This window comes from Oncorhynchus masou, chromosome 12 (assembly GCF_036934945.1).
Source record: "Oncorhynchus masou masou isolate Uvic2021 chromosome 12, UVic_Omas_1.1, whole genome shotgun sequence".
Lineage (NCBI taxonomy): Eukaryota > Metazoa > Chordata > Actinopteri > Salmoniformes > Salmonidae > Oncorhynchus > Oncorhynchus masou.
In genome coordinates, this window is record NC_088223.1 from 53,858,172 (window position 1) to 54,002,350 (window position 144,179).

The 144,179-nt window shown below is 42.2% G+C and overlaps 4 protein-coding genes and 3 pseudogenes across 18 annotated transcripts in view; 4 read left to right on the forward strand and 3 right to left on the reverse strand.

Moving 5' to 3' along the window:
* LOC135550416 (U4/U6.U5 tri-snRNP-associated protein 1-like) overlaps positions 1–6,674 on the reverse strand; it is an 8,927-nt gene extending 2,253 nt beyond the window's left edge. Inside the window, exons 1-14 of the mRNA XM_064981197.1 lie at positions 6,127–6,674; positions 5,918–5,972; positions 5,774–5,829; positions 4,756–4,882; positions 4,488–4,590; positions 4,286–4,363; positions 3,920–4,019; positions 3,664–3,806; positions 3,354–3,560; positions 3,054–3,157; positions 2,836–2,969; positions 2,566–2,723; positions 2,204–2,371; positions 1,878–1,988 (exon numbers count right to left, since the gene is read on the reverse strand). Of these exons, the coding sequence (XP_064837269.1) occupies positions 1,878–1,988; positions 2,204–2,371; positions 2,566–2,723; positions 2,836–2,969; positions 3,054–3,157; positions 3,354–3,560; positions 3,664–3,806; positions 3,920–4,019; positions 4,286–4,363; positions 4,488–4,590; positions 4,756–4,882; positions 5,774–5,829; positions 5,918–5,972; positions 6,127–6,394 (1,812 nt within the window). The 5' untranslated portion in view covers positions 6,395–6,674. The remainder of the gene's footprint in view (positions 1–1,877; positions 1,989–2,203; positions 2,372–2,565; positions 2,724–2,835; positions 2,970–3,053; positions 3,158–3,353; positions 3,561–3,663; positions 3,807–3,919; positions 4,020–4,285; positions 4,364–4,487; positions 4,591–4,755; positions 4,883–5,773; positions 5,830–5,917; positions 5,973–6,126) is intronic.
* Positions 6,675–27,087: 20,413 nt separating this feature from the next.
* On the reverse strand, positions 27,088–39,498 carry LOC135549154 (uncharacterized; annotated as a pseudogene).
* A 6,975-nt stretch (positions 39,499–46,473) lies between these two features.
* On the forward strand, positions 46,474–74,926 carry LOC135550417 (serine/threonine-protein kinase MARK2-like). Of its 13 annotated transcripts, none has more exons than XM_064981209.1 (19): positions 46,474–46,609; positions 59,522–59,695; positions 62,362–62,415; positions 62,863–62,911; positions 63,097–63,162; positions 63,333–63,403; positions 63,502–63,558; positions 64,015–64,251; positions 64,364–64,483; positions 64,630–64,768; positions 65,147–65,259; positions 65,349–65,484; positions 65,641–65,792; positions 65,887–65,975; positions 68,738–68,875; positions 70,118–70,381; positions 71,627–71,653; positions 72,999–73,037; positions 73,414–74,926. In XM_064981209.1, the coding sequence occupies exons 2-19, from the start codon at positions 59,558–59,560 to the stop codon at positions 73,847–73,849; spliced, it is 2,325 nt and encodes a 774-aa protein (XP_064837281.1). In that variant the 5' UTR covers positions 46,474–46,609; positions 59,522–59,557; the 3' UTR covers positions 73,850–74,926. The 13 variants fall into 13 exon arrangements, with proteins under 13 accessions (XP_064837281.1, XP_064837282.1, XP_064837271.1 ...); XM_064981199.1 differs by lacking the exon at positions 46,474–46,609 and adding an exon at positions 46,694–47,945; XM_064981201.1 differs by lacking the exon at positions 46,474–46,609 and adding an exon at positions 46,694–47,945 and having other exon boundaries at positions 73,002–73,037.
* A 6,999-nt stretch (positions 74,927–81,925) lies between these two features.
* On the forward strand, positions 81,926–85,058 carry LOC135550420 (RNA-binding protein lark-like; annotated as a pseudogene).
* Positions 85,059–88,501: 3,443 nt separating this feature from the next.
* LOC135549362 (glyoxal reductase-like) lies at positions 88,502–91,576 on the forward strand (annotated as a pseudogene).
* LOC135550436 (bcl2-associated agonist of cell death-like) overlaps positions 91,110–144,179 on the reverse strand; it is a 339,230-nt gene continuing 286,160 nt past the window's right edge. Inside the window, exons 1-4 of one of the 3 annotated variants that reach the window (XM_064981228.1) lie at positions 95,304–95,725; positions 94,835–94,985; positions 94,439–94,665; positions 91,110–92,319 (exon numbers count right to left, since the gene is read on the reverse strand). In XM_064981228.1, the coding sequence (XP_064837300.1) occupies positions 92,218–92,319; positions 94,439–94,665; positions 94,835–94,976 (471 nt within the window). In that variant the 5' untranslated portion in view covers positions 94,977–94,985; positions 95,304–95,725 and the 3' untranslated portion in view covers positions 91,110–92,217. Of the gene's footprint in view, positions 92,320–94,438; positions 94,666–94,834; positions 94,986–95,271; positions 95,726–144,179 lie in introns of those variants that run through there. The other 2 variants (XM_064981227.1, XM_064981229.1) reach the window with 2 other exon arrangements.
* The window catches only part of LOC135550421 (sodium/calcium exchanger 1-like), a 28,109-nt gene continuing 13,515 nt past the window's right edge, over positions 129,586–144,179 (forward strand). Inside the window, exons 1-2 of the mRNA XM_064981212.1 lie at positions 129,586–130,980; positions 131,201–131,718. Of these exons, the coding sequence (XP_064837284.1) occupies positions 129,643–130,980; positions 131,201–131,718 (1,856 nt within the window). The 5' untranslated portion in view covers positions 129,586–129,642. The remainder of the gene's footprint in view (positions 130,981–131,200; positions 131,719–144,179) is intronic.

Here is a 144,179-nt window from a genome sequence, read left to right on the forward strand (position 1 = left end):
GGTTATTATGGTTAGGGATGTTACGGTGACCATATTACCGCCACACCAGTGGTCACGAGTCAAGGCCGCAGTCAAATACCACGTGACCATTTAAGGTAACTAGGCTTTTCCAAAACTGCACACTTATACCACTGATGGTCATTAGTATCCTACCAGACTTGCTAACGGCTAGTCGCTAATGGCCTGGTACTCAGCGCTCTATTGTCCCTAAATCAGGTCCTAACTGCCGGGTACTCAGGCGTCATACTGTCCCTCTAATCACGCTTTGACAATGCAAATGCCATCTAAAATCTAATCAAACACTTCATGAGAGCCCATGAGAGCCTCAACATTTCTATAGGCTACGCAACAGTGTGAGAAAACAGAGTTGATTGCTTCTTAAAAAGAGAATCCCATCATCTTTCGATAAACTAGGCCACCTAGATTTATTTCACAACAGAGGAGTATTTGTTTGCAATAAAGCCCTTATGAGGGGGGGAAACTCATTGTGATTGGCTGGGCCTGGCTGCCATGGCTGCACTCCTGCCCAGTCATGTGAAATCTATAGATTAGGGCATAATGAATATATTTAAATTGGACAGATTTTCTTATATGAACTGTAGCTCAGTAAAATCTTTGAAATTGCCTCATGTTGCGTGTATATTTTTGTTCAGTATAATTTTACACTTATTATATAGTATATGTGAAGACTAGATTAAATTGAGAATAGTCTGATGAGTGACAATATGATCACTTGTGAATGATCCCCAGCATACGATAGAGATAGATATATATATATATATATATATAAAATAGTTACGTTTGGAGAAGATACATTTCACCATAACAATGCACCTTTAATGAAGCATTTCATGCAACATCGCATTTGTGAACTTATGTAAGATAGACTTCGTAATGTGATGAGTAGATTGGATAGTCATAATTTTGGCTAAAAATATAAGACAAATAGAATATGACATCCATCTAAACTGGAGGAGGAAATTATTGTCCAAAAACAAACTTAAGTAGCACTGACTCAACAATGATGAATATGGGGGGGATTCCAAATCTAAAATAATTCCACACATTATTAGTAGGCTATATGTAAAGACCACATTAAATTAAGAGTAGTCTGATGGGTGAGAATATTATCAAGTTCTAGCCAAATTGGGAATTAGACTGATGGTATGTGCAGCCTGCAGAAGATACAGAGCAGAGCTCATGTCTTTCATGCAACTTTTTTCAAATCATTAGTCGCATCATGCAGGCTTAGAATGTATAAAAACATATAGCCTAACATTTGTATCACAATATAAAGTTGCATAAATAACTCTAAATTAGGCATATAGGAGTACCTGGGTCTTTGTTAACTGCCCAACACAGAATAGCCACATGTGCGCACTCCCTCAACTCGTTTGGAGAAAATACACTATTTTATTCAGCTTTATTTAATTGTATTCTTCATACTATAAAAGAATACCACGGAATTCTAAGCAAATCTTGTCTGCTAAATGAACTAGTGTAGCCCACAGCCATTTGGTATAGCCAGATCAGGGCCTAACATAAGAACAATTCAGAGTATGCCATTCTGTTCTTCTGAAATAGACTACATTTTCATCATGTTTCTCAAGACCGGCCTAAAATAAATAATGCATTTATTGTGATGTTGTAGGCTATATTAAATGGATTTATTAGATTAAAATGTAGATGTTCCAAAAGTCAGCATCAGTGGATGTTAAACATGCTTATGCTAATAGTCAATAACAGTGACACCGGCAGTTATTTGCATGACAATCACCATCTGACAAAATTAAATGATCGCCACAGCCCTAATCATAGTACGTTATTCTGTAAATGACCCACCAGGGGACTCCAACCGGCAGGAGAATGACACTCACATCAGGCTGCTTCTGTTCCTCATCTACGTTGACGATGCTCCAGCCAACGTTCTCATCCTCATCCGAGTCTGATCCTCCGGCCCCATCTCTCGCTGCCTCCTGTTCGAAATCCTATAAACAGAAGGGATACAGTTGATACAGACTCAAACCATAGTGTGTTCAAGTGCAAACACAACAGAGCTCATGGATATGTCAAGTCTCTCTACTGAGCACACTAGAATACAATTGTAACAGTTTCCTTGTTTATGATGTGATTATGTGCCAATTCTAATGATATATATTTTTTTGACCAATTAGCTATTTCCCATCTCTTAGAATGTACCCACCATGATATCCTCCTGGTCCTCTCTGTTTCCTGACAGACCGTAGGTGGGGATGTCACCCAGAGTTCTGCAGAACTCAGAGGTGGCGTTAAATACAATGTTCAGGTTGTTCTTGTTGTCTTCGTCATCACTGCCATCCACTCTTGCAAGCCATGGGACCTGCTCTGCCACCTGAAGCACAAGAGAGTGAGAGCAATGTTTAACCACTTATTGGTGATTTAATAGCAAAGTTTTGATGGTAATCTACACAATATTGCAGTTTTCAGTCATCAAATTAGGGATCAATGCACAGGATAGAATCTTTGGCCACAGTGATATTTTAAGTAGAGTAAAGAGAGGAACATTTCTAAACAGAATGCTCACACCTTTTCTCCAGAGTCTTGGAGCAGCTGCTTCTGTTTGAGCTTCCTCTGCTTCTCCAGCTGCTTCTGTTTGAGCTTCCTCTGCTTCTCCAGCTGCTTCTGCAGATCTTGCTCTGCCTCGTCCTCCTCCAGCACAGCCGGCTCAGTGGGGATGAAGTCCTCTGAAGGAAGAGTAAAGTGTAAGTGTTGTCATAATATTAAACAAAACCAGGCATGAGTGAACCATACATTTGTTTCGCTCATCACTAAACCACTAACAGATGTCTCCCTCACCATCGTCACTGATGTCCATGTCTGCCATCCTGATGTCATCTGACTGTTGGGGTACATCTAGTCCAGGTATGATGACACCCTCCTTTGACACCTCCTGGCCCTCATCCAACTGCCTGCGACCCCGACCCCGAACCCTGAAGGAGAGACAGAGAAAGAGTCAGACTGAAACTAAGGTGTCTCATCTGTCATATTCCACTTGAAGCGGAGAGGAGCAGAACCTGGAGCCGAAGTCGGTGTTGCGCGTGTCGTCTAGTTGGAGCTCGTCAGGCAACGCCTTCTTCCTGATCTTCCTGACACGCTGCTTGGTCTTCTTAAAGCCCACCTTTAACAACAAAAGTAGTAAGAATCTGTGTGAACAACCATTAATGAGAGCTCATATTGTGTGTGAACAAATCTCCCCCAAAAAAAACACAGCATTCAAAAGTAGACATATTTACACATGAAACCTGAGAGAAAACATATCCAAAAGACAGCTTTCCCAGGCCCTCTCCAGAGCAGCACCTCCCCACAACCCTCACCATCTCCTGTGGTGTGTAGTACTCTGAGGCAATAGCGAGAGCAGGCATCTCCAAGGACTGGGCCTGGTTCCTCAGGGTCTCCCGGATGGCCTGCAGCTCCCGTTCCCGTTCCCCCTCAGCACAGCCCCCTTTGCTCAGCTGGAAACTCTTCTTCTTCTCTCCATCAATCTCCTCATCATACTTGCCCAGCACAGTGCGCGGCTTGAACTGCAGAGAATAAGTGCAGAGGCGGACATTGGTCAGTGAGATTGCATTAAGCATGAGAGCAACATGACAGCATTTCCAAAATGAAGACGAACTCTTTTCTTACCGTAGCCATGTCATCGACACTCTCGTCCTCTTCGTAAGCTTTGTAATCAGGCTTTTTCTTCTTCAACTCCACATTCTTCTCAGCCTTTTCTTTGTCCACTAGACCCACGTTTACAAGTACATCGTCCTCCTCTTCAAGCACACCTGAAAGAGACACACAAAGGCCAAGTGTGCAGGTGTTTGATGAGGGTCTGGTGTAGGCACGGTCTTCATTGATATATTTCTATGTTACTGTTAACATTTCAACCTCCTCTCACCTTGGTCTTGCAGTGTGAGGATGACAGTCTCCCCTTCATTAAATGACTCCATCCTATGCTGCACAGTGAGACCCTTTAGGTCCCGAGAACTGTAAGCGGCCTTTAACAAAGATAAGCAGAATAACATAAGAGGCATTTTCTAACACCAGATAGGGCGACAACTCAAGTCTGCACAGAATCAAGACATCAAGCATCCTATATCAAGCATGGTGTCACAGGTCTCAAACTCCATAGGGGGGGGGAAACTGACAGATTCACTGAATGCTTTTCAAATCTAGCCTGCACTCATACACAAGCCAGAAGACAGTGTCTTCATAATCGTAAGTTGAGCAGGTGAGATATTCAACACATGAAAGCAGATTTTACCTTCTTGGTCTGGCCAAACTCCTCATCCACCAGATTGCTCACACCAAACTCCTCATCCATCTCCTGCAGAAGTTTGGCCTGATAGGGAAAGGAAGGAAATCAAAAGGAACCAATCAAACAGAGTACAAAATCATAACTAAGACAAGCATCTCCCTTCATCTCACAGCCCTCCTGCTCCCCACATGGTTCCCTCCCTACTTACTCTCTTCTCTGCCAGTTCTTTCTCTTTGGCCATCTTCCGGCTCCTCTCCACCCAAGCTACAGTGTCATCCAGCCAGTCTCCTTCTGCTAAAGTCTTCACTTTCCTGAAGTAGAAGAAAAAAAAGTGGACGAGGAAGAGAAAATAAAAAAAGTTACATTAAATCACTTATTAATGTAGTGCAAGTTGGTGGAGTATGTTGGTGGAGTATGTTGGTGGAGTATGTTGGTGGAGTATGTGCAGCCAAAACCTTCCTGCAGTTAGACCTTACCCCAGTTTCTTATTGAGGAGCCTCTTCTCCTTCATAGCCGCCAGTTTCTCCCTCATCTCGTTCTGCTGTTTGATGTACACAGGGTTGATCGTCTCCGCAACCATTGGCTGCTCCTTCGTACCGAGCTCTGGGGCAGCAGACATGGGTGAGCCAGTCACGATCAGCCACACTTCCATACATGACGTCACTACTATAGCCTATGGGCTGCATTTCAAACACAAAAGACACAGCCTACTCCACTTACCCTCACCTTAAGCCTTTGGGTGGAATCCCCGCAGCCATCTTTGCCGTCGTTGCAAACAATTAGCCAAGCAAGGGAAGTTGGCAACATAAGCTCCTCAGCCCCCGTTTTTTTTATCAAGTTTGCGAGTGTACAATTCTGTTCACTCCGGGGCCTGAAACACCCCATAATTCAATTTGCGATGATTGTACATCCACTAAGAAAAGTCATCCCAAACTTAACACCAACATCAATATGAAGAAGTCAACATGCAAGTGTAAGTAAAAACAAATGTAAATAAGTTAGAAGTTGTGCTACTAATGCACATGACGGCACTAACATACATCGTAAAAGTTATGTTTTTGTTTGGTTAGCTTTTGGAAACATTAGCTAGTGCATACAACTTTCCCTGACGTCACACTTCTACATTGTAATTTTCAATTTACCTGATATCATCAGATGGCCAGCATTTAATGTCTGCTGATGCATTATCTTCTAGCCAAGATATGAAATGCAATCATAATGAACTATAGCTCATTAAAAAAAACACGTACACCAGCTACCGGTTCCATTACGACTGAAAACACAACTGTGGGATTAACGAGTGACACATTTCCAGGCAAGGGCGGTCCATTTAAAATGAATTAATTCTTCCCTCGCCCTGCAAGTGTCAATTCACCATACATCATGATGCATCAGAAGAGTTCACTTCATTTGAGGGCTGAGGATGCATCTTTTACGTGTTTGCAGCCATGTTCTAGTTCTAACCAGAGACACCATATGGCTCAAGTTTCTCACCTTTAGTTGTGTCAGTCATTTCCAGAGGCTTCAGACCAAGTTTGGCCCTCAGCTTGCTGTTAAGAAAGGCAGGCAGGTTAGAAAGTTATTCAGAATTTACTTACACCATCATCAGGGCACCATCATTCAATGTCCGTCACTTACTTTGTCTCTTCAATGCTAAGTGAGGCATCTCCACTTGCAGACTGTGGTCCAATTCCTAAAAGGAAATTTACAATTGAAGTGAAAAACACAGGAGAAAAGATAGCATCTTCAATATCATACCTGCAGACTATATGAGTGTATTGCGCACTGACTGGTTCTAATTATGTATGTATGTAATTGTTTAAGCCAGGATATTTGCCTGCATTTACCTGGACTCTCTTGATATCCGGCCTCCACTTTTTCTTTCTTTACGCGAGGCTCCCCAGCACTCCTTTCGCCTTTACTGCGACCTTCTCTCTCGGAACCCCGTCCGCTCCTTTCCTTCGATCTGGACCGTTTCCTCTTCTCCCTCTCTCGGGTGACATTTCGTTCCTTGTCCTTCTCCCGCTCCTTGTGACGGTGTTTTTTGTGTTCGCGGTGACGCTCTTCTGCATCCTTATCACGCCCTTTCTCCTTATGTTTCTTCGACGACCCCATCTTCCTTGTTATGTGCTGTACAACTAAAGTGATGTCTAACGTTAACTAGTTTAAAAGAAGTACCACCAATTTACCGGTCTGTGCAACTAACGTGCCAGCGACAACGTTAGCTGGCTAGAGGGAAAACGTTTAACTATAATCAAAATGCTTGCTAGTCAACCCCCATCTTGGTGCAATCTCCAACAAATGTGTTAAGCTAGTCTTTACGTATGAGTGAATAACAACTAACAAACGAATGGACGACTTGTTGTTAAGACCTTTTGGGATTTATTTCTGGTGTCATATGAAACGTCACATCCTTGGTTTTATGCTGCATTCAAAACAACTGGGAACACGGAAAAATACGAGTTCAAAGCATAACGTAATTGATATTCAAGTCGGATAGTCGGAGCTCTGGAAAGAGGCCCGATGTCCGAGTTGGATTACTGTTCAAATCGATTTTTCCCAGTTGTTTTGAACACACTGAAGTCGGAGATTCCAAGTTCCGAGTTACTATTAGTTCTGAATGCTGCATCGATATTAGAAAATAAAATAAAAATCGAAAAATAAACAACAAGCTCCTACTGCGAAAAATCGTCATGAACTATCATCAAACTCGGAATTCCAAGTCCGGGCCACTTTCTGACCTGAAGAGCACTGACGTCATGATTTCACCTCGATTTACCAGTTTTCTTGAAAGCAAACGCTTTCAGTGCGTTCAAGTAAACTGGGAACTCGGAAAAAAGAACGAGCTCCGTCTGGAAAAAAAAAAACGTTTTGAAAGGTCATCGAACTTGGAATTCTAAATCAGGAACTCGGGCCTCTGTATTTTTTATTTCTTTTAATTTTTATTAACAACAAATCAATACAGGAAGTACATGGGGGAACAAGTATATATAAATAATATACAAAGTACAATTGGGCTAGGGGGTACAACATCACATTACACAAGGACCTTTTAAGAGACATACATACACTTATATTTCTAACAGCTTTTTTTGTTAGTAGAGTATTTAATTGTCTTAAAATACAGTTCAATGTAAGGTAAGAAAATGTGATGTTTTGTTTGTAAATTTACATTTGTGAATATGAAATTTGGCCAAAGGAATAATGAAATTAATTACATAAAATTGTTTCAGCTTATTTCTCTCGTAGGTAAAGTATCCAATCAGTATATCTCTCACTCGGGCCTCTTTCTTGAGCTCCGACCTGAAGAGCACTGAAGTCATGATTTGACCTCGTTCTTCTTCTTTAAGTTTTTATTGACGAATCACAACCAACTGACTGGTGCATACATCGCCACCTACTGTACTGGAGTGTGAGGCCGACAACTACCTATCTATACCACTACATTCTCTTCTTAAACTAACCCCGAATTTCTAATAAAATAAAATAATTTCCTTCAAACCTCACTACTCCCATTACCCCCACCCAAAACACCAACCACTCCCCATTCCCGTCCAACCTATCTGACCCCGTCAAACAACCTCTCCCTTTCTACATAATACATTTCACAAAACAATAATACATGTTCAACCGTTTCCTATACCATACAGCAATTACACAATCCAATATCATGTTTCCCTATCAATTTCAAAAAGGAATTCAAACCTGTATGCCATAATCTTGTCCCACACAACATAACATCCCCCCTTCTGTTCCCATTATCTGACAGCAATCGAATCCGTTTTTCTGAATCAATGTTTTAATTTCCCCTCCACCCAACTGCACCTGTATATCCACAATATTATTTTTCACTGATATTTTTGCTAACATATCTACTATATCATTTCCATAAACACCTGTATGAGGAGGAATCCAACAGAACTGAATTTCAATAACATTTCTTTGTAACCCCAACAATAGCATCATTATTTCTAACCATAAATCCTCATGTTCTGACTTTCCAGATCTTTAACTACACAAAACTGATGCAGAGTCCCAACATATTACTACTCTTCTATGTTGCACCTCCTCTCCGCATACAACAATTATCACAACAATTCCTGTTGAATATACATGGAAATAATTTGTTAATCTCTTGCAGAGATTAATATCAAACTCAGGAAAAAAATATATCTGCTCCTGTCTTCCCATTCATGGGATCCTTTGAACAATCCGTATACACCGCAAAACAATAATAAAACTGATTACTAATATATCGATCCACTATTGTTCCTATGTTATCATCTCCACACCACTGTTTATTTACTTCTGTCAGGCTCAGATCAACATGTGGTCTTGTATAAAACCATGGTGACACGTTTCCTAATGCCACAGATGGCCCTATAACTATTTCTCTGAGTCCATATTCCTATACTCTTTGTCCAATCTATGGGCCAAAACCCCTCTTTCTTTCCGTATTTTACCCCCTTTACTCCCCAATTACAATCTTGTCTCATTGCTGCAACTCACCAACGGGATTGGGAGAGGCGAAGGTCGAGTCATGCGTCCTCCAAAACATGACCTGCCAAACCGCACTCCTTAACACCCGCTCGCTTAACCCGGAAGGCAGCTGCACCAATGTGTCGGAAAAAACACTGCTCAACTGACGACATTGTCAGCCTGCAGGAGCCCGGCCCGCCACAAGGAATCACTAGAGCGCGATGAGCCAAGTAAAGCCGAGCGGCCTTTCAGGTTATTTTATTATTTTTTAACCTTTATTTAACTAGGCAAGTCAGTTCAGAACAAATTCATATTTTCAATGATGGCCTAGGAACAGTGGGTCAACTGCCTTGTTCAGGAGCAGAACGACAGATTTTTACCTTGTCAGCTATCTTGTCAGTTATGTCGATATAGGACTTGTTTTACTGTGGACATAGATACTTTTGTACCTGTTTCCTCCAGCATCTTCACAAGGTCCTTTTCTGTTGTTCTGTGATTGATTTGCACTTTTAGCACCAAAGTACGTTCCTCTCTAGGAGACAGAACGCGTCTCCTTCCTGAGCGGTATGACGGCTGCATGGTCCCATGGTGTTTATACTTGCGTACTATTGTTTGTACAGATGAACGTGGTATCTTTAGGCATTTGGAAATTGCTCCCAAGGATGAACCAGACTTGTGGAGGTCTACAATGTTTTTTTCTGAGGTCTTGGTTGATTGCTTTCGATTTTCCCATGATGTCAAGCAAAGAGGCACTGAGTTTGAAGGTAGGCCTTGAAACACTTCCACAGGTACACCGCCAATTGACTAAAATAATGTAAATTATTACACGCCCAATTTTACAGTTTTTGATTTGTTAAAAAAGTTTGAAATATCCAATAAATGTCGTTCCACTTCAAGATTGTGTCCCACTTGTTGTTGATTCTTCACAAAAAAATATAGTTTTATATCTTTATGTTTGAAGCCTGAAATGTGGCAAAAGGTCGCAAAGTTCAAGGGGGACGAATACTTTCGCAAGGCACTGTATCTGCAGTATAACACAAACCCCCGATGCGGCTTATTGCTATTATAAACTGGTTACCAATGTAATTAGAGCAGTACAAATAAATGTTTTGTCATACCTGTGGTGTACGGTCTGCTATACCACGACTGTCAGCCAATCAGCATTCAGGGCTCGAACCACCCAGTTTATAATCTCCCACTTATTCCATTCAATTAAATCAATGGACCATGCTGCACATTGTATCATATGCTTTTTCAATATCTAAATAGACATTGACATCACTTCTGTCATGACCCTCTCCCCTTGGTGAGGATCAAAGGTGCCAGATCAACTGGCAATGGCTGATAGATAGCCAGACCCTCTCTCTCCCACAAGAGAGGAGAGGGGGGAGGAGTTGGGACAGTTTTATGACATATCAGCCAGTCATAAACTTTCTCTCTCTTGCCCTGCAGTATCAAGAAGGTAAAAATCCCTTTGTTACAGAGAGACTCTTGCCACCAAAAACTTCAACATCAAACAATGGACACGGGGACAATATATTTCAACATCCGAATGTTGGAAATGATGAGAGATGGAATATGGAAAATGAATGTCTATGTTGTGATTGTCATTAAAATGATCAGAAAGACATTATAACGGAAACAACTTTAAGAGCTTTCACACTGTATATATCAGATTTACATCTAAATGTTGTACAAATTATATGATTAAATATGAGAATATTGTTGTGAAGATAGCAATGTGATTTTAGCCTTCAAAATGAGAATTGTGTTTCATGCAAACTTGTGCCCAGTCAGCAGCCATGCCCAAGTGAGCTCAGAGTTCGTGTCAACATGACGAATCAACCTCCAAGGCCAGAGTGCTTAAGAGGACTCGCTAACAAAATTTACATTAGACCAGAGAACGTGATGGCTAACAAGATGGCACCGACAGAGATGGTCGCCCCGCTTTGAGTCCTTAGGAAACTATTCAGTATTTTGTTTTTTATGTATTATTTCTTACATTGTTAGCCCAGAAAATCTTAAGTGTTATTACATACAGTTGGGAAGGACTACTGGAGCGATGTCAACTTACCAACATTACGACTAGGAATACGACTTTCCTGAAGAGGATCCTTTGTTCGGACCAAAACCCAGGACAGTGGATCTAATCCCAGAAGCCGACCCAAAACAACGTTGACGTAGAAGAGGCAGACGGAGCCGCATCCTGGTCAGGCTCCGTAAGCGTGAACACTGCTCATCGCTTCCAAGTATACTACTCGCCAATGTCCAGTCTCTTGACAACAAGGTAGACGAAATTAGAGCAAGGGTTGCCTTCCAGAGAGGTATCAGAGATTGTAACATTCTCTGTTTCAAAGAAACAAGGCTCTCTCGGAATACGTTGTCGTAGTCGGTTCAGCCACCGGGCTTCTTCTTGCTTCACGCAAACAAACATAAACACCTCTCTGGAAAGAATAAGGTCCGGGGTGTATGCTTCATGATTAACGACTCATGGTGTAATCATAACAACATACAGGAACTCAAGTCCTTCTGCTCACCCGACCTAGAATTCCTTACAATCAAATGTCGGCCATATTATCTCCTAAGAGAATTCTCGTCAGTTATCGTCACAGCTATGTACATACCCCCTCAAGCAGACACCACGACAGCCCTCAAGGAACTTCACCGGACTCTATGTAAACTGGAAGCCATATATGCTGAGGCTGCATTTATTGTAGCTGGGGATTTTAACAAAACAAATTTGAGAACAAGACTACCTAAATTCTATCAGCATATTGATTGCAGCATTCGCGTGGTCAATACACTTGATCACAGCTACTCTAAATTCTGTGATGCATACAAGGCCCTACCTCGCCCTCCCTTCAGAAAATACGACCATGACTCCATCTTGCTCATATCGTCTTATAGGCAGAAACTCAAACAGGATGTACCCGTGACTAGAACCATTCAAGGCTGGTCTGACCAATCAGAATCCACGCTGATCACGCGGACTAGGAAATGTTCAAGACAGCCTCAGAGAATAACATGGATCTATAGGCTGACTCTGTGAGTGAGTTTATAAGGAAGTGCATTGGAGATATTGTACCCACCGTGACTATTATAACCTACCCTAACCAGAAACTGTGGATGGATGGCGGCATTCACGCAAAACTGAAAGCAGGAACCACAGCATTTAACCATGGAAAAAGGACTGGGAATATGGACGAATATAAACAGTGTAGTTATTCCCTCCGCAAGGCAATAAAACAAGTGATGTAAGTAAAACATTTAAACGTGTTAACCCTCGCAAGGCTGCTGGCCCAGACGGCATCCCTAGCCAGCAGCTGGCTGGTGTGTTTACGGACATGTTCAATCTCTCCCTATCCGAGTCTGCTGTCCCCACATGCTTCAAGATGGCCACCATTGTTCCTGTACCCAAGAAGGCAAAGATAACTGAATTAAAAGACTACCGCCCCGTAGCACTCACTTCTGTCATCATGAAGTGCTTTGAGAGATTAGTCAAGGATCATATCATCTCCACCTTACCTGCCACCCTAGACCCACTTCAGTTTGCATACCGCCCCAACAGGTCCATAGACGATGCAATCGTCATCACACTGCACACTGCCCTATCCCATCTGGACAAGAGGAATACCCATGCAAGAATGATGTTCATTGACTACAGCTCAGCATTCAACACCATAGTACCCTCCAAGCTCATCAGGTGTATCTCACTGATCATCCCTGATCATCCCTAAAGCCAACAGGTCACGCCCTGGTCTTAGTATTTTGTGTTTTCTTTATTATTTTGGTCAGGCCAGGGTGTGACATGGGTTATTTATGTGGTGTGTTTTGTCTAGGTTTTTTTGTAGGTTTATGGGATTGTGGTGTAGTATAGTTGTCTAGAAAAGTCTATGGTTGCCTGGAGTGGTTCTCAATCAGAGGCAGGTGTTTACCGTTGTACAGTACTGCTAGAGCTGCCAGTCTGCAAGGAGCCGCCAGAGCCGCCAGTCTGCAAGGAGCCGCCACAGCCGCCAGTCTGCATGGAGCCATAAGAGCCGCCAGTCTGCATGGAGCAGCCAGAGCCGCCAGTCTGCATGGCGCAGCCTCCGCTTCAGTCAGCATGGAGCTTAACACAACACCTCATTTGACTGCCTTTCATTCCAGTTCTCTGCTGCCTGTGACTGGAATGAATTGCAAAAATCGCTGAAGTTTGACACTTTTATCTCCCTCACCAACTTCAAACATTTGCTATCTGAGCAGCTAACCAATCGCTGCAGCTGTACATAGTCTATCGGTAAATAGCCCACCCAATTTGACCTACCTCATCCCCATACTGTTTATATTTATGTACTTTTCTGCTCTTTTGCACACCAATATCTCTACCTGTACATGACCATCTGATCATTTATCACTCCAGTGTTAATCTGCAAAATTGTAATTATTTGCCTACCTCCTCATGCCTTTTGCACACAATGTATATAGATTCTCTTTTTTTCCTACTGTGTTATTCACTTGTTAATTGTTTACTCCATGTGTAACTCTGTGTTGTCTGTTTACACTGCTATGCTTTGTCTTGGCCAGGTCGCAGTTGCAAATGAGAACTTGTTCTCAACTAGCTTACCTGGTTAAATAAAGGTGAAATAATATATATATTTTTTAGTTAAGCTGGACGCCCTGGGTCTCAACCCCGCCCTGTGCAATTGGGTCCTGGACTTTCTGACTGGCCGCCACCAGGTGGGGAAGGTAGGAAACAATACCTCTACTTCACTGACCCTCAACACTGGGGCCCCACAAGGGTTGCGTTGCTCAGCCCTCTCCTGTACTCCCTGTTCACCAATGACTGCATGGCCATGCACGCCTCCAACTCAATCATCAAGAGTTTAGACGACACAACAGTAGAGGGCTTGATTACCAACAACGATGAGACAGCTCACAGGGAGGAGGTGAGGACACTCAGAGTGTGGTGGTAGGAAAACAATGTTGGGGTAGGTTCCTTGTTCCTTGTCAATGATTGGCTTATTGGTGAAATCAGCAATCGGACAATATCTTCTTTAAGTAAATCAATCAAACCTTTATTAATGTAATTGCAGACAGAAGTTGACAACGGAAACACAGCACGTATGTTTCAGAGTAAGTTCTGCAAAATAAAAAAGGTCAAAGTTACTTTAATTTACTTGCAGGCAACCCCTAGTGATGTAACTGCCCACATCAACACCTTCTACTCATGAGACCAAGCCCATGCATATACAAACTTGCAGGAGAAAGCAATAGTCCAGCATTTTCTAAGGACGCAGTAATTTTCCATTCCCGTGTGGCTTACAGTGGTGTGTCTGACTTGTCTCTTCTCTATTTACTCCCCTGCAGGGGTCTGTGTCTATTTATTTCTTTTAGCCTTGATGTGCTTTCTCACAGACACCTTGTTTTGAATGCGTGATAAGATTATACCTCTGGCAGTAGTGTTGTCTACGTTATTTTCTGCATTAACAAATTCTCATGTTTGTTATGTATATACAAGCCAAGGTTCTTGATTTTTAAGTAGCCTTGCTAAAACAACCAGAGGTATTTGTATACACACATCTGCTCAGAACGTTTCTTATAAGAGGCAGAGACAAGAAAAGAACTGTGGAACAGTATTAAACCTTATAATGCATGTATTGTATCTTATAATGCATGTATCTGTGGTCCAGGACCCTATAAATGTAGTTGGAGAAGGTCTTATAGCCTTTCCCCTTCTATTAATAAAATATAAGCATAATCAATTATTATAAAACATCAATCATTTGGTGCAGCCCCTATCATGACCCCAAGGTGACCCCCATCAACAACCTCTCACTCAACACCAACAAAACAAAGGAGATGATCGTGGACTTCAGGAAACAGCAGAGGGAGCACCCCCCTAGTTCCTCTGCGTACACATTACAGACAAACTGAAATGGTCCACCCACACAGACAGTGTGGTGAAGTAGGAGGCTGAAGAAATTTGGCTTGTCACCTAAAACCCTGACAAACTTTTACAGATGCACAATCGAGAGCATCCTGTCGGGCTGTATCCCCGCCTGGTACGGCAACTGCACCGCCCTCAACCGCAAGGCTCTCCAGAGGGTGGTGTGGTCTGCACAACGCATCACCGTGGGCAAACTACCTGCCCTCCAAGACACCTACAGCACCCAATTTCACAGGAAGGCCAAAAAGATCATCAAGGACAACAACCACTCAAGCCACTGCCTGTTCACTCCGCTACCATCAAGAAGGAGAGGTCAGGGCCTCCCGAGTGGCTCAGTGGTCTAAGGCACTGCATCGCAGTGCTAAGGAAGGAGAGGTCAGGGCCTCCCGAGTGGCGCAGAGGTCTAAGGCACTGCATCGCAGTGCTAGTTGTGCCACTAGAGATTCTGTGTTCAAGTCCATGTTTCCTCAGACACATTGGGGCGGCTGGCTTCCGGTTTGGATGGGCATTGTGTCAAGAAGCAGAGCGGCTTGGTAGGGTTGTGTTTCGGAGGATGCATGGTTCTCGACCTTTGCCTCTCCCGAGTCCATACGGGAGTTGTAGCGATGAGACAAGACTGTATCTACCACGAAATTGGGGAGAAAAAAGGGGTGAATTTTTTTTTTTTTTTAATAAAAAGAAGGCAGGTGCATCATCAAAGCTGGGACCGGGAGACTAAAAACAGCTTCTATCTCAAGGCCATCAGACTGCTAAACAGCAATCACTAACTCAGAGAGGCTGCTGCCTACATAGAGACTCATATCACTGGCCACTTAAATAAAAGGATCACTAGTGACTTAATAATGTTAACATATCTTACATTACTCATCTCATATGTATATACTGTACCTTATACCATCTATTGCACCATGCCTATGCCGCTCATCCATATATTTATACATACATATTCGTATTCCTCTCTTTAGATTTGTGTGTATTAGGTAGTTGTGGAATTGTTAGATTACTTGTTAGATATTACTGCACTGTCATGATCGTTAGAATAACTGGACCAAAGCGCAGCGTGATCTGGGTTCCACATCTTTTTCATTTCTAAGTGAAACTCACAGCAAAACCAAAACAATACATCTCAAAACGAAACGTGAAGCTAACAATAGTGCTAACAGGCAACTATCCATAGACAAGATCCCACAAAACACAAAGGGGAATGGCTGCCTAAATATGAACCCCAATCAGAGACAACGATAAACAGCTGCCTCTGACTGGGAACCATACCAGGCCAACATAGAAATATAATGACCTAGATGACACACCCTAGTCACTCCCCGACCTAACCAACATAGAGAATACAAGCTCTCTACAGTCAGGGCGTGACATGCACTGTCGGAACTAGAAGCACAAGTATTTCGCTACACTCACATTAACATCTGCTAACCATGTGTATGTGACCAATACAATTTGATTTGATTTGTGAGGCCGTGGCCCACACGTTGAAATGGTTAACTACAAGACCAGACAGTGTGGAGGGGAGGCTGAAAATGGTAAGACCCTCTGAAACTCTCAACGAGTGAAGAAGGTAAAGACGAGACCAAACATTCACAGTCTGCAGCTGTGTATGTTAAGTAGTCTAGGACATTTGGGCAAAGACGAGAGGGAAGAACAGCTCTCTCTCACCACCACGTGGTACACCTGAGGTATCTACCCTAACAAACACTCCAAGACAGAAGAAGCTAACTAAGAAGGACATTGTGACCTCTGGTGGAAAACAAGATACTTACATCCAACCACTTCCCATAGAACCATTGAGTTCAACAGAGAGAAGACAAAGACATCTATATGTAAATATATACATTGCATTTCTTTTCCGAATGAGCAATCGTTCATGTAGAAAGTATTCATATTCCCGTGAGTCGAGCTTCCAAATGTATGTACAATAAGTTGGCTCTCTGTAATGATGTACTTTGAATGTCGGGAAGCAAGTACAGGGAGTGAATACATTCAATAAATAAACAAACACAACAAGAAACACAAACAGCGCACCAACATGACACAGATACAGAAACATTGATGACTGGGGAAGAAACCTAAGAGAGTGACATATAAAGGGTCTGAGGACTGTTTTAGTCTCTTGAGGGGGAAAGGCTTTGATGTGTCCTCTTCACGACTGTCTTGGTGTGTTTGGACCATGATAGTTTGTTGTTGATGTGGACACCAAGGAATTTGAAGCTCTCAACCTGTTCCGCTACAGTCCCGTGAGAATGGGGGTGTGCTCGGTCCTCCTTTTCCTGTTGTCCACAATCATCTACTTTGTCTTGATCACGTTGAGGAAGAGGTTGTTGTCCTGGCACCACACGGCCAGGTCTCTGACCTCCTCCCTATACATTTACATTTACATTTAAGTCATTTAGCAGACGCTCTTATCCAGAGCGACTTACAAATTGGTGAATTCACCTTCTGACATCCAGTGGAACAGCCACTTACAATAGTGCATCTAAATCAATATAGGCTGACTCATCGTTGTCGGCACTGTTGTGTTATCGGGAAACTTAATGATGGTGTTGGGAGTCGTGCCTGGCAATGCAGTGATGAATTGACAGGGAGTGCAGGAGGGGACTGAGCATGCACCCCTGAGGGGCACCCGTGTTGAGGATCAGCATGGCGAATGTGTTGTTACCTACCCTTACCACCTGGGAGGCGGCCCCTCAGGAAGTCCAGGATCCATTTGCAGAGGGAGGTGTTTAGTCCCAGGGTCCTTAGCTTAGTGATGAGCTTTGAGGGCACTATGGAGTTGAACGCTGAGCTGTAGTCAATGAATAGCATTCTCACATAGGTGTTCCTTTTGTCCAGGTGTGAAAGGGCACAATAGAGATTGCATCATCTGTGGATCTGTTGGGGAGGTATGCAAATTGGAGTGGGTCCAGGGTTTCTGGGAAAATGGTGTTGATGTGAGCCATGATATATAATTCCCATGTACTACGTATTTCAAGGTTATTAGCCCACATAGTTTTACGTCTACATCCTGTCATTGTGAACTTATGCCTGCCACCATGAATCAAAACATTATCAACAATCACAAATAAAATATAAGTTATATTGAATACATTTGGAAGTAATTTACTGTAGGCTGAGGCCGAGACGATATGATGCTGAGTAGAGAGCATACATCAGTATATGTCTTCTAGTAGTTTGAAAACCTAATGATATATAGCCTAATCCAAAACATTTATTGAGAAAATGAACTCCAACAAACTACAATAATCGGCTAGTCAACAAATCAATATCCCAAGATTCAAAAAGATTATGGCGCCTTCATCCATTTGGTAGGAAAAGGAAAAACAAAATTGTGCATACTCTTTCCTATCGAAATTGAAGAAATCCGATTTGCACGCAGGGGAGCCTCCGCGTGTTAGTTCTCCACAGGTGTGCATTTGCATAAAAGTTATTGATTGACGCAAACAATGTAGAAGGCAAACCACACCCATAGGCCTAAGATATTTAAATACAACGTAACAAAAGGTGAATGCACATCTGTCATGAGGTTTTGAAATATGGGGCCACCGCCCACCACATACACAAACAGTCAAACTCCTCAAAGCAGGAGGGTTATTGTAAAAAAAGATCTCACTGTATTTCTAAATCACAGACAACCTTTGTTTTCACTTAGTTGTTTAACATCTACGCTCGGATTTACTTTGTTCTGATTGCAGAATTGTATTTGACTATATGATTTGAATGATGGATTTAGACATAATAAGTACAACTTCATAATAATATATTGTCCTTTTTGAGGACATTAGCTATAACACATCAGTGCAGTAGCCTACAGATGAAAAGAATGTTGCAGCTGAAGGTCATAGGTTATATGAAACACATATTGTGCAAACCTGAATAACACTCCCTCCCTCTAAGGCTTTAGTTGTAACACTTTCATGATAACTGCATTGAGGAGCACCAGTATCAGTAACATTTCTCTACCCGTTGATTCCTTGCTGGTCTGTTGCACTCCATCCCTCCCCCTTTCTCTGTCCCTTTAGCTTGCTGAAACCTGTTGTAACCCCTTTCCTCTCGTCCCTGAAAATCATCCGTTTGTATGCAATGATGGAACCAAAGTTTCATCAAGGACAGAGGTCGTGGGCAAGGCAACATCAAGTATTTGGCAGTTTCACTATGCCTGTACCTGTCTAGTACTGTTGGCTGGAGAGGCTGTTGTCACACAGACCACATGCCGTAGATGTTAGTCCTAGACTGGAGCTACTGATTGATCTGCCCCCAGGGAGCCTAATCACACCACCCTGCCTCCCAACCAACACTTATGTAATGATGGACAGGGTGCATCCGGGTTGGGTGAAAATCAGAATCATCAATGGCAATCTGACAGTCCCATTGACTGTATAATGTAACTGTTCGATAATTTCCAAACTGGCATTCCTGGCTTGAAAGTCCAACAGTCGATGGAGAGAGAGCAGCAGCCTCTGCTTCAGAGTATCACTCACTAATGTGTCATTATATTGGTTGCTTTTTTTGTTGGTTCATGGCACCTTTCAGCACACACATATCACTTGTGCATGTTTCCAGTCATCAAAGTCTACAATGGATGAATAGATATGGACTTTTCAAGTGTGTGCCATTCACCATTAAACATCAGACTAGAAAGTATTGTCACAACATAATAAAAACAAAAGATACAAAACCATGTGTATGTAAAAAAATTTATTCCAATAAACGGTTCTGGTTTTTCATATTTACCAGAAATGTTGCACAGTGGTTGGTTTTATATTCCAGCCGTCTGTTTTGGTCCTGCACATGTTTAGGGGTGTAATCATGGGTAAAGAATCATTATCCTCTCCCTTCCACTCATCCGTCCTTTATGTACAATGGGTAAAACACACTCATAACATACAGTATTGTAATCATGTAATCAACTGTTAATTAACACTGTTGGTATTAATATCACTGATTATTATTGCCGCTGAACAGCAATATTACAGTTTCTTTATCACAGTAAGGTGTAGGACAGAAGAGGTGGGAATGTTTAGAATGTTCTCAAACAGAAAGATCCTCCCCCTGCACCGTCAATGAGGAACTTGATGAAAACCACACAGTTTGTATGCATGTATGGCCATTCTGATATAAATCAACACATCCAGCCTCATGCACCGTGGCATTGAGCAGTACACCGCAATCTGAATTGATCAGAGGAAATATAAGCAGGATTGAGAACATGCATGTCCAGTTCGTATCAGTCGTCCTTAGTGAAATTTACCAACTACCATTAACTGAATGTGACACTCTGATCATGCCTGTCTGACATACATTATGTATACAAAGGTATGTGGACACCCTTCAAATGAGTGGATTCGGCTATTTTAGCCACACCCGTGGCTGACAGGTGTATAAAAGCGAGGACACAGCCATGAAATCTCCATAGACAAACATTGACAGTAGAATGGCCTTACTGAAGTGCTCAGTGACTTTCAACAAGTCAGTTAGTCAAATTTCTGCCCTGCTAAAGCTGCCCCAGTCAACTGTAAGTGCTGTTATAGTGAAGTGGAAACCTCTAGGAGCAACAATGGCTCAGCTGTGAAGTGGTAGGCCACACAACATCACAGAACAGGACCGCTGAGTGTTGAAGCGTGTAGAGCGTAAAAATGATCTGTCCTCGGTTACACTCACTGCCTCTGGAATCAATGTCAGCACAGGAATTGTTTGGAGAGCGTTATGAAATGGGTTTCCGTGACAGAGAAGCCGCACACAAGCCTAAGATCACCATGCACAATGTCAAACGTCGGCTGGAGTATGTGTTAAGCTTGCCACCATTGGACTCTGGAGCAGTGGAAACGTGTTCTCTGGAGTGATGAATCGAATCACGCTTCACCATTTGGCCGTCCGACAGAATCTGGGTTTGGTGGATGCCAGGAGAACGCTACCTGCCCCAATGCATAGTGCCAACTGTAAAGTTTGGTGGAGGAGGAATAATGGTCTAAGGCTGTTTTCATGGTTCGGGCTAGGCCCCTTAGTTACAATCTTAACGCTACAGCATACAATGACATTCTAGACGATTCTGTGCTTCCAACTTTGTGGCAACCGTTTGGGGAAGGCCCTTTCCGGTTTCAGAATAACAATGCCCCGTGCACAAAGCGAGGTCCATACATAAATGTTTGTCGAGATCGGTGTGGAAGAACTTAACAGAGCCCTGACCTCAATCCTATCGAACACCTTTGGGATGAATTGGAATGCCAACCACAAGCCCAACATCAGTGCCCGAACTCACTAATGCTCTTGTGGCTGAATGGGAGCAAGTCCTAGCAGCAATGTTCCAACATCTAGTGGAAAGCCTACCCAGAAGAGTGGAGGCTGTTATAGCAGCAAAAGGGGGACAAACTCCATACTAATGCCAATGATTTTGGAATGAGATGTTCGGCAAGCAGGTGTCCACATACTTTTGGCCATGTAGTGTAGAAGCATCTTATTAATCACAGTGCACTCCATACAAAGAATCACCGATAAAAGTTACAAGAAGATAAAACTGTACATACATGGAAGGGAAGACCAATTATTACAAAATGAAAATAGTATTATTTGCTCAGTTGTTCAACGGGTTGGAAAACTGAGAAGGTTACAGCAGTATCATTAGAGGCCAGCGGAACTGACCGATTGATGTCCAAGGATGCAGAGCAACAGGATAAAAACACTATAGATCTAATGATAGGTTTTCCACATCTTATAGACATTTATTACCCTCATCATTTATGAAGGAGGATGTCTCTAATTAGAGAACAATAGAAAACAAGCCTTAAACACATACACGAATAAATGTAAATTCACACAACTCATCAATTAACAGATTTACAACAAGGGAGTCAAACAACAAAGCAATAGTTGTTTAAATTGTTTGCATTTCTTTTCATGTGCAAACTACAAATGGAAGATTCTTCACTCATCACGAGTTCTATATATTGAGATGGTTCCCTTTTGCCTTGCGTGAACTAAAGGGAGAATGTTCAAGAAGCCATCAAAGATTAAAGTGAAGTCTATACAGTTCTTTTTTCTTCTCTTGATCTAATAATTGTTCCTCAGAGAAGCGTCTGAGGTCAGCTTGAGGGCTGGGTAAACCCTACTTTTTTTTTTAAAGTAAAAGTTGAATGCAATATAATTGTGTGGACACCCGCTTTGCATCACTTTGACATGGTTCATTCACAATAGATCCCATTGGAATGATGTCACTCAGATCAAATTGAAAAGAACAGCAGGAAAATAAACTAATTGTGGAGGTCACAGTGGAATATGGTGTGTTGACACACAGCACACCTTTAGTGATGTCTGATGTGTGATTGAATAATACAAAGCAAGACTGAGGGCAGCTGGAGGTCATTATTTCGGAAATACCTGGTAGAAATGACTGGAAAAAGCACTGATGAACCATTTACTCATACAAAACTGAGATCCACAGTCAAAAACTCACTCAGATGCAGGTACACACAAATGTGTGTACGTCATGAACAAATGGAAATGTAGAAAAATATAGATCAACACATAATTACGTAGTAGGCAGGAGAAAAATCCCAGAATCAATTAAGAGATCAATTAGAGATCAAACTATTCAACTGCAAATTTAATATGAATGGATGCTATTTTGCTTTGGATAACCAAACTATACACATCTTAACCAAAGGCATTCTTGGTTTTCAGATTTCAGATTTCTTGCATTTATACCAAATGTGTTTATAAATCTGGAAAATGGGCTACTGGCAGTTTTCAATCAAAATGTGTTGGGTGAAATTATGCCTTCACAGAAAAACACTTATGGCATAGGATGATTAAGAGTGAACCGCTCAATCCCTTGGGAACACTTATATGAAAGCCATAATCTCAAGTACAAAAGTTCAAGTTTTAAATACACATATATTCTGTTATTTTTTTTACAGCAGCAACACCCACCCATGAGTTTGTCTAGCCAATCCCAGAGCTCCCTCATCAAACTGAAACCTTTGGTATGAGGTTGGGGACGAACTTGGCCTTAATGCACCTAAATCAAATGAAACAACCATCAATAGGGGTCATCATCAATAATCAGAAAATAGTGTGTGGGAACAACTAGAGATCATTGATATAATCTACACCAAACAAAAATATAAACGCAAAATGTAAAGTGTTGGTCCCACGTTTCATGAGCTGAAATAAAAGATCCCAGAAATGTTATATATGCACAAAAATCTTATTTCTCAAAAATGTTGTGCCAAATTTTTTTTACATCCCTGTTAGTGAGCATTTATTCTTTGCCAAGATAACCTAACAGGAGTGGCATATCAAGAATCGGATCAAACAGCATGATCATTACACAGGTGCACCTTGTGCTGGGGACAATAAAAGGCCACTCTAAAATGTGCAGTTTTGTCACACAACACAATGCCACAGACTTCTCAAGTTTTGAAGGAGCGTGTAATTTGCATGCTGACTGCAGGAACGTCCACCAGAGCTGTTGCCAAATAACTGAATGTTAATTTCTCTACCATAAGCTGTTTTAGAGAATTTGGCAGTACATCCAACTGGCCTCACAACTGCAGACCACGTGTATAGCGTTGTGTGGGTGAGTGGTTTGCTGATGTCAACATTGTGAACAGTGCCCCATGCATATCGGTATTCCCAGTCATGTGAAATCCATAGATTAGTGCCTAATGAATTTATTTCAATTGACTGATTTTCTCATATGAACTGGAACTCCGTAAAATCAAATGGAATTGTTGCATGTTGCGTTTGTATTTTTGTTCAGTTTATATCAAAATATGATACATAGCAAGACATTAATAGATCAAATTTGGCTGGGCATCACAGAATAAATTGTGCAATAAGGATCAGTAAATGTAAAACTAGTGAGCAGGAACCACAGTCTGACAGACAGGAGCTCAAGGGGCGACTGACAACCCACAGTATTAAATACAAGTTGGATGGTTTTAAACTTAAGGACCAAGGCTGAGAACTAAACAATATGCCGGAAGAGTGTGATTCACAGTGAACTCAATGATAAAGCTTTGTTATCGTTTTCGCGGATCAAATCCATATTTTTTTAACAAGAACAATGCATAGTATTGTAGTAAAAGAGATTCAAACTCTACAGAGGCAGATGGGAGCACAAAGCAGCCACTGGAGGGTAAAAGAAGGGATACAACATCACGTCAGATGATAAGAGTAAGAGAGGTATCATTCTGTCTGCTACAAAGGATTGGTCCTTTCTGTTATCCTGAGCATGATATACACACAGTAACATGGCATAGCTGAATACAGCTTGAGGGAATAAACGGATCAGGAAGAACTAATTAGCTAAAGACGAGGATGGGTGGAGGATAAAGATAGATGAGCAGACAAACAGGCAGACAGACAAGGCAGATAAAGGCCTGGATACTATCTAAAGACTAGGATAGTTGAACATTGCATCATATTTTAATTCCCAACCTAATAGTTTGGCTAAGGACCTCAAAGTCCTCAGTTTGGCAATCAAAGGATTTCATTGAATAAGTCTAATATAAATCAACTGCTTTAAAAACATATTGTTTAAAAAAAAACATTTAAAAAAATAATTATTATTTAGGCCATAAACGAAAGGAAGACAAGTTGACAAGGATTGTCTCTCTGCTGCCTTTATCTTATATTTCAAGTCTGATTTTCATTACTACTGTTTCTTTCCCAATTACAAGAAAAGATCACGGGTATTTTCTATATTCCCTCTTTTTCCTCGAGTTCCTTCTCAGTAATGATACATTTTAATACATACATATATATAATGTATATTCTTTAAGTTAAAATATAAGCAGTGACATAAACAACACAAAATATATGACAAAACACATCAATAAAAATAAATACTCTGTACTTGTATATATGCAATAGTAAACATGTTCAGGAGAAATATTCCACAAACAAGGAGGGCACTCAAAGAACAACATCTTGGTGCAGTTTTGTGTCTTAATTAAAGCACACACTTTGCAGTGTTCATCTTTTTATATCTTTCCAACCATTGTTTGTTGGAAAGACAACATAGATAGATCCATGACTAAGTCCTGTTCAATAATAGTCTGCTGAATCTGTTCAGTGTTGTCTGTGTATTGTTGCTCTTGACCATCCCTCTATTGGCACCAGATCTGATTTCATTCACTGAGTTGTAGGTTTCTGGTTTCACCCCATTTTCCTAAGAATTGGCACGATAAAACCTCGGTCACTCCTCCACCACCAAAGCCACAAACTGCTCTATTGCACAACTCCCAAGATACAGTATATATATATATATATATATATATATATATATATATATATATATATATATATATATATATATACACACACACACACACACACACACACACACACACACTGGGGAAAAAGTATTTAGTCAGCCACCAATTGTGCAAGGTCTCCCACTTAAAAAGATGAGAGAGGCCTGTAATTTTCATTATAGGTACACTTAAACTATGACAGACAAAATTAGAAAAGAAAATTCAGAAAATCACATTGTAGGAATTTTAATGAATTTATTTGCAAATTATGGTGGAAAATAAGTATTTGGTCACCTACAAACAAGCAAGAGTTCTGGCTCTCACAGACCTGTAACAACTTCTTTAAGAGGCTCCTCTGTCCTCCACTCCTTACCTGTATTAATGGCACCTGTTTGAACTTGTTATCAGTAATAAAGGCACCTGTCCACAACCTCAAACAGTCACACTCCAAACTCCACTATGGCCAAGACCAAAGAGCTGTCAAAGGACACCAGAAACAAAATTGTAGACCTGCACCAGGCTGGGAAAACTGAATCTGCAATAGGTAAGCAGCTTGGTTTGAAGAAATCAACTGTGGGAGCAATTATTAGGAAATGGAAGATATACAAGACCACTGATAATCTCCCTCGATCTGGGGCTCCACGCAAGATCTCACCCCGTGGGGTCAAAATGATCACAAGTGAGCAAACGGTGAGCAAAAATCCCAGAACCACACGGGGGGACCTAGTGAATGACCTGCAGAGAGCTGGGACCAAAGTAACAAAGCCGACCATCAGTAACACACTACGCAGCCGGGGACTCAAATCCTGCAGTGCCAGATGTGTCCCTCTGCTTAAACCAGTACATGTCCAGGCCCGTCTGAAGTTTGCTAGAGAGCATTTGATGATCCAGAAGAAGATTGGGAGAATGTCATATGGTCAGATGAAACCAAAATATAACTTTTTGTTAAAACTTGTCGTGTTTGGAGGACAAATAATGCTGAGTTGCATCCAAAAAACACCATACCTACTGTGAAGCATGGGGGTGGAAACATCATGCTTTGGGGCTGTTCTTCTGCAAAGGTACCAGGATGACTGATCTGTGTAAAGGAAAGAATGAATGGGACCATGTATTGTGAGATTTTGAGTGAAAACCTCCTTCCATCAGCAAGGGTATTGAAGATGAAACGTGACTGGGTCTTTCAGCATGACAATGATCCCAAACACACCGCCCGGGCAATGAAAGAGTGGCTTCATAAGAAGCATTTCAAGGTCCTGGAGTGGCCTAGCCAGTCACCAGGTCTCAACCCCATAGAAAATCTTTGGAGGGAGATGAAAGTCTGTGTTGCACAGCAACAGCCCCAAAACATCACTGCTCTAGAGGAGATCTGCATGGAGGAATGGGCCAAAATACCAGCAACAGTGTGTGGAAACCTTGTGAAGACTTACAGAAAACGTTTGACCTCTGTTATTGCCAACAAAGGGTATATAACAAAGTATTGAGATAAACTTTTGTTATTGACCAAATACTTATTTTCCACCATAATTTGCAAATAAATTCATTAAAAATCCTACAATGTGATTTTCTGGATTTTTTTCTTCTCATCTTGTCTGTCATAGTTGAAGTGTACCTATGATGAAAATTACAGGCCTCTCATCTTTTTAAGTGGGAGAACTTGCACAATTGGTGGCTGACTAAATACTTTTTCTGCCCCACTGTATGTATATGTATATATATATTTAATTTTTAAATGTAATTTAGACATTTCCGACCCTGTGGGGAAGAATATAAATAAACCAACAATATGGTAAGATCAGCTATCCTCTGGGACTGGGCCACTTCAATTGAAACAACCAAACATATTGATAAATTGATAAAGTGCATTGGAATTCCCTCTCTGGGGCTATGGATAGTATTTGCTGTCATAGCTGAATGGTGGGGTGTCACTGTAGTTGTTTCTATTCTGGTTCTGCATGCATTATGGATTTTGTAAATGACAGCCTTGAGTCAGACCAGGACTCATTGCACTTCCTTAACTTCTGTAATGCTCTATACCACAAGCATCAAATGAGCCATCTGATTACAGTGGATCATGGTAAGTAATGATATCTAAGCATTATATATATTATATACTTGCCACATAATTACAAATGGTATTGGATGAGGATTAGGTTGACCAAAAATGGGACTATTTATGAGTTAACCAATCAAATGATTTATTCTATAATCTCTAGAAAGTGCACTATTTCAATATTGTATTCTTAATCTATGCCAATAGGGACATTCTGTCAATCAGCATTCCCCTCTTTGTTGCTCTACCTTTAGTTTCTCCTTCACAAAACTATGGCTGGCCCAATGCTGGTTTCCTCCTCCCCTCCATTCCTCGTATCCCGCTGTCAGACCTGGGTCTCCAGGCCGCTGAGTTTGGGGGTCAGGATGCGAGGAGTGACCCCGGAGTTGAGGTCTCTCTCAAACTCCAGTAGCTGACCCATGAAGTTGAGGTTGGGAGACACCACAGGACGACGGCCACGCACATACTTGTAGGCATCAGTCATGGTCATAAGGGTGTGCTTCATCAGGTAGGCGATGACGATGGTTGCCGAACGGGACACGCCCGCTTGACAGTGAATCAACACTCCTCGCCCACTCTGGTGAGCCTCCTCTGTGGATGAAAATAGGTGGCTATCAGATTCCTGTCAAGGATGATCACTGGAATTCATCTATTCCACAGCTTTTTCTGGATCTGACTCTCCAGTACTCCCATCTTCCCTTTTGATCCATTTATAGCTTCCTAAATGTCTCTCCAGTCAAAAACTTTGAAATCAGAGAATGAGATCAGAGGAAAGACTTCACATAGAAATCATCATGATCCTCTCCTTATCTCAGTGCTAAAATACTTCTAAGCTCAGAGAGATAAAGACTGAAAGACAGGAACGGGGAGAGTGGGTGAGATAGAAAATGAAGGTAGATCAGGGGTGTCAAACATATGGCCCACACGCCGGATCCGGTCCAGCAAGGGGGTCCAATCTGGCCAGTGGGTGTTTTGATATATATATATTTTTTAAATCTACAGTTTATACATGTACAGTGCCTTCAGAAAGTATTCACACCCCTTGACTTATTGCACATTTTGTTGTGTTACAGACAGAATTCAAAATAAATAAATAAAATAAATAAGAAATGCTCACCCATCCACACAATACCCTACAATGACAAAGTGAAAACATGTTTTTAGATATTATTTATTGATAATTTATTGAAAATGAAATACAGAAATATCTAATTTGCATAAGTATTCACACCCCTGAGTCAATACTTTGCAGAAGCACCTTTGGCAGCGATTACAGCTGTGAGTCTTTTTGGGTAAGTCTCTAAGAGCTTTCCACACCTGGATTGTGCAACATTTGCCCATTGTTCTTTTAAAAATGATTCAAGTTCTATCAAATTGGTTGTTGATCATTGTTAGACAACTATTTTCAGGTCTTGTCATAGATTTTCAAGTAGATTTAAGTCGAAACTGTAACTGGCCACTCGGGAACATTCACTGTCTTCTTGGTAAGCAACTCCAGAGTGGGTTTTTAGCCATTTTTTATAGGTTAATATCCTGCTGAAATGTGAATTCATTGATTACAAGCATACTCATAACATGATGCAGCCACTATGCTTGAAAATATGGAAAGTGGTACCCAGCAATGTGCTGTATTGGATTTGCCCCAAGCATAACACCTTATATTCAGGACAAAAAGTGAATTGCTTTGCCATATTTTTTTATTGCCTTGTTGCAAACAGGATGCATGTTTTGGGATATTTTTTATTCTGTACAGGCTTCTTTCTTTTCACTCTGTAATTTAGGTTAGTATTCTGGAGTAGCTACAATGTTGTTGATCCATCTTCAGTTTTCTCCTATCACAACAATTAAACTCTGTAATTGTTTTAAAGTCACCATTGGCCTCGTGGTGAAATCCTTGAGCGATTTCCTTCCTCTACGGCAACTGAGTTAGGAAAGACACCTGTATCTTTGTAGTGACTGCGTGTATTTATACACCACCTAAAGTGTAATTAATAACTTCATCATGCTCAAAGGGATATTCAATGTCTGCTTTTTTATTTCTACCAATAGGTGCCCTTATTTGTGTGGCATTGGTAAACCTCCCTGGTCTGAGGTAGTCATTAAAAAATAATGTTAAACACTATTATTGCACACAGAGTGAGTCTATACAACTTATTATGTGACTTGTTAAGCAACTTTTACTCCTGAACTTTAGGGTTGCCATAACAAAGGTGTTGAATACTTATTGACCCTACAGATATACATTTTTATTAATTTAAAAAAATGTAGAAAAACATAAGTGTACTTTGACATTATCGGGTATTGTGCGTTGGCCGGTGATGAAAAAAAGTTTAAATTTAATAAATGTTTAATTTTGGCTGAAGCACAACAAAATGTGTGTGTTGGGGGGGGGGACACAATATACTTTAAAGTGACTAAAACCAAATCGAAACTTTGTAGAAATTATGATGGACCCTACAATACAAATCAAATCAAATTTTATTTGTCACATACACATGGTTAGCAGATGTTAATGCGAGTGAAGTTAAATGTTTGTGCTTCTAGTTCCGACAGTGCACTAATATCTGACAAGTAATCTAACAATTCCCCAACAACTACCTAATACACACAAATCTAAAGGGGTGAACAAGAATATGTACATGTAAGTACAGTTGAAGTCGGAAGTTTACATACACCTTAGCCAAATACATTTCAACTCGGTTTTTCATAATTGCTGACATTTAATCCTAGTAAAAAGTCCCGGCTTTAGGTCAGTTAGGATCAACACTTTATTTTAAGAAAGTGAAATGTCAGAATAATGGTAGAGAAAATTATTTCTTTCAGATTATACTTCTTTCATCACATTCCCCAGTGGTTCAGAAGTTTACATACACTCAATTAGTATTTGGTAGTATTGCTTTTAAAATTGTTTAACTTGGGTCAAACGTTTCGGGTAGCCTTCCACAAGCTTCCCACAATAAGTTAGGTGAATTTTGGCCCATTCCTCCTAACAGGGCTGGTGTAACTGAGTCAGGTTTCTAGGCCTCCTTGCTCGCACACGCTTTTTCAGTTCTGCCCACAGTTCTGGCCACTCCAATACCTTGACTTTGTTGTTCCTAACTTTGGAAGTATGCTTGGGGTCATTGTCCACTTGGAAGACCCATTTGCGACCAAGCTTTAACTTCCTGACTGATGTCTTGAGATGTTGCTTCAATATATCCACATAATTTTACTTAGATGATGCCATCTATTTTGTGAAGTGCACCAGTCCCTCCTGCAGCAAAGCACCCCCACAACATGATGCTGCCACCCCCGTGCTTCATGGTTGGGATGGTGTTCTTCGGCTTGCAAGCCTCCCCCTTTTTCCTCCAAACATAACGATGGTCATTACGGCCAAACAGTTATATTTTTGTTTCATCAGACCAGTGGACATTTCTCCAAAAAGTACGATCTTTGTCCCCATGTGCAGTTGCAAACCGTAGTCTGCCTTTTTTATGGCGGTTTTGGAGCAGTGGCTTCTCCCTTGCTGAGCGGCCTTTCAGGATATGTCGATATCGGACTCGTTTTACTGTGGACATAGATACTTTTGTACCTGTTTCCTCCAGCATCTTCACAAGGTCCTTTGCTGTTGTTCTGGGATTGATTTGCACTTTTTGCACCAAAGTACGTTCATCTCTAGGAGACAGAACGTGTCTCCTTCCTGAGCGGTATGACGGCTGCATGGTCCCATGGTGTTTATACTTGCGTATTATTGTTTCTACAGATGAATGTGGTTCCTTCAGGTGTTTGGAAATTGCTCCCAAGGATGAACCAGACTTGTGGAGGTCTACAATTTCTTTTCTGAGGTCTTGGCTGATTTCTGTTGATTTTCCCATGATGACAAGCAAAGAGGCACTGAGTTTGAAGGTAGGCCTTGAAATACAAGCACAGGTACACCACCAATTGACTAAAATGATGTAAATTAGCCTATCAGAAGCTTCTAAAGCCATGACATCATTTTCTGGATTTTTCCAAGCTGTTTAAAGGCACAATCAACTTAGTGTATGTAAACTTCTGACCCACTGGAAATGTGATAGTGAATTATAAGTTAAATAATCTCTCTGTCAAGAATTGTTGGAAAAATTACTTGTGTCATGCACAAAGTAGATGTCCTAACCGACTTGCCAAAACTATAGTTTGTTAACAAGACATTTGTGGAGTGATTGAAAAACTAGTTTTAATAACTCAACCTAAGTGTATGTAAACTTCCGACTGGAACTGTATATGGATGAGCGATGGCGACACAGTTTCTTGATTGTGTCAGGCTTGCTAAAATTCACCGAAATGAAAGGTAGACAGTCAGGGAGCATAGAAAATTCCCCAAACTACAGATAGAAGACCAGTCCCTGGGGCAAAATGAGTTTGACACCCCTTAGGCAGATACTGCTCAACTCACCGATGAACTCAAACACCTCCTCAAAGTACTGTCGTAGGTTCTGCTTGCTGTTGTCGGTAGCCGGTAGCCGTTTGTAGCGTACCAGGCCGGAGCCGAGGTGGTAGAGGGGCAGGTGTGTGGTGACGTTGACCACGTAGCCGATGTTGAGTCGCAGCAGCAGGTCCAGGTCCTGGGCATCCTTCTCGTTGCCCAGGAAGAGGAAGGGTAGGATGGGGCTGACCACCGCATTCTCCACGTCAGGGGTCATCCCATTCTCATCTGACAGGGAAGCCGGTAGCGAGGAGGAGAGCGGCAGAGTGAGGTGCACTGGGAGAGGACAACACAATGCAGTGAGAGATTGCTGTTAGAAAGGACAATTTAATTTGATTTGGATCACTGACAGGCATTCACCCTGAAGTATACCAGAGTTAGACACAGAGAAAATAAATCAAGCATCAGAGATAGAAAGACTTATGAAGAGATGTGTGAATGACGGAGAGACAATGAAAGTGTACAATATATCTAATTTATGGTTTTTGTTGAGTAGGAGTATCATTGGAATTCACTTTACTCCTGCAGAGCAAAGAAGTTTGCAGCTCTGAGGAACTGCTAATGCTTTCACCATTTCATACATGTTCTCCAAACAGGAGGGAAATGTACAGATATGAAAAAGCTTCTGAAACTTGTGATTCTTTATTCTATACTCTATGTCATCAACAGATCCGGCAGTCACTTAACAGAGTGGAGGAGGCTACAGTTATGTAACTATTAAGAAAAGAGAGTACATCATAGCTTTTTGGGCTTTGTCATTTAAATTAGAACAGCTTAATCTCCCACTGACAGGGTTCAGTGTCAGCGACTCAATTTCCCCGGGAATTGTTTGAATTAATTCAGCTATTCTAATCTCCCGCTCTTATCAGCTCTCTTTGCATTCCAATCACCATCCCTCCATTTTTCTCCTCTGTCTCTTTTTACGCTGGAGCCCAGGCTATAATTAAGTCATTATCCCCGGGTTCCTTTTAAACAACCAACATGTTAGAATAGCATATAAAATAAGATTGGCAGGAAAGGAAGTAGATTTCAAAGATAAGCGAGGGAAGCATGGAGAAAGAGAGACAGTCAGGAGAATAAGAATAGGATGAAAGAGATTTTCTCCCTAAAATGGTAATTTATGCAGTCAGACAGTAAAGCCGATCTCTCAATTGAGAATTTTGTTTCTGTAACTATCTCTGCCAAAAATCTGCAGAAGTATAGACTAAGAGACTGAAACAAAAACCAGTGTATGACACCCTTACCTCTGCCGCTCTCTTCGTCCTGCTCTCTGTTGAGTGAGTTGAGGACCAGGTGAAGGGACTGGGCGGAGGGGAGGGAATGGCGTCCGTCTGCATCTCTCTGTCTGGGTTTGGGTTTGAGGAGAGTGCTGGGAGTTGACGGTGGGGGTGAGAAGGAGGGAGGGGATTGGGGAGAGGGGGTGCGGGGGGAAGGGGTGTGAGGGTATGTAATATTGCCTTCCTGCCCCATGCCATCCACCTTGCCTGACTCCCCACCTTTGTTCCAGAGCCTCTTTAGGGAGTCCTGGTCTGGATCTCGCCCAGGCCCAGACCCAATAAAATCTAGGACGGCCATCTTGCCCTGCTGAAGCCGGCGTCGGCCAGCGTGGTCTGTTATCTGATTCCGGGTGAACTCCAATAGGTTCCTACAGTCCAGGGTGACAGGGCTGGTTCCGTTGCTGCTGTTTTGGTTCTGACCCACACTTGTCTTCCCCACTCCCATCCCCATCCCTGCACAGCTCTGCTGGTTCTGTTGGGTTTTAGACCCGGTCATCTTTTTCTCCAGCTCCTCAGGCCAGATTGTGCGCACGCTGTAATCATCATCATCAGCGGGGAATACTCCCATGGGGGGCCCTGCCCCTACACTCCTGCCCATACCAGGGGGCTTGCCGCCCCGACGGGGGTTGAAGGTGACAACTATAGGGTCGCTGCTACAATAGCTGCAGGTAGAGCTGCCGGCCTGACTGGCTTTGGGGTTGCAGCCACTCACACAACTCTGTAAGGCTCGCAGCGGGGCTGAGGAGGATAGTGGGGTACAGGGCAGGCATCCCCCCACCAGTTTTTTGCGGAATGCAGCAGGACTCTCAAAGGCGCCAGCCTCCCCGGAGCAAGAGGCACATCGCAGGGGTCTGAGCAAGCCCGTGCGGCAGTCTGACACAGTGCTGTTGGAGGATGAAGTGTTGGTGGTGGAGGCTGTGGACAAACATCCCCCAAGAGTTCTTAATCCCATTGCTGCGCCCCCTCTGTGGTTCACACCTACAACCCCGTGGCCGTGGCCACAGGAGAAAGAGGAAGACGGACTCCCCCCACCCCTCTGGCAGCCAGCAGAACGTCCCCTGGCCCCCCTGCAGCGGACCAGCTTCCAGCAGCCACAGCTGAAGGGATGGGAGAAGTCGATGGTACAGGTGTGGTCTGGGCTGGGGAAACCTCCACGGGAGGAACAGGGGGAGAGGGGTAGGCCGTGGAGGATCTGAGGACGATGGTCCCTGCCGCGGGATGGACGAGACTGGTTGAGGGGTTGCTGAAACGAGGTAGGAGCACGGGGGTGGTGGGAGGGAGGGGGACAGGGTAGTGGGAGTTTAGAACAGCGGCATGGGGCACAGGGACAGAGTTGTGGTGGCCGGGCAGGCTGTGGGGGTTGGGGTTTTGATGGACAGGTCCCAGTTTGGAATTCTCTTTGTTACCCACGTAGGGCACTTCCCGGGCACCTCTGGGGGGGAAGCTGGCAGAGCAGACTTTGGAGGACACGTTCTGCACCTTCTCTCTTCTGGACTTGGACTGCTGTCTCTGAGATGGGACAAACTCTAAGACTCCTCCCGGGGACACAGACAGATTATTCTGATGGTGACTGCCTGGTGAGGCTTGTCTCTGGTTCTGTGGGTGGTTTTGGAGTTGCTGCACTGCTCCTCCAGGCTTCCCTGATGTTCCTCCAGTGTTTTTCTCCCCGTATCCTGGATCCAAGCGCAACGAAACCCTTTTTTTGCTCCCCTTCACACTCCCACTGCGAACTAAAGAGTTGCTGTGCCCCCCTCCTTTTGTCCCTTTGTTCACAGATAACTTGATGTCGATCGTATGTGTGTGTTGATGTGGACTAGGGCCAAGAGTCACTGTCCCGTTGCTGTGACAGTGGCTAGGGGTGTGTCTGGTACCCTCTGAGACAATGGCCTTGTCGACCTTGGTTTTCTGCAGATGGGATGATGATCTTCGCTTGCATTCCAAAGACAGTGAGTTCGAGGAGGGAGGATTGGGGTAGGACTGAGGAGGGTGGGGATGAGAAGGGCGGGAGAGAAGTTTGTTGCTATGGGCTGTTATATGGGAGTGGGGCTGTGGGGAGGACCCAGGTAGGGCCAAGTTTTTAGGGCGCTGAATTACCACTATGCGCTCGTCAAGAGGGAGTGGAGGCATCTGGGTTTACGCAAAGCTGTGTGTGTGTGTGTGTAAGAGATAGGGGAGAAAGAAACAGAGAAACAATGTCAAGATTGCATTCAGATAACATTTTTAAATGACTGTTGGAATCAACATCATTACATTTTTTGAATTTGAAGCCACATTTACGTCACATCTGTCCTACGCCAGAGTAATGCCCAGTGGAACAACCAAGCTATGCAACTACCTTGCAACAGACTAGGTATGGAGTATGGTGTTATGGACAATTCCCACATTTGCTCTTGCTTTTGGTTTAATCTTGAACAAAACACTCTTTGGCCAAAACTATGAAACAGTCTCTATACATACCTAGTAAACAAGGCATTTACATGTGTTATTCCCTTATAGATAACACATAATAAAGCCATTTAATGTAAATTGTTGCAGAGTTCAAATTCAAGAAGAACACATCCCCGTGACTATTACTTGACGACTGCTGCCAACCACCGTAGTGAACGATCAGAAGAATATGCAAAGCATATTTAATATACATATATAATCCATTGGATTTGGAAAGAAATACAGAAAAAACACACAGTAATGAAATCAAAACCAAAAGACCAAAATACAGCCTTTATGGTTTTGCCAAAACAGGGCAGAGACCACTGTTTTAAGAACATTTTGTTGAAATTGAAGTTAGCTCAATCGAATGGTTGAAGAAATGAGGTAGAACCAAATAAACAGACAAATATATCTCCCTGTTAGAGAAGGCCCTTTACCATAGCAAAACAGACTAGAGTTCTGGCTGTTACTGCCACAGGCACTGAATGACCATCATCGATGTACGTGTCGTAACCTATAAATAAGCACTTCGTCATGAAATACTTGAATAAAGACTGGAGAAAGAGATGACATTTTGGGCAAAGCTTTAGATATTGTATTATTATTATCATGTGATTCTACCCTTTAAATAAAGACAGTAAAATTGATGCCTACTTCTCATTGGTACTAAAGACTTTTGTCATCTACTAAGCGCTACTTACGATGACAAAACCCATTAATGAGCTTTTTTTTTGTTGCATTACAGAAGATCCTCTGGGACAGGGCAGTACAGAGAGATAACGAGCGAGAGAAAGGTTGGGAGAGAAATAGAGAGACGGGAGGACAGCGAGATAAAGACAGAATATGACGTGACAGGGTAGACCACAGACTAGACAGGAGGAAGATACATGGCAAAAGGCACTAATGATTATTCACTCCCAAGCAACACACATAGTGACCCATAGACAAAGCACACCATGCTTGCGTTTTTCCACATGCATACGTCCACGCACAGAGCTTGGTGATGGCATCCTCATCTTTTCCCCCTTTTTCAGCCTTGCCTTCGTAGCCTGTGGTGGAGGGGGGGGCGGGGTTACATTGACCCAGTTTTGTCATGGTGGAAGTCAACATCACTCTGATCACTTTTCACTCACACATTGTAAACACCTCATCAGCACATAAATGAACACAGTGTAGCGGTGTATTGGTCCTTTTGAATCATACTGTCAAAAGAACAGTCAGACCAAAAACACAGTGCAAATCACAAAAACATACTTAAGCAAATGCTTGCAGCAAGCAATGCCTCTAGAGATCATTGTCATCATCATCATTGTTCATTGGTGCCATTCTGACCATTACTGTCACCATATCTACAATTGCAGCCAGTAGTCCTACATACATTGTGTTAAAGGATGTTCTGGATGTGGAGGCTTGATAAAGGGTGTAAAAGTAATGTTTTTGCTACAGAATAAGAACATAGATACAACGCTTCGGGTGTGCAGAAGACAGACTTCCACCCGCTATACCATTATGTGATCATTGTCACGGCGATAGAATGGCTAGAACATTTTTGAAAATCTGTCCCTGAATGTCTCAAAGGTGAATGTAGAGAGGTGACCTGATGATTAGTCTCAGTCTGAAGTAGAGGACCATGTTGGACTCACAAGGCACTGTCTGTCTCTTTAGCATCTTTCACCACATACCGTGCATTCAGAAAGTATTCAGACCCCTTCCCTTATTCCACATTTTGTTACGGTACAGCCTTATTCTAAAATTGATTAAATAAATGTTTTCCTTATAAATCTACACACAATATCCCATGATGACAAAGCGAAAACAGATATTTTTTTTTTTTTTTGCAAATCAATTTTTTTTAATCAAAAACAGAAATACCTTATTTACATTAGTATTCCGAACCTTTGCTATGAGACTCGAAATTGAGCTCAGGTGCATCCTGTTTCCGTTGATCATTCTTGATTTTTATATAACTTCATTGGAGTCCACCTGTGGAAAAATTCTATTGACTGGACATGATTTGGAAAGGCACACACCTGTCCTTATAAGGTCCCACAGTTGACAGTGCATGTCAGAGCAAAAACCAAGCCATGAGGTCGAAGGAATTGTCCGTAGAGCTCCGAGACGTGATAGTGTCAAGGCACTGACCTGGGGAAGGGTACCAAAACATTTCTGCAGCATTGAAGGTCCCCATGAACACAGTGACCTCCATCATTCCTTAAATGGAAGAAGTTTGGAACCATCCATCCAAACTGCGCAATTGGGGGATAAGGGCTTTGGTCAGAGAGTTGACCAAGAACCAGATGGATACTCTGACAGAGCTCCAGAGTTCCTCTGTGGACATGGGGGAAACTTCCAGAAGAACAACCATCTCTGCAGCACTCCACCAATCAGGCCTGTCTGATGAAACCAAGATTGAACTCTTTGGCCTGAATGCCAATCGTCACGCCTGGAGGAAAACTGGCACCATCTCTACGGTGAAGCATGGTGGTGGCAGCATCATGCTGTGGAGATGTTTTTCAGCGGCAGGGACCGGGAGACTAGTCAGGATTGAGGGAAAGATGAACGGGGGAGCAAAGTACAGAGAGATCCTTGATGAAAACCTGCTCCAGAGCGCTCAGGACCTTAGACTGGGGTGAAGGTTCACCTTCCAATAGGACACGACTCTAAGCACACAGCCAAGACAACACAGGAATGGTTTCGGGAGAAGTGTCTGAATGTCCTTGAGTGGCCAGGCAGAGCCCGGACTCAAACCATTTCTAACATCTCTGGAGAGACCTGAAACTATATGTGCATCAAGGGCTGTAATCGCTGCCCAAGGTGCTTCAACAAAGTACTGAGTAAAGGGTCTGAATATTTATGTAAATGTGATATTTCTGGGAGTTTTTTGTAATATATTTGCTAAATAATCTAAATACTCATTTTTGCTTTGTTATTATGGTGTGTAGATTGATGAGGTGGAAAAAACAATTTAATCAATTTTAGAATACGGCTGTAACGTAACAAAATGTGGAAAAAGTCAAGGGGTCTGAATACTTTCAGAATGCACTGTATCATCTGTTATGGCACATCAGTCTACTGCTGAAATTATATCAAATTGTGAGGCCTATTTGAAGCCTTCCGTGACCTCTGGTCACCTATCTACACGTTCACACAAAGACCTACCTGCAACACTATTTATCCCGGTTTACTGTGGACAAATAACGGCATGCTGCGCCTGCAAGGTAAGGAGAATAATAACAACGGGTGAAAAAAACATAATAAATTGACTGCTAATAATAATAATAACAGAGGAAGACAATAACTTAAATAAGGTGAAATCACAAGAGAGTGAAATTATTTTGCGCATTGTCGCACATCATTATGCTTAGGGTCCCGTCTCTCTGTGGATGGCAGGGAAGAAGAAGCGGTCTCCTCTCATCTCCATGAGTGGTGTCTGCCCTTTGTTCGCATTTAGGATATAGATATGCTGAAATGATTAGACCTAGGCTATATAAACATAGCCAAAATTAGAATACATACTAGTATTGAATAGTGACTTGCAAAAACGCACATCATGTAAATAATTAATAAGAAAACCATGCAAAAAAGATATATAAGAAATAATGGTTATGGCCATGTAGCATGTATGTCCCACAACTCCAGCATTAGGCCATGGAAAATGAACCATCATCATCCATGATCACTTTCACTCTCTACAGTCCTGATAAATAATATGATTTATTTTGGCAAAAACTGCAGAGATTGAGGGTTGGTGGTATTATCCTCTGCTGGGCAGTTCATAAGTAATGAAGCTGAATTTAATCAAATTGATTCGGAGTGTCGCGTCAAATGGATACATAGCGTCCGGCGTCTCAGGAAAGGGAAAACTAGTTTGAGGACATCACTGTTCTTAGGAGTCTAGTCTGTGAGACCAGGCTGCATCCTAACACATTGGCGTGTCTTATATGCGTAAGTGTGTAACACGTAGCCATAGTGCTGGATTCTCATGTGTCAACAATAGCCTATACTAATTGTATATCAGACATGAGTCTTGTTCGTAAGGATACTTTACGCCTGGTTAAAGGTTTAAAATAAACTCACTTACGTTAGGATTGAAAATTCCGTTGTATCTTCATGCTCTCCGTGTAGTATAATTATTTACATTTTCATTTCATTTCGTTATCCAGACATTTCTTTGGTTAACGGTATCCTCTTCTACACTGGATGACCTATCACATTTTGCGGATCCGTTTTCCGTGCAAGAATAAGCTTGCATATAAAAATAGAGGACCTACGACACTAAGCATCTATTATTGATAACAAAAAATAAAAAAATATCACCACTATAAAAAGTGTCAGTGCTTGGGCATGTGTCAATGTGCTCTCGGCTGTATATGTGAATGAGAGCGAGGAAGACACTAAGACAGGCGGTGCTGTATGGAGGTGGGGTCTGTGGTCTGTGCAGTGGATGACATCATTCCAGACCAATGGCAAGAAAAATGTTATAAGGCAGCCAGCAAATTAAGCTTCGTTTTAAGCACGTGTGCAGTATAAAGTGGTGTTCTCCAATGTCATTCGACGGGTTGGGAGGCAGGCCTATTACAAGCCAGTGTTGTGCTGAAATTATGTAACAGTGAAAGCTTGAATAAAATCGATTGTGTCATTGTAGTTATAGAACTAGAACATTTAGTTTCAGCCATTGTTCAACCTCTTCTTGACCTAGCCTACATAACCTACAAATAAGGTCTGTGTCTATCAGACACAAATACACACACACACACACATGGTGTTTTTTATTTTTTAAAGATATACAGTCAGGTCCCACATTTTTGGTACCCTTGAAAAGATTAGCAAAAAAGACTAAAATATTACAAATACGGAGCTATATTGTTAGCACAAAAAAGCACAATAATATTATTTTATACTAATACAATTGCTCAGAGAACGAGATTTTGTTTTAACAAGTGATACTATTTAAACAAAATATATATATGGGTCAAAATGATAGGCACATTGGGAGGGATCTTAGACCATTCCTCCATACACAATCTGTCCAGATCCTTGATATCCTTCGTCTGCGCTTATGGACTGCCCTCTTCAGTTCAAACCTGTTTTTCCAATAGGGTTCAAGTCCGGAGACTGAGATGGCCATTGCAAGATGATGATTTTGTGGTCAATTAACTATTTCTTTATGAATTGTTGTGTGTGCTTTGGGTTATTGTCTTGCTGGTAGATCCACTAACAGAGGCAACCATGTTTTTGGCTAAAATATCCTGGTACTGGGTAAAGTTCATGATGCCTTTGACCTTAACAAAGGGCCCAGGACCAGTGGAAGCAAAATAGTTCCATAACATCAAAGAAGGTTGCCTGAATACCTGTTGTATTCGGCACATGTGACAAATAAACTTTGATTTGATCTACCACCATATTTTACAGTAGGTATGGAGTTCTTTTCTGCTTATGCATCCTTTTTTCGATGCCAAACCCACCACTGGAGTGCGTGGCCAAAGAGCTCAATTGTCATGTCATCTGACCATAGCACCGGTTCCAATTCAAGAACCAGTGCCATTTAGCAAACTCCAGGTGTTTACACTTGTTGGATGACATTAAAAAAAGAGCTCTTTGGCCATGCACACCAGTGGTGGGTTTGGCGTCAAAATAAGGACACATAGGCAGAAAATAACCCCATTCAGACAAAATATTGATGTCATCCCTCATTATGAAGAACACTGTTCATGCCTCTCTCTCTCTGTGTGTGTGTGTGTGTGTGTGTGTGCAAGAGAGAGAGACAGAGAGAGAACGAGAGAGAGAGTGAGGGGTTGGGGACATGTGAGAGTCATTTATAATGAAGTCTGACAACTTTAGTCAGCACAATGATGTCATGATCTTGACTACACAGGCATAGCTTACGTGATTCTATGAGTTGTTGAACATTGTGTTACAACACTAACTCACACCTGAACAATTATGTCATTAATTTCCTAGCCCCAAGCTTCAGAAATAATGCCTTCGGAAAGTATTTAGACTTTTTCCCCAAAAATGTAACTTACAGCCTTATTCTAAAATGGATTAAATCGTTTTTTTTTCATGCATCAATCTACATACAACACCTCATAACAACAAAGCCAAAACAGGTTTATAGAATGTTTGCTAACTTATAAAAAATATCACATTTACATAAGTATTCAGACCATTTACTCAGTACCTTGTTGAAGCACCTTTGGCAGCGATTACATCCTTGAGTCTTCTTGGGTATGACACAAGCTTGGCACACCTGTATTTGGGGAGTTTCTTCCATTCTTCCCTGCGGATCATCTCAAGCTCTGTCAGGTTGGATGGGGAGCGTTGCTGCAAAGCTTTTTTTAGGTCTCTGCAGAGATGTTCGATCGGGTTCAAGTAGGGCTCTGGCTGGGCCACTCAAGGACATTCAGACACTTGTCCCGAAGCCACTCCTGTGTTGTCCCATTGGAAGGTGAACCTTCGCCCCAGTCTGAGGTCCTGAGAGCTCTGGAGCAGGTTTTCATCAAGGATCCCTCTGTACTTTACTCCATTCATCTTTCCCTCGATCCTGACTAGTCTCCCAGTGCCTGCCACTGAAAAACATCCCCACAGCATGATGGTTGCCATCACCATGCTTTACCTTAGGGATGGTGCCAGCTTTCCTCCAGACGTGACGCTTGGCAATCAGGCCAAAGAGTTTAATCTTGGTTTCATCAGACCAGAGAGTCTTGGTGGTACCAAACTTCTTCCATTTAAGAATGATGGAGGCCACTGTGTTTTTGGGGATCTTCAACACTGCATTAATTTTTTTGGTACCCTTCCCCAGATCTGTGCCTTGACACAATCCTGTCTCAGAGCTCTACGGACAATTCCTTTGACCTCATGGCTTGGTTTTGCTCTGACATGCATTGTCAACTGTGGAACCTTATAGAGACAGGTGTGTGTATTTCCAAATCTTGTCCAATCAATTGTATTTACCACAGGTGGACTCCAATCAAGTTGTAGAAACATTTCAAGGATGATCTACGGAAACCGGATACACCTGAGCTGAATTTCGAGTCTCATAGCAAAGGGTTTGAATATGTATTACTTAATTTAAAAAAAATACATTTTCAAAAATGTCTAAAAAAACTGTTTTGGCTTTGTCATTATGGGGTATTGTGTGTAGATTGCTGATCCTTTTTTTGTAATCCATTTTAGAAGACTAACGTAACAAAATGTGAAAAAAAGTGTTTCAGGAGGCACTGTAGGTCAACTTGTAGGCTAGTGAAAGCATGAAATGCTGTTATTTTAAGCAATAACCAACAGAGGGCAGCAAAAACGACTAAATATCTGTGTTGGGGTTTCAAGATGAATTGGGGCCCTGCAATGATGTGTTTACAGTGCCTTCAGAAAGTATTCATACCCCTTGACTTACTGCACATTTTATTGTATTACAGCCAGAATTCAAAATGGATTAAATATTTTTTTCTTCTCACCCTTCTACACACAATACTCTAAAATGACAAAGTGAAAACACATTTTTGCAAATGTATTGAAAATGAAATACAGGAATATTAACATGAGTCAATAATTGTAGAAGGACCTTTGGCAGTGATTACAGCTGTGAGTCTTTTGGGGTAAGTCTCTTAGAACATTGCACTCCTGGATTGTACAATATTTGCCCATTATTCTTCAACAAATTCTTCAAGCTCTGTCAAGTTGATTGGTGAACATTGCTCAACAGCCATTTTCAAGTCTTTCCATAGATTTTCAACCCGATTTAAGTCCAAACTGTAACTAGGCCACTCAGAAACATTCAATGTCGTCTTGGTAAGCAACTCCGGTGTAGATTTGGCCTTCTGTTTTAGGTTATTGTCCTGCTGAAAAGTTAGTCTCCCCATGTCTGGAAAGCAAACTGAACCAGGTTTTCCTCTAGGATATCTCTTGTGCATATTCCGTTAATTGTATTTATTTTCTAAACTCCCTAGTCCTTATCGATGCTAAGCATACCCATAACATGATGCAGCCACCACCACGCTTGAAAATATAGTGGTACGCAGTGATGTGTTGGACTTGCCCCAAACATAATGCTTTATATTCAGGACAAAAAGCTCATTTCTTTGCCACATTTTTTGCCATATTACTTTAGTGCCTTGTTGCAAACAGGATGCATATTTTTATTCTGTTCCTTCTTTTCACTCTGTCAATTACGTTAGTTAGTATTGTGGAGTAACTACAATTTTGTAGATCCATCCTTAGTTCTCACATCACAACCATTAAACTCCAACCATTTTAAAATCCCCATTGGCCTCATGGTGAAATCCCTGAGCAGTTACCTTCCTCTCCAGCAACTGAGTTAGGAAGGACACCTGTATCTTTGTAGTGACTGAGTGTATTGATACATCATCCAAAGCCTAATTAGTTACTTCACCATACTCAAAGGGATATTCAGCATCTACTTGTACTTTATTGACACATCTACCAATCGTGTCCTTCTTTGCAGGACTTTGGAAAAACCTCCCTGGTCTTTGTGGTGGAATAGGTTGTTGAAATTCACTACTTGATCGAGGGACCTTACAGATAATCATATGTGTCGGGTACAGAGATGGGGTAGTCATTCAAACATGTAATGATTCCATTCAACTTAAGCGATTTGTTGAGCACATTTTTACTCCTGAACTAATTTAGGCTTGCCCTAAAGTAGTTGAATACTTGCCTCAAGCCATTTCAGCTTTTTCATATTTTTTTCTAACATTCTCTACAAACAAAATTCCACTTACATTATGGGGTAGTGTCTAGATCAGTGACAAAAAAACACCATTGAATCAAATTTAAATTCAGTGCAGAAGTAATGGTTTGTGAATACAGTGCCTTTGGAAAGTATTCAGACCCCTTGACTTTTTCCACTTCGTTAGGTTACAGCCTTATTCTAAAATTCATTAAGTCATTTCCCCCCCTCATCTACACACAATACCCCATGACAAAGCAAAAAAATGAAATATCATATTTACATAAGTATAGAGACCCTGTGCTCAGTACTTTCTAGGAGGAGCAACTTTGGCAGTGATTACAGAATCAAGTATTCTTGGGTATGACAATACAAGCTTGACACACCTGTATTTGGGGAGTTTCTTCCATTCTTCCCTCAAGCTCTGTCAGGTTGGATGGGGAGCGTCGCTGCACAGCTATTTTCAGGTCTCTTCAGAGATTTTTGATTGGGTTCAAGTCCGGGCTCTGGCTAGGCCCTCAAGGACATTCAGAGACTTGTCCTGGAGACACTCCATTATCTTGGTTGTGTGCTTAGGGTCGTTGTCCTGTTGGAAGGTGAATCTTTGACCCAGTCTGAGGTCCTGAGCAGGTTTTCATCAAGGATCACTCTGTACTTTGCTCCGTTCATCTTTCCCTCGATCCTGACTAGTATTCCAGTCCCTGCCGCTGAAAAAGATCCCCACACTATGATGCTGCCACTACCATGCTTCACCTTAGGGATGGTGCCAGATTTCCTCCAGATGTAACACTTGGCATTCAGGCCAACACATTCAATCTTGGTTTCATCAGATCAGAAAATCTTGTTTCTCATGGTCTGACAGTCCTTTAGGTGCCTTTTAACAAACTCCAATTGGGCTGTCATGTGCCTTTTACTGAGGAGTGGCTTCCATCTGGCCACTCTACCATAAAGGCCTGATTGGTGGAGTGCTGCAGAGATGGTTGTTCTTCTGGAATGTTCTTCCATCTCCACAGAGGAACTTCAGAGCAACCATCGGGTCTCGGTCACCTTCGTAACCAAGGCCCTTCTCCCCCGATTGCTCTGTTTGGCCGGACAGCCAGCTCTAGGAAGAGTCTCTGTGGTTCCAAACTTCTTCCACTTAAGAATGATAGAGGCCACTGTGTTCTTGGGGACTTTCAATGCTGACCAAATGTTCTGGTACCCTTCCCCTTATCTGTGCCTCGCCACAATCCTGTTTCGGCGCTCTACGGACAATTCCTTTGACCTCTTGGATTGTTTTTTTTTGCTCTGATGTGCACTGTCAACTGTGGGACCTTATATAGACAGGTGTGTGCCTTTCCAAATCATGTCCAATCAATTGAATTTACCACAGGTGGAATCCAATCAAGTTGTAGAAACATCTCAAGGATGATCAATGGAAACAGGATGCACCTGATCAAAATGTTTAGTTTCATAGCAAAGGGTCTGAGAAATTATGTAAAGGTATCTTTTTCTAAATGTTTTTAATTTTCTAAAAACCTGGTTTACTTTGTCATCATGGGGTATTGTGTGTAGATTGCTGAGGATATTTTTTTTATTCAATCAATTTTAGAATAAGTCCTTTCTAAAGGCACTGTACATGTACATCATTGGGACCTACCCTTGTGTAGTTTCAGAATGTGATTTGTTCAATTTACAAATTGACTCCTGAGGTACCCAATGGAGGGTGTTCGGTGTAGAAATGTTTTACTTTTTCGGTGGGAGCTCACATTGAGGAGGAGCCCTGATTTGATATGGGGATGCCCATGTCTCCTATGGCTCCCGTTATTGGAATGATGAGCTTGGATGAACATTTAACATAAGTGGGTTCGGGGCTGTTTCTTGAGGGCCTGAGGCTTTAAATGAGACAGAAGATTTAAGGTATTGCAGATAGAAAATTAACTGTCAGTTGCAATAGAACCTTGTTTCCTTAGTCTGGTCCCAGATCTGTTTGTGCTATATTTCCACTCCTGGTCATGCAAAACATGTTTAGCATTAGCTCTCGTTTACACAAGAGGGGGGCCTCTTGGGTTCTCAATTGAAACATGGACAATGGCTTGGCCAATGTGTACAACAGTACCGATGCTCTTTTTAAATAATCATTGCTTGCGGTACTGTTTTGGTAACTTTGTCATTGAGGGGGGAAAAAGTCAAATACACGTTTTTTCTATTTGTTTTACACGGGTCCCACATGTTATGGCTAGTTTACAGAAGAGAGGTGCTCACCTGTTCTAATTAGCTATTTAGCGTCTCAGAACACCTGTGTGTAAAGGAAGACTGAATGGTGTTGTAACATAAAAGCACTGGCTGGAACTGTGTTAAAACAGTACGTGCATATTTTGCACAATTATTTTGATGTGATATGAAAGTAGAGGGCCTTACGTTTATAAAACTGTATTGCAATTGAGTGTCGATTCAGATGGAACATTTGCCTGTCAGAGCACCTCTTAACATAAGGACCTTGGACGTTAAAAGAGTAGACTAGCCTTTAGCACATCTTGGGCTAATTTGCCATATGACACGGTGTAACGTCAGCATAAACAGAGATTGGTACCCAGGCTAATGTTTTCTATTAGTGGCTTCTTATTTCCTTCAACCACACTGAAAAATCGGTACGCCACTGTCTGTTTAATACAATTCGTGGAGGTGACATATGAACATAATTAAAACTTGAATGGCTAGTCTGAAATCAAGTCAGACCTTCTTAGATCTGAAATAATCGGATGAGTAAAAAAAAAATCCACCGAGACACCTGGTAGGTTCCACCATATTGCTTACACCCATCAGATATTGCGGTAAATGTGTAGCTAGCTATGGTTAGTGTTTGATTTCACACTGGGTTGTTTGGCCAGCTGGAAAATAATCAGCGTAGACGCAGTCAAAACCTGGGGGGCGCTTCAACTCTAGTTAGTCTATAGCCCACCCGAGATTCAGCGACCCAGCAAACTGAGCATAGCGCGGAGGGACAAACTCGGAATTAAACTTGATTACATATGTCGCTTTAGCTAGTTATTCTGATATTCAAACCTGCTAGTATAGACCGCGAGCTACAACTTATATACCACATTTATAAAAGCAAGACCAAAGACGCACCGAGCGAGCTAACTTACTGGCCAAGTAACATAGCAAGCTAACTAACGTACGTAGCGGGTCAGGAAGAATACAGGACGTTGCGGTTGTTTTGCTCGTGTACCATTTTAGCTAACCGGCAGTTCATTTTCAGTTTAACTCGCGGATTCGTACCTCTGCCGTGGAGGGAAACTGGCCTACGCTGTCTAGCAATCTAGAGTTGGCAAAGCAAGCTCGCTGATAACGTTTTCATCATTACAACGGAGGGTCGATAGTGTATTATAGTTAATAATATTTATCTAGCGAGTGTTTTTTTTATCCCTCTAAAGAGGACGTTTGACTGCTGCTATCGGCGTGGCCAAAGTTTGGTAGAATCCCCGGACTAGATTTGACCGTCTACTTGTGGGAACAAACCTCGCTTTGGGTGGAGCTTTGGCTCGTATAGCCCTCTAACTTGACAGCTCATCCTTCCACTGCACAGCTCCGTGTGTAACTGGCATACCACTTTTCTCCATTGAGTGGAATAGGCGTACCAATGTAAGATAGCTTGTGAATACAGGGTTACCTTTTCACGTGAATAGAGCTGGTATTTCAGATACTTGTGAATCCAGAACTTTGAACAGTACTTATATTCTATTGATAGGTAGCTAACTACTAACGTTATATTCCTACTACCTGGACTAGGTATGGTATTTCATTGACGATTGAGTAACTTCAGCTAGCTGGATAGCTAGCTAGTTAGCTAGCTAGAACTTTAGCTCGCTAGCTAACTAGCTAGTTTAATTACTCATAGCTAGCTAACGTTAGCCCCGAGCTAAGGCTACGTATGAGTAACTTTTTGATAAGTTGGCTAGCTAACTAAATTAGCTACACAAACAATATAGTCCCCAGTTCTGCAATAACGAACACGGAGGACAGATGTACAGTGAGTTTTGAGATTCTGTTAAGAAGTTACCCCCCGAAAATCTGTTAAGATGTCAACCCGGACGCCATTATTAACAATTGAACATTCGTCAAACCAGGTAAGCCAACTGCAGTTGCGGTATATCAGACAATTTTTAGGTAGCTAATTTAGCTAGCCTGAGCTAGTTAACCTAAACCACACAAACCCTCTTTCTTTTCCTAGCCCCCAGGCTTGCTATCTTCCTAACTTGGCTACCTTACCAATCACATTGTTTGTGGCAAGGAGGTATTGCATGGTGTAGAATTGAAGTTTTTTTAAAATAGATATTTAGCTAGCGAACTATGATTAAATAACGTTAGAGGGCTAATAGCCTAACTAGCTAGGAAACGTTATTGTAACCAGGTTTAGACACTTTATGAAGCATTTCAGTATGACATGCCAATACTTTTTAAAACTCACTTTTCCATGTCTTCTTCAAATCGTGTCAACAGGAGCAGATGTAATCTCTAACATTAATGTCTACACAGAATATATCAATCATGTTTACTTTTATATTTTTTGACAACTTTATAGGTCTTCCCCTTTTCCTGTATGCCCCCACATTGTTTGAGTGACTTTGTCTAACTCGTCAACAGATCATTCACTGCCAGTAAGTCAAGTTGTAGGCCCAACTAGATATTGCCACTTCTACAACTGTTGAGTGTGAGCTGCATCCTCTGCCATCTTGTTTGTGTTAGCCAGTAGCTCGTGTCTGAACTGGAATGGGGGATTCCATCATACAAATTGCCTGAGAGTGTCCTAAATATACTTTTAGTAGGAATAGCTCAAATCAGGTGTAAGTAGAGGACAGCATAATTTACATTTGTGCATTTGAGGAGCAACTCAGTCATGAACACACATCTGCTTGCAGTGAAGGCTGGCTCTCATTACTGACAATAATGACATTATGAAACAATTGTCTATTCAAATCACAAATTGCTCATCTTTATACATGGGTAGCAGAGATGTTGACGCATTCCATTGTGGTGAAAATACCCTAACTTGCACATGCTACTAATTCCAAGGTTTTGTTTGCCACTGAATTTGGCTGAAGCAAGGAGTGGTACCCTGCCCAGCTTGTTTGATTACAGACTGCTGTTGACCAGGGACTCAATGTTCTTCCTTACCCCAGTTTCTCTGTTCGTTAAAACCAGCATTTCCAGTTGAGCTGGGCGTAGGATATGTGTGAAGGCCAAGGGGAGTGCTTCTTTTCTCCACTTTGGACAGATTAGCATTATTTGTATGCACGCACATCTGTCAGAGTTTCCCTGTGTGTGTACTCATACATTTTAGCAGAGGCTAATATCCAGAGCGACATACAGGTGCAATTCGGGTTAAGTGCCTTGCTCAAGGGGACATTGGAAGATTTTTCACCTAGTCAACTCAGGGATTCTAACCAGCAACCTTTTGGTTACTGGCCCAATACTCTTGACCGCTAGGCTACCTGCCTCTCACTTTCTCCTGTATCTGTTAGTAATTATGGTTCTGGATATGGCATCATATTTATGATTGGTCAATGAAAGATGAAGAGAATATTTATCCATCTGGTTGTAGGCCTGTTGAAAACAATTAGGTTTTTACTATCTGGTTTCAGTGACAGTGTCTATGTTTTTACCAGCCCTTAGTGATCTTGGTTTCTCCCTGTGGTCTTTCTGTCATGACCTAACCCCAATCATATACTTGTGGGTATTAATAGCTCACATAGGCAGGGGTGGGATGATTTTAAAAGCTTGTGTCAACACTCTTTTTCTTCTACCTTTGTTTAAAATTATCATTAGGTTTCTTGTCTGAAAGGATTCATCACTATCGAGTATTCCTTTTTCAGCTTTTTAGCTTGTGCTGTCTTCTCGGAGGAAAAGGTTGACAGATTTTTAGTTCTGCTACGTATTTTTACATTTAGGCTTACTAATTAATGTATTCTCTTACAACATAGGCTACCTGTCTTTATCTATACTGAACAAAAATGTAAATGCAACCATTTTAGAGTTCAAGTGTATATGTAAGTAAATCGGTCAATTGAAATAAATTCCTTAGGCCCTAATCTATGGATTTCACATGGGCCCAACCACTGGGGAGCCAGGCCCAGCCAATCAGAATGAGTCCGTCCACCACCCCAGATAATCCCCACAGGTGAAGAACCCGGATGTAGACATCCTGGGCTGGCGTGGTTACATGTGCGATTGTGAGGCTGGTTGGATGTACTACCAAATTCTCTAAAATGACGGAGGCGGCTTATGGTAGAGAAATGAACAGTAAATTCTCTGCGAACAGCTTTTGTGGACATTCCTGCAGCCAACATGCCAAGTGCACACTTCGTCAACTTGAGACATCTGTGGCATTGTGTTATGTGACGAAACTGCACATTTTAGTGGTCTTTTATTGTCCCCAGCACAAGGTGCATCTGTATAAAGATCATGCTGTTTAATCAGCTTCTTGATATGCCACACCTGTCAGGTGGATGGATTATCTTGGCAAAGGAGAAATGCTCAGTAACAAGGATGTAAACAAGTTTGTGCACAAAATGAGAGAAATAAGCTTGTTTTTCGTATGGAACATTTCTGTGATCTTTTATTTCACCTCATGAAACATGGGACCAACACTTTACATGTTTATATTTTTGTTCAGTATAGAATATATAAAACCAGAGCCCCAGTGGTGTGTGTTCCTCCAGTGCAGTGCAGGTCTGTGATTGTGCAAGCCCATGGTTGTGGTCCTTTTCATTTTAGCAGCTTGAGTTGTGCTCAATTATAATTAAAGACTAAACAAAACTGGGTTGCAATTGACATTTCTATCCCCATAGTTCCACTATGCCATGTGTTTTGATTTCAGGATGTTCTACTCATGTTATTGAGGTAAAGGACTGTCAGAAGTTTATGAAGAGGGGACTGGAGGGAGAGCTCAGTTAGTGTCTATTTGTGGTTCTTGCTGCCGCTACCGTGACTGGAAATAGCCGTGTGTGATATTAATACCCAGATAAATGACAAGCTGGCTCACTCGCCTCCTTTATTTACCAGTTTGTCTCTCTCTCCCCACCAGTCTGTTACTTTGTTTACTCGCTTTTCTTCTTTCCCTCTTAAGTTTCAATAAATTGAGCAGGCAAGAAACACTTTTCCTCTGACAGGTAGCCTAACAATTACTAATAGTCCTATTTTCATTTATTAAATATGTTCACGTCTTTAGGCCTAGGCTATTTTTTTGTTGGAAAAAATGTGCTTGTGTCCTTGTTTGACTACTGTGTTTTGCTCAGTCTGAATTGAAAGCTTTTCTCTGAGTATGTTAAGGAGAGCGAGATGTGAGGCGACAGCTAGGCTAGAGTGAGTGAGTGTTTTGTTTCTGTGTGTGTATGAGAAGGTTGGGGAGGGAGGAGGGCAGAGTAGAGGACAGGTTTAAGCAGCAGGTCCCCATGGCAACACTCCCACAGCAAGACTATTTTTTCAGAGAGGGACCATTCCTTCTGATCTTAGCAACGCTAAAGCATTTCCCCAACCTCTCATAGCAGCATTGCACATTAAACAATCGAGAACATAAGATTTGTTGGAGTAAAGTTATCAAGTATAAAATAACGTTAGTGCAATTGTGACAACAGGCACAAGTGTAAGTCAACAGATACTTTTAGAGGGTACAGTTTAGAGGTCGACCAATTATGATTTTTCAACACCGATACCGATTATTGGAGGACCAAAAAAGCCGATACCTATTAATCGGCCGTTTTTTTAAATTTTTAAATTTAAATTTTTTTTGTAATAATGACAATTACAACAATACTGAATTAACACTTATTTTAACTTAATATAATACATCAATGAAATCAATTTGGCCTCAAGTAAATAATGAAACATGTTCAATTTGGTTTAAATAATGCAAAAACAAAGTGTTGGAGAAGAAAGTAAAAGTGCAGTATGTGCTAATGTTTCAGTTCCTTGCTCAGAACATTTGAAAGCTGGTGGTTCCTTTTAACATGAGTCTTCAATATTCCCAGGTAAGAAGTTTTAGGTTGTAGTTATTATAGGACTATTTCCCTCTACCATTTGTATTTCATTAACCTTTGACTATTGGATGTTCTTATAGGCACTTTAGTATTGCAAGTGTAACAGTATAGCTTCCGTCCCTATTAGCGCGCGCTAACTAGCTAGCCATTTCACTTCGATTACACCAGCCTCATCTCGGGAGTTGATAGGCTTGAAGTCATAAACAGCGCAATGCTTGACGCACAACGAAGAGCTGCTGGCAAAACACACGAAAGTGCTGTTTGAATTAATGTTTACGCGCCTGCTTCTGCCTACCACCGCTCAGATACTTGTATGCTTGTATGCTCAGTCAGATTATATGCAAAGCAGGACACGCTAGATAATATCTAGTAATATCATCAACCATGTGTAGTTAACTGGTGATTATGATAGATTTTTTAAAATAAGTTTAATGCAAGCTCGCAACTTACTTTGGCTTACTGCATTCGCGTAACAGGCAGTCTCCTTGTGGAGTGCAACGAGAGAGAGGCAGGTTGTTATTGCGTTGGACTAGTTAACTGTAAGGTTGCAAGATTGGATCTCCCGAGCTGACAAGGTGAAAATCTGTCGTTCTACCGCTGAACTAGGCAGTTAACCCACCGTTCCTAGGATGTCATTGAAAATAAGAATATATTCTTAACTGACTTGCCTAGTTAAATAAAGGTGTTAAAAATAAAATGAATTCGGCGCCCAAAAATACCGATTTCCGATTGTTATGAAAACTTGAAATCGGCCCTAATTAATCGGCCATTCCGATTAATCGGCCGACCTCTAGTACAGTTGTGAATGCAATACATTTCAAGAAATGTGTATTGATGGTTTAAGCTGGACTAGGGGGGTGGGGATAAGAGGGAGAATGGTTGCTAAGGTAGATGGGTAAAGCTAGTTCAATAGCCTATGATGTTATATATGGACCAGATAATGGAAAAAGTTTTCAGGTTAATTTCTTGAAGGAGTTACTAGAGTACTAGTTACTGAGCACATTCATCATGTGTTTGTGTGTGAGTAACCTGATTTGACACCAGGTAAATGTTTGAAAAGGTAATTGGGCAGTGTTTTTAAAAGGGGTGTGGTACAGAGACTACTACAATACACGGATTTGCTCATCTGTTAAAACCAATTGGTGATGAGTTTTAAGGAGATCAAAGTTGTGCTTCCTGTTGTATTCTCTTTAGTATTGGGGAATCCTTGACCTTCCCCCTTCTATTTTTTTTTCTCTCCCTCTCATATCCGCCCTTCTTTCTCCTGATTGTTTCTGTGGCACAGCTGTCTGAGCATGTCAGCTCTTGTCCATCGGGCTGCTTCCCTCCCTGGTCATGTCTCACCAGTGCTGCTGCTCCCTCAGCCAGACAAACCTAGGCACGTCTCACTGGCACTAGGAACCTGACCCTGTCATTGTGTCAGCCATTTTGTTAACTTTTTTATTTTTTTTGTGTAGGGGGGTAAATCACAATACTTCCTCAAATTACCCAAACAAACTTCCTGTTGACCGTTGGGACCGGTGAGGTTGTGTCTGGCCCTCTGGAGAGCCTGGCTGTGCGTGCTGTGTGTCCTATTTTAGCCTGAGACCTCATTGCCCCCTGTGTCCCACTTCTTGGTCATCCATCCAAGCCATCAACACTCCCTTTATGCTTTGAAATCTGTGTCGAGGGGGACATTGACAATCTCAACTCTGTCCACACACTTTTCTTAGAGCATAGCTGAAGTCTGTCTCTTCATAGAGGAAGTGACAAGGTTCCTATAGCCTGAATGGTATCTGGATGGTCAGTTCTCATGCTACTGTTAGCAATGGATGGAGTCCACAAGTTCCACTTCAAGCATCAAAATAACAGGTCAAGTACATTTGCATGTGTAGTTGTTTTGTGCGTATCGCTGAATGATTCATGTCAGAGTTTTTTTGACAGAATGATAGCCGGCTGATAATTGAGGTTTTTCCCTAATACTACCGGCTAATATAGAGAAAATGATTTTTGAATTTCAAATCTGTCATCTTCAAGTGTTTGAGTGTGGTTCTTGCCTCTCTCCACCTGATGCTGAACAAAGAGACGTGGGGCTGTATATGTAATTGATGAGACCCTCTAGGTCCCTCAGGCTTTTCCTGGTTGCACTCTCCTCAGCCTTTCTCTGTCTTTCGCTGTCAGTCAGTCAGCCCTGGAGCTGAGCTTCCATGACTTTGACTGTATGTCTGCATTGCTCTCGGTTTTGTCTGATATTATGTGTATTTGTGAACATGTTTTATTTATGCATCTTTGAATGTGCTGCTGTCTGTGTGCCAGCCTCTGCGATTGCGTTTTAGTTTGTGTGGTAGACTAATGTGCATATCTGGTAGGGATAGAAGTGCCGGCTGCTGTACTGAAGGTCAAAGCTGTGTTTGTGAGGACTGCGACTGCGTTGCTGACGCTCTGTTACTGCAGAGCATCCTCTGCAGATGAGCTGGGTGCAAGACACCTCTTTGACATGCAGTGGACACTTTCCCCTCACACTCCCGACACACAACAAACCCACTGTAGAGTGATGGCTAAACCATGTCTGCCAGCACAGAAATGAAAAGGAAAACAAAAACGAGGTCCGCACACTGAAAGTGTGGTAGTCTGGCTTACCCTGTTCTGCTCTGTATGGAGCTCTCTGTGATGAGGCACTTCCTCATGCATTTATGCCCGAGTGTGTTTTTTGTTGTGTATGTGTGTGGGAGGGAGGGAGCGTTTAGATGACAGCTGCCTTCTGGCTCATTGGCTCCTGCTGGTTCTACAGGCAGACTTGCAACAAGCTTCTGATTTATCGCTCTGTGAAAACTCTGGGGCGGGACTCAACACAGACACGACACAGGTGTTACGTAATTGAACACAAAGCAGGCACACCTTTTGAAATGCAGATATTGGTGCGTAAAAAAAAAAGTCTTACGTGGAATGCTGTTTTGTTTCTGAAAGGGAAGTGGCTTGTTGGGAAATGTGACGTACTGTCTTTGTCTTATAGCCCGTGCTTTTTGTTTCTTCTTGGATTAAGTAGAAGAGCAGAACTTGACTTATATTACACAACGTTGTTTGTGTCAACTGTCAATTATTCACCCTATGCCAAATAGCCTTAACATTTCTGTCAAATTCATTGTACATGACATTAACATTGCTCTTGATAAGAATCCGTTGAATTTTCCAGTTCAGAATGCAGAGAAGTAGTTCCGCTTGTGCCCAGACTTGGAACACGGAAACTAAGGTCCATGCGGAACAAAACGGTGCCCGTGTCAATAGCTTTTCTGTCCACTTATGTATGCTCAAAAGGTAACAATCTCCTCGAGAGCGAGCGCAGAAGGATACATTGCAGAGTTTGTGAATACAGAGAGAGCAGGGACATGTAAACAGATACCCCCCCCCCCCCCTTCAGTCACCTTCTCATCCTTGCTTTCCGGGTCTCCCACACACAAACTACCCCTCTTGCACCTTTCCCCATAAAGGTACTGTACCTTCATATTTTTTTGGTCTTGGTCACCCCCGTTCCTTCTCACTTTTGTCTTCTTGAGTCACTCTTCAGTCCCACCAACACTTTCTCTCTGTCCTGTTTGCTTGTCAGTGTGGATTTGAGTTGCTAGTAGAGACAAACATGCCCTCTGTCAGTGACAGCCTCATTAGCTGAGAGGTGGGGTGACTATGTAGATTAGTAAAAAGCACGAGCTGAAATTATTGTAGAGGTGCTGAACCATACTCCCTGTTACTAGCCGGCTACCACCCTCTACTCTACCCTGCACCTTATAGACTGCTGCCCTATGTACAGTCATTGAACACTGGTCACTTTAATGTTTACATATTGTTTTATCCATTTCATATGTGTATGCTGTATTCTAGTCAAGGATCATCCTATATAACTACTACTGTACACAGCTTTTCTATCCATATAGACTACTGTTCATACGGTATATTTCACACCCATTATATACATATATACACTGCTCAAAAAAATAAAGGGAACACTTAAACAACACAATGTAACTCCAAGTCAATCACACTTCTGTGAAATCAAACTGTCCACTTTGGAAGCAACACTGATTGACAATAAATTTCACATGCTGTTGTGCAAATGGAATAGACAACAGGTGGAAATTATAGGCAATTAGCAAGACACCCCCAATAAAGGAGTGGTTCTGCAGGTGGTGACCACAGACCACTTTTCAGTTCCTATGCTTCCTGGCTGATGTTTTGGTCACTTTTGAATGCTGGCGGTGCTTTCACTCTAGTGGTAGCATGAGACGGAGTCTACAACCCACACAAGTGGCTCAGGTAGTGCAGCTCATCCAGGATGGCACTTCAATGCGAGCTGTGGCAAGAAGGTTTGCTGTGTCTGTCAGCGTAGTGTCCAGAGCATGGAGGCGCTATCAGGAGACGTGGGAGGGCAACAACCCAGCAGCAGGACCGCTACCTCCGCCTTTGTGCAAGGAGGAGCAGGAGGAGCACTGCCAGAGCCCAGAAACAGACTCCATGAGGGTGGTATGAGGGCCCGACGTCCACAGGTGGGGGTTGTGCTTACAGCCCAACACAGTGCAGGACGTTTGGCATTTGCCAGAGAACACCAAGATCGGCAAATTTGCCACTGGCACCCTGTGCTCTTCACAGATGAAAGCAGGTTCACACTGAGCACGTTACAGTCTGGAGACGCCGCGGAGAACGTTCTGCTGCCTGCAACATCCTCCAGCTTGACCGGTTTGGCGGTGGGTCAGTCATGGTGTGGGGTGGCATTTCTTTGGGGGGGTAGCACAGCCCTCCATGTGCTCGCCAGAGGTAGTCTGACTGCCATTAGGTACCGAGATGAGATCCTCAGACCCCTTGTGAGACCATATGCTGGTGCGGTTGGCCCTGGGTTCCTCCTAATGCAAGACGATGCTCGACCTCATGTGGCTGGAGTGTGTCAGCAGTTCCTGCAAGTGGAAGGCATTGATGCTATGGACTGGCCCGCCCGTTCCCCAGACCTGAATCCAATTGAGCACATCTGGGACATCATGTCTCGCTCCATCCACCAACGCCACGTTGCACCACACTGTCCAGGAGTTGGCGGATGCTTTAGTCCAGGTCTGGGTGGAGATCCCTCAGGAGACCATCCGCCACCTCATCAGAAGCATGCCCAGGCGTTGTAGGGAGGACATACAGGCCCGTGGAGGCCACACATACTACTGAGCCTCATTTTGACTTGTTTTAAGAACATTACATCAAAGTTGGATCAGCCTGTAGTGTGGTTTTCCATTTTGATTTTGAGTGTGACTCCAAATCCAGACCTCCATGGGTTGATAAATTTGATTTCCATTGATAGTTTGTGATTTTGTTGTCAGCACATTCAACTATGTAAAGAAAAAAGTATTTACTAAGAATATTTCATTCATTCAGATCTAGGATGTTATTTTAGTGGTCCCTTTATTTTTTGAGCAGTGTATTTATATTCTGGACTCTGACATGGCTTGTTCTGATATTTCTTCCTTTACCTGTTTTGGAGGTGTGTGTGTGTGTGTGTGTTAGGTATTACTGTACTGTTGGAGCTAGAAACATAAGCATTTCACTGCTACTGCGATAATATCTCATATGTTTACACGACCAGTACATTTTTGTTTTTTGTTTTTTTTTACTAACAGAGTGAACCGTATAATAAGGTTGCACACTCTACAGTACCTTCAGAAAGTATTCATACCCCATGACTTGTTGTTGATATGACCGGGTCTGGATCCAACCAGGTCTATAAGGAACTGGTGTAGTTGTCCTCGGGTCCATTCAGAATTTCATTATTATTTCATTATTTATTTATGCATACATTTGGAGACTTCTACTTGAGGTCCAACATCCCTGTCACAACAGACAATGCCAGGAACATTGTGAATGCGGTCATAGAAGTTGGTCTTGTACCACAAATGGGGTGCTTTTTAGTTTTGTGTCTCTTGCCAAATTAACTACAGTAACTGTTGGCATTTAATTTTCCCGCTGTAATGTTACCGAACCGTAACCCCATAACTGTGAAACGTACACCCTTCATTTCTGAACACTGCTACATTCATGAGGATGCTACCATGATTACAGATAATCATGAATTGTGAAAAATGATAAGTAAGAAACTTTGAGGAACAAAGGTCATAACCACCCCAAAAAATGCTAACACCCAAAATGATACGCTACATTATTCACCATTCAGTTCCCATTGGGCAAAACATAATCCGAAACACAACCAAAACAAACTAAAAATGCATTCAACAAGTTTGTAGTCACACGATTGATGTAGTCATTGTGTGCTAGGAATATGGGACCAAATACTAAACTTTTGACTAATTGAATCATTGTGAATTTGTTTAGTCATTCCACCTCAAAAAGCACACAAGAATTTCGACACCCACTATCTCCGATTTTTCTAACATTGTTACTTTAGTTTAAAGCAAATAAGATGATCATTCATTAAATATAATTTGATTAAATTAATGAATTGCACCCAAATTGGCTATTTAATTTTTTTAATAGGATTCATATCTTCAATAAATATGGTACCTAACATCCGATTTGGACCATTCTTCCTAACAACGAGTAAGATGAGCTATCCAATAAAAGGATCAAAAGGCACCCACAACCCCACCCCCAACAACCAGTACAGTATCAGTTCTCTGTCTGCTGCATTCCCTGTGAATCTTTTTTTTTTTTTTTTTCAGAGAAATTAGCCATTGGAGTCACAAGCTATTGGTTTTCTGCCCAAAGTTGCAAAGAAAATATTGTGATCCATTTAATAAACACAAGAGACTAGTCAAATTTGATAAAAGGGTGTTGCGGAAGCAGCAAGAACAGCAGCATCCAGTGTGCAAACCTGGTACTTTCACACTAATTTATGTAAATAATGCAAGCAACTTCAATGGTTAATTTCTCTGAACAGGGGAGGAAAACAACATCACCAGATTCACAGGGAATACATAACACGGTTAGGAAGAAGTTTGGTCCAAATTGGATGTTTTGGTGCTATAACTGTTAAATATTATGTGAATTCTATAAATTTAAAAGGCCAAGTTGTCTGAAATTTTAAACAAAATTTTTCAGGAAAGCCATCTTATGTTTCTAACTACAGAAATAATTCCAGAACAGTCTGAGATGGTGGGTATCGTGGCTTGCTGAAATGACATAGAATGACCCCAAATACTTATGAAAAAAGGTCAAATGGGGGGACTAGATGCATAAAGTGCTTTCATTTCTAAACGGTGAAACATATGTATGAAAACCCCCTTAAAAGGTGACATTCTGAACTATCATGAAACATTTGATCTCCAATTCAAAATGCTGGCGTATAGAGCCAAATTTACACATTTCAGCTTCACTGTCCAAATAAAGAGGGGAGTATATGCTCCCAACAATTTTTTAATGGGTGAACCTAATTGCTTAGGTTGACCCATTTAAATAGTTTGGATCATACATAGTGTGCGACTTTATTTCATTATTTTTATATAGTGACTAGATTGAGAGATCAACATTATTGGACAGTATCAAGTTATGCTCACAATTGCGTTTTTCTATGAGGTCTCCTTGGATCCAAGGCTCTTTCTCCTTTGGGAGTCTAAAATGCATTGTCTCGATTTGTGTCGGAGGTGTTGTGTAGGCTAGTGTTAGGAAATCGCCACTCTTAACAGAATTTTGTTCTCCTCCTTCAGTCTCACTCCGAGTCCAAGGCAGGCGGGCGTCCTAATATGCCGCGGTGCCGGAATTCTGTCGCCACAACGCCAGACGAGCAGCCACACATTGGCAACTACCGGCTGTTGAAAACCATCGGCAAGGGCAACTTTGCCAAGGTCAAACTGGCTCGTCATGTCCTCACAGGAAAAGAGGTGAGGATAAACTGAGATCAAACCAAGTCCAAACATTGGATTTAGTGGCACTGATGTTACTGCTTTTTTGTTAGATGTGTTTAGGGATGTGACTCTTTCCTTTCAAACACGGTTTGATACGCATCTAGATACATGGGCTCTGATATGATACTTTTAGTTTGAAATTATTTGGTGCGATTCAGTTTGATTAGTGGAAGGAATCGATGTGATTTGATGCACTAACATTTGTTGTCTGAACACATTAATTTTCCAGTCTAAATTAAAAATTTGATGGCCCTCGTGTTTGTGTCTCAGGGGTTGTTAGTTTTCAAAATTTCAGATTGCATTTTATACCATTTCACCTACGTTTTATATTGAAAGTCAAGGTTTTTTTTGCATCAATAGAGTGATCATGAGTGTGCAACTATAGTTTTCCTTCATAGAAAATACATTAGTGCAACACATTTGGCAGAAAAAAAGCTTACTTTCCATCAAATGACAACAGAAGTGCAACACTACAGGTACAGTGCCATCAAACTATTCACACCTTTACTTTTTCCACATTTTGTTGTTACAAGGTGGGATTAAAATGTTGACAAAATTACAATCTAATCCAGTCTACGCAAAAAAAATAAAGTTATATTCATGTTTTCTAGTTATTTTTATATCTTGATTAGTTAAGTATTCAACCCTCTGAGTCAAAACATGTTAGAATCATTGTCGGCAGTGATTTACCGAGACTTACCCAGAAAGACTCACCGCTAAGAGCTTTGCACACCTGGAATGTACACCATTGCTGATCAATGCTAGACAGCTATTTTCAAGTCTTGCCATAGATTTTTAAGCCAATTTAAGTCAACTGGAACTAGGCCACTCAGGAACATTCAATGTCGTCTTGATAAGCAACTCCAGTGTATTGTATATTTGGCCTTGTGTTTTAGGTTCTTGTCCTGCTGAAAGGTGAATTTGTCTCCCAGTGTCTATTGGAAAGCAGACTGAACCAGGTTTTCCTCTAGGATTTTGACTGCGCATAGCGCTATTCTTTTTATCCTACAAAACTCCCTTGTCTTTGCCGATGACAAGCATACCCAAAACATGATGCAGCCACCACCATGCTTGAAAATATGAAGAGTGATCTGAGTGGAGAAGTGCAACTGAAGCACAAAATTAGTCTGTCGAACAGAAATTACAATACGAAGCATTTGTTATGAGTTTAATCTTTTTCTCTTGTGAAAAATGCAGAACTCTGTTAATGCTACCCTGGTGGGTGTGTAGACTCCTGAGCTGAGCCATACGGCAGACTGAGCATCTAAACACTATCCAATTGGGGGGAGGGGGGAATTTGTTTTATGTCCCCCTACTTTATTCTGATATCCCCGTCACCCACTAATTAACTTGCCATTTTACAGGGCTCCAGATTGCGACCGTTTAATCGCATTTTGCAACCCTTTGACTTGGCTGTGCGCGAGTTACATTTTTAATTGGTTGCATCAGACAAGTGTTCTGATTATAACATTTCAAAATCCAACCACGGGGAAAACACAGCAATCCTTGAAGAGAGGAGGTTCTCTGCTTTCTGTAGGTAGGATTTTTTTTATTTCTCAACTGAATATTCAGCAGGATGTTTGATATAGCTTTGAGATACGGAGTGCAAGAACTGTGCATCGGCGATTGTGATTGCATAGGCGTCATTGGATAGTAGGCTACAACTGCGAAGTTTTGGGACATTACATTTACTGTTAGATTAATACATGGCTACTAGCAGTGGGTATTAGATTTAGAGTTGACGATCTAGCTAATCTTTTTGAGTTTCCATTTACTCAGGTGTAAATTAGCCCCAAATAAATTGGCCTATGAAATTAGTGCACATAAAGACGTAGGCAAATTCATCTCTTTTGAGCAAGAATTCTGGAGCCCTATTTTTAACAGCACAATATAACTTGTAGTCAACCCAAAATTCAAAATGGATTAGGTTGCACATCAAATGATTTAAAATCACAACCCGTGAGATGAAACAACTTATTTCTTGAATACCATGTCAGTAGTCTATTACACTTCTTATTAAAGCACTGTGAATGACTTTAAAATGATTACTCATGTTGTTCTGTTGTGTGACCCAACATTTTTGTGTATGAGATCAAATCATGGGCTGGTGCTCGCACAAATGATTTCACTCTTTGTAATGAAACAACTTTACCATGTTCATGTAAAAATGACCAGATGCACTGACTGTTTAAAGCAAAACTAGGAAAAGTATTCTTGTGAAACGGACAATCTCAAAGCCCCGATCAGCAGGTAGATATGCAATCGGCAAAAATGCGAGTTGTCCACTCCACTAGCCGACACAACTATGCCGGTAAAACACCATTTTCTACAGCACATTTGGTAACAATGACCCAGCAAATTACATTGGTTGTCACCCAACTACACTGAACAAAAATATAAACGCAACATGTAAAGTGTTGATCCCATGTTTCATAAGCTGAAATAAAAGATGCCAGAAATGTTTACATCCCTGTTGATGTGCCATGAGTGCTTGGAGTGGGGCATCACATGGAGAAACAATACCGAGAGTAATAGAGTTGTTTGGGGGGCAAGAGTCCTCATCCAGTTCTTTCCACTGGTGGGTGGAATAGTTCAAGTCGAGCTACTCATGTCTAACTTTCCCCCCTCCCCTCCTATAAAAGGTGGCTGTGAAAATCATAGACAAAACGCAGCTCAACTCTTCCAGTCTCCAAAAGGTGAGGACAATGAGATGCTGGGTTAATGCCATACGGTTGTTGTTTTGATTTGTGTGTTCAGATAGGGGCGGTTTATTTCTGAAATAGAAAGAATACAGCTCAAATCAAGAAGAGATTGTGACAGAGCATTGCTTATTCACACCCATCCTCTTGAAGCATCTTCCAGTCCCTAACCCCAATCTTCTCCTGAAGAGGGTAGTTCCCTCTGTGGGGCTTAGCACAGGATATGGGGGTAATTACAGGAAATTAGACCCAAGTACTTCCTGTCGTGATGGTTTGGGTGGGGTGCCAGTACTCTATTCAGAAATGTATGCATGGAGACATGCACACAGTGATTTTCACATACAGTCTTGGAGTGTAGAGTTAAAATTATATTGGATAAACTCTAACTTTGTCGCATATAAACTGATTGATCTTCTCTTAATGTCTCTGTTGTCCTGCCCATAGCTGTTTCGTGAAGTGAGGATCATGAAGCTGCTCAATCACCCAAATATCGGTGAGCTTTGTGCTGCTTTCCTTTTCAGATTATCAATTCCCAACCAAATAACAGAAACATGTCTTGCTTATTGGTGGAGGCTTCCGATGTAGAGGTCATAGTTCACATTTTGAAAATTGATTGCTAAGTTGTGATGGAAGGTGTTGTCTTGCTTGAATTGAACAAAATGTATCTTTTCTCTGTAGTTAAGTTATTTGAAGTTATTGAGACAGAGAAGACGCTGTACTTGATCATGGAGTATGCCAGTGGAGGTGAGTAAAGACCTACTCAGTTCAACCTGATCTGTTTTCAGCATTTAATAACATCAGTTCTGTCTAGCTTTATTCACATACTCTTTTTACTCACTCCTTTTATCCTCCTTTGTTTCCACTTCTTCAACACTCCCCTACATTCTGTCTCCCCCCTCAACCCCTCTCCTCAGGTGAGGTGTTTGATTACCTTGTTGCTCACGGGAGAATGAAAGAGAAAGAGGCCAGAGCCAAATTTAGACAGGTGAGAGACTGTTTGTCTGCTGGTTTCATTTCCTGTTATTGCCAATACTGTTTAAAAGGGAATGGCCATCCTAGCTGTTGCTCCTTGTCTTGCTACAGATCGTGTCAGCGGTACAGTACTGCCACCAGAAGTGCATCGTACACAGAGACCTGAAGGTGAGGATGGACAAGAAATGGGGAAGTGTTTTGATGTGTAATGTAGAGAAAGAGATGGCTCCATTTGTGACAAAATCAAGATTATTACATTATGAAATGCATAAAAACATTCCTTACCTCACGATACTTCAACTGGTGACTACCCCAGAGAATAAACAAGAAGGAGCACTCGGTTGCTGCGTATATCTGATTTTTACGTAAGCCTATTGTTTTTCCCGTCAATAAATCCATCAGATTTACCCAGCAACAGTGCTCCCTTTTTTCTCTATTTATTCTCCTGAATAGTCACCAGTAGAAGTATCCTGGGTTAAGGAATGTTTTTGGGATCCACCCTTTTTTTCATTTAAGCTGGGCTGAAGTGCCTTTTGAGTACACCTTTTTTCTATGTTCATGTTGGTGTTCTTTAAATATTTTTGTTGAAAGAACTGGTATCAATAGAAAATTATTTCTCTCCAGGCAGAGAATCTACTCCTAGATGCTGACATGAACATCAAGATCGCAGACTTTGGTTTCAGCAATGAGTTCACCATGGGGAACAAGCTGGACACGTTCTGTGGCTCTCCTCCCTACGCCGCCCCGGAACTGTTCCAGGGGAAGAAATATGACGGCCCCGAGGTGGACGTCTGGAGTCTGGGGGTCATCCTCTACACACTGGTCAGCGGATCTCTGCCTTTCGACGGACAGAACCTAAAGGTGGGCAGGGAACAGTGTAGGTGGAAGGGATGCATGGTAAACACGTGATGTTGTTGAATACCTACCCACACCTAACTTTAATCCTTGTCTGTTGCGCTCGTCTTCCCTTTAGGAGCTGCGCGAACGGGTTTTGCGGGGGAAGTATAGAATTCCCTTCTACATGTCCACAGACTGCGAGAACCTGCTCAAGAAGTTCCTCATTCTCAACCCAACCAAGAGGGGCAGCCTGGAGGTTAATAGTACCTCACCTAGCCACAGCCTCCGCTGGATACAAACCAGAATTGTGTAGAGACAACTGTTAGTACTGTGTTTTTCTATCCACCTCCCTTTCCCCATTAACTCCAAGACTCCGTCCTCTCTCTCTCTGCTTGTGTCCAGCAGCAGATCATGAAGGACCGCTGGATGAACGTAGGCCATGAGGAGGAAGAGCTGAAGCCCTTTATCGAGCCCCAGCCAGACTACAAGGACCCCAAGAGGACAGGTCAGCACCCCGACCGAGCGGGGGGGTGGAAGAGAGGTGGGGCAGGCGTCTGGTGGATGAGCTGGTGGCAGTAGAGGGGTTACTGGGGAAGGGGTTAGAGGTTAGAGGTCACATTAATTGGGGGAGGGCCCCTCTATCTGAAGGTAGTCTTATTTTACGTGCCCTGTTAGTCTGCCTACCTCTGTGTTGCGTAACATGCCCTTTGCTGTGTCAACATGTGCCTTCATGTTTAGTAAAACTAAATACTAAACTTTTTTTGTTAGACTCTAATGATATGCCTTTATGGTCTAACTATTTTGTCTGTAGAATCATGTGTTTGTGATCGGTTTGTCTCTGCAGTATGCTGCATGTGTGCGTAGTACTTCTGTCTTTGATGTGGTAGTACGGTTGACCTTTTCTCGCCATTCTGTCCAGATATCATGTTGCAGATGGGCTACTCTGCGGAGGAGATCCAGGACTCGCTCGTCAACCAAAAATACAATGACGTCATGGCCACATATCTATTACTGGATTACAGGAACTCTGAGGTACGAAGTGAATACACTCTATATGTAGGAGCAAAGTGTGTCCTACTCCTGCCATGGTAATATTTATGACCATCCCTCTTCTCCCTCAGATGGACGAATGCATCAGCCTATCAATGAAACCCCGCCCAGGAAGTGACCTCACAAACAGCAATGCCCAATCCCCTTCTCACAAGGTACAGCGCAGTACCTCATCCAATCAGAAGCCCCGGAGAGCAACAGATGCAGGTAGGAAGCTATTTGGATTGATGAGGATACTGTAAATGTACTGCTATTTAGGACAAATGCTCTTATTTTGGTTTCAACTATCTTTTTATATTGATCTCCGTCTTTGCGTCTCTGTCCCACTCTTTCCATTCTTCTGTTTCTTGTTCTTTTTCCCAGGTTCTTCAGCTTCTAAGCGTTCCCAGGGCGACAACAAGCACACAGCAGAGGATTATGGGAGGAAAGGTTCTGGCACTGGCAGCTCCACTAAAGTCCCTCCTAGTCCCTTAGCTGCAGCAGATCGTAAGAGGAGCACCCCAACCCCCTCCACCGTGAGTGGACTTATTGTTCTGCATGCCTGCCACTCCAGGGTTGATGGCATGTACACTACTGTACTCTACATCATATCCTCTATCGGTTCTACAGAACAGCATCCTGTCCACTGGTACGAGTCGCAGTCGAAACTCGCCAGTCCCTGAGAGAGCCACACTTGGGGTCCAGAACGGAATGGACAGGTAGACACAAGCACCCGCGCGCGCACTCTTACACACTCCCAATCACACACTCTCTGACATGGCAGCGGAGATCTGTTTTTGGGGCTAGTCACATGTCTAGGTGGCAGTGTTTACAAGCAGTGGCCAGCCGCCAGTGGATTTAACACAGAGCAGTTGGCAGGTGGATTCCCAGTGTACATACTAGAGGTCGACCGATTAATCTGAATGGCCGATTTAATCTGGGCGGATTCAAGTTTTCATAACAATTGGAGATCGGTATTTTTGGACGCCGATTTTGCCATGTATGTATGTATGTATATATATATATATATTTTTTTTTACAACTTTATTTAATGAGGCAAGTCAGTTAAGAACACATTCTTATTTTCATTGACGGCCTAGGAACGGTGGGTTAACTGCCTTGTTCAGGGGCAGAACGACAGATTTTTACCTTGTCAGCTTAGGGATTCAATCTTTCAACCTTACGGTTACTCGTCCAATGCTCTAACCACCTGCCTCACGAGGAGCCTGCCTGTTACGCGAATGCAGTAAGAAGCCAAGATAAGTTGCTAGCTAGCATTAAACAATCAATCATAATCACTAGTTATAACTACACATGGTGGATGATATTACCAGTTTATCTAGCGTGTCCTGTGTTGCATATAATCGACGCGGTGCGCATTCGCGAAAAAGGACTGTCGTTGCTCCAACGTGAACCCAACCATAAACATCAATGCCTTTCTTAAAATCAATACACAGAAGTATATAGTTTTAAACCTGCATATTTAGCTAAAAGAAAGGTTAGCAGGCAATATTAACCAAGTGAAATTGTGTCACTTCTCTTGCGTTAATTGCACGCGGAGTCCGGGTGTATGCAACAGTTTGGGCCGCCTGGCTCATTGCGAACAAATTTGCCAGAATTTTACGTAATTATGACAACATTGAAGGTTGTGCAATGTAACAGCAATATTTAGGCTTAGGGATGCCACCCGTTAGATAAAATACGGAACGGTTCCGTATTTCACGGAAAGAATAAACGTTTTGTTTTCGAAATTATAGTTTCCGGATTCGACCATATTACTGACCTGAGGCTCGTATTTCTGTGTGTTATTATGTTATGATTTGATAGAGCAGTCTGACTGAGCGATGGTAGGCACCAGCAGGCTCGTAAGCATTCATTCAAACAGCACTTTTGTGCGTTTTGCCAGCAGCTCTTCACAATGCTTCAAGCATTGCGCTGTTTATGACTTCAAGCCTATCAACTCCCGAGATTAGGCTGGTGTAACCGATGTGAAATGGCTAGCTAGTTAGCGGGGTGCATGCTAATAGCATTTCAATAGTCACTCGCTCTGAGACTTGGAGTAGTTGTTCCCCTTGCTCTGCATGGGTAACGATGCTTCGAGGGTGGCTGTTGTCGATGTGTTCCTGGTTCGAGCCCAGGTAGCGGCTCGGAGAGGGATGGAATCTATACTGTTACACTGGCAATACTAAAGTGCCAATAAGAACATCCAATAGTCAAAGGTATATGAAATACAAATGGTATAGAGAGAAATAGTCCTATAATAACTACAGCCTAAAACTTCTTACCTGGGAATATTGAAGACGCATGTTAAAAGGCACCACCAGCTTTCATATGTTCTCATGTTCTGAGCCTTAAACGTTAGCTTTCTTACATGGCACATATTGCACTTTTACCTTCTCCAACACTTTGTTTTTGCTTATTTAAACCAAATTGAACATGTTTCATTATTTGAGGCTAAATTGATTTTATTGATGTATTATATTAAGTTAAAATCGGTGTTCATTCAGTATTGTTGTAATTGCCATTATTACAAATATATATTTTTATAAATAGGCCGATTAATCGGTATCGGTGTTGAAAAATCATGATCGGTCGACCTCTCGTACATACACATTCTCACATACAGTCACACAGGAGCAGTTTTGAAATCGTTTATAATGGATTAGTGACACATTTTAGCAAGTATGAAAGAATCAAAATATACTCAAGGCCAGCTTACTCACAAAGTGTGAAACTGCATCTGCAATCAACTGAAACCATAATCATTTCTTGACCCTGATAGTCAGATCTCACTCTTTCATCTGGGATTTATGATGCTGGCTGCTTTTATATGCAGGCTACTTCCAGGCACAAAAAGGGAAGAATGTAGAGGGAACGTGTTTAAAGAACATGTTCTGTGTGGGAGAAGGGGAGCAGCGTTGCCAACAGCATGTGACTAAAACATGTTTGCTTGAAAGAGATGATGAGAGGGCAAACTGACACGGTGTGGTCAGCACCATCGCTACTAAACTAAACTGTATTGGTTGAAAACTAGCACACATTCTACTCACTGACAGAATGACGCTTTCACACGATGTTATGTCAAATATGTCTTTTTAATTTAATAGGGTTTTGTAACATTCACATTGTCCCCATTTAAAAAAAAAAGTGTTTTATTCCTTTATGCATTTTTTTAAAGCCACTTTTTCTTTCCTCAAACTTGTGTTCTGTTCTGACAGTTTCTCTCTCCATCTCTTCTTTGGGGTGCAATGCTTCCCAGAAGTAATGCAGTCTTCCATTAAGGGAGCTTAATGGAAGCTGTTCTGTATAGTCATCCAATACAAATCTGCCTTATCTGAGATCCTGTGTTGTCTGTGTTGTTTTCCTCCCTCCGTGTCCCCTCCGCTTCCTCCCCACTTCTAACCTTGATTATCCCATGGCCCTCTTCCACCCCTCACGGGGGAGGCGGTCGGCACTGGGTTTATTAATTTCTCTCCCCCAGCCTAACCACCCCAGGGTCCCGCGCCTCCACAGCCTCGGCAGCCGCAGTTCTCTCTTCCTCCTCCCGCCCCCGACACCACAAGTCCCTGTCCACCTCTGCCCATCCCACCCCCTCAGACATCCACGCACACCGGCCCAGGCAAGTGTCACCAGAGCGGGGAACACAAGGACAGTCACTCATCAGAAGGGAGAATAGAGGGGATATGAAAGGGTTTGGGTTAGATGGTCCCTGGTGGCAGTTCTCAGCATTGAGTATTCAAAATAGGTAGAGATGGATCACAGATGTAGGGGTTAAAAGGGTAGCAATATTGCTGGAAGGGCAACATTGAAAGCACCCAAATTTTTTCTGTCTGCCACTTTCCCCACCCCCTGAAACTCACCCTACAAGCACCCCACCTCTTTGGGAAATACCTTTCTCCCCAACACTTCTGTCCTTATCCAACCAGTCCTACCAAAAATATTGCACATGAAATCCAGAACCTTCCCAACCCGTGGTTCATGTGTACCTGCAAACCCTCAGTTACACCTCAAACACCATCACACTTTGAACGTGGCCCGGCCGGTGCCATGTTTTTGCCTTAGCCGGGACTCTCTCAGCTCCTGGCTGGTGTGCATGTCATGGAATCTCTTTTTAATACCTCCTGTAACTCCCTGTCCATACAAAATCTGACATCTCATGGGCCATGCACATTGTAAAAAAAATCAACAAAAACAATCCTAGGGAATGAGCTATAATGGTAGGATGTCATTCATTTATCAATTGGTTAACACGTAATCCACTTTATCACTACGTGGTTTCGCTGTAACCTCAATGACAATGAGTGAGTGGTCCATGACATAATCAACATTATCACAGCTCCATGCCCCTTCCCCAACCTTTCCTTCTTTGTAGTGATGCTGCATTTGTTGTTACCCTGTTAGCTGATCCTACTGTGTCACACTGATTTTGTGATAATGCAGAGTGCCTCTGATTTTAACACTCAACAAAGCTTCACTGGCCTCAAATTCCAAGTCTGTAGTTTATACCTGCTGCCCATGGCAGTTCAAGAGGCTGTAATCGTTTTCTGGGCAATATGTCATTTTACTAGGCTTCATCTTTCAAGATTAAAGTCAATCATGGGAGATTTTGCGGTGTGGATGGCATGTTGTAGCCTAATAGAAGCAGCTACATTGTTGCACACATTCCTTTAGCCAAAGTATAGAAATTATATGAATTTACTGAACTTTTGTTTCACCATCTCAAGCTCAGTTATGTTTTTATCATTCATTCTTTGTGGGAAATAGCTTCAGCAATGGGGAAAATGTTGATGTGCATGGTGATAATGAAATCTATAAATGTCTCCTCTGCCTACTCATTCTACTCCCAAAACTATAAAAACAGCACTGCCCCTCTGAGAACACCAGTGGCGTCTCCCTCTGCCCACAACGTCAGCAGTTCCACGGCGACTGAGCGATCCAACTTCCCCAGAAATGTGGCCACCAGAAGCACTTTCAGTGCTGGGCAGCAGAGGGCGACACGGGACCAGCATGCCTCCACCTACAATGGTCCCCCAGCATCCCCCTCCCTCTCCTATGGGAACAGCCAGGCCCGAAGAGCTGGGGGCACTGGTATCTTCAGCAAGTTCACCTCTAAATTTGTGCGCAGGTGAGAGAATGGGGGAACGGGGACCTGTGATGTGATTTTCTGTTTTGCTGATCACATCCTGGTGTTGAACATCTTGCCTTAAGTGAATGAGAGTGTGAGAATTACAGTGAGGTATTCATGTTTGTGCATTGTGATTTTTGGACTGTTCGTTCTTCTCTTCACTGTGTCCCTGTGATTATTTTTTTTGTCTGGACATAATGTGCTTGACTACAAGTACTCCCCTCTTTTTTTTTAGTTTGAGTTGGTTTGAAGCTGTACATGTTTTTGTTGCTATGGTCATTTGCCACATGTAATTGGAGCAGCTAGGGAAGTTACTCTGTGTAGAAATACCTTCAAATACAAATCTGAGTATCTTGCTATAGTTTAATTGTTTTATTGATAAACTGTACAACACTCAGAATGTAAGGTGTTATACACAGTGTACAAAACACAGTGTACAGAACACCTTGCTAATATTGAGAACACCTTGCTAATATTGAGTTGCCCCCCCCCCCCCCTCAATTCGTCAGGGCATGGACTCTACAAGGTATCAAAAGCATTCCACAGGGATGCTGGCCCATGTTGACTCCAATGCTTTTGTGTAAAGTTGGCTGAAAGTCCTTTGGTTGGTGGCCCATTCTTGATACACAGGAAACTGTTGATTTATGACAAACCCAGCAGCGTTGCTGTTCTTGACAAAAAACGGTGAAGCTTGGCACCTACTACCATTCCCCGTTCAACGGCACTTAAATCTTTTGTCTTGCCTGTTCAACCTCTGAATAGCACACATACACAATCCATGTCTCAAATGTCTTAAGGCTTAAAATTCTTTCTTTAACCCATCTCCTCCTTCATCTACACTGATTTGTAGTGGATTTAACAAGCGACATCAATAAGGAATCATAGCGTTCACCTGGTCAGTCTGTCGTGGAAAGAGCAGGTGTTCTTAATGTTTTGTACACAGTGTAAATATATCATAATTGGCATGCATGTCTCCCAACCAGTGCTAACGTTAGTCCTAATCCGAGTCCGTTCATCTAACTGCTCTGCCTTTAACATCCTGAAGACTATGGTAATGTCAAGCTACATTAACAGCTATTTAGTGACAAACTGTTTGGCTTAAGCAGCTCACCTCCTGAGGGACACCGGGGGGAGTATTCATCTCTTTCAGTTGACTGACATGTATAACAGATTTGCTGTGGTTTGTTTATGCGCACGTTTGTGTACATACAGTTTTCTTTTTCTTCCCCCTACCCTTTTTTGTAGAAATCTCTCATTCAGATTCCCCAGAAGGTAGGCAAAAATAACCACACCCTTGAGTTTTTCCTCAACTATTACCTTGTCGTATCTCTCCACTGTGAGGCTATTTTATGTGTCATGACCCTTTTTAAAAAATGTTTTTTTTTAATAAGGATTTATTTTTGTAACGATTTGCCTATTTATACTAACTCACCCTGCTCTCCATCGCCTGGTTCACCGTCATCTGCTGCTCTCGTCATCCCTCAGTGAATGATACTCCTCCCTTTCTGCTTTCTCTCATTCCCGTTTCCTTTTTGTCTCGGTTAGTGTTGAGTGTTGCCCTATGGGTCCTTGGCCAATTGAATAGAAAATCCTCCGTGCAGCCCAGTCTGATCATGCCATGCTACCCAGTGTGCATAAAGCTAAGAAGCTTAGAATACAGAGATGGTGATTGTTGAGAAGAACATGCATTCTTCTGAAATCTAATGCTATTGTCAGCTGCCTGTATTGTGGGAAGGCTTTCAACATTACATGCTCAGACAAGAGTAGGGATTATTGCTGTTGATTTTGAAAAAGTCACGTCACTGTTATTTTGGGAGTGATATCTCCTGCATTTCTTTTGTCTGATACCAGGCCACTGGTCCTTGCTTGCAGTTTGCACTAAACCTCATATTTCAGCAACGTCCTGCTGTTTTCTTTTTCTTAACTTGGCTTATTTTTGTTTCTATTTCGAATGAGTTCCCTGAAGTGTCATTTGAGCCGTCTGTTTCTTGGCACTAATATAATATTCTCAGCAACAAAGTGATAGAATTTTTTGATGTTTACTAAAACTTGCGTCAAGGAGTGCATGTATTTGACGTCGTATAATTGTGGTGGGCACAGACTGAAGGTTTTGGGCACCTTGGGAAACTGAGAATAGGTCCGCAGAATGCCTGCATATGCATCTGACCGATGCTGTTTTATTTTATTCTTATGGATGCCTTGCTGTGGGAGTTTGAGGAGAGGGGTTATTGGATGGTGGTGATGGGCCTTATTAACATAACAGACAAAGATGTGATCTCTGACTGTTCATTCCAGTTGTATGCTAAACAAAAATACAGCAGTATCCATGGATTGTGTGATTCCACTTCGGGGGGGAGGGGGTGTAAATCCATTTTTGGGGATTTGAAATAGAATTAGTAGAGATACCTAGTTTATTTCCTCATAGCCCTCTAAAATGTAGTGGAGCTCACATGAATGAAATCTATGGATACATACAGTATAATTTCTAAGAAATACTATAGAATCTGGAATTTGAAGGTGCAGAGGTTGCAATGGGAGTTGATGGTGTTTGTGCTAACCTGGTAATAAAGTCTAATTGGAATTTGGGGAGACTAAACTTTTGCCGATTTTCTTTGAGGAGCCCGTATGAGGGAGAGGGTCGAGATGAGGCCAACAGGTGAGGATTACGATAGTGACAATTTGATCAATCTGTTGATTCAGTGAAAAAAATGTCAATCAAATAATGATTAGATTAATTGATTTAGGTGGTGTAAAGAATAGCATGCTGATTATATGATCAGTAGTGCTCCTTCGGTTTTGACAATGTAAGCATTGATCTTTTAATAACAGAAAGAGACGCATGTATTCTGTTGCTCATTGAAGAGTCCATGTTAATGCACAACTTAAATGTTTCATGCTCATGCTGTCATTGGTTCCCCCTGTGATTGAATGCATTGTTAACCAACCCGTAACCTTGCTGTTTTGTCTGTTTTTCATTCATTCTGTCCTTGCCTTATATTTATTCTCCTTTCCTACTTTCTTTCCCAACTCAGACCCATGTTGACCACTGCTGAGAAGCTGGAGAAGGGCACTCTGGGCTCTGCAGGAGACGAGAACAAAGACTCCCTGTCCTCCACCTCTACGGTGCCCAGCACCACGACCCCGGGCCTGACCTCCAAGGACAACAAGCCCCGCTCGCTGCGCTTCACCTGGAGCATGAAAACCACCTCCTCCATGGAGCCCAACGAGATGATGAAGGAGATCCGGAAGGTTCTGGACTCCAACAGCTGCGAGTATGAGCTGCGAGAGCGCTATATGCTGCTGTGTGTGTCTGGGAATCCCGCCCGTGACGACTTTGTCGAGTGGGAGATGGAGGTGTGCAAGCTGCCCCGGCTCTCCCTTAACGGGGTTCGCTTTAAGCGCATTTCCGGCACATCCATCGCCTTCAAGAACATCGCCTCCAAGGTTGCGAATGAGCTCAAACTGTGAGCTTGTGGAAGAGGGGTAGTGATGATAACAATGAGTTGGACGGTGGATGGAGACAGACTGGAGCACAAAGGCAAAGAGGCTGAACTTTGAGACTGAACTGAGAGCTTTTGAGATGAAGGCAAAGGAGGATGGAGAGACTTTTTGGGTGGGTGGGGGGGAGCAAAGTGGCTAGGGGGAGGTTGTGTGTGTATAGACCGTTTTGAGGGGATTGTTAATTTTCTTGGGAGGGGATGTTTTTTTCAGTTTGGGGTTTCTGGCCCCTCTCGCCCCTCTGACTTTTCTGTTGTCTTCTGAGACCGTTTTGTTTCTCTTAAACCTCACAATCATATTTTTCCAAAATACATTTATTGGTGGAAAATATGAAAGGAAATTAGTAAAAAAAAAAATGTATGAACTGATTTGTAGGTTTTCTTATTTTTATTTTGAGCCCAAAATGGCCCTGGACTCAGCCAGCTGTAACCCTCAGGCCTTTCTCCCTTGCTTATCCTGCACCAAGCCCAATCTATGGTCTAAGCACCATGTTACTGTACTTGAGTATCTTGCCCCCATTTTCAGCTGTCTGTTTTGAACAGATGAAGAGAGCTGCAGTTTGACACTGAATGTACAACATGATTAGACTAATGTATCTGAGGTACAACGCATATTCACTACAGCTGTAAATTGGTTTTCACATCATGTTCTAATTTTAATCAGCTAATGACAGTTGCACAAGGTGTTTCCGTGTGGTCCAGAAAGCTTCTGCCATTTTTTACATCATTGTACAGTGTCTTACTTGAGGCTACCATGGACATGCAGACTTGAACTCTTTGCACTCTGATTGCGAGCCTTCACCTGCCTGCTCCCCAAGCCCCTTCAAAAATCTTTTTTTTTCTTTTTTTTTTATACAGCAGGGGTAATTTATCTGATTAAATAATTAAGGGCCAATTGATAATTATTGGTGGATTGTAATGTAATTAAGAGTTGCTGGTTGGTTTCAATGTGCTGCACTGGAATGTCTGAGTCAGAGTTCCTTTGCCTTTCTCTGGAGAAAATAATTATTAATATTGTTATTATAAGAATAAACAAAGTTGGATGATATCTTTGCTTTGCAGTTTTGTTATCTGTTATAGAAGCCCACTTTAATATGCCCACATATTGCTGATGAATGAAGAAAATGCAGAACAATTGTACAAGCTTAAGAGACTCACTATTTCACCATAAACATAGATATGCTACTAATGTATATAGTCGTTCAGAAAGTATTCAGACCCCTTGACTTTTTACACATTTTGTTACGTTACAGCCTTATTCTAAAATGTATTACATGTTTTTCCCTCATCAATCTCCACACACTAACCCATAATGACAAATGTTTGCAGATTTATATAATAAAAAAAATGAAAAACATACATTATTTACTTAAGTATTCCCTTTGCTATGAGACTCAAGCTGGAGCTCAGAGGCATCCTTTTTCCATTGATCATCCTTGATGTTTATATAACTTCATTGGAGTCCACCTGTGGTAAATTCATTTGATTGGACATGATTTGGAAAGGCACACACCTGTCTATATAAGGTCCCACAGTTTGACTGCATGTCAGAGCAAAAACCAAGCCATGAGGTTGAAGGAATTGTCTGTAGCGCTCCGAGACAGGATTTTGTCAAGGCATTGATCTGGGGAAGGGTACCAAAAAATGTCTGCCGCATTGAAGGTCCCCAAAAACACAGTGGCCTCCATCATTCATTCATGGAAGATGTTTGGAACCACCAAGACTCTTCCTAGAGCTGGCCGCCCAGCCAAACTGCAATCGGGAGAACGGCCTTGGGCCGGGAGGTGACTTAAAAACCTGATGGTCACTCTGAGTGAGCTCCAGAATTCCTCTGTGGAGATCATTCCAGAAGGACAAGGATCTCTCCACCAATCAGGCCTTTATGATAGAGTTGCCAGACAGAAGCCATTCCTCTGTAAAAGGCACATGATAGTCTGCTTGGGAGTTTGCCAAAAGGCAACTAAAGGACTCAGACCATGAGAAACAAGATTCTCTGAAACCAAGATTCAACTCTTCAACCTGAATGCCAAGCGTCTCGTCTGGAGGAAACCTGGCACCATCCCTACGGTGAAGCATGGTGGTGGCATCATGATGTGTGGATGTTTTTCAGACGCAGGCACTGGGAAACTAGTCAGGATCAAGGGAAATATGAACGGCTCAAAGTACAGAGGGATCCTTGATGAAAACCTGCTCCAGAGCGCTAAGGACTTCAGACTGTGGTGACAGTTCGCCTTCTAACAGGACAATGCAGGAATGGCTTCGGGACAAGTCTCTGAATGTCCTTGAGTGACCCAGCCAGAGCCCCGACTTGAAGCTGATTGAACATCTCTGGAGAGACCTGAAAAGAGCTGTGTGGTGACACTCCCCATCCAACGAGAGAGCTTGAGAGGATTTGCACGGAAGAATAGGAGAAATTCCCAAATACAGGTGTGCCAAGCTTGTGGTGTCATACCCAAGAAGACTCGAGGATGTAATCGCTGCCAAAGGTTCTTCAACAAAGTACTGAGTAAAGGGTCTGAATACTTATGTAAATGTGATATTTCATTTTTAGATTTTATCAGCATAATGCAACAGGAACCAGTATTAGTCAGATGAGGCAATGTTTTTCTACTCATCAATTGTCCAGTGTTGGTGATCGCGTGCCAACTGGAGCTGCTGCTTCTGGTTTTTAGCTGATAGGAGTGGAACCCGGTGTGGTCGTCTGCTGCAATTGCCCATCCGTGACAAGGACTGACGTGTTGTGCGTTCCGAGATTGCCAGAACACACAACTCGTTGTACTGTGCAGTTCTTTGCCTGTTAGTGACCTGCCTGTAAGCTTGCACAATTCTTATCATTCTCCTTCGACCTCTCATCAACAAGCTGTTTTCGCCCACAGAACTGACGTTGACTGGATGTTTTTTTTTTTTTTAAATAAACCATTCTTGGTAAACCATAGACACTGTTGTGCGTGAAAAGCTCAGGCCAGGCCCTTTCTGAGATACCTAAACCGGCACCTGGCACCAACGATCAATCATACCGCGCTCAAAGTTGCATAGGTCACCCATTTTGCCCTTTTTTAATGCTCAATCGAACAGTAAATGAATATCTGTCTGCCTCCTTTATACAGCAAGCCACGGCCATGTGACTCACTGTCAGTAGGAGCTAACTATTTCTGTGAACGGGGTGGTGTACCTAATAAACTGGCCACTGCGTGTAAATCACAACAGACCTTGATTTGAGTTGACCTTTGCCTTGTACCCATAACTGCAGAAAGCAATGCTATTTTGTTTTCCGTTTCAATACAAAGCACAGTGCGATAAACACACATAGAAACAACGTGAAAATCAACACAAAAACAAGTGTCTCTGCTAAAATGAAAGGAGACCGGACAGTGAATTAGAACACGGTAGAATGACGCATTCCTGGACTGCAGATCTTGGTGTTCTGTTCTTTAAACCAGGGGATCCTCACAAGACCCAGTAGTGGGGCAAAACATATTCTGGCCTATATTATAGTATATCTGACCGAATATTTATCACTACACAATTTCACTTTGTTTAATAAGGGTAGCCTGGATGCAAAAAAAGGGATGAGCCTGTAAACAGACCAGCATGGATGAAATATTCCATGCACTCAATGTGGACTGGAAAATGTTCTGTGGTAGATTTAGGCTACTTCTTGGGCCTTGAGTCCATTTGTCTCTCACTTCTTCTGGACCCAACAGTTTGCCACATAGTTGGCATATTTTTTTCAGACCCTGTCCTCAGGTCTGGAAGGTGGTGTAATCCGAATGGAGCGCAGGAATGACTTGGCATTAGGCACTGAATCAAAGATGTGGGTCTCGCTCTCATGGGTGATGTGTAGCTTTGCAGGGAACATCAGAGAATATGTGATGTTTTTGGCTGCCAATTCTCTCTTGATCCCGTCTTAATATTTTATTTTCCGCAACAGCTCTGCGGTATAGTAATTGAAGACAGATATGCGCTTGTCCTTAAAATAGTTATCCCTTGGTTCTCAACAGCTGCATCATCTACTGTTTCCGTTTTAGTTTTGAAGCAGTCTTCACCTGACAAAGTTAAGTTATGTTAACTGCACTGCAGAAATTGAATGTAATTCATAGAAAAACATACAAATGCATTCGGAAAATATTCAGACCCCTTGACTTTTTCCACATTTTGTCATGTTACAGCCGTAGTCTAAAATTGATTAAATCGTTTTTTCCCCACATCAATCTACACACAATACCCCATAATGACAAAGCAAAAACAGGCTTTTAGAAATTTTAGCAAACCCTTTACTCAGTACTTTGTTGAAGCACCTTTGGCAGCGATTACAGCCTAGTGTCTTCTTAGGTATGAAGATACAAGCTTGGCACACCTGTATTTGGGAAGTTTCTCCCATTCTCTGCAGATCCTCTCAAGCTCTGTCAGGTTGGATGGGGAGTATCGCTGCACAGCTATTTTCAAGTCCGGGTTCAAGTCCGGGCACATGCTGGGCCCTCAAGGACATTCAGAGACTTGTCCCGAAGCCACTCCTGCGTTATCTTGACTGTGTGCTTAGGGTCGTTGTCCTGTTGGAAGGGGAACCTTCACCCTAGACTGAGGTCCTGATCGCTCTGGAGCAGGTTTTCATCTCTGTACTTTGCTCCGTTCATCTTTCCTTTGATCCGGACCTTATAAGGACAGATGTGTGCCTTTTGACATCATGTCCAATCAATAGAATTTTTCCACAGGTGGACTCCAAGTTGTAGAAACATCTCAAGGATGATCGACGGAAACAAGAGGCACCTGAGCTCAATTTTGAGTCTCATAGCAAAGGGTCTGAATACTTATGTAAATAATTGTATTTATTTTTTATACATTTGAAAAAAAAATCTAAAAACCTGTTTTTGCTATGTCATTATGGGGTGTTGTGTGTAGATTGAGGAAAAATGTATTTAATCTATTTTAGAATAAGGCTGTAACGTAACAAAATGTGGGAAAAGTCTAGGGGTCTGAATACTTTCAGTATGGCACTGTAGATGTTGTGGTGGCAGCTGCAGAGAAGTACTTGTTGGTATGAGGTTTTACTGCAAAAGACTTACAAGGTGTGTTTAACAAAAGAGTCCCCTCCTCCCAGGCCGTTAGCCTGGTGTAGGATTAGTTCGGCTCAAAGTAGTGGAATGTGGTGTAAAAAGATAAAATAGTGATATATAAGTGTAGGGTTAGTTGGTGGTGAAATTATTTTTTGGGGTATCACAAAATGTAACTTGATTGACCACACACTCCCATTACAGTAGGTGGCGGCATGCACAAACAAAATGTGCAAATGCCATGATACCGAAGAAGAAGAAGACCACTCACATGTTTGTGTCAAGGAGGACGGAGGAGATAGTGTTGGCCTTGCAGTGGGTGTAGGAAGCCAAACAGAGTAGATATTTGCTCTAATTCATGTGCAGTGTTTGAGTCTCCAGTCCTTAAACTCACATAGCAGACAAGACCTGCTTTATGAGGTGCTACAAACCCATGGCAGGATTAGACAAATGTGTATACAGAAAGGATTTATTTAGGTCCCCGCCCATGTGAGGGTGGAGGGGAATGAGGCAGTTGATGTACTTACTGGCTAAACAAGCACTTAGTAGTGGGGGTGTTGATGTTGTAGTTTCAATGAGCAAGGAAAAGGCAAAGGGCCTGATATGGACAATGATGGTGCAGAGATGGCAGGAGCAGTGGAATAGAGATACTAAGGACAGGTATTTATTTCAAGTACAGAGGAAAGTCGGGGAGGATGGCAAAATGTTTTATTTTATTTAACCTTTATTTAACTAGGCAAGTCAGTTAAAGAACCAATTCTTATTTACAATGACGGCCTACACCGGCCAAACTCGGACGACGCTGGTCCAACTGTGCGCCTCTCTATGGGACTCCCAATCACGGCCGGTTGGGATACAGCCTGGAAGGGGGACAGAAGAGGGGAGGCTATTTTTACAAGATTAAGGATGGGACACAGCCAGTTGAATAAATGTGATGGGAAAGCATCCAACAGGAAAGTGTGATTATTGCCAGGAAACAGAGACCATGGACGATGTATTGCTACAGTGTGTGCAGTAACCTGGGGAAAGAGAGGATGAGATGTAGTATGAGGGAGAAGGGATACAGGAAATAGTAGATATAGATATAGTCTCAAATATTTTATCTTTTTAAGGAGCAACAGGGCTGGCAAGTAGGATTTACGTTCTCCATGTCTATGGCCCACACTCCAGTGCAGTAGCTAGCGGTAAGGCACCATAACGTTGGATGCCAACCGCCGATAAACCCCACCAAAGAAGAAAGACGAGGAGAATCTCCTACGGGAAGGAAGCCACTATAGACTGTATTGACACAGATTATATTAGAATATACACTGCTCAAAAAAATAAAGGGAACACTAAAATAACACATCCTAGATCTGAATGAATGAAATATTCTTAGTAAATACTTTTTTCTTTACATAGTTGAATGTGCTGACAACAAAATCACACAAATTATCAATGGAAATCAAATTTATCAACCCATGGAGGTCTGGATTTGGAGTCACACTCAAAATTAAAGTGGAAAACCACACTACAGGCTGATCCAACTTTGATGTAATGTCCTTAAAACAAGTCAAAATGAGGCTCAGTAGTGTGTGTGGCCTCCACGGGCCTGTATGACCTCCCTACAACGCCTGGGCATGCTCCTGATGAGGTGGCAGATGGTCCCCTGAGGGATCTCCTCCCAGACCTGGACTAAAGCATCCGCCAATTCCTTGATAGTCTGTGGTGCAACGTGGCGTTGGTATATGGAGCGAGACATGATGTCCCAGATGTGCTCAATTGGATTCAGGTCTGGGGAATGGGCGGGCCAAGAAATAGCATCAATGCCTTCCTCTTGCAGAAACTGCTGACACACTCCAGCCACATGAGGTCTAGCATTGTCTTGCATTAGGAGGAACCCAGGGCCAACCGCACCAGCATATGGTCTCACAAGGGGTCTGAGGATCTCATCTTGGTACCTAATGGCAGTCAGGCTACCTCTGGCGAGCACATGGAGGGATGTGCGTCCCCCCAAAGAAATGCCACCCCACACCATGACTGACCCACCGCCAAACCGGTCATGCTGGAGGATGTTGCAGGCAACAGAACGTTCTCCACGGCGTCCCCAGACTCCCCAGTCACGTCTGTCACATGTGCTCAGTGTGAACCTGCTTTCATCTGTGAAGAGCACAGGGCGCCAGTGGCTTATTTGCCAATCTTGGTGTTCTCTGGCAAATGCCAAACGTCCTGCACGGTGTTGGGCTGTAAGCACAACCCCCACCTGTGGACGTCGGGCCCTCATACCACCCTCTTGGAGTCTGTTTCTGACCGTTTGAGCAGACACATGCACATTTGTGGCCTGCTGGAGGTCATTTGGCTGTGCTCCTCCTGCTCCTCCTTGCACAAAGGCGGAGGTAGCGGTCCTGCTGCTGGGTTGTTGCCCTCCCACGTCTCCTGATGTACTGGCCTGTCTCCTGGTAGCGCCTCCATGCTCTGGACACTACGCTGACAGACACAGCAAACCTTCTTGCCACAGCTCGCATTGATGTGCCATCCTGGATGAGCTGCACTACCTGAGCCACTTGTGTGGTTGTAGACTCCGACTCATGCTACCACTAGAGTGAAAGCACCAACACATCAGCCAGGAAGCATAGGAACTGAGAAGTGGTCTGTGGTCACCACCTGCAGAACCACTCCTTTATTGGGGGTGTCTTGCTAATTGCCTATAATTTCCACCTGTTGTCTATTCTATTTGCATAACAGCATGTGAAATTTATTGTCAATCAGTGTTGCTTCCTAAGTGGACAGTTTGATTTCACAGAAGTGTGATTGACTTGGAGTTACATTGTGTTGTTTAAGTGTTCCCTTTATTTTTTTTTGAGCAGTGTACTTGGTGTTGGTACGCAGCTGCAGGACAGTCCTCTTCCTTCTTCAGTTAGCCAGCTGGCTTGCTGCCTGGCTCACGCCATTTGCTGTCAGTGAGAAGGTGTAGTCACTAGTTAACACAGCCACAAAGACATAAACCCCGCCTATTTCTACAATTGATTTTATTAAAATCTTATTGGAAACCTAACCCTTACCCCACTGTTAACCTTATGCATAACCTTAAATTAAATTCACAAAATCATGTTTGTAGTTTCAAAAACGTTTTCGATATAGACAATTGTGACTTTGTGGCTGCGTTATCTAGTGGAAACCGATGTGGGGCTGGTGAGAAGCCATCAAAGTACAAGGAAGGTAACGTTACATAGCTAGCTACGTAACCTAACTGGCAAGGTGAGATTAAAGTGAATTTGTACAGAAATAGACTAAACAAAAGTGACTTGGTTCGTACAACCTCAAAAGGTAGCTAGGTAACTTTAGCTTGATGTAGTTAGTTACTAACGGTTAAACATATCTAACATTACTATAACGTTGTTAGCTTGCTAGCTAGCCTACTGCTGGGAGCTTTTCAGTTGGCTAGTTAGCTCGCTCGCTAACCTTACATACACTAGCAAAACTATTTTTTCTAGCTACAGTAGTCTACATCTACTAAGGTAATTGGTAAGTCCTTTTGTAACTCGCTATCAGTCAGGTAGCTAATGTACTAGCAAATATACTCGTCAGCTCCGACCCTAGCCTGGCTGCAACAAGCTAGCTAATGTTAGCCCCTAAGAGCCAAGAGTGTGCCAGAGAAAACCCCCAGGACTCCAATTTACTATAACGTTTCTAATGAGATCTTAATAGCTATCTAACTCCTCTTAATTTTGGTTTTAGAGACTGAAGAAGCTGCTCTGTCACCGTGTGAGTGCTGAAGAAGAGTCCTCCAGGAATCCTCATTTACACTTGATACACACCTTTCTCTGAAACAGCTAACTTCAAGACTGTGTCTTGTTAGCTACCATACAAAAATGGTGAAGATATTTGTTGGAAACGTCAATTCCTCAACCACAGAACCAGAACTGCGTACTCTTTTTGAGAAATATGGTCAGGTGTCAGACTGTGACATTCTGAAAAACTATGGCTTTGTGCACATGAATGAGGAGGAGGAAGCCCAGAAGGCAGTGGCAGAACTCCATAAGCATGAGCTGAATGGGGCACCCATCACTGTGGAGTTTGCCACTACGAAGGTCCGCAATGCCACCAAGATCTACGTTGGGAATGTCCCTGAGGGGACCACAGCTGCTAAGATAAGAGAGCTCTTCCAACCGTTTGGTAAGGTGGTAGAGTGTGACATTGTGAAGAACTTTGCCTTTGTGCACATGCAGAGAGAAAATGAGGCCTATGAGGCCATTTCCAAGTTGAACCACTCTAAAATGGAGGGCCAAAAGATCTTTGTATCCATCTCCCGCAACAATCAAGCCAGAAATGACAGAGGGGATGACTACCCTCACCACTATCCACCTCACCCACATGACGCTCCCCATTACCTCCCCCTCGAGCTCTACACGGTGACTACTACCCACCTCGTGGTCGCTATCCCCCTCCTCCTCCCCTTCCCCCACCCCCTCCTAGGGCCTACTACGAGTGTGACTTCTATGAGAGGCGTGTCCTCCATGACCCATACTCTTCCTCCTCACGTTACTATGAGCAGGATCCTTATGAGCGACGGCTTCCCCCACTCCCTCAGCGGCCACTTTCTCCCCCCCTTACTTCCTGTTATTACCGGGAGCGCAGCCCCCTGGCTAGCTGGTCTCCACCCCCACCTTCCTCTGCCAGCTATGCCCGAAGGGGTGCCGGGCGAGATTTTGTTGGTGGCAGCTCTGTGCCCCCTCCTTCCTCTATGTGCTATGCTCTGGGCTCAGGCTTTGATAAGGATGATTACTTTGAGGAGAAGTACTCCAATGGTTTTGGTAGGGGCTACTAAGGGCACTTTTTGAAAAATAAATTAGGTGGAAGATGCTGTGTATGAGTATGTTGGCAATGAGTGCGCAGTTTTTTAGAAAAACGGGTAATAGGAACAATACCGTTCATTCATAAAGCTTACTTGTCAAGTCAAGCAGCACACTTAATTGATTTTGACCAGTTTTTGTTGATCATGAATAATCACCAGCCATATCAGCAGTCTTTGAATGCGTTTTATATTAGTTTTTCATTGTTGCCAGATTTTTAGACTTGAGGTGGTAAGCTTGTGTCTTTGAATGTTTGTTAATATTAATGTCATATTTTGAATTTTTGAAGGAGTTTAGGATTTTTTAAATGTAGTATAGGAATTATGTTTTGTGTAGTCGGCCCGACATCAGGGGTCCCCAATTACATTCATCCGTGAACAGATTTTTCTTTCAGCGGAGGGTTGGAATGCCGGAACATAGTTATAAATAATTTGTACACTGAAAATTGACCTCAAGTATCCAAAACAGATCATATTTGACAAAAACAGAATAATTTCAAACCTTAATTACATTGGAATATGATCACATATACCTCTTTATGCGTAGTAATACTTGTGAACATATTTCCTAAATCGGCAAATAAAATTATTACGGGCCACCTATTGGGGAATCCCGCCCTACATTGAGTGGATGGCACTGACTAAAACTATTTCTGCTTTTTTGGAGACAGTTTGAAGGGAAATTGATATGTAATTATCAGTGGTAAGTTATTTATATCATACTTGTCTATCACATTTATTTTGTTGTCAAGTCCTGATATACTTTTCTCAAAGACATTTTTATTTTCTTCCTGAGGATTTTAGTCCTCTAAAATCCCTCTCACTCAGGTTTTTGTCATTCACCACAATTCAAAGGTTGGGGTGTTTGTTGTGTGCAAACTAGCTGACTGACTAACCAAGCACACTGCATCAGCTGACCAAGCTCATCTCATCTGAAGGCCTTGCCACATTCGGTGCAGCATCATAGGATAAAGCATTGTCTCCGAAACGAAACCCGATACGACCGATTCATCGACTTGACGACTAAATAAAAAGATAACCACCGAAAAATTGTTGCACCTCCGGAGTCACAGCCTGTATATCTATTTGACATTATGCATATGAATCACTCGCTGTCCGTAGAGGAACAAGTCCTTTTTGTTTTTGTATAAAATGGATGTAATCCAAGATAAAATAATTGAGAAATCTACGCCTATAAGGACAAATCTGACTTGTTTTTATTAGAAGAAATACATGAACAAATGTCTTGATCAACCGCTGTTGTCATTTGGCCGCTTAAATAAATGTTCGACCTCTGATCCCGTCGATTTTTCATTTCATTTATTTTTTAGTTGACTATATCTTTATGAATTAATAGTGGAATAATTCTTGCTCAAATACATGATTGACAGTTACATTGTTTAATTTAAAGGGTTTTTGTCCTTTTACAACCAGATAAGAATTGGAAGGGGGGGGGGGAAACATCCTCACCGGTGGTCAAGCGAGTAGCTTAGAACAATGTCAATGGTGTTTAGGTGTTTGGAGGTCAAACATCTGCAGAAGGTAAGATGTCGGGTGTATACAGGAACTTTCATATAACCTACCCCCACAAACAACCCCCACAGGGGGCTAAACTGTGACTAAACTCACTTTTGTGTAAGACCTTACACATGGCTTTTCACTTGTGTTTAGTCACTTCCTTTCTCCAAATAGAGGAGTAGGACCGGTATAATGTAACCCTTACCTGCTGCTAATTAATTGATCTTGTACATAAGCTATTCTATGGAAGCTTTCATTCATCTGAAAAAGGTAAGTGACAAGTTGTCATGAGCTTGACAGGAAAACTGAAAGTACTGAAATTGAATGTAAGGATGCACAGGGCCTCCAGCATGGTCTCTGATAAATGTTTTAGTATTTATTTATTTTGATGGTGTGCAACATTGCAACCTCTCCATGGTGTACTTCCCCAGTCTAATCCATGGTCCCACAATGGTGCACATTTTCAGTTATGTCCAAAAATCTAATCTGAAATGTCTTAATTCTCTGTCCTTGCTGATCTGGTCTTGAAAGACTTGATTGACACGTGAGAATGAGGACAAAGAACTCTGGAAAGTAATTAGGATTTGGCCCATGATCCCTTTTCAAGCACATGGATTAGAATTGGATACTGTCCACTTTCGACCCTCTTTCCTCTTCCATTCTGTCTAAAGCACGTCACTGGGTACGGTTCCTTATGGTATATTTAAGGATTTGTAAGTATTTAAGCATAGCGATTAATCATTAATTTATCATTAAGTTAATTTTTTATCAGCCGTCATTTTGAAAACTTATTTTACTATCTGCTGTGCAATAAATTATATTGATTTCCAATGCTGGGCATGACTTGTGTTCTTCATCGCGTGTGTCTGTGTGTTAAGAGGGAACACCTAATTCTCTGTTATGTAAAATAGCATACCAGTATGCTGCATTACCTGAATATTTAATGGACAATTTTGAACTTCTGATATCTGATGGAAGGATCTGGGTAGTAAGAGTAAAAGCCAGGAGAGATGAGATGAGATCCAGGAGATGAGCAAAGGAGACAATTTAATAATAAAATATGGCCACTTGATCATCTGCAGTAAAGTGAAATAACTAATGAATTAATTTGATCTTAGCCTGTGTTTGTTATTTTTATACCAGTCTAGAGTTTTAGATCAGAAGTAGTTGAAGGAAGCCACTGTTGACTATTGAAATGCGTGTCCCCAGTGCATGTGATGAAGTGCGTGAAGCAAATGACTGGAAAATGTGAAATATTTTTGGAATGTAGCCAACCTCGCTCAGATACTTCAACATGTTTGTGTACCCTGTGTTAAACATATACAGTTGAAGTCTGAAGTTTACATACACCTTAGCCAAATACATTTAAACTAAGTTTTTCACGATTTCTGACATTTAATTCTAGTACAAATTCCCTGTCTTAAGTCAGTTAGGATCACCACTTTATTTTAAGAATGTGAAATGTCAGAATAATAGTAGAGAGAATTGTTTTTTTTTTCAGCTTTTATTTCTTTCATCACATTCCCAGTGGGACAGAAGTTTACATACACTCAATTAGTATTTGATAGCATTGCTTTTAAATTGTTTCACTTGGGTCAAACGTTTCGGGTATCCTTCCACAAGCTTCCCACAATAAGTTGGGTGAATTTTGGCCTATTCCTCCTGACAGCGCTGGTGTAACTGAGTCAGGTTTGTAGGCCTCCTTGCTCACACACGCATTTTCAGATCTGACCAAAAATGTTGTATACCATTTGCCATATTCTAATAATTCTCATGTGAGTAGTTATTGCCACGGTCTAATGTAAAGCAATTCAGTCATTCTTGAAAGACAAGACAATCCTTGTCATGGAAAGAAACATTGTTTTTATAGTTAAATACATGGATTTTGTAAGCAGCAGGCATTTAGAATTAAATTGAGAATGGAACTTTATAGTTAGGCTTCGTGATATCACACCCAGCGTACCTTCAAAATTAGTCTGTTCGGCAACCAGAATTTATTCGAAAGGCAAAGTTTTCATAATTTGTTGCAAAAAAGAAACTGAAAAAAGAACCCACATGGGCCTCCCAAAAGTGGCACAGTGGTGTAAGGCGCTGCATCGCAGTGCTAGAGGCGTCACTACAGACCCGGACTGTATCACAACCGGCCGTGATCGGGACTCCCATAGGGCGGCGCACAATTGGCCCAGCGTCGTCCAGGTTAGGGGAAGGTTTGGCCGGGGGGTCTTTACTTGGCTCATCGCACTCTAGCAACTCCTTGTGGGGGGACGGGCGCCTGCAGGCTGACCCCGGTCATCAGTTGTCAGTTCCCATGACACATTGATGCGGCTGGCTTCCAGGTTAAGCGGGCAGGTGTTAAGAAGCGCGGTTTGGCGGGTCATGTTTCAGGGGGACGCATGACTCGACGCATGACATCACTGCAACTTCCCTCCCGAGTCCGTTGGGAAGTTGCAGCGATGAGACAAGATCGAAAAAGGGAGTAAAATACAAAACAAAAAAATCTAAATCCACCAGTTTTTGTTGTTGCAACATTGCTTTTGTCGAACAAACCTGGGTCAATGGAAACCTACCTATTGGCTGATTGCTCCCAACTCATAGGAATCCCCACCCAGTTGACAACTTTAAAATGGTGGAAGCCCTTTGGCAATGTCCATGTAAAAACAGCTTATATCAATGATGAGTCCCCTATCTTTCTTTATGTCAACAGGGCAAGTTAGGCAGGTAGCTTAGTGGTTAGAGCTTTGGACTAGTAACCGAAAATCGAATCCCCGAGCAGACAAGGTAAAAATCGGACCCTGAACAAGACAGTTAACCCTCTGTTCCTAGGCCGTTATTGAAAATAAGAATTTGTTCTTAACTGACTTGCCTAGTTAAATAAAGGTTAAAAAAAAGTTGTTTGGGGTAAATTTGCCCGAAATGCCACATGTCCATTTACATCAGTGCATTTGTAACAACCTAACCATTACAAAACGTTTATTAGATCAAATAAGCCTCACGTAGCAATTTAGCAATTACATTTTTTGTTGACCAAATTCGACACTCATTGACCTCCATACAAAAATTCCTCACTTCGTTGGCTTATTTTCGTGGACAAATTTTGGCCCGAATAAAGAGAATCTCTCTCTTCACCTTTTCGTCTCTAGTATGGCTTATATCCACAATGTCCCCCCCCCCCCCAAAAAAAATCTTAAAGCACAGTCCTCCCCAGCCCCTTCATCTGGCAGTGATGTCTTCTTCACTGCCCTCTTTTAGACTGAACACGGGCTCAGATGCCCCCCCTGGGCCTAGTAACATACAAGTTGCAGGGTAAGCAAATGCACTGTGTTGAGTGTTGAAGCTGCTGTCGGGAAATCGTGCCTTTAAAACTCCTACAGTTTAAGGCAATGAAGCAGACTTGGGCTGTGCCTTGTTGGACCTGATGCCCAAGCACAAACTGACATCTTCCTCATCACTAAGCTGTACCCAGCGGACATGGGCCCAATGGTCAGAGAGGGCTGTGCTCGTAGACTGGAGAAGCTGGGGATAGGGGGGACCTGTACCTGATCCATGGGCCTGAGACTGAGGGTCTGGAATCAGAGGACGAGAGGAATAAACAGCATTGAGCCCACAGTTGGACTGTCATGGAGGAGCTCCATGCCAATGAGATGCTCGGAGCAATTGGGGTCTCAAACTACTCTCCAAGCCACCTGACAGAGCTACTGGAGACCTGCAGGGTGCACCCTGCTGTGCTACAGGTACATTGATACCCTCAAGATTTGTTGGATACAACAAGGCCCAGTTTTTAAGTTGTCACAGCTGTTCATTGACTAAAGCTCAGCCTTCAACACCATAGTGCCCTCCAAGCACATTACTAAGTTCAGGGCCCTGGGTCTGAACCCCTCCCTGTGCAACTAGGTCCTGGACTTCCTGACAGGCTGACTCCAAGTGAAGGTAGGCAACAACACCTACGCCATCAAGACCCTCACAAACTTCTACAGATGCACCATTGAAAGCATCCTGCCGGGCTGTATCAATGCTTGGTACAGGAATTGCACAGTATACAACTGCAGGACTCTCCAGAGGGTGGTGCGGTCAGCCCAACACATCACAGGAAGGCCAAGAAGATCATCAAGGACCTCAGCCACCCGAGCCACAGCCTGTTCACCCCACTACCATCTAAAAGGCGGAGACAGTAATGGTGCTTTAAACACCACTAGCCTGAGTCACTGTTCTAGCCGACTACCACACTCTACTCTACCCTGCACCTTAAAGACTGCCACCCTATGTACATAGTCATTGAACACTGGTCACTTCTATTCATATATTGTCCATAATGTCTTTACACACCATTATTTATATATACAGTACCAGTAACACATATGGAATAATGTAGTAACCAAAAAAAATGTTTAAAAAATCAGAATATATTTTATATTTGAGATTCTTCAAAGTAGCCACCCTTTGCCTTGATGTCAGCTTTGCACACTTGGCATTCTCTCAACCAGCTTCATGAGGTAGTCACCTGGAATGCATTTCAATTAACAGGTGTGCCTTGTTAAAAGTTTATTTGTGGAATTTCTTTCCTTCTTAATGCATTAATTTAACTGGCCTGGGATTTGAACTCTGATTGCCTTCTATTTCTTTGTTGCCATTCTGCAGGTGGAGTTCCATCCCAGACTGGCACAGAGGGAGCTGAGGACAATTTGCAGGCACTCAGGAGTCTGCTTCCAGGCATATTCCTCCCTGGGGAAAGGTACCCTGTTGCCGAACCATAAGTTGTGGTTATGGAGGAGGGGCATGGCAGAACTGCCTCCCAGGTGCTCTTGCGGTGGGCCACTCAGTAGGGTGTGGCTATGTTACCCAGGTCTTCACGGCTCGAGAGGGTGAGAGAAAATGGTGTTTGACTTTGACCTGAATGGAGAGACCGTCTGACATGGACAGTGGAACAAGGTTCTGCAATAGAGATCCCACTAGTGTGGTCTAGAGGAGAGAGCCCCACAACAATATACAATATATTTGATCGGTCATAGAACTTGTTTATTGTTTACTCCATGTGTAACTCTGTGTTGATGTCTGTTCACACTGCTATGCTTTATCTTGGCAAGGTCGCAGTTGTAAATGAGAACTTATTCTCAACTAGCCTTCCTGGTTAAATAAAGGTGAAATAAATAAAATAAATTCTGAAGGCGAACCGCAAAGTCCTCTAGTGTAGCTAATCCTTATTGTGGCTAGCTTCACATAGATGGGTCTGACCACCATTCATCAAATAAGAACTGTCTTATAAATTAGGGTTATTTTAGATGACACCTAGCTATATAGTTAGCTAGCTAGCTAGTTAGCTAGCTAACTATAGCTACTGAAACAAATAGTTGTTTTGCTATGTTTTTGGGGAAGAACATTGTTTGCATCCGTGAGCCAGCTTGCTTGTTTTATGAACAGCACTGTGGGTGCGTGAGACAACTTCAATGCATCATAGCATACGTATCGATGAATTGTTGTGCCATGAAATACTAGTGATTAGTGGAATCACAGTGTAATAACTACGTAAAAAAATGTATGAACGCATTGTTATTATGTGACACGTGAAAGTGTTAAATAGTATATTTTTTGACACGCAAAGACCCAAACGGCGTTCCATAGAAATCCTGGTTGAGAATGAAACGGCTGAACAAATGGACAACAAAACAGCACAGCAAGGGACTGTAGTGACACTTCTTGCACTGTGATGCAGTGCCTTAGACTGCTGCATCTTTGTGTGTTAACTATTTAACTGTACAAGAAATGCTTAAAAGGACTCTAAAAAATGTTATCAGGTTTTTTGTCAAGGAAAATATTGGATATTGGTATCAGCCAAAAATGTTATATCGGTGCAGCACTAGTTTTAATAAGAAATTCAAACATTTCATCTGTTACATAACCTAAAAAGATGTAAAAACAGTTAACAGTTATTAATGAAAAGAAGAAATATCAAAATGTTAAGACACACAAAAAAGTTAAGTAGAATATCAGTTATAACTGAAGGCAGAGACCATAGTTGTTCTACACCAGACTGCCCTATCTATATACACTCATATTTCTTCAACTGAACAGTATTCAGAATATTTGCTTAAGGCAGTTGAGAGGGGTGTATATGGCCTGGATTGTAATTATGTCTTCATTTTTGTTTTAAATATCGATATGCATAATATACAATTGAAAAAAATATACAGATTAAATTAAAGATGATTGCAAATGAAAGAACAGTATGAAATGTACAGTCTCTAAGTTTAAGATAAATACCAAAATAAACTGAGTGTATCAGTCAAAGTATGTATGAGAATTGTTGAATGTCAAAACATGACATTTTTTGGCAAAACCCTGAATTGAAGAGTTGTAAGAGCTTATGTGAAGTCAGAATTTGTTTTTGCAGAATAAAGCATTCAATGGACTAGCATAGCTAACGATTGAAATCGGGGAAAAAAATATGTATAATAGAAAATTGTGTTCAACATATCCGTCTAATAATTATTGTCCTCACAGATCAGTTCTTTCACACATTTCATATTTTAAGACTCACGAAAGTATATTTACATTTTGTGAACTTCTTGAAATTCATACCTACAAATATAGAACATTTTCAATAGAACAATTTATGAAATTTCTCTGGAAATATTTGTTATACGTTGTTATAAATGTCAGTAGCACAAGAGATTGTCACTTAGAAAATGCATCTATTATGCACTGCATAACTTATTGTTAATTATTGCAACATATTTTCAATTATGCAGTGAATTTTTACATAACGTTTGATTTGATTGTACAAAAAGGTCACATTTGAACTGGTGATATTTTCCATAAAAATACTAATTTCCACAAAAGTATGCACACGGGACGTGAATATTTCAGCTGTGGTCCAGTCGTTATGGAAATGAGTATGAGCTCCTTCTTGACTTGGCTGGGTCTTTGAAAGAGGTGTGAACTTTTTCACTCCCTGCCTTCGGCCTCGTTTGGACTCCAGAGGAAAGAGAACCATCCTCGGGAGACCTCATGCTTGACGCCTCCTGGGCTAATCCCTCTCTTGGGCTCCTAGGGAGGGAAATGGATAGAAAGGTCAACTCTATACATTTTTATGTAAAGCAGTATGGATGTGCATCTTTCCCTTCAAAATTATTCAGTATTGGGAAAGGGGGAATGTGTCTTCCGTGTTTAATCCAACCCCTCTGAATCAGAGAGCGATTAACCAAAATACTTATTTTTCACCATAATTTTCAAATAAATTAATAAAAAAAATCCTACAATGTGATTTTCTGGATTTTTTCCCTCATTTTGTCTGTCTTAGTTGAAGTGTACCTATGATGAAAATTACAGGCCTCTCATCTGTTTAAGTGGGAGAACTTGCACAATTGGTGGCTGACTAAATACTTTTTTGCCCCACTGTATCTGTGAGCATTTCTGCTTTACTAAGACAATCCATCCACCTGACAGGTGTGGCATACCAAGAAGCTGATTAAACAGCATGATCATTACACTGATGCACCTTGTGCTGGGGTCAATAAAAGGCCACTCTAAAATTCACAGTTTTGTCACACAACACAATACCACAGATGTCTCAAGTTGAGGGAGCATGTAATTGGCATGCTGATGGCAGGAATGTTTGCCAGAGAATTTAAAGTAATTTCTCTACCATAAGCCGCCTCCGTCATTTTAGAGAATTTGGCAGTCACCGGCCTCACTACCGCAGACCTGTGTAACCACGCCAGCCCAGGACTTCCATGTCTGGCTTCTTCACCTGTGAGAGTTTACTGAAGAGCATTTCTGTTTGTAATAAAGACATTTCTGATCAGCTGGGCCTGGCTCCCTGTCATTTTTGCAGATTAAGTGTTTGAGCTAGTAATGTATCAATATTTATATCAGTATACACGGATTGTTTTAAAGCAAAACTTTCAGCAGGTATAGCCAGATGACAGAGGTCACCGATAACTTACTACCGGTAAAAACACAATTTTAAACAGTGCATAGATAACAATAACCTAGCAAATTACATAGGTTGTCCCTCTAATTTCTTTCGGAACTGAGAACATTTCAGGTCTACTGAGCACAAACTTGAACTGTGAACTGAGGCTCTACCAGCTTTAAATTAGTTTTAACAGTGTTCAGTTGGGCTATTGTGGTTAACAGAGTGGCCTAACATCAAAAACAATTGAGAAAATACATCCCATAACATTTTAACATGGAAATAGCGGTTCTATAATTCAGCCTACAGTAGCAGCCAATGTGTGGTGTTCAGTGTTGGTCTACATTCCATGAGACTTTTGGAAAAAACATGCAGGGCTTGACATTAACCTGTTTATCCACTTGTCCTTCAGACAAGGACGTGACTGAAAATGGTGTTGTTTAATGCAAGAAACCACTTTCCAAAATAAAATACATCACCATACCATTATTACAGACAATCAAACAAATGATGCTACTCTCTGCCTATTGGCTACTTAGCTTATTCAAGCCTGTCGCAAAATACAAGATTCTTTGCCTGACTCGCTTTTCAAAGATGTCTAGAAATGCACATGTTTTGTGCTCTTGTTGGAAGCAACCATTACCCCATTGCGGACTACAAATGAGCTATAACTGGGCTAATAACTCACTAACCAGCAAAGGATATGAACAAATCTGCACACGTCGCTAGGGTTGTTCGGCATGCAACATGACTCGTGGATCAATGACTGTCAACACAGTTACATACTTAGTTCAACACGGAAGGAGAGGACGCATCAGTTGTCACAATAGAGGTATTTTTGAAAGGTAGAAAGAAAGTAGTATGAGCAAAACATGTTGGTGAATCGGCAATTCTTAATATTTGAATCAATTTTCTGACCGATGCATGCTACATTTGGATCCTTTGGGGCCTGCGGAACGATCAAGTTCTATTTTAAACATTTGAATCGGGGACCGATGGTGAATCATTACGTCCATATTAAGCAGTCTTTACTGCAATCACTGTCAAGTAGTGATACTCTGGTAAAATTAGCTCCCTACAGTACATAAATGCACTACGCCTAGACTTTTGGAGTCCATTCATGTGGCGAAGGATGAAGTCAAATTGATTACACGTTTACTGTATAGTAATGTATAGCATATAGGAACTGGAGTGTCTGCTCTGTCCCCACTCGTTCAATTGTACACTCCTCTGTCAGACCTCATATCTTACCCCTTTGTCGAGCCAGGTGTCAAATTCATCACTCATCCTCCTCAGCTGGCGGCCATATTTCTTTGCTGCCCACAGTGTAGGAGGAGCAGACTGTGATCGGCTTCGGAAAGGAGCCCCATCGCCCCCGCCCTCCTCAGTAGGAGTTATTGCATCCTGAAACTCTGTGTCATCCCTTCTGCCAACCTGGGAGCACACCTGGGACTCGGAGTAGAGCCGAGCTCGCCCACCTGTGTCAGTGAGTGGAAAGGGATTGGGGGGGATTGAGATATGGTTAGATATATTTAAATATAACTTAAGAGGTTCACACGTATCCAAACTGAGTATTAATGCACTTTCATATTCGTTTACATTTCCAGGCTTGATAAGTTTGAGGGTAAATTATAGTTTGATTCTGACCTGGTCGTGGTCTGATGCTCGTCGTAGTGGAGACATTATGGAGCTGAAATTCTGGGTAGTGTGTGGTTCCTGAGTGGTCAGACTCATCTTGTTCATTCATGGTTTCTGGATTATCATCCACACAATCATGTGTGTGGTCCATTGTAAATATCTAAAGAGAAAATGGACATCCACAGTGAATGATAGTGTTGATTATAGCCATGTATCCGATTCCTGAGTATACAACTCAATGTTAGGGGGCAACTCAATGTTAGGAAGGTGTTCCTAATGTTTGGTATACTCAGTGTATATCTACTGTAAAGATATACTATCACCACAGGGTGTTGGTAAAATCACTATAAATGCATTTTATTGACAAATATAAATTCAACTTTTTAGAAAATATCTGCAACGTATTTTTGTCAAGTAACTTAACCAGTTAGCTAGCTAGAACTTACCCAAGGACCTGTCTCGAGTCCTGATGACTTACAAAAGGGTTGATTACATTTTGGTTATCCTCTTCTTCTGTCAATGTTAAACTGGAGGTGATATGATATTTCTATCTTTTCCACGAACCGGTCGGTGATGATTTCCTCGCATTGCATGTGGCACACCCGAATACAACAATATAGTAACGGGCTAGCTAACGTTAGCTGATTAGTTGTTGAATTTTTTTGTGTGCCACCGGGAGCCGGATCAAATGTTCAAAATGAACTTGTATAACTAGCTACCTGACATGTTATTTTCTTCACGATTGTCTTCGCAAAATTCTATTTCAGTTGGACGACTTTCTCAAATTCTTATCGAAATGTCTTCACGTGATTACCTACTTTCACAGTCTTTGCTATCACAGGCGACGCACCCGATGTTTTTGTTGTCTTGTACGCCACTGTAGTAGTACCTCTTTACCCAATCGACTGCCACTGGCATTCAGAAAGAGCCAATAAGGGCACGCTGCTAGGGTTTTACTGAGTGACTATCTTGTCAAAACGTCACTGTTGCGAAAGGGCTATGGAAAGCCAAACGACTCGTGACTTGTTATCCATTTCGCTCATCCCTGCCGTAGTGGATCATAGATGTGTTGTCGTGGAGATTTAGATTAGCTGATGAATAAACACACTCTTACATTAGGTAGACACATTTCACAATGGCCTGTATATTTGTTCTTCTTCGGTAATTTAGAGCCATTTTCACTGTTGAATTTGAGAAGGTGGATTTATCTGAGATATCACCCCTAATTATTTTTCATTTGTTTGAAGCAGAACAGTATTCTGGCCATTGATGATGGACCTATAATGATGGGCATCACGTCAACCTATGTCTGCTTTTGTTCCCCAGATCCCTTCCATCAAAAGCACCCGTACATAAAACCACTGGTTATGTCTCCAATCCAATGATTGCATTCATCAAGTTAAGGTTGGATAACTACTGGTAATTTACCGAAGTTACTGGAACGTTCAGTCATTTTGGTAATAAACGGGTATTCAATGGAGATCTATAGTAACTTGTGTAATTTGTACTTGAATAACTTAAAAAAAATATATCCTCGTATATAGTATTCATTTGTGTATATGAGTTTTTAGTGGATATACCATATGGTTCAAGAGAAAATAGCTGAAAAAAGCATCTAATCAGCAATGGCATTATTTTCAATGAACTCTGTAACTCTTCCAATTATTATTTTTTTTCACAACTGCACTTGCACATCATCATCTGCACATCTATCACTCCAGTGTTAATGCTAAATTGTAATTATTTCACCTCTATGGCCTATTTATTGCCTTACCTCCCTACTCCCTACATTTGCACACACTGTACATACATTTTTCTACTGTGTTATTGACTATACGTTTGTTTATGTGTAACTCTGTTGTTGTTTTTGTCACACTGCTTTGCTTTATCTTGGCCAGGTCTCAGTTGTAAATGAGAACTTGTTCTCAACTGGCCTACCTGGTTAAATAAAGGTGAGAAGAAAATAAAACTGCCACCAGTTTGGCACCAAAACATTTACAACAAATATTGACATGGTTAAATAAAAGGGTGTAAAAATATAGAAATTATATTTCATGCTGATACCCTCATGTTAAACACCAAATGGCATTGACTCACCTATGTGAGAATGCTGTTCATCGACTACAGCTCAGCATTTAACACCATAGTACCCTCCAAGCTCGTCATCAAGCTCGAGACCCTGGGTCTTGACCCCGCCCTGTGCAACTGGGTACTGGAATTCCTGATGGGCCGCCCCCAGGTGGTGAGGGTAAGCAACAACATCTCCACCCCGCTGATCCTCAACACTGGGGCCCCTCAAGGGTGCGTTCTTAGCCCTCTCCTGTACTCCCTGTTCACCCACGACTGCGTGGCCACGCATGCCTCCAACTCAATCATCAAGTTTGCGGACGACACAACAGTGGTAGGCTTGATTACCAACAACGAAGAGACGGCCTACAGGGAGGAGGTGAGGGCCCTCGGAGTGTGGTGTCAGGAAAATAACCTCACACTCAACGTCAGCAAAACTAAGGAGATGATTGTGGACTTCAGGAAACAGCAGAGGGAACACCCCCCTATCCACATCGATGGAACAGTAGTGGAGAGGGTAGTAAGTTTTAAGTTCCTCGGCATACACATCACAGACAAACTGAATTGGTCCACTCACACAGACAGCATCGTGAAGAAGGCGCAGCAGCGCCTCTTCAACCTCAGGAGGCTGAAGAAATTTGGCTTGTCACCAAAAGCACTCACAAACTTTTACAGATGCACAATCGAGAGCATCCTGGCGGGCTGTATCACCGGCAACTGCTCTGCCCACAACCGTAAGGCTCTCCAGAGGGTAGTGAGGTCTGCACAACGCATCACCGGGGGCAAACTACCTGCCCTCCAGGACACCTACACCACCCGATGTTACAGGAAGGCCATAAAGATCATCAAGGACAACAACCACCCGAGCCACTGCCTGTTCACCCCGCTTTCATCCAGAAGGCGAGGTCAGTACAGGTGCATCAAAGCTGGGACCGAGAGACTGAAAAACAGCTTCTATCTCAAGGCCATCAGACTGTTAAACAGCAACCACTAACATTGAGTGGCTGCTGCCAACACACTGACTCAACTCCAGCCACTTCAATAATGGGAATTGATGGGAAATGATGTAAAATATATCACTAGCCACTTTAAACAATGCTACCTAATGTAATGTTTACATACCCTACATTATTCATCTCATATGTATATGTATATACTGTACTCTATACCATCCACTGCATCTTTATGTAATACATGTATCACTAGCCACTTTAACTATGCCACTTTGTTTTTATACTCATCTCATATGTATATACTGTACTCGATACCATCTACTGTATCTTGCCTACGCTGCTCTGTACCATCACTCATTCATATATCTTTATGTACATATTCTTTATCCCCTTACACTTGTGTATAAGACAGTAGTTTTGGAATTGTTAGTTTGAATACTTGTTGGTTATTACTGCATTGTCGGAACTAGAAGCACAAGCATTTCACTACACTCGCATTAACATCTGCTAACCATGTGTATGTGACAAATAAAATTTGATTTGATTTGATTTGACTAAGTTGATGGTTTATATTTAGGATAATGTCATTCTAGTTCTATTTTAAGATTATCTTATTTGATTCTTTTATATAGTTTTACACTTGATAAGGCCATACAGCTGGCCAGATACAGACCCCTGTAATAATCTGAAGTACCAAAAAAAAGAAATGTGTTAAAATTCCCCCCCAAAAATGTAAAGTCACCAAAATTCTGGTAATTTACTGGTAAACTTAGAAAATGTCCAGTTATATAACCTCCCTTTGCAACACTATATCAAGTCGTCTGAGATGAGAAGGTGGCCGGAAAGGCAACGAGGAAAGGAAGCCATAAAAAAACATTGAGATACAACCTCTATCTTGCCTATATGTTGTTTTATTTACGATGTGGTGTTTTATTTACTATAGTTATCTAGTTGTAGTTTTGTTTTATGGCCACTAGATGGCGGGAAACTCTTATACATCAAAGCTGTGCTGTAAATTATTTGACTTGAGCGTGCTATAAAATGGTCCAATCAAAATCCAGGATTGTAATTTAGTATGTTGAGTCCATATCAACCACTACATGTGCATTTATATTAATTCATAATAAGGGAGGGTCATTCCTGCTAACATTTCTGGAAAGGGAGGCAGTAGGCTTGCTGGAATTATTAGTTGTTTGGACTGTTTAACTAACACCAGCACTTCATGGGTATAAGTTTAGATCACAGTCTCTACCAGAGACAACTCAACATGTCAAGGCAACATGCAATGATAGGGAAGAAATGAAATATTCCTTATTAGAGTGCCTGTGTGCTCACTGAAAGTCTCACCATTACCAGTAGTCAAAGGGATGAATACACTCACACACACACACACACACACACACACACACACACACACACACACACACACACACACACACACACACACACACACTGTTTGGGATATATTTTCTGTTTTCTGTTGTCTTAGAAAATGAGCAGTGTCAAGGCTGCCTATAGTCAATATTTCTAATGGTATCAACCTAAATCCGTCAGTGCTTATTTTCTATTTATCATGTCTTGAGCTTGGATGGTTTATTTAAGTATTTTATTGTACAGTAAATCTTACTGCTTCTGTTTCTCATCCGGGAATACTGATTTAGTTTATGAACTCAGACCAGATTACTGGACCCTTTGTGCACATTAGTATGGGGTGATCATTTGTAACTAAATGTAATCGAAGATGTAATCTGGTCTGAGTGATAAAGTAATAATCTATCATGACAGGGCCACAAACAATAACTAGCAATGCTGCACACACCAAGAAAGGTTCAAATCTCACCTTTCTGGTAAAAAATAGTTATAAATTGCTGAAGTGTAGTCACTTTTGAGGACACAAGCTCAAGTACACAGTACAAATGTGTTGAAAATATGAAATATTTTACATTATGTATTTCCTATTCAACAAAACTGTAGGAATAAGGCTTGAAATGACTTATATTCGTTTCTAAATATAGTATAATCAATTGATAAAATGACCATAAGATCTCACCTTCCTTATAACTGTAAGATACATATTTGCATATTTAGTGTGCATATTTTCTAAAGGTGTCTCTTGATCAAAACATTTTTTTTAACCCTTTATTTAACTAGGCAAGTCAGTTAAGAACAAATTCTTATTTTCAATGACGGCCTAGGAACGGTGGGTTAACTGCCTGTTCAGGGGCAGAACGAGAGATTTGTACCTTGTCAGCTCAGGGGTTAGCCTCCTGGACTCGTTCGGAGCTGACTTTTCATCTCAAATTAATATTGACTGTCTATGACAAACAGAAATAGATTTTTGTTTAAAATCTATTCATTATTTTTAGATTACTGGCTATAAATGAGCTCTGAATGTGCTACAGCAACAAAACCACTCTCTCCTGTTGCATTACAATGTAAGGATTTCAGACATGCGTTGTTAGTGGCTGTGACATAGAGTTCAGCCAGGCGTTGATGGACAGTCGAAAGAGCTAATTAAATGGTAGGACCGACATCCCAGCTTCAAGTGGTGTCAGATTTCACATCCTGCTTCACACAGACAGAATTTACATACTCCTGTGTCTGAGAGAGTCAGCGTTATTGCTCAATACAAGCCTTCTCCATCTATGCTGTCCACATATACATTTTTAAGAGAAACTGTCGGTTGGAACTGGTACCAGAACCACGCAGTTGAGGTCTCAACATACTGTTTGTTCTAAGTTAGAATAGTAGAATGTACAAGGTGCAATTTCGAAATTTGGTTGTGCATCAGCAGTTTTTCTCTTGCTATGTCAGTCAATGATAGTCACTCAATTAACCCATGTCAGCAAAACATTTTTAGATTGGTAAGTTAGTCTGCAGCCAGCTATCTAAACTTAATCATCATAGTCAAATTACCGGCTGGGGGGCCCCCATTGATTTTGTTTGTCAGTCTCACTCAGATATCATATTAAAACCAGCAAACATTTCTTTCCACCTTATGGGAAAATGTGTAGAATCGCATACAATTAGTTATAAATTGCTAAATCTACTCTCCGCCCATTGGCAAAATGTGTAGAATTGCAGCAGACTTGCTTTAAAACGGCAACATTTTCTCTACACCCCATGGCAAAATGTGTTGAATTGCACAAAATGGAGGGGGGGTATGCACATGTGGGTACACAGACTGCGGTCCCTCATGATGAGTTCTGATTTTTTTGTGGCCCCCACCCTATCAAAGTAGACCAATCCCTGGTTTAAACTGAGTCGATGTCCACAGGGGCTTGGGGAATACTCACCCGCTCTGGCCCTGAGCAACTAACCTGAAGGGCTTTGTTACTGTAGATGCCTTGGTGGCACAAATCTGTAGCTGTGAGCAAGTAGGCTAATGGTGCATTCCTAGAGAGGCAAAACAAAGACAACATGATTACTTGATATAACATGAATATATATCCATTGTTTCGTAGCCTAAGGTTGTGGAGGGAGGCCCTGCTGTCAGGGGAAACTCAGTGAAAATTTGTGGAGGCCAGGTCTGCTGTCACTCACTGGGCTGGGGCTCATCCAGAATGATGTGATTATAAGTGGCTTTCGATTATGCAACCATAGACACAATGCCAGTCTGTGGGCAGTCCATTAATCCAAAACCAGCAGAGTGACAACGATTTCATTTATTTATCAGTTCCCCTGTCCAGGAAGACCATAACCCTCTTCAAAATGTCTGAAACATTGCTCTCATAGGGAGTTACAACCATGGGTTCCATCCAAAGGTTATTTGGTTACATTTAGGTTTTGAAAGCTGTGAAATTATTCCCCAAATTAGTTGCTTTACCATTATACTTTAATTCAACCTGAATACATCTATTAAATTTCATATTCTACAGTATGCCGTGGAGCGCCATTCTTTACTTACCCAAATGTAACTTCTGGTTATAACAGTAAGATGTATGGAGATTACAATGTTTCAATAGACTGGATAAATGCTAACAAGTAGTGTTGTTAATTGACAACTTGCGGTATGCATGAAGCAAAGACTCATTATTAATGTAAATAGGAAGAGAAAAGATCAGTAACCACAGGTTTTATCATTTGTTTTGGTGGAGAAAATCCAAGAATTTAAATGATTTATGTCGGCCGTTAATGGGCAGGCAATGGGGAGGCTCTGCAGTCCACGCTTCTATAAACTGCTGTACCCTCTCGCGCACTGTTTCTGCATGGTGCCTAACCCTGTCCACTGATAGACGAAATTAGAGAGGGCTGCATTTGCAGATATCCCCGTGTCTGCCTATCCATCCTGTTCTCCCCCATTTCCATCACCTTTGCTTCTATGCTAAACTGATGCTGATGTGAGGCTTGGGTTTAAGTCCGTTTCCATCACTCATTCGCGCCTACACCCATGTGTATCCCTCTATCGTAGGCTATTCTTCGAATGGACTCTTAAGAGACAGCATTTTCCAATTCATTTTTGGTTCATTGTGAAACATTATGCTAAACCTGTTTATTATTTGTTTAATTTAGTGCAGACAAACAGTAGTTTGGTATTCTGGTTGCTGTGGAGAATAAATGGCCGATCCAAAAAAGGAGCGAGGTTCTTTAAACGATCCAGCACGGTGTCAATCATTTAACTCAATAATTCAGCATCAACAACCGCTCATTGCCTGGCTAACAGAGACGAGTGCCAAATTAGATTTTAAAATAAATAAAACATGAACAAAAGATTCTGAATACCAGACATTATTTATCAAGAATAAAATGACCGAGAATAGCATATCAATTCAATCCATGTTCGCAAGTTAACCTGCCTGAGAAGCCTAGAAGAAGCGCCTAGGCAAGCTGAACGACGTCTCCAAGATCCAGCGCATCAACGTGAGGAGCACCATTGATAGGCTAGTGTTCTTTGGAGGCAACATACAGTGAGTTTTGCTGTGCCACATTGTATACGGAGAAGGAGTCGAAGGACAGGAGGCAGCTGATATTGGGCAGCAGCAAGTGAGTATTATTGCTATACAATGCATTGACCAGCACCGAACCAAATGGATGAATCATTACTTTACATTGCACATATGAATTCCGCAAATAAGCTACCACTTTAATGGTAAACAAGGTTGTTTAACAATACGCTAACCAACACGTTGTCTCATTGGGAGGAGGTGCGTTGGATTGGATACAGGCAGCTTCATATAGGATATTGTGTGCACCTTTAAAAACATAGGAATTCTGAACGCTTGTGTCATTTTGTGTATCTCTTATCGACCAAGTTTTAAGAATTGATGTCATTGTCCTGTCTTGCAACAGTACCACATAGGAAGAAAGCCTGCTTGTCCCCTGCCATTCGGGAAGAGGTAAGGGTGATGATCTGTTAAGACACGTTTTTTTAGTTCCTGCTGACAGAGCGCTGTTCAGGTGAGTGATAATACTGTTCTTTCTACAGCGAGTTTGACCTATTCAAGAGACTATGGAATACTGTGTTTTTTATTAAAACTATGGAAATAATAACCTCAGTCAATCGCTTTGTTTGTACCCTAGAAGTTTACTTGTTGACGTTTGTAGTACCTTAGCTACAGTATTGTGTCCAATTGTTGATGCTGTCGTTAACACACCTGTGTATTGTCAACCTGTGTGTTAGTGTAATGTTCCAAATCCTCTTCCTGATTGTGTCATGGTAATGCCACAAAGTCTACAGGAGTTGCATACTTGTCTTATTAAGATGTGTGGATATGGTTTACATAACACATTGAGATCAGGTTATACCTGAGTCCAGAGGGTTATTGTACCGCAGCAACACTGCAACTACAAATTGCACATCCAAAGTAGTGCTTTTCCACCAAACAAATGACATTAAATGACAATGTGAATTGCTGGTATGACATGTTGTTCCCCTGGATGAAACATATGCATTGGTGTGAGAAGAGAACCTCTGTGTATGTGTTTTTTTCATTAGTGCAATGCATCAGCGTGTGTGTTGTGCTGCATCGGTGATGTAGATTCCCTTAATGATACTTATGAAGGATGAAAAAAAGAGGATGGAGGCCTGAGATGTTTTGACTATATATTACATAATTCTAATGTTGAGTTAGTGGTTCTATTTTTATTTACCACATGTTAAGGGAATCCAGTTCCTGTTTTATCTGCTCTCCTAGGGCTTGGCTCTGGACAACCGTTGAATGCCGAGAGATAGGGGGTTTTGAGCTTTCTTTGATGTACAGCTGCTTGTATTTTTGCATTTTGAATATCTCTGATCTCGTTTTCTGGGTTGGAGGATGGTAAATCCGATTAGTTGTGTTTTAGTGCGATACATTAACTACCCATCCTAGAGGTTTCAGTTATTATTATTATTATTAAGGAGCTGGTGTAAAAAAGAACAATGCCAGACAGCAACTCATTGAACAAATCCATAGTAATTTAACCTCTGTGCTCCTATGAGTTCAGTAGCTACTGTGGGACTTGGTCAAAAAGGTCTGTAAGAACAAGTACGTTCAGTGTTATATAGTGTTAGAAATACCATTTTTAGGATGCAACAGTTAAATTATGTTCAGAAACATGACACAAACATGAATCCATCAAAATGACATAATTACTTAATCTTTGTCATTTTAGTGCCTATTTAGTTTATTTATTAAACGTATTAGTCCTATTTTATTATCCTTTATGTTATATCAGATTTAAAATAGTTTCCTCTCTTAAGATACATGTATCAACATGTCTGTTTTTACATGTACAGTAGGGTTATTTTGTCAAGTTGAGGCATTCTGTCCATCGCCAACATCCTCATTGAGCTGGATTGGCTCTAGTACCATTCTTTGCTGTTTTTTGAGGTTTGGTTAGAGACATGAACTTTGACTGCTGGCGCATTCCACCAATATTTGTTCTGCTTCTGCCATCCTGCAATCTGATTGGTTGTGAGTAGTGGATTCATTGTCTTTCTCAGTTCATAAGTCACAACCACAGAGATAACTTTCCGGTTCGACTCACCAGGATGTGGGTGGGTAATAGTACTGCCAGGGTTCAGGGATGTCTCTCAGAAGAAGAAAAAAGTGCATTGAAAAGAAAGATCACGTTGGGTCAAAAATAGATTGGTTTGTCACACTTTTTAAAAAACATCAATATCACAACAATGATCCTGCATGTGGATTTATTGAAAACAGTGGACATATCTCCTCTGAAATCTGAAAATGTACCATCTGCTGGTGTGTTAGGTCAGGTTGTGTTTCCAAGGCAGCCCAATTCAGATTTTTTTTGACGAATCACATCAGATATTTTCCCATCAGCTCTTTTTTCAGAGCTGATCTGATTGGTCAAAATACTAATTTGTGAAAAAAAGATTAGAACTGGGCTGCCTGTGTAAATCCAGGGGTCTTGTATTCTCATGTACTTAGGTCAGGTCTGTTGTCAGCGTTGTGTTGTCGAACCGTGTACTTTTTCAAGCAAGGGGTCTTGATGACAGAAGTTGCATGTCCATCCCCTGCTACTGCTGATGAACTCACTAAAAGTTTGAGTTCATCTTAATGCAGGTTGTGGATAGATACAATTCATGTGATCCATGCTCCAGATATTGGGAAGCCAAAAGAAAACACATACACATTCTTATCATGATTATGGATTTCCCAGCTCCACCCAGAACCTGGGGTTCTAGAGAGGGTTAAACACATGTGCTATGTGAAAGAAGCTTTTTGTGTGCTTCAGTGAGGCATTTTGTTAAATGTCTCCCAAATGTCATTCCAGTCTTACAAATTGCTAAAAGGAATAGGTCAATGTGTTCTGTTTTGTGTGCACAGAGACTGTGTTGTGTGTTTTGTGTTTATCAAATCCCAAAGTTATTGAGCTTTCCAGGACCCCAATCAGGCGATTGAATAGAAGAACATGTGCCCCAGTCCCTAGACCATTACAATTTAACATGGCAAACTTATCCCGTCTGCACAGTAAATCCTGGGATGCTTTACTGAATGCACAAACATGGTTGTGTATCCTTTCTTCTTTAGTCCTGAAGGAATGTTAATTTCAGATTTAATGTCTGTTTCCTGTTTAGTGTTTGGCTTTGTGACGCACTAAAGGAAGTTGCAGAGGCGTTGTAATCTCTCAACAGAAACTGATGAACGGTCCTCAGGGTCTTGGTTAATTATTCACATTTTGTTGACTGGTGTGTGTGTGTGTGTGTGTGTGTGTGTGTGTGTGTGTGTCACAATGACTGAGGAAATCAAATGCCTTTTGCAATGTTTATGCAATCGTTTTTTATGTTGACACAGCCCCTTACCACTAAACATCTTGAAGTGACTAATTGGAACCAAGCTACCAACCTGTTATATTGTTATGATAGAATGGCACATTAGGGTCTCATACCCTCTTAAAATATAAGGGTGCTTGACAAATTAAATCTGGCAAACATTGACTGTCCACTCAAACATGAAATTCTGTACTGCAAAACACTTTCACAGTACTGCTATAAATCATTGTGGAGCAGCATAACTGTTATGGTGTTTCCAGATGCTGTCCATGGTTCTGATTCGGCGTGTTAGAAACAGCTACACCAGTTTGATGAAATCTTGCTGATTAACACAAACCACTGAAGACAGGAGGAGTAGGAGAGCAAGGAAGTGCTATCGATTATTTTCCTGAAATTAAAAGCACACTATGTTGTATGTCCCTTGGCTCCACCCCGGTGAAGAGAATCCATATGGAGAATGTTAAATTCCCTACTCTCTCTCCCCCTCTTTCTCTCACTCTCTCCCCCTCTTTCTCTCACTCTCTCTCCCCCTCTTTCTCCTACTCTCTCTCCCCCTCTTTCTCCCACTCTCTCTCCCCCTCTTTCTCCCACTCTCTCTCCCCCTCTTTCTCTTTCTCTCACTCTCTCTCCCCCTCTTTCTCTCACTCTCTCTCCCTCCCTAGTAAAAATTAACTTTTTAAAAAACGTTCTGAGAACGGAAGTGAACATTTTGCCTGCATTTTTAGGTTGCAGGGAGGTTCTGAGAACGTTTTACTATGGTTCCCTGAATGTTTTCCTGGGAGGTTTTATTAATGTTCTGAGAACGGAAATGATTGGTTATTTGAAGGTAAATAAATAATGTTTTGAGAACATGTTGCAATAAGATGTTTAATAACACTGCTAGCTTAATATGGTTTAACTGTTTTAAACTCCAAGCACTGATAGGACACAAGGAAATTAATTTGCTTAAGCATTAATCATGCAAACACTTTTATTTTTTACTGTGGCACGGCGTCAGTGAGATTCGAAACCTATGATCTTCTGTTCTCTATCCATGGAATTAGCCCGCTGCGCCACCAGGATTGAGCTACTGTAGCATGCCATGTTTCTTTTTTTACTCATACAAAGCTGTTCATTTTAGTGTATTCAAACAGACCCCATTTCAAAAGAAACAAGCACTTATTAAGATCAGGCGTGGCCAACACACCTGAACACACTTAACAAGATAGTGTATAGAACCATGAGGGAACTTGCAGAAAACATTCTGCTGAAGTACTGAAATTATTCCCACCTGGGAAGCATATGGTTCTCAGAACATTATGTGTTAGCTGGGTATCCTGCACCATTCTTAGAATGTTGTGGGAAGGTTATATTCAAAATAACCATAGGAAAACCACGCTCTCACCAAGCGCTAAGAAACATATTGTTCTTAGAACGTTATGTGCCAGCCGGTACTCTACCTCCTGCTCTCTGGAGATGTGTTAAAGGTTAGGATGGAAAACTCAACTTTTTTCTCTCCTCCCTGCATGGAAATGAATGTTTTGTATGTAGAGTGAATTCTATTTTGAATTGGACATGACATTAATGATGAAATGCTCATGATGCAAACATACAGTCAGGTCCAAAATTATTGGCACTCTTTATAAAGACGAGCAAAAAAGTAGAAACCCACAACTGGTGTACATGGCCAAAGAGCTCTATTTTCATGTCATCCAACAAATGTCAACGCCTGGAGTTTTCTAAACGGCACTGACACATGGATTGGAACTGGTGCTTTGGTCAGATGACATGAAAATAGAGCTGTTTGGCCAGGTACACCAGCGGTGGATTTGGTGGTGAAAAACAAGCATATGCAGAAAATAACCAAATAACTAGGGTCAAATATTATGATGGTGTATATTTAATGTTATGAGGCTATTTTGCTACCACTGGTTCTTGTTAAGGTCAACGGCATCATGAACTTTACAGAGTACTAGGACATTTGAGCCAAAAACCTGGTGAATCTTCCAGCAAGATAATAATCCCAAGCACTAATCAAAATCCACAAAGAAATGGCTAATTGACCACAAAATCAACATTTTGCAATGGCCATCTGTCTCTGCAGTTTGAATTTAAGAGGGCAGTCCATAAGAGCAGGCAAAGGAAAGATTCTGTATGGAGGAATGGTCTGAAATTGCTCCCAACGTGTTCTCCAATCTCATAAAATACTTGTGTGTCGTTATCTTTGCAAGGGGAGGGTGCTAGAGTATTGAAAACAGTGGTGAAAAAATAATACAATTCCCCAATTATTTGGGGCATACAATATACAGGTAAAAATAAAGGAATCCACACAATCCACACAGGTGTGGTTCATAAATTAATGAAGCAATTAACATCCCATCATGTTTAGGATTATGCCCAGTTGCCCATTATTTTGGCTATCATGAAGCTCTTCCGGAGGCTCGTTGTGGTCCAATGCCCTATTAAGACACTTTATGTTGCTGTTTCCTTTATTTTGGCAGTTACCTGTAGCTCATAATTTGTATTATTTATTTTGTAGTCTTTTTTTGTCATCTTTATCAAAGGTGCCAATCATTTGGAACCGGATTGCACTCCATTCCAGCCATTATTATGAGCCGTTCTCCCCTCTGCAGCCTCCATTGCTGTCTATATCACTTTCTCTCTCTCCTCTTTCCCTCTCTCTCTCTCTCAACATGAGTGGGCAGTGTGAATGTCTCTGCCCAGCATAATGCCAGGCTACACACTTCTCACCAGACAAAGTAAAAACACAAAGTCACACCTGAAGGCACCCAGAGGATATATACCTTTTTCAGCCAGCTGTGCATGACACTGATTATAAGGAAAGTTGTTTCTGCTGTTAGAAATGTCTGGTGTTTTTGCTTAATGGTACTTGAAAGGAGAAGATGCTGTAGCCATAGTCAGGAGGCATACTACCAATGTTAATACTTCCCTTCATATAAATGCATTTCTATGGTATCTGGTTTTGTTCAGCTATTTGGGGATGTGCCCACACTGGCTTCATCTCTATGTAATTATGCAATTATATAATTACTGATTCAAGAAATGAAATGGGCCCGGAAAGCTGAGTGAATGTCAATGACTCTTGAATGGAAATTTGACTGCCAACAGAAGGGGGGAGGAGGAGGAGGGGGTAGCAGTGAAGAGTAAAGAGTAACGGAGAAGGGCTGTGCAAGACGTGTGGATATAGGTTGGCAAAGTACAGAGAAGTTTTAAGACCAAGAAGAGAACATATGGGGGTTATTTGGCAACACAAGTAGTGGAACAGAAAACTTGAAGCGGAGATGGGGAACGGGTGCAATAAGACTGCCAGCTGCTACTTGAGACATAGAGAGGAGAGGAATGGAGAATCTTGCTGTGTCTGCCCCTGGGCAAATGTCACCAATTGAAAGTTTAAAAAAGAGTAGCGTTATTTTTGGCTGGCAAATGCCAAATGCTGCAGATGCTGTCTCCCAGGCAACTACCTGTGGCCTTTTGCATTGTGGTCTCTCCCAGGCAACTACCTGTGGCCTTTTGCATTGTGGTCTCTCCCAGGCAACTACCTGTGGCCTTTTGCTGGGTGGCCTCACTTGACCTTATATTCATCATTCATCAGAGGCAGAAGAGCACATGATTATGTTGCAACAGAAGACATGCAGCACTGACAGGTGAACATCAACAGTTGTGAATTTGAACTCATCTTACTGGCTTGCTTCATTAAAAACTGCTATTGTAATTTGGTGGGTGCTTATATATGTACTATAGTGTGTTTTATACGCTTGTGTGAAGTGGAAATGTGTTTTTTGCATGTCTCAACTCCCCCTGAGACACCCTCGGAGAGTGCTGTCACCGCCAGTGTGGGGTCACAAGCATTTTGCTGCACCTGCGTTAACATCTGCTAATCTGTTTTACTCAACAAATAAATGTTGATTTGATTGCTGATCCTGTTGAGGTCAGGGTCAAAAATATTATTTTTCTTCTTGCTGCAAAAATATGTGCTTTGGATTCATTGTCACTGAAACCTGATAACCGGTTGATTGAACAGGGTTTTAGATAAGAGGATGGAGGTTAGTAGACAAGCATAGTTCCATTGCTTGTTACACATTTACTTACCTGAACATCTCTCTGAGGATAAAGAGGTTGAGTAATTGTTGGATTTTGTTTGTTCAGACTATTGAGTGGAGCAGGCGATGAAATGAAAAGCACATTCACCTTAGAAGAAATGAGTGTGGAACCCTTTCATTCTGTTCCTCAAGTCCTGTTTGGGATGATTTAGGATGGTCTGAATGGTAATGTGTGGCATGTGCTGTGAATATGAATCTGTGTGTGGACGAGTGTGCAGCATATTGAAACAGAGGGACTTGACAGCACTGAATATGCAAGGAGCTGGGCTAGGATAGACTTCAGGTTTCACAACTCAAGGGGAATGCCGTTGACCTATTTAAAATGTCATTTTCTATCACGTTTGATGCCTTACAAATGACGTTTGTCTCAACTCAATTAAATATGGTTACGGTTAGGGCCTTATGCCTATGTGATTGTGTAATGTGACTGTCGTGGCAGTCTTAAAATTGGAACACCTTGAATATTGTATCACATTGTTGAGAATAAGATCTCACTCCAGTAGTATTTATTTATGAGTTGTCATCTCGGTGTCTGTCTGTCAGTTTGTGTCCTGGTATGCAAAAATATGTTTTTTTTTTCAATTTGCGTGTGTGTGCAATGTGTGTGTTTAGGCATATTGTCACGAATCCCGCCGAAGATGGTGCCTCTTCCTGTCCGGGCGGCGCTCGGCGGTCGTTGTCGCCAGCCTACAAGCTGCCATCGATTCCCTTACTTTTGTTTCTGTTAGTTTGGTCTAATTGGTTACACCTGTTTTGAGTTAAGTTTTATTTGTAGGCTATTTAAGGGCACTAGGCCCACTGGCTATTGTGCGGGCTTGTTCTCTGTTCATGGTGTTGGATTATTTTGTGGTCTCTATTTTTCCGGACGGTTTTAGTCCTGTTTGTTTGGACGGGTTATTTCATGCGCCCTTGTGTTTGGCATGTCCGTTCTCACTGTCTTTGGAATAAAGATCCACGTTCGGAACTAACCTGATCTCTGCACCTGACTCCTCCACCCACTATTCCTAGAAGCTTTAACACATGTACAGTTGCAGTCAGAAGTTTACATACACTTAGGTTGGAGTCATTAAAACTCGTTTTTCAACCACACCACAAATTTCTTGTTAACAAACTATAGTTTTGGCAAGTCGGTTAGGACATCTACTTTGTACATGACACAAGTAATTTTTCCAACAATTGTTTACAGACAGATTATTTCACATATAATTCACTGTATCACAATTCTAGTGGGTCAGAAGTTTACATACACTAAGTTGACTGTATCTTTAAACAGCTTGGAAAATTCCAAACAAGGATGTCATGGCTTTAGAAGCTTCTGATAGGCTAATTGACATAATTTGAGTCAATTGGAGGTGTACCTGTGTATGTACTTCAAGGCCGACCTTCAAACGCAGTTCCTCTTTGCTTGTCATCATGGGAAAATCAAAAGAAATCAGCCATTTTCCAAACACCTGAAGGTACCACGTTCATCTGTACAAACTATAGTATGCAAGTATAAACATCATGGGACCATGCTGCAGTCATACCACTCAGGAAGGAGACGGGTTCTGTCTCCTAGAGATGAACGTACTTTGGTGCGAAAAGTGCAAATTAATCCCCGAACAACAGCAAAGGACCTTGTGAAGATGCTGGAGAAAACAGGTACAAAATATCTATATCCACAGTAAAATGAGTCCTATATCGACATAACCTGAAAAGGCCGCTGAGCAAGGAAGAAGCCACTGCTCCAAAACCACCATAAAAAAGCCAGGCTACTATTTGCAACTGCACATGGTGACAAAGATCGTGCTTTTTGGAGAAATGTCCTCTGGTCTGATGAAACAAAAATAGAACTGTTTGGCCATATTGACTATTGTTATGTTTGGAGGAAAAAGGAGGAAGCTTGCAAGCCGAAGAACACCATCCCAAACGTGCATAGGGGGATGCAGCATCATGTTGTGGGGGTGCTTTGCTGCAGGAAGGACTGATGCACTTCATAAAACAGATGGCATCATCTAAGTACAATTATGTGGATATATTGAAGCAACATCTCAAGACATCAGTCAGGAAGTTAAAGTTTGGTTGCAAATGGGTCTTCCAAATGGACAATGACCCCAAGCATACTTCCAAAGTTGTGGCAAAATGGCTTAAGGACAAAAGAGTCAAGGTATTGGAGTGGCCATCACAAAGCCCTGACCTCAACCCTATAGAAAATCTATGGGCAGAACTGAAAAAGCATGTGTGAGCAAGGAGGCCTACAAACCTGACTCAGTTACACCAGCTCTGTCAGGAGGAATGGGACAAAATTCACCCAACTTATTGTGAAGGCTACCTGAAACGTTTGACCGAGGTTAAACAAGTTAAAAGCAATGCTATCAAATACTAATTGAGTGTATGTAATCTTCTGACCCAGTATGAATGTGATGAAAGAAATAAAAGCTGAAATAAATCATTTTCTCTACTATTATTCTGACATTTCACATTCTTAAAATATAGTGGTGATTCTAACTGACCTAAGACAAGGAATTTTTACTCAGATTAAATGTCAGGAATTGTGAAAAACTGAGTTTAAATGTATTTGGCTAAGGTGTATGTAAACTTCCGACTTCAACGGTATGTACACTGAACAAAAATATAAACGCAACGTGTAAAATGTTGGTCCCATGTTTCACGAGCTGAAATAAAAGATCACAGAAATGTTCCATTCGTTCAAAAAGTTTATTTCTCTCAAATTTTGTGCACAGATTTGTTTACATCCCATCCCTTAATAATTTCTCATTTGCCAAGATAATCCATCCACCTGACAGATGTGGAATATCAAGAAGCTGATTAAACAGCATGATCATTACACTGGTTCACCTTGTGCTCGGGACAATAAAATGCCACTCTAAAGTGTGCAGTATTGTCACACAACACAATGCTACAGATAGCTCAAGTTTTGAGGGATCATGCAATTGGCATGCTGACTGCAACATTGTCCACCAGAGCTGTTGCCAGATAATTGAATGCTCATTTCTCTACCATAAGGCTCCTCCAACGTTGTTTTAGAGAATTTGGCAATATGTCCAACCGGCCTCACAACCGCAGACTATGTGTAACCACGCCTGCCCAGGACCTCCACATCCGTGTTCTTCACCAGCAGGATCGTCTGAGTCCAGCCACCCGGACAGCTGATTAAACTGTTGGTTTGCACAACCAAAGTATTTCTGCACAAACTGTCAGAAACCTTCTCAGGGAAGCTCATCTGCGTGCTCGTCGTCCTCACCAGGTTCTTGACCTGACTGCAGTTCAGCATCGTAAAAAACTTCAGTGGGCAAATGCTCACTTTGATGACCACTGGCATGCTGGAGAAGTGTGCTCTTCGAGGATGAATCCTGGTTTCAACTGTACCGGGCGTCGTGTGAGTGAGCGGTTTGCTGATGTCACCATTGTGAACAGAGTGCCCCAGAGTGGCGGTGGGGTTATGATATGGGCAGGCATTAGCTACGGACAACGAACACAATTGCGTTTTATTGATACCAATTTGAATGCACAGAGATACGGTGACAAGATCCTGAGGCTCATTATCTTTCAATTCATCAGCCGCCATCACCTCATGTTTAATCAGGATAATGCACGGCCCCATGTCGCAAAGATCTGTACACAATTCCTGGAAGCTGAAAATGTCCCAGTTCTTCTGTTTCTTGCATATTCACCAGGCATGTCACCTCATTGAGCATGTTTTGGATGCTCTGGATCGACATGCTTGAAAGCATGTTCCAGTTCCCGCCAATATCCAGCACCTTCTCACAGCTATTGAAGAGGAGTGGGACAACATTCCACAGGCCACAATCAACCGTCTGATCAACTCTATGCGAAGGATATGTGTCGTGCTGCATGAGGCAAATGGTGGTCATATCAGATATATGACTGGTTTTCTGATATACGCCCCTACCTTTTCTTTAAGGTATTTGTGACCAACAGATGCATATTTGTATTCCCAGTCATGTGAAATCCATAGATAAGGGCCTAATGAATTTATTTCAATTGACTGATTTCCTTTTATGAACCCAGTAAAATCTTTGAAATTGTTGCATGTTGTGTTTATATTTTTTGTTCAGTGTAATTCTCCACTTTACTGCTGCCATGCATGTGATGTCGGTTCCCTGCCCCTCCCCTTCCCCATCCACGACTTCAAAGTCAAGTCTTCAACCCCCCACTTCCCACAGGAAGGGGTTTAAAAAATATTCTCTCACTCTCTGCCATTTCACTGTTCCCTCTTTCTTCTTTTGTCCCTCCCTCTGTGTTATCCGAATGTGCATGTTGTAGATAATAGGAAACCATTTTAAATGAGCTGAATGAAGAAGGGAAGATTTAAACCTCAGCTCTGTCACTTCCATGAAGCAAAGCCTCATATATTTGAAATAAACTGCCTTGCCTGCCTTGGTTATCTCTGTGTTTTGTATTTACAGAAATTATGCCAAACAGTGAAAGGAAACATGAATCACTGGCTAGTGCTGAGCGATTAACCAAAATGTCTTTTTTTAACAAGTAAATTGACTGATGTCAGTTAAATTATTTGAATTCCATTTCGTTCCGTTTTTTTCTGTGAGGTCAATGCGCACATGGCACAGTTTCTCTAGAGAGAAATCCGATCCAGCTTGAACTGTGCGATGTAGTAGGGAGTTGTAGTTTTAAAAAGGCCAATATATATATATATACATAGGTTAGTGCATAAAACGTGGTAAATAACTACAAAAATGAACACAATTGCTGTGTACTTGTCCGGTCTGTGTCTCTTTAGCCTGCTATGGAAGAGAGTACACTGCGCAATCGTGAGGTGATATAGAGAGCAGATGTTGCTTCGCATCTCCACCTGAAAATACATGATATAACACCTTACCCAAACCTGCTGCGTGCAAAATCATTAAACATTTATGGCAATTTAGCTAGCTTGCAGTTGCTAGCTAATTTGTCCTATTTACAGTGCCTTGCGAAAGTATTCGGCCCCCTTGAACTTTGCGACCTTTTGCCACATTTCAGGCTTCAAACATAAAGATATAAAACTGTATTTTTTGTGAAGAATCAACAACAAGTGGGACACAATCATGAAGTGGAACGACATTTATTGGATATTTCAAACTTTTTTAACAAATCAAAAACTGAAAAATTGGGCGTGCAAAATTATTCAGCCCCCTTAAGTTAATACTTTGTAGCACCACCTTTTGCTGTGATTACAGCTGTAAGTCGCTTGGGGTATGTCTCTATCAGTTTTGCACATCGAGAGACTGAAATTTTTTCCCATTCCTCCTTGCAAAACAGCTCGAGCTCAGTGAGGTTGGATGGAGAGCATTTGTGAACAGCAGTTTTCAGTTCTTTCCACAGATTCTCGATTGGATTCAGGTCTGGACTTTGACTTGGCCATTCTAACACCTGGATATGTTTATTTTTGAACCATTCCATTGTAGATTTTGCTTTATGTTTTGGATCATTGTCTTGTTGGAAGACAAATCTCCATCCCAGTCTCAGGTCTTTTGCGGACTCCATCAGGTTTTCTTCCAGAATGGTCCTGTATTTGGCTCCATCCATCTTCCCATCAATTTTAACCATCTTCCCTGTCCCTGCTGAAGAAAAGCAGGCCCAAACCATGATGCTGCCACCACCATGTTTGACAGTGGGTATGGTGTGTTCAGGGTGATGAGCTGTGTTGCTTTTATGCCAAACATAACGTTTTGCATTGTTGCCAAAAATTTCAATGTTGGTTTCATCTGACCAGAGCACCTTCTTCCACATGTTTGGTGTGTCTCCCAGGTGGCTTGTGGCAAACTTTAAACGACACTTTTTATGGATATCTTTAAGAAATGGCTTTCTTCTTGCCACTCTTCCATAAAGGCCAGATTTGTGCAATATACGACTGATTGTTGTCCTATGGACAACACCTCAGTTGTAGATCTCTGCAGTTCATCCAGAGTGATCATGGGCCTCTTGGCTGCATCTCTGATCAGTCTTCTCCTTGTATGAGCTGAAAGTTTAGAGGGACGGCCAGGTCTTGGTAGATTTGCAGTGGTCTGATACTCCTTCCATTTCAATATTATTGCTTGCACAGTGCTCCTTGGGATGTTTAAAGCTTGGGAAATCTTTTTGTATCCAAATCCGGCTTTAAACTTCTTCACAACAGTATCTCGGACCTGCCTGGTGTGTTCCTTGTTCTTCATGATGCTCTCTGCGCTTTTAACGGACCTCTGAGACTATCACAGTGCAGGTGCAATTATACGGAGACTTGATTACACACAGGTGGATTGTATTTATCATCATTAGTCATTTAGGTCAACATTGGATTATTCAGAGATCCTCACTGAACTTCTGGAGAGAGTTTGCTGCACTGAAAGTAAAGGGGCTGAATAAGTTTGCACGCCCAATTTTTCAGTTTTTGATTTGTTAAAAAAGTTTGAAATATCCAATAAATGTCGGTCCACTTCATGATTGTGTCCCACTTGTTGTTGATTCTTCACAAAAAAATACAGTTTTATATCTTTATGTTTGAAGCCTGATATGTGGCAAAAGGTCGCAAAGTTCAAGGGGGCCGAATACTTTCGCAAGGCACTGTAGCTAGCATGCTGTTGCTAGCTAATTTGTCCTGGGATATAAACGTTTTGTTGTTATTTTACCTGAAATGCACAAGGTTTTCTACACTGACAATTAATCCACACATAAAACGGTCAACCAAATAATTTCTAGTCATCTTTCAATCACACATGTGGGTATAACCAATGAGGAGATGGCATGTGGATATCTGCTTCTATAAACCAATGAGGAGATGGGAGAGGCAGGACCGCGTTCAGCGTCACAAATATAATTGACTATTCTATTTTCGCACTTGGCAACACAGACTCTCGTTGACGAGCGCAAGCGTCTGTGCGTGCAATAATTGAATAACATGTATGAGCAGTGTGGTCAGCATGTAAGTGATTGATATTTGGTATTCAGCAGTCATAAAAAAAATGTCTTATTTACTTTGAAGAACTAGAAAATAGTGATTTTTGGAATGAAATAAATATTTTATCAAGGTAAAAAGTAAAGTGATAAATGATGGTTAATAATTAATAACAGTAATGGGCAGCCGCTACCATCATGGGACCTTTATTTATTATTTTATTCTGTGTTGTTATAGCATTCAACACACGTAATGCATAGTGCATTTAATTAAAACAATTATTTAAAAAACAAAATTGAAAACCCGTGATTATTTTTTTATACACAAACCAAAACCTAACCAACCCCAAAAAGCACTTCTGAGGCTCCCGGGTGGCGCAGTGGTCTAGGACAGCTGCTAGCTGTGCCACCAGAGACCCTGGGTTCGCGCCCAGGCTCTGCCACAGCCGGCCGTGACCGGGAGGTCCGTGGGGCAAAGCACAATTGGCCTAGAATCTACAATAAAAATCCAGAAAATCACATTGTATGATTATTAAGTAATTAATTTGCATTTTATTGCAAGACATAAATATTTGATACATCAGAAAAGCAGAACTTTAATATTTGGTACAGAAACCTTTGTTTGCAATTACAGAGATCATACGTTTCCTGTAGTTCTTGACCAGGTTTGCACACACTGCAGCAGGGATTTTGGCCCCCTCCTCCATACAGACCTTCTCCAGATCCTTTAGGTTTCGGGGCTGTCGTTGGGCAATACGGACTTTCAGCTCCCTCCAAAGCTTTTCTATTGGGTTCAGGTCTGGAGACTGGCTAGGCCACTCCAGGACCTTGAGATGCTTCTTACGGAGCCTCTCCTTAGTTGCCCTGGCTGTGTGTTTCGGGTCATTGTCATGCTGGAAGACCCAGCCACGACCCATCTTCAATGTTCTTACTGGGGGAAGGAGGTTGTTGGCCAAGATCTCGTGATACATGGCCCCATCCATCCTACCTCAATACGATGCAGTCGTCCTGTCCCCTTTGCAGAAAAGCATCCCCAAAGAATGATGTTTCCACCTTCATGCTTCACGGTTGGGATGGTGTTGTTGGGGTTGTACTCATCCTTCTTCCAAACACGGCGAGTGGAGTTTAGACCGAAAAGCTCTATTTTTGTCTCATCGGACCACATGACCTTCTCCCATTCCTCCTCTGGATCATCCAGATGGTCATTGGAAAACTTCAGACGGGCCTGGACATGGGCTGGCTTGAGCCCATGGGCTGGCTTGCAGGATTTTAATCCATGACGGCGTAGTGTGTTACTAATGGTTTTCTTTGAGACTGTGATCCCAGCTCTCTTCAGGTCATTGACCACATCCTGCTGTGTAGTTCTGGGCTGATCCCTCACCTTCCTCATGATCATTGATGCCCCATGAGGTGAGATCTTGCATGGAGCCCCAGACTGAGGGTGATTGACTGTCATCTTGAACTTCTTCCATTTTCTAATAATTGAGCCAACAGTTGTTGCCTTCTCACCAAGCTGCTTGCCTATTGTCCTGTAGCCCATCCCAGCCTTGTGCAGGTCTACAATTTTATCCCTGATGTCCTTACACAGCCCTCTGGTCTTGGCCATTGTGGAGAGGTTGGAGTCTGTTTGATTGAGTGTGGGGACAGGTGTCTTTTATACAGGTAACGAGTTCAAACCGGTGCAGTTAATACAGGTAATGAGTGGAGAACAGGAAGGATTCTTAAAGAAAAACTAAGGTCTGTGAGAGCCGGAATTCTTACTGGTTGGTAGGTGATCAAATACTTATGTCATGCAAAAAAATGCTAATTAATTACTTAAAAATCATACAATGTGATTTTCTGGATTTTTTAGATTCTGTCTCTCACAATTGAAGTGTACCTATGATAAAAATTACAGACCTCTACATGTTTTGTAAGTAGGAAAACCTGCAAAATCGGCAGTGTATCAAATACTTGTTCTCCCCACTGTATATAGAGAGAGACTTATTTACAATGATGGCCCTTTATGGTTGTGAGGTCTGGAGTCCGCTCACCAACCAAGAATTCACAAAATGGGACAAACACCAAATTTGAGACACACAATAATGTATGCAGAGCAGAATGCCAATACCCGCTAATTATCAAAATCCAGAAAAGAGCTGTTAAATTCTACATCCACCTAAAAGGAAATGTTTCCCAAACCTTCCATAACAAAGCCATCACCTCCAGAGAAAAGAACCTGGAGAAGAGCCCCCTAAGCAAGCTGGTCCTGGGGCTCTGTTCACAAACACAAACAGACCCCACAGAGCCCCAGTACAGCAACACAATTAGACTCAACCAAATCACGAGAAAGCAAAAGCACAATTACTTGACACATTGGAAAGAATTTACAACAAAAAAGAGCAAACTAAAATGCTATTTGGCCCTAAACAGAGAGTACACAGTGGCAGAATACCTGATCACTGTGACTGACCCATATTTAAGGAAATCTTTGACTATGTACAGACTCAGTGAGCATAGCCTTTTTATTGAGAATGGCCGCAAAAGGCAGACCTGGCTCTCAAGAGAAGACAGCCTATGTGCATACTGCCCATAAAATGAGGTGGAAACTAAGCTACACTTCCTAACCTCCTACTAAATGTATGACCATATTAGAGACACATATTTCCCTTAGATTATACAGACCCTCAAAGAATTTGAAAACAAATCCAATTTTGATAAACTCCCATGTCTATTGGGTGAAATACCACAGTGTGCATAGCAGCAAGATTTGTGACCTGTTGCCACAAGAAAAGGTCAACCAGCAGAAACACCATTGTAAATACAACCCACATTTATGTTTATTTTCCCTTTTGTACTATTTTTCTGTAAAAAAGACATAACTGTAAAAAGACATAATATGATATTTCAAATGTCTTTATTCTTTTGGAACTTTTTGAGTGTAGTGTTTTTTGTTTTTGTTTGTTGTGTATTTCACTTTTGTTAATTATCTATAGGTGAAGACGGATATTTACATACACCTTAGCCAACTACATTTAAACTCAGTTTTTCACAATTCCTGACATTTAATCCTAGTAAAGATTCCCTGTTTTAGGTCAGTTCGGAACACCACTTTATTTCGAGGATGTGAAATGCCAGAATAAAAGTAGCGAGAATGATTTATTTCATTTCTTTCATCACATTCCCACTGGGTCAGAAGTTTACATACACTCAATTAGTATTTGGTAGCATTGCCTTTAAATTGTTTAACTTGGGTCAAATGTTTCAGGTAGCCTTCCACAAGCTTCCCACAATAGTTGGGTGAATTTTGGTCCATTCCTCTTGACAGAGCTGGTACAACTGAGTCAGGTTTGTAGGCCTCCTTGCTCGCACACGTTTTTCAGTTCTGCCCACAAATTTTCTATAGGATTGAGGTCAGGGCTTTGTGATGGCCACTCCAGTACCTTGACTCTTTTGTCCTTAAACCATTTCCCACATCTTTGGAAGTATGCTTGTCCATTTGGAAGACCCATTTGCGACCAAGCTTTAACTTCCTGACTGATGTCTTGAGATGTTGCTTCAATATATCCACATAATTGTCCTCCCTCATGATGCCATCTATTTTGTGAAGTGCACCAGTCCCTCCTGCAGCAAAGCACCCCCACAACATGATGCTGTCACCCCCATGCTTCACGGTTGGGATGGTGTTCTTTGGCTTTGCAAGCCTCCCCCTTTTTCCTGCAAACATAATGATGGCCAAAGTTCTATTTTTTTGTTTCATCAGACCATAGGACATTTCTCCAAAAAGTATGATCTTTGTTCCCATGTGCAGTTGCAAACCATAGTCTGCCTTTTTTATGGCGGTTTTGGAGCAGTGGCTTCTTCCTTGCTAAGTGGCCTTTTAGGTTATGTTGATAAAGGACTCATTTTACTGTGGATATAGATACTTTTGTTCCTGTTTCCCCCAGCATCTTTACAAGGTCCTTTGCTGTTGTTCTGGGATTGATTTGCACTTTTCACACCAAAGTACGTTAATCTCTAGGAGACAGAATGCGTCTCCTTCCTGAGCGGTATGACGGCTGCGTGGTCCCATGGTGTTTATACTTGCATACTATTGTTTGCACAGATGAACGTGGTACCTTCAGGCATTTGGAAATTTCTCCCAAGGATGAACCAGACTTGTGGAGGTCTACAGTTTTTTTTCTGAAGTCTTGGCTGATTTCCTTTAATTTTCCCATGATGTAAAGCAAAGAGGCACTGAGTTTGAAGGAAAGCCTTGAAATACATCCACAGGTACACCTCCAATTGACTCAAATTATGTCAATGAGCCTATCAGAAGCTTCTAAAGCCATGATGTCATTTTCTGTAATTTTCCAAGCTGTTTAAAGGCACAGTCAACTTAGTGTATGTAAACTTCTGACCCACTGGAATTGTGATACAGTAAATTATAAGTGAAATAATCTGTATGTAAACAATTGTTGGAAAAATGACTTGTGTCATGCACAAAGTAGATGTCCTAACCGACTTGCCAAAACTATAGTTTGTTAACAAGTAATTTGTGGAGTGGTTGAAAAACGAGTTTTAATGACTCCAACCTAAGTGTATGTAAACTTCCAACTTCATCTGTATTTTCACCCACATGTCTATCACTGTGCTTTCAACCATTTTAAAAGCACAGCAAAGTTCAAATACAATGTCAGATATTTTGTTTATTTACACTTTTTTTTTAATTTGACCTTTATTCAACTAGGCAAGTCAGTTAAGAACAAATTCTTATTTTCAATGACATCCTAGGAACAGTGGGTTAACTGCCTGTTCAGGGGCAGAACGACAGATTTGTACCTTGTCAGCTCGGGGGTTTGAACTTGCAACCTTGCGGTTATTAGTTCAACGCTCTAACCACTAGGCTACCCTAATCAGATTAATGTGTTATCACTTTGTGACATGTAATAGCAGAACCAAATGGCCTGGATTGTAGTTGAGATTACATTAAAAGTACATGTTACAAATGATCAATGCCGTTCGATATTCTGCACAGATTATTACAGCAACTGTGAAGATCTCCACAGACCTGTGATGACAAGTATAGTTACAGTACACTAGGAATGTGGCCATGAATGTGTTAGTCATTTTAAGGTTGAATGTTACATTATTTTGTAAGAAAGCTTCAGGCTATTTACTGTATTGCAAAAGTAATATTGAACTGTGTTTGGTTGACAATGCAGCCAAATATCAACCTGTACAGGAGATGTATCTACTGTTTGGGTAGTTTCACCTGTGCCACTGGCTTAATCCCATTCTTTAACTTTTATATTTGGTTACATTGGAGATTTGAATCCAACATATAATCTGTTAGCTTGTCGATAAGTTAATAGAGGCTATGTTTTCTATTTAAAATATTTACTGTATCTTCTGCTTCAATAGTCCCATCTGTGCCACTGACTTTAATTCCAGTTGATGTCACCAATTCAATCATTAATATGCTGGATTCATGTTGCCATCTCAACCAAACGTCAAAGTTAAATCAAATCAAACTTTAATTGTGGATTAAGTTTGATTTGATTTTATCCTATACTTTAACTTTGATGTTTGGTTGAGATGGAGACTGGAATCCAACATATCAATTCATTTGTAGACACTACAAATCTGTGTAACATCAAAGATCCTGGAGAGAATTGTACATGAGCAAATGGGTAAAGTCCTATTTATCAGGAAGGGAGCAAGTAGTAGAGGTTAATGGTTCACTGTCTCAGGCAAAACTAATGAGTTGTGGCGTTCCGCATGGGAGTGTGCTTGGGCCTCTGCGGTTTTTATTGTATATTCATGATATGAAAGATGCTTGTTCTTGCCATTGTTGTCTTTATGCGGATGACTCTACACTTCTGGTGTCTCACAAAAGTAAAACTATGTTGGAGAGCATACTTAGCACAGAGCTTACTAACATTAGCAAATGGCTCGGAGATAATAAGCTATCTTGGGAAAACTGTTATTATTATTTTTGGATCCAGACCTAAATTGTGTAGGTTGTCTGAAATCAGAGTGGAGTTAGGGGGTGAGGTGTTGACTACTAAAACCTCTGTTAGCTACTTGGGATGTATCCTTGATGGAAGCTTGGGAGGTGTGAGCATGGCCAATAAGTTGCTAGGGAAGGTTAATGCCAGGATTAAGTCTAGAAAGTCCAAGTTGCTTGATAAGGACTCCATGAAAGTGCTAGCTACTGCCATTTTGACTATGCTAGTATTTCCTGGTTTAGGGGCTTATCTAAACTTATGAAGGGGAAGCTCCAGATAGCCCAGAATAAGTTGATCAGGGTAGTATTGAAGGTGAGTCCACGTACTCACATAGGCAGGATCTGCTTTCAGGAACTAAACTGGCTGCCTGTTGAGGCTAAGGTGTCCCAGATTAGATTAGGTTTGGTTTACAGGAGTATTTATGGTCCTGCACCCAGATATTTAAGTGATTACTTTCCTCGTGTTACGGATGCACACAACCACAGCACCAGATCAGGTGTTGCTGATGTGTGCTTATACAGGTTCATGAGTAATGCTGGGAAAGGTACTTTCTTGTATACTGGAGCCTCAGAATGGAATGAGTTACCTCTGCCTATAAAAACAATGTCCTCTCTGGGCAGCTTTAAAAATAAATTAAAAATATGTTTGATGTCCTCTGTGCCCATATGAATAACCCCTATGATGTAACTGGAATGATGAGATAGATGTTCTTCTTCTATGTTTTAGTTTTATTATTTCACTGCCATACTGTGTTCGATCTTGTAATAGCCATCTTGTCTCAAGAGGAACACAATGGAAATAAGTCCCAGACTTTATTGTGTGTTATCCTCAATGATTTTATTTTTTCATGTATGGCTTTTAGGTTTTGTGTGCTTGTTTTTTTTAAATGGTCGAATTAATAAACTAAACTGGATTTAAAAACACTAAACTGGAATTAAAGCCAGACTAAGTCAGTGGCACAGATGGAACTATCCAAGCAGAAGATTTCATCTCCTTCAAATGTTGATATTTGGTTGTTTTGACAACCAAACACAATTCAATATCGCTAAATGTCATTACTTTTTTAATCAGCCAGAGCTTGAAACCCTAGGCTAGGTTAGGTTGAATTGAAACAATAGCTGTTGATTGTTGAAGGCCTAAATATAATCATGTTATATGAGTGATAAAGTATGGTCACATATAATTTGCTCTGTTAAACCTACCCTTTGGAATGGCTTTTGATAGCAACAGTGAATATATCTCATTTTTAATTGGAGATCTCTCAACAATCATTCTCACGACAGCACATTGGTGATAGTCAGTGACAAATATTATAGCTAAGCATGGCTGGATGGGAGACCAAAAGGGTAGCTGTAGTTAGATCAATTCTCCAGTAGGAGGTGCTGCCCAGCTCATTTCTTTTTGTCTGATATAGTGGATTTAATGTTGAAGATCGGACGTTGTTTCAAAGGTACAAATTCACATATTTTAAGGTTTGTCTATGTTAAAATGTTTTTACCATGATGACATAATCCGTGGTTGAAAATTCACCCTTAAAACAAACAGTTTAAATATATTACTTTTTTTCAAATCCAATGTATTTTCCACGTAGATTCCACGTCACAATACGTTGACTAATTACTTTGAAACAACGTTGATTCAACCAGTTTGTGCTCAGTGGGATTCTCTAGTGTAAGAACCTCAGGGGTGATCTGCAGGTGTTCTGTAACTTCTCTCTAATGCTCCCTTCATTAGTATGCTTCTCCACTCTCATTCCCCCTGCTATCTGCTGGCGGTGAGCAGCCCCACCATCTAACCTGGACAAATAACAATGCTATTATATTACATTTTTAGCTGACGTCAATGAGACCGCTACCATACTTGACCTTAAAGAGATCGTCTTCATGGTAAGTCTCAGTATTAGAATGAATCACTGAATCGATTTTCTGGTCTGGGGGCCATTATGAAAACTGCAAACATAAGAGTATATCAACGATCAGTTACTGTGTTGTATGATTTACATGATCTGTGTAGCATTGCTGGGGATAGCTGTCATGAGGTAAATGAAGACAGAGGGGAGGTGTGCTGAATATTGACTTGGATGAACTGAAGAGGCAGAGGGAGGATACAGTGTCAATACTGTATTGACTGCTTTTGGTGCCCAAACCTAAACCCCCTATCACACTTCTGTTAATGTAGGTGGTTTGGTATGGTTTTGCAGTGTTCCATAGACTCATACAAAACATTAATGACAAAGAAATATATTGGGTTTGAATGACCTTTGTGCTATTTCTACAGCTCTTTGCATCAATGCTAACTGAAATCTGTGTCTATGTGAAAACAAAAAAACTGCTTTTGCACAGTTATCCTAAAAATGTCAGATAGTAATTGATTTGAAGGAATGAGGTACCCCAGTCTAGACACAGTTTAACATGGAGTGAAATTGAATCAATTTGTACGAGCATATTCTGCTCAAGAAAAATCAGAAATGGCACCACAACATTTATGGTTTGTGTTGTGTGCTCATGTTGTTTCAAACTCTATTGGTTGTTTCTGGCCTGTCATCGTGGCGAATTCTGAGTGGAGGCAGAGAGAGACGACGGCTGGCTGGACTACTGATTAAACCTCTACCAGACACACAGCTGATGTCCAGTTCCGCGCCTGCTCTGAGTCTCTTAACCTAATATTCATGCAGTTGTCTTCTTCTTGGCATCTTGAAATGTTATACAATTCTTTCCTCTTTGCTCTGAATGTCTGAATGTTTTTGAGATGCAACAATTTCATCTTTGACCCCTCGACAGTGTGCCACATTTGCTAAAGGTTTACATGCTTGAAGACACTTTCCTTGTTGAGGGTGCAAATCAATAAACCAAAGGGGCACAGGGGCCTCCTTCTGATATTACACTGAGATCTTGTCTCTACCTGACCATTTGACTGCCAGTGATGCTCACTGTTATTCAGATCACTATTCCCTATCATCCTGTCTTCTTGTCTTCTTTTTTTTTAACTAGGCAAGTCAGTTAAGAACAAATTCTTATTTTCAATGATGGCCTAGGAACAGTGGGTTAACTGCCTGTTCAGGAAGAAAGACAGACTTGTATCTTGCCAGCTTGGGGATTTGAACTTGCAACCTTCCAGTTGGTAGCCTAGCGCTCTAACCACTCGGCTACCCTGCCTCCCCGGGAGTCAGTCGTGGCATGTGCCATGTCCACAGAATGTTTTCACCTGTCAATCATTCGGGAACTCTAGCTAGTCTCACTCTACGTGGGCTATGTTGCATGGTAAGTAAAGAATAGAAGGCAAGGAAGAACACTATAATCCAAGTAGTTGGAAGTACCAGGGAGTGCACAGGAAGGCTGATGAAAACATCAGTGCTCTGTGAATACAGGGCTGGATCCTTTCCACAGATCAGCGATGCTGGTCTGTTCACCCACCTTTGAGTGATCTCCTCTTTAGTGTGTAAACCGCCTTGGCCATATGCCCACTTACCCAGAGAGGCTGTTTCTGTTGTTATTGGTGGTACAATAGCTGTCGGTGGTCTCATTGTTTGGAAACAAAGCAGCCCTGTAGTGCTGCTGATAGGGTTATGGTTAGGGTTAGGGTTAGGGATAGGGATAGGGTTAAGGTTAGGATTAGGGTGATCATCGAAAGAGGTGGGCGACTGGTTACGAGGGAGTGCACGTGGAGAGGTGGGGAATGGGGGAGGCTGGCACTAGGAGGTGAAAGGCTGTGGACCACTTTTGCGGCTTGGAAGGACAGGAGCTGCTGATGTGAGTGTACTGTACTGTTTGTGGAGAGAGAGAGAGAGAGAGAGAGAGAGAGAGAGAGAGAGAGAGAGAGAGAGAGAGAGAGAGAGAGAGAGAGGCTAAGCAGAGGCATCATTGGTCATCCATGCGTGATACAGGCTCTTATATAAAACACGCCTCAGCCAGGACTTTTCAGGGATGAGAAAGAAAAAACACTTTCTCTTCCTGTGAACATGACTCATTACGCTGTTATTGTTACCACTGACTCTGGGACACGGTTTAACACATTTGTTAAGCACCATAGACCGAGGGATTATAAAGAACAAGGGTTAGTGTTTTCAAAAAGTGTATTTCAAAGTGAACACCGTGCTCGGTATATTACAGAGTTAACATTGACAATACAGCACAATGGGTAGTCAGTCACAGAGAAGGGGTGAACCAGGAGCTGTTGGATGGGATATTCAGAGAATAAAGTGCTAGTTGACAGCATCAGCTATTGTAACATCAGCTGCAATGGCTTTTATACCACCAATAACACCATAAACAGGGTTACAGTAAGTGCAAATAGGAGATTACTCAGGTGGGTAAACAATGGTGGTGCTCATGTGTAAAAATCGATAATTCGGCTTCTGGAGAGCTACTTTCGTGGTCTGCTGGTTTTAATTGTCGTCCAGGCTTTAATTGATTAACCACATATGTGGGTTGTAATGAACTCTATCACTGTAACTCCCCCATCACATTCTGATTGACCACTGGAACACCTAGCCTTAGGGAAAGACAAGGACCACTCTGTGGCTCCAGGACCAGGGATGCATTGCAGACCCTTCACTGATCTGCGGCTACGAAATCAAAATCAAATCAAATCAAATTGTATTGGTCATATACATGTGGTTAGCAGCTGTTATTGCAAGTGTAGCGAAATACTTATGCTTCTAGATCTGACTGTGCAGCAGTATCTAACAGGTAATATCAACAATTCCACAACATAACCTAATACACACAATATAGTAAAGGAATGGGAAAAGAATATATGAATATATAAATATATAGAAGAGCAGTGACAGAGTGGCTAAGATGCAATAGATAGTATAAGAATAGATAGTGTAGGATACATTATATACATATGAGATGAGTAATGCGAGCCATGTAAACATTCTTAAAGTGGCATTATTAAAGTGACTAGTGTTCCATTTATTAAGTGGCCAATGATATCAAGTCTGTAAGTAGGCAGCAGCCTCTCTGTGCTAGTGATGGCTATTTAACAGTTTGATGGCCTTGAGAGATAAGTTGTTTTTCAATCTCTCTGTCCCAGCTTTGATGCATCTGTACTAACCTTGCCTTCTGGATGGAAGTGGGGTGAACAGGCAGTGGCTAGGGTGGTTATTGTCCTTGATTATCTTTTTGACCTTCCTGTGACATCGAGTGTTGTAGGTGTCCTGGAGGGCAGGTTGTTTGCTCTCGGTGATGCGTTGTGCAGACCGTTCCACCCTCTGGAGAGCCCTGCGGTTGTGGGCGGTGCAGTTGCTATACCAGGCGGTGATACAGCCCAACAGGATGCTCTCAATTGTGCACCTGTAAAAGTTAGTGAGGGTTTTCGATGACAAGCCACATTTTTTCAGCCTCCTGAGGTTGAAGAGGCGCTGCTGCGCCTTCTTCACCACACTGTCTGTGTGGGTGGACCATTTCAGTTTTTCAGTGATTTGTACACAGAGTAACTTAAAACATTCCATCTTCGCCACTGCTGTCCCATCGATGTAGATAAGGGGGGGGGGGCTCCCTCTGCTGTTTCCTGATAGTCCACAATCATCTCTTTTGTTTTGCTGACATTGAGTGATAGGTTATTTTCCTGACAGCACACTCTGAGAGCCCTCACCTCCTCCCTGTAGGCCTTCTTGTCAATTGTTGGTAATCAAGCCTACCAATGTTGTGTCGTCTGCAAACTTGATGATTGAGTTGGAGGCGTGCACAGCCACAGGGAACAGGGAGTACAGGAGAGGCTGAGCACGCACCATTGTGGGGCCCCAGTGTTGAGGATCAACGGAGTGGAGATGTTGTTTCCTACATTCACCACCTGGGGGCGGCCCGTCAGGAAGTACAGGATCAAATTTCACAGGGCGGGGTCGAGACCGAGGGTCTCAAGCTTAATGATGAGTTTGGAGGGTACTATGGTGTTGAATGCTGAGCTATAGTCAATGAACAGCATTCTTACATTCCTCTTGTCCAGATGGGATAGGGCAGTGTGATGGCGATTGCATCGTCTGTGGATCTATCGGGGCAGTAAGCAAATTGGAGTGGGTCTAGGGTGGCAGGTAAGGTAAGGTGATATGATCCTTGACTAGTCTCTCAAAGCACTTCATGATGACAGAAGTGACTGCTACGGGGCGATAGTCATTTAGTTCAGTTATATTTGCTTTCTTGGAAATAGGAACAATTGTGGGCATCTTGAAGCATGTGGGGACAGCAGACTGGGATAGGGATTGATTGAATATGTCCGTAAACACACCAGCCAGCTGGTCTGCGCATGTTCTGAGGACACGGCTGGGGATGCCGTCTGGGCTGGCAGCTTTGCGAGGGTTAACACGTTTAAATGTTTTACTCACATTGGCCACAGAGAAGGAGAGCCCACAGTCGTTGGTAGCGGGCCGTGTCGGTGGCATTGTATTGTCAGGCAAAGAAGGTGTTTAGTTTGTCTGGAATTAAGACGTCGATTTTTGCGACGGGGCTGTTTTTCTGTTTGTAATCCATGTAATACTAATGATCAATATTGTGTTTGCGCTAGTGTTGTCTGTAAGTCACTACACTACTTCCCTTGTGTCTTCCAGAGGTGTCTGTTGAGACGTTAGACGTGAAGTGGATTGATCACTGGAGCCAGCTGACTCGAATGTCCAGACGCCGGCATGTTACACACCCACATTCTGAGCCTTGCCCAACTCTCCTCCACCTCCTCCAGCCTCTCCACCTCCCTCTTCCTCCTCTTCCTCCTGGGGCTTACCCACCTCTCCCAGGCTGGCTCAGACCATGCAGCACCCAGCAGCCCGCCCAGCAACTGCTCTGATGGAGACCCCTGCTCTGAGGGCGTGGTCCTGCCCATGTGGAACCCTCAGAACCCGTCAGTGGGCGACAAGGTGGCACGGGCCATCGTCTACTTCGTGGCCCTCATCTACATGTTCCTGGGCATGTCCATCATTGCCGACCGCTTCATGTCTTCTATTGAGGTCATCACCTCTCAGGAGAAAGAGATCACCATCAAGAAGCCCAACGGAGAGACCACCACAGCCACTGTACGCATCTGGAATGAGACCGTTTCCAACCTGACCTTGATGGCCCTAGGCTCGTCTGCCCCAGAGATCTTGCTGTCTGTCATCGAGGTGTGTGGCCACTCGTTTGAGGCAGGCTCCCTGGGCCCCAGCACCATCGTGGGCAGCGCAGCATTCAACATGTTCGTCATCATCGCCCTCTGTGTGCACGTGGTGCCAGAGAACGAGACACGCAGGATCAAGCACCTGAGGGTGTTCTTCGTCACGGCAACCTGGAGCATCTTCGCCTACATCTGGCTCTACCTGATCCTGGCTGTCATCTCCCCGGGGGAGGTGGAGGTGTGGGAGGCCGTGCTCACATTCATGTTCTTCCCCATCTGTGTAGTTCAGGCCTGGGTCGCGGACCGACGCCTGCTCTTCTACAAGTACATCCACAAGCGTTACCGTGTCGACAAGGCCCGCGGCATCATCATCGAGACAGAGGGGGACAGCATGTTCACCAAGATGGATGTGGAGATGGACGGCCAGGGGGGCAACTCCCACCCCCACCCCAAGGATGTGCTGGACCACATGCTGGAGGGGGTGGAGGAGGGTGGAGGGCTGAACTCAGAAGAGGATGAGGCTCGGAGGGACATGGCCCGCACCCTGAAGGAGCTGAAACAGAGGCACCCAGAGAAGGACACAGAGCAGCTGATTGAGATGGCCAACTACCAGGTTCTGGTCCAGCAGCAGAAGAGCAGGGCCTTCTACCGCATCCAGGCCACACGCATGATGATCGGTGCTGGGAACATCCTGAAGAAGCATGCTGCCGACCAGGCCAGGAAGGTGGTGAGCTGCCATGAGGCCAGCGGACAGGAGGAGGACCCCCACACCATCTACCTGCAGTTTGAACCCTCCCACTACCAGTGCTTCGAGAACTGTAGCTCGCTCAAGCTGTCTGTTGGGCGCCATGGGGGCGAAAGCGGCTGCACAGTCAAGGTCAGTGGGGACAAGCTACTCATATTTGTCTTTGTGATTTATTGTACTGTATAATGGAAAGATTATTATGTTGAAAATCACTCAAGCTAAATGTAATCATGGGAAAGGTTTTTAGATGAGATAAGGGTCGAGCCAGGGGGCCATTTTCTCCAGTAATTACTCCTGTCTAGTGAATTAATTTAATCGTCATTGAGTTGGTTTTGTTCCTGGGTCACCTCAGGTGGACTACCGGACAGAGGACGGAACGGCCAACGCCGGCTCAGACTATGAATTTGCTGAGGGCACGCTGGTCTTCAAACCTGGTGAGACACTGAAGGAGCTGACCGTGGGGGTTATTGATGACGACATCTTTGAAGAGGACGAGCACTTCTACGTGCACCTCAGCAACCCTCGCATTGTTCACCGTGCCGAGGTGGCCATCCTGGAGCCCAGCACCATCACCACCACCAGCAGTATGAGGAACCTCTCCCCCCACGTATCCCCCAAGGCCGCCCTGGGCAACGCCCACACTGCCACGGTAACCATCTATGACGACGACCACGCAGGCATCTTCACGTTTGAAGTAGAGTCTATGAGGGTGAGCGAGAGCGTGGGCACCATGCAGGTAAAGGTGCACCGGATGTCTGGGGCCAGGGGTAAAGTGGCCATCCCCTACCACACCCTGGAGGGCACCGCCAAGGCTGGGGAGGACTACGAGGAGGTGGCTGGGAAACTGGAGTTCCTGAACGACGAGACCATGTGAGTAACACCACTTCCTGTCGTGTACGTTGCTCTGCTGCTGATGGCTTGTGTGTGGCGTTACAGTATGATATTAGATGGCCCATTTGTATGGTATAGAACATGGGGTATTCCACTCTTACCCTACGAGGACCAGAGCCTGCTGGTTTTCTGTTCTACCTGATCATTAATTGCACCCACCTGGTGTCCCAGGTCTAAATCAGTCCCTGATTGGAGGGGAACAATGAAAAAATGAGTGAAACTGGCTTCTCGGTCCAGAGTTGAGTTTTGAGGGGTATAGCATTTTTATCAGAATTGGAGAGGAAGAGGAGAGAACCGTAGAGAGGGGATAAACAGCAGGAGATCTGATAGTGGGGCTGCGGTGTGGGGGACAGAGAGAGAGAGGAATGGGTAGTGATGAAAGGGAAGAAAACATGTAGCTATATTAGAACACTGTCGTTTCTATGGGAGTTCATTCATTGTAATGGCAATGTGTGGCATTTGGGATTTCGCCATTTTCATAGAGAAGGCAATATAGTGAAATGAATGAGAGGCCATAAAAATAAACTAAATGAATATTGCTGAAAAAGGTGTCGTCAAATATGTAAATGATGTAAAATAAAGAATAGTGGACTGATTGAAGGAAGGGCAGTGGCTTTAGAAAATGAAAAGGGTTTGTGTGATGGTGATGATTTGAGTGAAATTTAGACTAGAGAATAATTAGATAGATTTCGAGGTAGAGAGGCAGGTAAGAGGGCGGAAGGAGAGTTAGAGAGAGGATGAGAGTGCAAAGCAGTGTGTTTTAGCATTCATCTCTCACTGTAGGCAGGGTTGGCTGACTGATGAGGAAGAGAGCTCAGAGAGTGGTGTGTGGGCGGGTGCTTCATGGAATGTGTGACGAGAAAAGCGATGGTAATCATGGCTGGAAAAAAGTGGAGTGCGTTTACGTGTGTTAGATGGGTGGGTGGAAGGACAGGTGCATGTGTTGTCTATTCTTCTGGGGTGTGTGTGTGTGTGTGTGTGTGTGTGTGTGTGTGTGTGTGTGTGTGTGTGTGTGTGTGTGTGTGTGTGTGTGTGTGTGTGTGTGTGTGTGTGTGTGTGTGTGTGTGTGTGTGTGTGTGTGTGTGTGTGCGGGTGGGTGGGTTGGTTGGTCGAGTAGCTGAGTGGGCAGGAGTATACGTTTCTGCATTCGAATGCAGATTTTGTGTAGTACAGTAAGTGAGAATTGACATTATTATGTGTTTGTGTGTGATAGCGCAGCTATCTGTCAGTGTTTTCTGCTGACCAGACAGATGAACCCTCTCTTCTAAACAGCGTAACAGACTCTAACTGTCTCCCTGGACAGTCACAACTCAAGTGGCCTGACACCAGCCAGCACGAGTCCAGGGGGCTTTGTGTGTGTGTGTGTGTGTGTGTGTGTGTGTGTGAGTGAGTGAGTGAGTGAGTGAGTGAGTGAGTGAGTGAGTGAGTGAGTGAGTGAATGAGTGAGTGAGTGAGTGAGTGAGTGAGTGAGTGAGTGAGTGAGTGAGTGAGTGAGTGAGTGAGTGAGTGAGTGAGTGAGTGAGTGAGTGAGAGAGAGAGAGAGAGAGAGAGAGAGAGAGAGAGGGAGAGAGGACGCCAACTTTAACAGGCAAACTAAGAGGAGCCAGGATGGATGAGTTTAAAATTGAAGCATGAAGTATAATTTGTGTTTGCCCTGCAGTTCTGAGCTCCAATCGATGCACCGGGATTTATTCAGACAAACCTCCGATCCTCAAATCAAATCAAATTTTATTTGTCACATACACATGGTTAGCAGATGTTAATGCGAGTGTAGCGAAATGCTTGTGCTTCCAGTTCCGACAATGCAGTAATAACCAACAAGTAATCTAACTAACATTTCCAAAACTAATATCTTATACACAGTGTAAGGGGATAAAGAATATGTACATAAAGATATGAATGAGTGATGGTGCAGAGCAGCATAGGCAAGATACAGTAGATGGTATCGAGTACAGTATATACATATGAGATGAGTATGTAAACAAAGTGGCATAGTTAAAGTGGCTAGTGATACATGTATTACATAAGGATGCAGTAGATGATAGAGTACAGGTGATAGTAGAGTACAGTAGAGTACAGGTGATAGTAGAGTAGAGTACAGATGATAGAGTACAGGCAGTGGCTGGGGTGGGTGTTGTCCTTAATGATCTTTATGGCCTTCCTGTAACATCGGGTGGTGTAGGTGTCCTGGAGGGCAGGTAGTTTGCCCCCGGTGATACGTTGTGCAGACCTCACTACCCTCTGGAGAGCCTTACGGTTGTGGGCGGAGCAGTTGCCGTACCAGGCGGTGATACAGCCCGCCAGGATGCTCTCGATTGTGCATCTGTAGAAGTTTGTGAGTGTTTTTGGTGACAAGCCGAATTTCTTCAGCCTCCTGAGGTTGAAGAGGCGCTGCTGCGCCTTCTTCACGATGCTGTCTGTGTGAGTGGACCAATTTAGTTTGTCTGTGATGTGTATGCCGAGGAACTTAAAACTTACTACCCTCTCCACTACTGTTCCATCGATGTGGATAGGGGGGTGTTCCCTCTGCTGTTTCCTGAAGTCCACAATCATCTCCTTAGTTTTGTTGACGTTGAGTGTGAGGTTATTGTCCTGACACCACACTCCGAGGGCCCTCACCTCCTCCCTGTAGGCCGTCTCGTCGTTGTTGGTAATCAAGCCTACCACTGTTGTGTCGTCCGCAAACTTAATGATTGAGTTGGAGGCATGCGTTGCCGCGCAGTCGTGGGTGAACAGGGAGTACAGGAGAGGGCTCCAAACGCACCCTTGTGGGGCCCCAGTGTTGAGGATCAGCGGGGTGGAGATGTTGTTGCCTACCCTCACCACCTGGGGGCGGCCCGTCAGGAAGTCCAGTACCCAGTTGCACAGGGCGGGGTCGAGACCCAGGGTCTCGAGCTTGATGACGAGCTTGGAGGGTACTATGGTGTTAAATGCCGAGCTGTAGTCGATGAACAGCATTCTCACATAGGTATTCCTCTTGTCCAGATGGGTTAGGGCAGTGTGCAGTGTGGTTGAGATTGCGTCGTCTGTGGACCTATTTGGGCGGTAAGCAAATTGGACCACTCCAGGGTGGGTCTAGGGTGTCAGGTAGGGTGGAGATGATATGGTCCTTGACTAGTCTCTCAAAGCACTTCATGATGACGGAAGTGAGTGCTACGGGGCGGTAGTCCTAAAAAAACAAATACAGAGAGATGTCACATTCCCTAGTTTTGTGGATTAGTGTGTCTGCTCTTCTCCTATTGGAGGTTGGAGAGGGAAAACAAGCATAAAACAATCCGATGAAAAAGGAAAGAAAACGGGGAAAGGGGACAGTTATATAAGCAGAGATCTAACGGCTGGGAGAGAGAGACAGATTCTACATGGGGGATCAATACAGCCATATTCCTCACTACTCTGGCTCTACGGCTACACTAACTACTGGATCGATAACCACCTGAGCATTCTGATACACGCACACACACACACACACACACACACACTTATGGGCACACTTTGAAGATATTGAAAGAACACACCGGTTTTGTTCTATTTAAGTAATACAGATCTTTAGGAGAGGTGAAAAGCATAGAGTTTTCACAGTAGATGTCACAGTAGATGTCAAAGGTTTCTCTCTTCTCATCTCTCTCTCTCTGTTCCTCTGTTCCCTGTCCTTATTTCTTATTCTGTACTGCCTCATATCTCCCCATGCCTCTTGTCTGGCAGTCATTTGGAATAGCAATTACACTCTGTTACCTAGCTACATAAATGAGTTAGGACACTCACAGGATGGGGAAAAAACCACAGATACTGCAGCTATAGTGTTTAATACATTCAAATCCTAATCCACATAATCATATTCCCTCATTATAGCTGGTCTTTTTGATGTGTTAACCAAATCCTCTACCCTGGATTCAGCCAAAAGACTGATACTGTATACACTCTCACACATGAATATACATATTCAGTACCGCAAGTACACACACTCGTTCGTACACACCGTATTGTGTTAATTGGACGGATGATATCATCTCACCAGAGGGAGGGGATATCTGAAAAGAAACAGGTAATATTCTGCCACCTCCAATAACGACACTTGTATTACTTTTCTTAATGAAGGGAATTACAGATTGACTGGGGAATTCCCCCCCCCCCCCCCCATGATAGTGACAGCTTTGATTAGTATTTGCAGCCTATTTGATTTTGTTTTCATCCGTTTGCTCACTCTCACAGCCGAGATCAAACGGTGGCTCAGATCACACGCTGTCTTTTGCCAAAGCACTGAAACCTAATCGCCTCTAATCCCTACGCCATCAGGTGCAGCTGCAGTGATGAGCAACTCGATACCTCTGCCAAAACCAAACGTGTCATTACATTGGCGACGTATCGGATGTCACAAATCAGGAGAGGTGTCAGACCATTTTGATTGATTCATCTGTTTTATTTTCATTGTATTTACATTGTGGATGTTTTGGGGCTTATGGTGAGATGTTAAAGGATGTGTCCAATTTCACAGCCTCCTGTGTAAGTGGAGCAGGAAGCAAATGCATAACAATAAATATACAGTATCTGAGTTGCCATGGACTATCTGTCAAAAGCTTGGTCATGTTCACAAGTCTCCGTCTCCCTGCACCCCTGTGTCTCTGTGGTTAATGAGGACTGGACCTGGCTAGACTTAGCAGGCAGTGTTGGGTGACCCGCGCCCCCACTTCCTCACCCACTACCCCCCCCCCCCAGCCCTCCAGGGTCCTCTATGACACACCGTAGCAGCTGCTCCATGCCTCACTCAATCACTTCAGCCTTCAGCGCCGTGTGGAGAAATCTGATGTGGGTTTGTAGACTGTATCTCTGCCTGTCTTTGTCCTGCTCTTTTTTTTTTTTTTTTCTCGCGCATTTATTTGAGGAGAAAATGTTGGCATGCTTTGCTCAGTCATTACACAGAGGGTGTGTGTGACGTCTCACTGACTTTTCGGTAAAAGCCTCCCCCCCCCCCCCCCTCGCTCGCCAAACCACTGCCTGTGTGTGTCCAAGCTTGTGTTCTTTGTGTGTGGACACAAATAGACAGCCGCCCACATATCGTTAGGGAGATGGAGGAAGAGAGAGAAACAGACTTAATGTGAGAGTACAGGGGAGTGAGGGTGGCTGATGCAAACACATGGACTCCCACTGAGACCTACAATAGAGTACAGTACAGCAGACACACATTTACATGTTCAGACCCATTTACTGTGTGTCTGGCTCTGACTGGGTGCTCCCATGCCTTTTGTACGCCAGTGAACGTAATGTGAAACAACACAGCCAGGTATCACTTAAACAACACACATTTACACACAAAAACCCTGTTACCACACACACCAGTGAAAATATTGCCAGTGCAGCAGTAAGGTGGTGGCAGTGTTCCACACTGCGACTATGTTTTGCTGCATAAACCTGAACTTCCCCGGTCTACAGCACATTTCAAACCCCACTGCAGTTATTTCTTTCTGGTTTATTTACGTTCCCCCCTGTGGCCATTAAAACTGCGTACACAAACATGTGGCGTGGAAATCAAGCACAACGTTGGATGCTCTGTCGCAGTTCATGGGAGCTTGAAAGTAGGGACTAGGGACTTCATCTCCGTCACAGATTCGTGCTGCCAAAGCTACCATGCTATGTTACCATGCTACTGTGCCATGGTGATTGCTGCTAATGTACCATGGCTATGCTGCTACCACAATACTATCAGCAGTATCTGCTGTCTGCTGTTAGGACTCATGAACACACCTGCATTTACAGAACCATGTACTGTAGGTCTTTCAACTGTGGTCAAAGAGAGGTCTGTGTGTTGTTGCCACTAAATCAGTTTGGCATTGAGCTGCAATGTTACAGGGGAAATCACACCGATAATCTTCACTGAGCTTACTCTAACTCAACATCGCTTTCACTGAGCTTACTCTAACTCAACATCACTTTCACTGAGCTTACTCTAACTAAACATCACTTTCACTGAGCTTACTCTAACTAAACATCACTTTCACTGAGCTTACTCTAACTCAACATCACTTTCACTGAGCTTACTCTAACTCAACATCACTTTCACTGAGCTTACTCTAACTCAACATCACTTTCACTGAGCTTACTCTAACTCAACATCACTTTCACTGAGCTTACTCTAACTAAACATCACTTTCACTGAGCTTACTCTAACTCACTGAACATCACTTTCACTGAGCTTACTAACTAACTTTCACTGAACTAACTCAACTAACTCAACATCACTTTCACTGAGCTTACTCTAACTCAACATCACTTTCACTGAGCTAAACATCACTTTCACTGAGCTTACTCTAACTCAACATCACTTTCACTGAGCTTACTTTAACTAAACATCACTTTCACTGAGCTTACTCTAACTAAACATCACTTTCACTGAGCTTACTTTAACTAAACATCACTTTCACTGAGCTTACTCTAACTAAACATCACTTTCACTGAGCTTACTCTAACTAAACATCACTTTCACTGAGCTTACACTGAACTCAACATCACTTTCACTGAGCTTACTCTAATTCAACATCACTTTCACTGAGCTAATTTTAACGAAACATCGCTTTCACTGAGCTTACTTTAACTCAACATCACTTTCACTGAGCTTACTTTAACTCAACATCACTTTCACTGAGCTAACTCTAACTAAACAGATTACATATCTTTCTACCTGTCTCTCTCTATATATACTGTATACTTCTGTCTTTATCACCCCCTCGGATTCACTGAGTAGAGCATTTATAGTTTAACATCAGATGTATATGATTAGAGAAGTATTTCACTGTGGGATGAGAGAAGACAGGCTGATGATATATGGAGAAATGGCGCCCTGCGTGCTGGATTAGCCATTAACACTATCACCTTTTGTTTAGCCTTTCTATATCTTTCTCTCCCTCGCTCGCTACTCGTTTCTCGCTCAGTCTCCCCCAGCCACTCACCCCCACAGTATAAGTTAAACAATTAGAGACTACAGAGGTGTATGATTCCTATGCCAGGGAAGAGAACAGTGAATATTTGGAAAAATTATATCATACCTCAGATCTCTCTTTCTTCTCTCTCTCTCTCTGTCTCTCTCTGTCTCTCTCTCTCTCTGTCTCTCTCTCTCTCTCTCTCTCTCTCTCTCTCTCTCAGTAATTATGAGGAGGCTCTGCTTCAGAGTTGTTCCCCAAAGCCCTCTTCTCATCTCTTTCGTGAGATGCATTCTCTCCGCCTCAGCAGCTCCTTCTTGCTTGCTTTATCCTTCTGGCTTACTCTATGAAAAATAAAGAAGTATCGATAAAACAGGGCTTATGATGTATGACTTAAACATTTTAGAGCGGTTTAGGTGTATATAAATAGTAATTTATTGGAAGAAAAGCAATTGTATTTACTCCATTCGTATCAGACAAACCAGTCAGACAATGTGGGAGAGAATATAGAGGAAAGGGGTTTCCAGAGAAAGAAGAGACCGTAGAGAGATGTCATTCATCTTGGCTGTCACATGTGCGCCCTCTCCGGCCTCTAGGTCACCAGGCTGCTCGTTATGGCGCACGCCTACCACCATCGTTACGTGCACCTGCTCGTCATCAGACTCACCTGGACTCCATCACCTCCTTGATTACCTGTCCTATGTATGTCACTCCCTTTGGTTTCTTCCCCAGGCGTCATTGTATCTGTTTTAGTTTCCTGTCCGTGCATTTTTATTGTTTTGTTAATTTGTTTATTAAATGTTTCACTCGCTGAACATCCTTCCTGACTTTCAGCGCACACGTTACAGAATGACGCCTCACCAAAGGGACACACCAGGGAGTGTTTTTTATTTGTATTTTTTTGTGTTGGAGGTGATGTCGGGTCCGGGTGTCCGAACCGATGCTACTTGGGAGGCCTCTTGCTGAGCTTACTTTAACTCAATATCACTTTCACTGAGCTTACTCTAACTAAACATCACTTTCACTGAGCTTACTCTAACTACACATCACTTTCACTGAGCTTACTCTAACTAAACATCACTTTCACTGAGCTTACTCTAACTCAACATCACTTTCACTGAGCTTACTCTAACTAAACATCGCTTTCACTGAGCTTACTCTAACTAAACATCACTTTCACTGAGCTTACTCTAACTCAACATCACTTTCACTGAGCTTACTCTAACTTTCACTGAGCTTACTTTAACTCAACATCACTTTCACTGAGCTTACTTTAACTCAACATCACTTTCACTGAGCTTACTTTAACTCAACATCACTTTCACTGAGCTTACTCTTAAACATCACTTTCACTGAGCTTACTCTAACTCAACATCACTTTACTGAGCTAACTCTAACATCACTTTCACTGAGCTAACTCAACATCACTTTAACTAAACATCACTTTCACTGAGCTTACTCTAACTAAACATCACTTTCACTGAGCTTACTCTAACTCAACATCACTTTCACTGAGCTTACTCTAACTAAACATCACTTTCACTGAGCTTACTCTAACAAAACAGATCCCGGATCCCCGGGATCATCCCTTTGGTTGGCGTCTGGCAGCTGGAGCTGAACGCGCCAGGGAGGGAGTACCGTCATGAATGCTCTCTCTCCGGCACTCTAGGACGCCATGTTCCCGCGTCTCAGCCAGACTGATAGGTTTCCCGCACCTCAGCAGAGGTGACCGGTCTGCTCCTGATCCCCGGAATTGTCATTTTGGTTGGCGAGGGTGTACTGTCATGTGTGCTACCTCTCCAGCCTCTAGGTCACCAGACTGCTCGTTATGGCGCACACCTATCACCATCATTACGCGCACCTTCGTGTCATCAGATTCTCCTGGACTCCATCACCTCCTTGACTACCTGTCCTATATACGGTTGAAGTCGGAAGTTTACATACACTTAGGTTGGAGTCATTAAAACTTGTTTTTCAACCACTCCACAAATGTCTTGTTAACTTCTTGCAGCGAGCAATCCCGTATCCGGGAGCGTAATTATAGCCTCAAGCTCATTACCATAACGCAACGTTAACTATTTTTGAAAATCGCAAATGAAATGAAATAAATATATTGGCTCACATGCTTAGCCTTTTGTTAACAACACTGTCATCTCAGATTTTCAAAATATGCTTTTCAACCATAGCTACACAAGCATTTGTGTAAGAGTATTGATAGCTAGCATAGCATTAAGCCTAGCATTCAACAGGCAACATTTTCACAAAAACAAGAAAAGCATTCAAATAAAATAATTTACCTTTGAAGAACTTTGATGTTTTCAATGAGGAGACTCTCAGTTAGATTGCAAATGTTCAGTTTTTCCAAAAAGATTATTTGTGTAGGAGAAATCGCTCCGTTTTGTTCATCACGTTTGGCTAAGAAAAAAAAGAAAATTCAGTCATTACAACGCCAAACTGTTTTCCAAATTAACTCCATAATATCGACAGAAACATGGCAAGCGTTGTTTAGAATCAATCCTCAAGGTGTTTTTCACATGTCTATTCGATGGTAAATCATTCGTGGCAGTTGCCTTTCTCTTCTGAACCAAATGGAAACGTGCATGCAGCTGGAGATTACGCAATAATTTCGACGGAGGACACCAGGCGGACACCTGGTAAATGTAGTCTCTTATGGTCAATCTTCCAATGATATGCCTACAAATACGTCACAATGCTGCAGACAGCTTGGGGAAATTACAGAAAGTGTAGGCTCATTCCTTGCACATTCACAGCCATATAAGGAGACATTGGAACACAGCGCATCCAAAATCTGGTGCATTTCCTGTTTGAAATTTCATCTTGGTTTCGCCTGTAGCATCAGTTCTGTGGCACTCACAGATAATATCGTTGCAGTTTTGGAAACGTCAGAGTGTTTTCTTTCAAAAGCTGTCAATTATATGCATAGTCAAGCATCTTTTGTGACAAAATATCTTGTTTAAAACGGGAACGTTTTTCATCCAAAAATGAAATACTGCCCCCAGAGGTTCAAGAGGTTAACAAACTATAGTTTTGGCAAGTCAGTTAGGACATCTACTTTGTGCATGAGACAAGTAATTTTTCCAACAATTGTTTACAGACAGATTATTTCACTTATAATTCACTGTATCACAATTCCAGTGGGTCAGAAGTTTACATACACTAAGTTGACTGTGCCTTTAAACAGCTTGGAAAATTCCAGAAAATGTCATGGCTTTGGAAACTTCTGATAGGCTAATTGACATAATTTGAGTCAAGTGGAGTTGTACCTGTGGATGTATTTCAAGGCCTACCTTCAAACTCAGTGCGTCTTTGCTTGACATCATGGGAAAATCAAAAGAAATCCGCCAAGACCTCAGAAGAAATATTGTAGACCTCCACAAGTCGGGTTCATCCTTGGGTGCAATTTCCAAATGCCTGAAGGTACCGCGTTCATCTGTACAAACAATAGTGCGCAAGTATAAACACCATGAGACCATGCAGCCGTCATACCGCTCAGGACGGAGATGCGTTCTGTCTCGTAGAGATGAACGTGCTATGGTCCGAAAAGTGCAAATCAATCCCAGAACAACAGCAAAGGACCTTGTGAAGATGCTGGAGGAAACCGGTACAAAAGTGTCTATGTCCAAAGTAAAACGAGTCCTATATCGACATAACCTGAAAGGCCACTCAGCAAGGAAGAAGCCACTGCTCCAAAACCCCAATAAAAAGGCCAGACTATGGTTTGCAACTGCACATGGGGACAAAGATTGTACTTTTTGGAGAAATGTCTACTGGTCTGATGAAACAAAAATGTGACTGTTTGGCCGTAATGACCATCGTTATGTTTGGAGGAAAAAGGGAGCCTAAGAACACCGTCCCAACCTTGAAGCACGGGGGTGACAACATCATGTTGTGGGGGTGCTTTGCTGCAGGAGGGACTGGTGCACTTCACAAAATAGATGGCATCATTTTGTGGATACATTGAAGCAACATCTCAAGACAGTCAGGAAGTTAAAGCTTGGTCACAAATGGGTCTTCCAAATGGACAATGACCCCAAGCATACTTCCAAAGTTGTGGCGCAATGGCTTAAGGACAACAACGTCAAGGTATTGTAGTGGCCATCACAAAGCCCTGACCTCAATCCTATAGACAATTTGTGGTCAGAACTGAAACAGTGTGTGCGAGCGAGGAGGCCTACAAACCTGTCTCAGTTACACCAGCTCTGTCAGGAGGAATGGGCCAAAATTCACCCAACTTATTGTGGGAAGCTTGTGGAAGGCTACCCGAAACGTTTGACCCAACGTAAACAATTTAAAGGCAATTCTACTAAATACTAATTGAGTGTATGTAATCTTCTGACCCAGTGGGAATGTGATGAAAGACATAAAAGCTGAAATAAATCGTTTTCTCTACCATTATTCTAACATTTCACATTCTTAAAATAAAGTGGTGATCCTAACTAACCTAAGACAGGGAATGTTTACTAGGATTAAATGTCAGGAATTGTGAAAAACTGAGTTTAAATGTATTTGGTTAAGGTGTATGTAAACTTCTGACTTCTTAAGGTGTATGTAAACTTCTGACTTCAACTGTATGTCACTCCCTTTGGTTCCTTCCCCAGTGGTCATTGTTTCTGTTTCAGTTTCCTGTCTGTGCGTTGTTCATTTTTATTGTTTTGTTCATTTGTTTATTAAAATATGCACTCCCTGAACTTGCTTCCCGACTCCCAGCACACACGTTACATTGGCCATTGAGAATGGCTGACACAGACAAAATTGCCGGCCTATTGGGAACAAGCTCCGTTCATACAGGGCTATGCAAGAATACTAAATTAATTTTAGTAATGGAGAAGTACAGAGATAAAAAATAAAATGTAATGTATTGCCTAATATACACTTTCTCCAGAGTCTCTCTCCCAGTGCCAGAGCAGCCTCCTCCTGGGAGAGGTATGTTTTTCAGCCCTGCACCTACAATGCATTAGCCTCAGCCCCACAAAGCAGTAGAATGACCTCACCGCTGTCTCCAGCCGCATTACAACCTTTATAAACCCAGATGTGAGGCGTCACTAACTCGACGTTAATGCAATAGAAGAAAAATAACCAAGAAGAATATTTCACAGAGACACAGAGACACATCACAAGTCAGTTGGGCTTCTTTAGAGAAGCCATCCAGTAGTTGTGCGACAAGAAGGAAGCAGCATGAGCCAGAGATGAGCCAGAGAAAAGGCTCTAATCTGGGAAGAGGGAAGCAGCATGAGCCAGAGAAAAGACTCTAATCTGGGAAGAGGGAAGCAGCATGAGCCAGAGAAAAGGCTCTAATCTGGGAAGAGGGAAGCAGCATGAGCCAGAGAAAAGGCACTAATCTGGGAAGAGGGAAGCAGCATGAGCCAGAGAAAAGGCTCTAATCTGGGAAGAGGGAAGCAGCATGAGCCAGAGAAAAGGCACTAATCTGGGAAGACGGAAGCAGCTGGAATCAATAGTTGATGAGTGTTGAACAAAGAAGAGTTGTTAATAAACATGCAGGGTATTGCA

What these genes read in the sequence shown, in the direction of transcription:
- LOC135550417 (XM_064981199.1), top strand. Translation starts at nt 47,898, where the DNA reads ATGTCAACCCGGACGCCATTATTAACAATTGAACATTCGTCAAACCAG. An exon ending in TCGACGGACAGAACCTAAAG is followed by an intron (nt 64,252 to 64,363) that starts GTGGGCAGGGAA and finishes TCTTCCCTTTAG; the next exon opens with GAGCTGCGCGAACGGGTTTT. An exon ending in AGCGGGGGGGTGGAAGAGAG is followed by an intron (nt 64,769 to 65,146) that starts GTGGGGCAGGCG and finishes CATTCTGTCCAG; the next exon opens with ATATCATGTTGCAGATGGGC.